The sequence below is a fragment of the Poeciliopsis prolifica genome, unplaced genomic scaffold (assembly GCF_027474105.1).
Source record: "Poeciliopsis prolifica strain line A6 unplaced genomic scaffold, Auburn_PproV2 SCAFFOLD017, whole genome shotgun sequence".
Taxonomy (NCBI): Eukaryota; Metazoa; Chordata; class Actinopteri; order Cyprinodontiformes; family Poeciliidae; genus Poeciliopsis; species Poeciliopsis prolifica.
The window spans coordinates 6,240,956-6,381,907 of NW_026562392.1; the positions used below are offsets into that span (position 1 = coordinate 6,240,956).

Genomic DNA, 140,952 nt, shown 5'->3' on the forward strand with positions numbered 1-140,952 from the left:
ATTGCAATATACAGAGGTTGGACAATGAAACTGAAACACCTTGTTTTAGACCACAATAACTTATTAGTATGGTGCAGGGCCTCCTTTTGCGGCCAATGCAGCATCAATTTGTCTTGGACAAGTGTGGGGCCAAGGGAATGCCATGATATGGCAGCCCAAACCATCACTGATCCACCTCCATGCTTCACTCTGGGCATGCAACAGTCTGGGTGGTACACATCTTTGGGGCTTCTCCACACCCTAACTCTCCCAGATGTGGGGGAAACAGTAAAGGTGGACTCATCAGAGAACAATACATGTTTCACATTGTCCACAGCCCAAAATTTTCGCTCCTTGCATCATTGAAACTGACTTTTGGCATTGGCACGAGTGACCAAAGGTTTGGCTATAGCAGCCCGGCCGTGTATATTGACCCTGTGGAGCTCCCGACGGACAGTTTTGGTGGAAACAGGAGACTTGAGGTGCACATTTAATTCTGCTGTAATTTCGGCACCGTGATTTTATGTTTTTTGGATACAATCCGGGTTAGCACCCGGACATCCCTTTCAGACAGCTTCCTCTTGCATCCACAGTTAATCCTGTTGGATGTGGTTCATCCTTCCAGGTGGTATGCTGACATTACCCTGGATACCGTGTCTCTTGACACATCACAAAGACTTGCTGTCTTGGTCACAGATGTGCCAGCAAGACGTGCACCAACAATTTGTCCTCTTTTGAACTCTGGTATGTCACCCATAATGTTGTGTGCATTGCAATATTTTGAGCAAAACTGTACTCTTACCCTTCTAATTGGACCTTCACATTCTGTTCTTACTGGTGCAATGTGCAATTAATGAAGATTGGCCACCAGGCTAGTCCAATTCAGCCATGAAACCTTCCACACTAAAATGAGAGGTGTTTCAGTTTCATTGTCCAACCCCTGTATATTGCTATGTATATATATATATATATATATATATATATATATATATATATATATATATATTGTGATATATATATTACAATATATTTATGGATAGATATATCAATAGATATATCTATTGATATATTACAAATATATCAATAGATGATATATCTGAGAAAATATTCAATATGTTAAAGCAGTAGTCCCCCACCCATTTTAGGCCCCACAGTGGGCCCTAAAATATGCAAGGCCCACCGTCCTGCATATTTTAGGCGTTTCCCTGCTGCTGCACACCTGGGTTAAATGAACAGGTGATTAACCAGCGACTGCAACAATTTCAGGAACGCAAAGAAGGAAATGCAGTCATCTGAATCAGTTGTGTTGGAGTCCAGACTCATCAAAACCATGCAGGACAGCGGTTCCTGAGGACCACGGTTGGTCCACTGTATTAAAGAATATTTACTGAACTCTGATCCAGAACCACACTGCATTCTGGGAAATGTAGGCTGAGAAGCAGCTTTAACCGCTCAACCCACAGACATAACAAAAAGAATAGGCTCCGCATTGACTGCTTGGAGGCAGGAAACACGGCCGTCGTTGGAGAGGTCGTCAATCCTACTTGGCTAAACCAGAACAGCAGACGATGCCTCAGCACTGCTGCATATTCTTGTTCAAAATGACGGACTATTCATGTGAGGGCTCGGGACATAACTTTTCAGTACTAGGACGATGTTGTTAATATTTTGCATTAGCTATAGGGCTTAGTGTAATACTGGAGTTCAGCTCCCGCTACGAATGCTAAAAGATTTATTTAGAAAACCTTCAAACCAAAAATGGACGATCTGGGAGTTATCTTGCTCCAGCGAGAGGCGGAGTTCACCCTGGACAGGTCGCCAGCAACACAGAGACAGGCAGGTGAAAAACAACCGTGCATGCACAGATTCACACCTACGGATGGGTTTAGAGAAATCAATTAACCTAACAATCATGCTTTTGGACTTTGGGAGGAAGCCGGAGTACCCGGAGAGAACCCACACAAGCATGGGGAGAACATGCAATATTCATGCAAAAAGACTCGACACAAAGACCCGGAGGTCAGCCAGAGACCAACGGGAATCCATACGAAGCCCCAGAGGTCAGCCGAAGAGTGTCTGATGACCTGGCGACAAATGGGATTAGAGTCTGATGGTCTGGGAACTTGAGGCCTCAAGTTCCCATGGCACCGCAGTCCTGCGGGCCGCAAGCTCTCCCTCCAACATCTTCCGCCATCAGCTCCTAAGTGTCAAGCTCCCTTGACACTGCAGTGCATTTGTTGTAAAGCTTTTCTGCCCCAAATAATCAAGTCTGAAGTTTTCAGTCATCATGACACTTTTCAAATCACAATTCAATCCAATATCTCAGAGTTCCATTTTCGGACATTTTCTGGTATGTATTGAGGATACCTCCGACCACACGTGCGATTACCGACGGCTGGTCTGAATCCGACTGGCTGTCTCCGTGGGTTTCCTCTTTAGACGGCTGCTGGTTCTGCTGTTCCACTCTGACCCTGGTCAGCTTTTCCCCTTCCAAGACACTTCCGATACTTTTCAGTTTCAGGGCGATGTTTTCCTGTTCAAAGATGGTGTTTTTATCCTTTAAGGCAGTGGTTGTCTTCTCCAGGGTCTCGCTTTTCAGCTTCAGGTCAGTGCTTATTTTCATCAAGGCAGCGATTTTCTGCCTCAGGCTGGTGTTTTCCTTTTCCAGCGAGCTTTTTCCCTCCTCCAAAGCAGTGATTTTCTGTCCCCGGGTGGTGATTTCCTGCTTGAGGATGGCTCTTATTTGTTCCAAGGCAGTGGTTTTCCTCTCTAAGATGGTTCTGTTCTGCTTCTCAGTGGTGCTTCTCTGCTTCAGGGTGGTGTTTTCCTTCTCCAGCGAGCTTTTTTCCTCCTCCAAAGCAGTGATTTTCTGCCCCCGGCCGGTGTTTTCCTGCTTGAGGATGGTGTTAATTTTCTCCAAGGCAGTGGTTTTTCTCTCCAAGACTGCACTTTTCTGCTCCAGAGCTGTGCTTCTCACCTTCAGAGTGGTGTTTTCCTCATTCAGGGCAGTCTTTTCCTGCTTGAGGGCGGTGTTTTCCTCTTTCAAGACAGTATTTATGTGGTCAAAGATGGTGATCCTCTCCTCCAAGGCAGTTTTTTCATGCTCCAAGTTTATGTTTCTCTCTTCCAAGGCGGTCTTTTCAATCTCCAAGCCTGCGTTTTTCTGCCCCAGTGTGATACTTCTTTGCTCCAGAGCAGTCTTTTTCTTCTCCAAAACGGTCGTCTTCTTTGTCAAGGTTGTGTTTTGTGTTTCCAGGGCTGTGTTTTTGTCCTCCAAGTCAGTCTTTCCCTTCTCCAAGGCAGCCTTTTCAATTTCTAAGGCTGCGTTTTTCTGACCAAGTGCATTATTTTTTTTCTCCAGAGTGGTCTTTTTCTTCTCCAGAGCAGTGTTCTTTTTCTCCAAGTCAGTGTTTTGTGTTTCCAGCGTAGTGTTTTTCTCCTTTAAGGCGGTCTTTTGGTTCTCCAGCATAGTGTTTTTCTCCTTTAAGGCGGTGTTTTGGTTCTCCAAGATCCTGTTTTTCTGTCGCAGTGCAAAATTTTCTTTCTGCTGCGTGTAGGTCCTCTTCTCCAAGGCGTTCTTTTCAACCTCTAACGCAGTCTTTCTTCTCTCCAAGGCGGTCTTTTCTATCTCTAAAGCTGTGTTTCTCTCCTCCACAGCGGCCTTCTCCTTCTCCAAACGAGTATTTTTCTCCTCCAAAACGGTCTTTTCGTTTTCAAAGACAATCTTTTCGTTCTCCAAGGTGATCTTTTCAGTCTCTAAAGCTGTGTTTTGCTGACCCAAGGTGATTGTTTTTTTCTCCAGAGTGGACTTTTTCTTCTCCAGAGCAGTGATATTTTTCTTCAAAGTTTTGTTTGCGTCCAACTGTTTCTTTAATTCGTCTTCTTTCTCCTGAACCAGAGCGTCTACTTCCAGCGCAGCTTTTTTCATGTTTTGAACTTGGATGTTCAGCTCCTCATTCGCTTTCAGCAGAGACATTCGCTCGATGGACATCACGCTTACTTTTTCTACAAAATCATTGAGCTGCTGCGTCTGTCTCGCTATGGTCTCTTGCATTTCCTTGCCTTTGAAATCAGAAGGCTTACTTATGTTATTGCTCTTACTCATTTTTAATTTGTTCTCTCTGGACAAATCTGAAAATTGATCCGAAAATTGACTATTTGTTCGTTAGTGCGATTAGTACAATACTTGTGCTTTCTCTCCAACTGCTGCAATAGCTATGACCGTAGATTCAGAAGTGATGCATTATATCTCCACATAGGGTGCATCACTCCTTGTGACATCAAATTGCGTGATGTCACAAATTGATGTCACTACCTCAGAAGGACAACTAGAAAACTGCTGAAGTTTGAAGAAAAACAAACTTTACAGCTGAAGCTGATGGCCACTGGAGACAGTTCAGCTGGTAAAACATCACCAAGGCTGAAATCCGCACTTGGGAGACAGCGGCTCTTGAGGACAATGGACTGGCACGGCAGGGTGGCAGGACCAACGGTCAAATGGTGCCTGAAAACAGAAAAAGGGGAAACCCAGCCACCATTTGGAAGCCACCATTTCTGACTGTCTTTCTGGCCAGTGTCGGCTCACTGGATAATTTGTTGCATCTGAGGCTGAGGGTTTCTGCAGAGATGAAGGTCTGTGCCGTTCTTTGCCTGACATAAACCTGCTGGTATTCAGGTATTGTTACCCAGCAACTCACTCATTCTTTGGTTACCTAGCAACAGCCCGTTGCGTCGCTGGCGCAGCAGCAGTTTCTGGTTTTGACTCAACATTCAACGGTGAGCTGAATATCATAGTGTTGGCAGTGATTTTACTGCGAGGACAAAGACAGCTGAAAGACAATCAAGATAAGTTTCTTTCGGAGTTGAATACTTGAACACAACAATAAGACGGCAAGATAATACAACATCTTCTTATCTTGTAAATAGTGTTTGCTGCAAATCTGCAGGGATGGCGGTGATTGTGATTAAAGCTGCTGCAGCCGTTAATCTTTCCTCATTTAAAGTTACACAATAAACTGATAAGTTTGGTTTGTATCCTTGTCTGTTTGTGCAGCACCCTGTGGCCATTTTCACTGCAAAATCAACTTGATTAAAGCGACACCATGTGCGTTTTTTTCCACAGATTTTAGAAGCGCGGATAGGTTGTTTTGAACTCCGTCATGGCGGAGCGGGTCGAGTTTCAAAGACAGCGACGTCGCATGCAAAGAGTCGGTGGAGGAATAATAAAAAAAACTTAAATATGTAGCCAGTTCCAAATTACTTAGTCGTTATAATTCAAGTAAGAGTAGAGATACTTCCTGATGAAATTACTAAAGTAGAATTAAAAAGTACAACATAGCAAAAATATTGTTTTTCAAAAATGTCAAGTAAATGTAATTGAATAAATGCAACTAAGTTATAAAACAATAACTGTCAGAAAAGAGAGTTTAAGTATTCCCCAACAGAAACATCAAGACTGTTTTTTGTTATTCTTCCAGTCTGGTTGTTTTTTAATAATTTGTTTTATCAGGCCGCATATTGACGCAGCTGCTCCAGTTTAACTCACCAGGCTGGATTTGCATTTGTGTCTGTGACGCTCACAGAGCCAAATACATTCATTTATAATAAAAGAGCGAACTCTTAGTGGCTCCACTTCATAGTTTAGCAACCTATTATTTTAACAAAGTGGTTGTTGATGACTGGAGTTCTGAGTTTCCTGCTAGTCATTTCAGATTCACTCAAAACATAAAAGTCCCAATAAATGTGCCACCTATAGAGAAAGAAATTCAAACCAACCAGACCAAAAGGCTGTGGTTAGTCTGTATTCCACCGACAATCATTGTGACACATTTTGTAAATTGTCAAGGATCAAATTTGTCTTCAAAAGCTACAAGGGTCAGAGTCTCAAAAGGTCAACCGCGTTCATCTTTTAAGTTCCCCCGCCCATTTCCCACACGTCCTGTAAAACCCAGGCAGAGCGTCGTCATCGTCATGCGCTAAGAAACGCAGATCAAAGATCAGTTGTCGTTCTCCGTGCTGAGCAACTTACTTTGCTGCCGGTTGTTCACACACACAATCTACAGATAAGCAAAAACAAACATGGCGCAATCTCAAACATGAACCAAAAATAGTTTCTCAAGAATGAAGTAAATGGACCGGTTAAATCAGGAGTTGGAGCCTCATGCTTGCTGATTTGCAATTTTGGTGCAATTGTGCTCTACAGAAGTTGAAATCTGTTTTAATTTTCGAAACTGCTTTAGATTTCTGTTTGATTACAGTCGGTCAACCAGTCAGTCACTTGTGTAATGAGTGGGCAAATGTCCCTGCCTGAGGTTTTTTTTACATGGAGGGGACATGCAGGAAGACTTTTCACACATCCTTGGAAGGACAAGTGTGTCAGAAAATGGATAGATGGATGGATCTGAATCCATTGCATTTCCTTAAAGTCATTAAGTTCTTGTCTGGGTCTGCTTTATACACCTTTATGTTCTCTATTGTTTCCGGAACCAGCAGGTGGATGGGTGAAGTTAAACCCCTGGCAACATTCACTCATCGACAGGAAAACAAAACTTGCTGTTACCCAGCAATACGAGACTGAGACTTCAAGGCCTTTTGGTTTACAGCCAGTATTGTTCACACTGACAGATCTCAGGTTGGGGAGTGATGTGGTTAAATCGTCAGTCCCGACGACTAAACTTAGTCGACCTAAGTTTAGTTCAACTTAATTTATTTGATGACTCTTGACTGTATTTTACCAAGAGATTTAAATTGGTTGGTTCACTGGGGAGTCATCACTAGTGTGTAAAGCTGAGCATTTCTAAATATGTCCACCAGAGGGAGCCACGACTTGATAAATTATATACCTCCATCAAAAAACTTTGATATGTGAAACCGAAACCACGGATGTGTAGCAATTCCTACAGTGATTAGACTCTAAATATGGAACTATGAAAAGAAGACAAAATCTGAGGATGAATGGATGGATGAGTGAATGGATGGATGGATGGATGGATGGATGGATGGATGGATGGATGGATGGATGGATGAGTGAGTGAGTGAGTGGATGGATGGATGAATGGATGGATGATGGATGGAAGCTGATACAAACTGATACAGGTCAAGCAAGCACAGAATTAAGTAGGTTTTGTTTTATTTACTTTTTCATACTTGCATATGGAATATATAATATTAAATTAACGCACATAAAAAGAAAACATGTTCATTCACTTAGTTATTAAGAGAAATGCAAATGTCCATACTCATTATCTGATAAGAATTTTACACAAAACTAAGAGGTTATATTAAGATATTGAAAGAATTTTTTTTTTTTTTTTTTAATGAGAAACATATTTCACATATTAGTGTGTATTGCATTCAATTTGAGTCACAAAAGGTTTTTCATAGATACTACTTTGGCTAAAATAATAATAAAATAATAACAAATAACTGCGTAATTTTGATGAGAGTGAAAATAGAGGAATGATTGTGATTGAATGTGAAGACAAAAATTAGAAACATGTTGAGTGGATACATCTTCGTCAGTGAGACGGATAACTTTTTAGCAGCAGACAGATTTTGACAACACTTGGCTACGTGTCTTCTGATTATATGCACACTTGATTCAGATAGACAAAAGACAGGAAAAAGTGTGAGATGAACAGCTTATTTTCTCAACTCTACATATGTAACAACAGATATAATCATTAAGACATAAAATCCAATCCCAATTCCAAGAGCCCCGTGGCTCATTATCCTGGCTCGTCTGCTGGTCTTTTTTGCTTTCTCTCTGTCACCGCGGGCATTGGCATCACGAGTCTGAGGATCAGAGAAAGCAAAGAAAAGAAAACAAGACATGGTTATATCTATTCTCCAGAACCTTTTGTTGCTGAGGACCTGAGCAGGATGGGGATCTGGCCCTGTCCGGGTATTTTATGGTTCTGGATATCTGGATTACGGAAAACAATTCCTCAGACTTAACAACTCAACTGTGTTTATCAGGACTTTGACCTCTGATGAGGAAAAAAGGTTGTTACTCAAGTGATAAATATTTCATGTTTCTACGGCACATCGGAGAAGCCTTTAAAAAAAAAAAAACAACCACAAAAGCAAATTAAACTGGAGCTTAATTGTCAGAGGTTACAACTACCAGTAACTCTTCAATGCACACTATATACACAATAAACTTGTGCTTTTTTATTTCACCAAGATTGAATGAGCCTTGTAAAAACTAACACCTTGTCTTATGTAATTTGCTTCATTCAAAGGCTTTGGGCTTTCGACTACAGAGAAACCATTGCTTCCTTGAGGCAGGGACTGTGTTGAAGTTTTACCCAATGCAACACTTGTCCATGACTTTGGTAACGCACCATTCTGACGCTAAGAAGCTTAAACAGGCATTCCTCACTGCAAAGACAGAAGATCTGTGCTGAACGAGGCAGCTGTTAACGTTAATTCGGTCTTTGGAAGCGTGGACTGAACGGCTTAGTCCTCTTCCGCTCCCGTTGCTAAAACCACAGGCAGACTGCAGTTCGAAAACAGCGAATAAAATTGATCTCATCGTGTATGACTTCTCTCTCTGTGACAAACCAGTAACGGTCAAAACTTGAAAGTCCCAATAAATGTCCCATCTATGCTGACACAAGTTCAAACCAACCAGACCTGAGGGCCGTTTGTAGTTTGTAGTCACTCATTGATCATTGTGAATTGTTGAGGAACATGTTTGTCTTCAACAGCTGAAGATGTATAATTGGTGCTCAAAATGGTTCACTATGTGTAAAGAAAGGGGGATCAAGGATCAGTTGTCATTATCTGTGGGGAGGAATTACTTTACAACCAGCAGCTCTCACAAGTACAGATGCGCAATAAAAAAGATAAAGCCCTAGCTCAAAAGAAGAATGCCATAAAAAGCATCCAAATATTGTTTTTTTATCACTTGGTGTTTCACGTTTTGTGTCCATGTGTTAACATGCCAAGAGGTTTATGACCACTCATACTCTGGATGAATTTATTTATTCAAAGAGTTGTTGAGCTCATTTAAATTTGTTGAGTTCATGATCCAGGCATTTCAGGACATAATCCTGGAGGTGGTTGAGATACGACCTTTGGGAAAGACATTGAAGGTTGCCATCTTGCTTTAGCACTTCCAAAACCAGTTCTGATTTGTGTCCGGGATAATTCAAGTGTCGGAAAACCCAACTCTGTTCAAGATTCGCTATCTAGCTGTTGATTTGGCATGAAGTTAGAGACTGTAAAGGTTGTCCATCATCTTCATAATTGCCCTCACTTAGTACAATGTACCAATGCTAAATATAATAATGAATATGAATGAGAAGCTCTTCTGAATTTAAGAATTTTCATTAATCATTTGTATTTGCCTGATCCTGTCCCCACTAGGGACAAGGGTGTAAGAAGATGAATATTTGACAAATATATATATATATATACAAAGCTTCTCTCGCCGCTGTTGCTGCGAAAGTTGTTCCATATCTTCAGCTGACTGACTTATGGGTGAAAATCTAATGTAAAAGAAGAAAGTAGACCAAGTATGAGATAGATATACTTACTGCGATGGCATTAATAAGGGCAACAACTCCCATTGGCAGGCAACAGAAAATCATAGTGAGGATGGAGTAGACAAAGTAATCGTTGACAGGTCCTGATTCTGGATTCTCTCTTGCTGGCTCCACAGTGAAGATGCCTGGCTGTTCTGGTTGCTCTTGGTCCCTAGACAAAGGCTTCTGCTGGTTGGGGTGCTGGTTAGACACCCCATAAGGCAGCTGGTCAGGCTCCAGATTAGACATCTCATAAGACTCCTGATTTGGCTGCTTGTTGGACATCCCGTAAGGCTGCTGGTTAGGCTGCTGAAAAGAGTGCCTGAATGGCTGCTGGGATTGCAAAGGTCCCCTATGAGGCTGCTGGTTGGGTGGCTGGATAGACATCCCGTAAGGCTGCTGGTTGGGCTGCTGGTTAGACCTCCCATAAGGCTGCTGGTTGGGTGGCTGGTTAGACATCCCGTAAGGCTGCTGGTTGGGTGGCTGGATAGACATCCCGTAAGGCTGCTGGTTGGGCTGCTGAAAAGAGTGCCTGAATGGCTGCTGGGATTGCAAAGGTCCCCTATAAGGCAGCTGGTCGGGCTCCTGGTTAGACATTTCATAAGGCTGCTGATTTGGCTGCTTGTTGGACATCCCATAAGGCTGCTGGTTAGGCTGGTTAGACCTCCCATAAGGCTGCTGGTTGGGTGGCTGGTTAGACATCCCGTAAGGCTGCTGGTTAGGCTGCTGAAAGGACTGTCTGAATGGCTGCTGGGGCTGAAAAGGCTCCCTATAAGGCTCCTGGTTAGACATTTCATAAGACTGCTGATTTGGCTGCTTGTTGGACATCCCATAAGGCTGCTGGTTGGGTGGCTGGTTAGACATCCCGTAAGGCTGCTGGTTAGGCTGCTGAAAAGACTGTCTGAATGGCTGCTGGGGGTGAAAAGGCTCCCCATAAGGCAGCTGGTCAGGCTCCTGGTTAGACATCTCATAAGGCTGCTGATTCGGCTGCTTCTTATACATCCCATAAGGCTGCTGGTTGGGCTGCTGGTTAGATCTCCCGTAAGGCTGCTGGTTGGGCTGCTGAAAAGACTGCCTGAATGGCTGCTGGGGGTGAAAAGGCTCTCCATAAGGCTGCTGGTTGGGCTGCTGGTCAAAACTTGAGCCATACTGTTGTGCAGCTCCATAACCCTGAAAAATACCAACAGGAAATACACCTTAATCTCTTTGAGACAATCCCTCACCTGGAAGTAAAGATAGAAGAACAACACTTATGCATCTGTGGGATGCATAGGCGAAGATTCTGTAATACACACTCAAATAAGTAATAGATGTACAGATTAAGTAAGCTCAAAATGTAAAGATTAATGTTAGTCAAAATTTAGAGACCGGTCAGAGGGACAAAGCCAATAAAGTCCCTCAAGATCTCGGGACAGGGAGGCTTATGAATTTCATTCTTAAGCCTTCCTGGTGAAGTCTATTCAGGGTTTCTGAAGAAAGGGATCAGTCAAATAGTCGAACCTCAGACTCAGGAAAAGCGGTGAGGCTTACATCCTGGTCATGGGACACCGGACCTGCTGTACACCCTCAGCCGGTTCCTGGAAGATGCGTAGGAGTTCACCCAACCAGTCTACATGAGCTTTGTGGACTTGGAGAAGACATTTGACCATGTCCCTCGTAGACTCCCATGGGAATATCAGGCACCAGGCCCTTTGACATGGGCTGTTGAAAGTTGTTTGCACCAGATGCAAACAAATAAGCCATGTTTGCTTATGGTGAGCGTTGGACTCCACCAAGGTTGTCCTTTGTCACTGGTTCAGATCGTAACACTTCTGGACAGAGTACTTGCCTCAAACCCTCATCTTGCTCTCTGCAGGTACAGGACAGCCTGCTGACACCCTGAAAGAGGGGTGACTGGGTATACTGAAACTGCTATGACTATTTTCAGCGAATCTTAATTAGATTAATTTTGGGAAAAAAACAAATCCCAATGTGTGCAGCGAAGAGGAGGGCATTCTGGAGGACACTGGGTTTTGACGAAGGTGTAGCTTTGTGGTAATAGGACATTTTTCTAATTGAAAAGTGCAAAGTTTTTACAAATCCTGTAATCCTGTAGCGTATTCTGTTGGGAGAATATGGATAACTTGTGCTATTTTTTTCTTTATTGACAACAGATTACATGAGTCCAAACTGAAGAGACTAAAATACTGATAACAATGCGGACTTCTCAATACACGTTGTAAGACTGCAATAAAGGTTGGCCTTCACATGATAATCTCTCCTGCTATCAGTGATTTACCCCTGTAAGACAATAATACTGGTAAGGGCTCCACGACTGACACAGGTTATAAAATAAGGAATTTGTCATGTTTGTAAAAATATAGAGAAAACCTGCTGACTGAACAATCAAATATGTCGATAGGAAACAGGCGAAAGATTTGAACTGGGCGCTGCAGCAAATCGGTGTGGGAGGATGATAGATGATGTATATAGTGAGCTGGATAGGGTGCATGTGTAAAGGGAGGAACAGAATCAAACTGAGGTGAAACAGAGCATAAATGAAGAACGAATTAAGTCAGAAAGTTGCAAGGTGTTTCTGTTTGTGCTGCTGTTTCTGCACGTTTGCTACTTTAACACAGAAGCAGCTGCAGAGGTTTCTGCCCACTGTGAGACGAGAGAAAAGCTGTCAAAAACTTTAAAAGCATCTTATGAGCGGCGATCACTTAACATCACCCACAGAATAATGATGCCCCATAACCGTGATGTTGATAAAGCAAGGAATTATTGAGTTTCTAGGCTAAGCAAATAACTTTATAAATAAGTTTATAAAATTGCAATTTTCTCCAACTTACCCTTGTCTCAAATCTGTTCATCTACATCAGTGGGAGGGAAAACAGGATAGAATTATAACACTGGGGTATTTAGATGGATGCTGAGGGTTACCTGTGGCTGTGCTGACGGGAAGCCGCTGTCCTGGTAAGGTGGCGGAGAAGAAGAACGCATCATGGAGGGATTCTCACCGTTCCATCTCATAGAAGGATTTCTCATCGGCTTGTTGTAATCCATTGTGTAGCTGTGAAGAATCAAACAACTTCCTCCCTCCTGGTTCTTTACAGCTGTGCTGCGAGGCTGGCAGTGTGGAAGAGCAGCATCGGGATCGTCTTTATCTACAGGTTTATGACGGCAATGGGTAATGAAAACGACAGGGTCCTTGTGGTGACTTTCACACCGAAGGCAGAGCAGTCTAGTCTGTGATTCATCACAAACCAGACAAAAGTTCACACATAATTTTAGAGGAAAATTAAACAAGCAGCCTTCAGGCCTTTTCATGAATTTGAAGAAGGGCAATTAATCATTTTTAGATTGTTTCCAAATGGTCAGTCCTTTGGTCTTAAAGTGGACAATATCATCCTGAAGACGTAACGCCAACTCAATCCAGCATACTGCACCTTTACCTCGTCACCCCTTTTCGATTTACAGTATCTTCTCCCTCTTTCACAACTCCACAGCCTCAGTGGACTCTTTCCTTGTCTCCTATTTAGCAGCAACAATGTTGGACCTTCTCCTTCTTCCGCATGGAGTCAGAAGACAAGTACAACATAAAAGCCATTTGGGAAACCTCAACATGGCCAACCTGCCCCTGCTTCAAACCCAAAGCCAAATCAACAAATAACTAGTTTCTTGTTCTCCAATATTAGATTTTTAGAAGCTCCTCGTTTAATAAACTGTTGTTGGTTTTCACTTCTGTCCCTCATCATTAATCAGTGTTGCAAACGAAAGGTAAATGCCATTAACATCTTTTCATAGCAGTTCATTCAGTTCCATTGAGCTCTTATATTTTGGTATAGATCTTGTGTCCGTTCTGTTTGTCAGTTGTCTCTCCTCAGCACCTTAGTTTATTTAGTATCAGTGATGGAGAGATGTCAAAAAAAATGGTCCACTGCTGAAAATGTCTTTTATTTTGCCCTGGTGTGCCACCTGCTGGCAGAGTGTTTCCTATTATCGCATGTGGATCGGGCTTTTTTCTAGAATGATTTTTGATCAATCTTAACACCACACTGAATCCTTCTGATAATGGAACCTCTCAGGAAGCCTTTGTTTTATTTTTATTTTTTAAAAACAGGGACTTTGCTCCTTAGATTTCAATTTGGAAACTCATTTTAACACCTATTCGTGCAAAGTCACTGGGACGTTGGTGAAATGAGTGAGACAAAAATGGTGTCAAATGCTTGTGCTACATTTGTGCTGCGTTTGTGGAGCAAAAATCTTGTGTCGCTATCACTTTAAAGACCTTAATAAATGCTGCCAGAGGTAATCAAAGTTCAACCAGGCCCCTTACTGAACCACTCATTGATCCATGGATGGATGGATGGATGGATGGATGGATGGATGGATGGATGGATGGATGGATGGATGGATGGATGGATGGATGGATAAATGGATAAATGGATGGAAGGATGGATGTATAGATGGGGAATAAAGTTGGGAAATATCGATTTTTCCAACTTTAATTTCCTTTTATTGTTTAACCTACAAACTGATCCTTGCAAAAAAAACACACATTTCTCTGGGTATTTGTTTTATTCCTTCCAGACATCATAAACATTTAATAATTTACGAACAAGGACAAATTAACACTCATAAAAATATAAAACATGTTCATTAACTTTAGATAAACATTAAGATCAATGATAATCAGTATTTACACAGAACTAAACAGATCCTATCATGTCATTGAAAAGATACGCATTTTATGGAGAGTCATGTTTACTTTAATCAAGTATAATTATGCTCAATTAAAGTAAAGTCAACTCTAATTTACTACTATGACCCATTTCAGCAACAAAGCACTTGAGTGCTTTACACCATAAAACACATCAACCAATTAGGAAACAAGTAATAAACATTGCACTTTCTCAAATGCCACCATATAAATCAAGAATAATCATAGTCCAATATGCATCAACTATGTTGATCAGCGTTCCAGTTATTTATCAAAGGCGACTCTAAACCTGTGGGATTTTAGTCTTGATTTAAAGGATCTCAGTGTTACAGCATCTTTTCAGTTCACTGGAGGTTTGTTCTAGATTTGTGGTGCATAGAAGCTGAATGCTGCCTCTCCATGTTCGGTTCTGGATTTTGATTTATAAATTAGCAAAGGTATTTCTTCTTTTTCTTGTTTTTTAATTACTAAAAGCAGCTGCTAACAACAACGACGCTCCGCCGCCTGTGAAAATCACATTGTTCTTTGCCAATACTTAACTGTAAGCTATTTTAAAATGATTACGTCAACAGTGTGTCTCCACTTATATGGTTGAACTGAAGGGGAGATTGTTTAATGGTTACAACAGTACAAAAAAATCTTTAGTAATTTGTGTTTTGTGTGTTCCAGTATTGTCTGGAAAACTATAAATAGGATTTGACACCCTTGTGGCCCAGCCTGCAGGTTCTGCGTTTGGTGTCACAGCCCTCCTGCTGCTGCTCCGCAACTCCTGGCTGCACAGATCTGTGACACCTATCTTAATATTGATATTGATAATCGTAATGGCGTTGAGTTGCACAACTTTACGGACATGTTCATTCGTGGCTGTTTATACGAGTCTCTATGTTTGCAGTTTGTTTTATCGTAACGCGAAGCTCCACGTCATTCAGAGGTAACACATTAACCTGACATTGACAAAGACACAGCGGGACGGCTCATCCGGGAAATGATGCACAATCAGAGTCTGACTAAAACTAACTGGGTGTCAGATAGATTCTGGACATCATGTCTGCTTATTTCCGAGCCCAAAAACCGACTCATTCAATCTGCAAACAACTTTAGCAAAAAAACAAGCCTATAATGATTGGCCTTGGCAACACCAACTAAAAATTGTTTCTATTTTTCCAGCAACAAAATGTGCATCACCTTCTTCCCACCAATGTTAACGTTTCCGTCCCTGTTGATACTATCGCATAGAAACGATGGTCATTCCCCAAGACGCCCAGAGGAAATAAAATAAAACTACAAAAGATTATAGAGTGATTTAGATAAGTAACTGTAGTCTGACTACTGGATTTGAAATACAATGCATTTGATTACTCGTTACTGAAAAAAGTGGTTCGACCTCATTACTGACGTCACTGGTGAGAAGACGAGCAGCAGTCATTAAAGCCACCAAACGTTTTTTCGGAAATGCCATGATGGCTGAAATAATAATGATACATGACTGATTGTGACTGACTTTGGAGGCTGAAGATAGAAATGCTGAAACACATTAAAGTGATAAATGTTTCATTGGATGACTTTTAGCTTCCAGTCAGATTTGAATGGCCAGATGACTTCCTAAAGTCTGCCTGATGCAGACAGAGAAAAGCATGAGGAAAGAGTTTATTATATGACAAACAGGATAACAATCATAGTTATTGAGAGGGAAAACATTCCAATCCCAATTCCCAGAGCTGAGTGGTTCATGATGAGGGCCCGTCTGCTGCTCCACTCTGCCATCTGCCTGTCACCTCTGGCAATGGCGTCACGAGTCTGAAGGTCAGAGAAAGCAAAGAAAACAAAACAGGACATGGTTACATGTTGTCTCCAGAACGGGGAGTCAAACTCATTTTTTGTTTCAGCCAAATCAAGATCCTGGGCGTTCTTAATGGGCTGGACGTCCCAGAATGTACGGCTAATCTTTAACAATTTGTTAAAAAATTAATAAATACTCGTCACCGTATTTTATAAGTACTTTACGATTGTGATTTTTTGCAAATAAAATCACAAATTTTGTGGGACTAATTTAGAAATAGTTCCAAGGAATTTTGCAATAGTTGCGTTTATGTACGATGTTGATTGTGACTTTGTTTATTGTCATATTGATGACACACAAACTACTTGACACCAAATAGGGCTGAAGCAGTGGAGTCGTAAAAGTATAAAATACAGAAATGAGTTTGTGTTCATTCAACCCAACATTCTTGACCATTTTTGCCAAAAACTTGCAATACACTAACAGTTATGAAATAGTGGGTAAAACATGTGTGAATCTTTTGATTTTATGTGAATTTCCACAATCACAGAAAACTGAGTGGACTGACTGATGTAATTTAGCATCTGGAGTCTCAAGGGCCACACAAAAAGCTATGGCGGCCCGGATGTGGTCCCCGCACCTTGAGTTTGACGCATGTGCTCGAGGACGTGGGCAGGATGAGGCTTGGATCCTGTCCAATACGGGAGTATTTAATGGCTCTGTCTGGATTACGGGAAATAATTCCCGTGACCTGAGACTTTACAACCCTTGCCAAAACTTGCCAAAATTATTTTAAGTAAAATTTGAAAGGAAATTGTCATAAATGAGCATTTTTCTGTTCTTATTTGTGTTTAATGTTCAATTTTTATGGTCCTCTTGATGTATTTCTCCATGTCCTCGTGTGCAAATGTGCTCAATGATTCGTGAATCTCTAAGCACTGGTACAATGAACTATTGTGTGGCCTTCAAGAAGTCAGCTATGGTCAAGGTAAACTTGAGGACGCTGCTTAGGTGATAAATATTTTGTGGTTGCAGAGCACATTAGAGCAGTGATAAAAATAAATCACAGAAACAAATTTGATTGCCCGCTTCGGTGAGTTTACGACTACCGCTGCCTCCACAATAAACACCAAATGCACAATAAACCTGTGAGGTCATGCTTCATTTATGTCAGCAATATTAAAAAGACGATCATTTAAAGATAAAAAGCCGCCGACTCAGAGGCAAGTGAATGCAGCTTAGAGCTAGAAGTTCAAAGTCAACTTGGTTTTCAGTCAATTTAAACAGACAGACTGACAAACCAACAATGATCCAAACAAAATCCCAATAAATGTCCCATCAGTGCTGAAATTATTTGAAACCAACCAGACCAGAAGGCTCTGTTTAGTCTGTATTTCCCCATCAATCATTGTGCGTTTTAAATTTGTCTTCAACAGCTACAAGGGTCAGAGTCTCAAAAGGTCAACGGCGTTCATCTTTTAGTTCCCCCCACCCGTTTCCCAAACGTCCTGTAAAACGCAGGCGGAGCGTCGTCATCGTCATGCACTAAGAAAGGCGGACCAAAGATCAGTCGTTGTCTATGTGGAGCAGTCCACATTTAAAATGAGATTGAAATGCAGCAATGAAAGCAAAATGAACATTACTTTCATCCTTGTGATGGCTGCATAAAAAAAAAGTCTGACTGGACAATTTCTTCATCCCTTAGTCTTTGAAAGTCCAGGTGCAACATCTATTCTGTTCCGTCTCTGTTCTGCAAGCATTTTAGATGCAGCTGAAACACAAAAACACCAAATATCTCAGATGCAAGAGAGCGGCGGCTACATAAACCTCCTTCCTCGAGCTCCTGAGGCCACAATCCAATCATTACTCAACGTAACTCACGTTTAGCACATCTATATCCTATAGGTCATTAATTATATCCAAATGAAAACAAACCAACAGCTTTTCTGACTCGCATCAAGACGTTTTTGTTGAGTCTATTTACGTTTGATTGAAAATTGCTCAGAGTTTCGGCCTCGACCACAGACCCCACACGTTCTGCGGCTGACCTGTGCCTGGGTCTCGCTCTCTGAGTTCCTAATAAGAACGTTGACAAAGTACGAGTCGGGACGTGCTTACTGCTAAGGAGTTGGTGAGAGCAAATACCCCCAGCGGGAAGAAGCAGCAGACCATTGTGAAGATGGAGTACCCGAAGTAGTCGTTGACGGGGCTTCCTTGCAGTGCTGACTCCAGGCTTACATGCTGCTGGACGTGCTGCTGATTCAGCTGCTGGTCAACACTCGGGACATACTGCTGTGAAAATCCGTAACCCTGAAGGGAAGCAACATGAAATACATCTTGATGTCTCTGGGATGCAGTTTACAAAATAATAATCATGAAAAAAACCCGACGTGTTCGTAAGAATATGGGAACTAATATTCCTTAGAGAAAATCTGTCCGTCTAGAGGAAGTGAACGTTGTGGCTCAGACACTGGAGAAAAACTTTGAAAACAGTGAAAATATCAGATGGATGGTGATCACTTAACACAAACAGATGAAGCTCTGGCCTGAACAAATATCCAGTTTTACAGGATTTTAGTGTTTCAGGTTATGGAATTATGTTTATTTTCTTGCGTTGCCTGTCCTTATCACTGCATGTACTCACTTAATAAGCACTGTGATTATTGCTTCCTGTCATTCTAATAAAAGGAGTCAGGCCGGTCCAAAGTCCAGGCCCTGTTCCGGTTCAGTTCTCACTGAACTGTCAAGGCAGACAACAAGTTAAAAAGTTAAAATTTAACATTAATATAAATTGCCAAATAATTTATGTTAATAATAAATGAACAGAAACTAATGTTGATGTATTCAACTAACATTAATTTATTAAACTAACTTTAATTTACTAATGTTAATAAATGTTCATTGATTAACGTTTGTCACTGATATTATATGAAGTACATATTAATTAAGACATATTTCTGATTAAGCCTAATTATTATGAATTCAACCAAAGCAGATTACAGCAGAAACAATCTGGCGAAACGCAAGGAAACAGTGAAAACTGTCCACTTCATCTCATTTTCATCAAATCTGTTCACCCACATTGTCGGCAGAGAAGAAGGGTGAAATTCTGAGGCCCAGGTGAGTTGCTGGATGCTGGTGGTTACCTGAGGCTGTGCTGAGTACGGGGGAGGATGGGCGAAGTTGCCCTGGTAAACTGGAGGAGCGGACGCCTGGTTGGTGGAAGGAGCTCCCATCGACTTGCCGTAATCCATGATGTGGCTGTAAGGAGTGTGGCAACTTTCTTCCCTCCTGGTTCTCTGCAGCTGTGGCGCCGGTCCGTGGGAGTCGGGTCAGAAATAATCCTTATCTCCAGGTTTATGACGGCGGAGTTGTAATGGTCGCGAGATGGTTCCTGTCACGACTTTCATAACAGAAGCGCAGCAGGATGTACAGCGTATCACCAAAGTGAGCACACCCCTCGCAGTTCTGCAGATATTTAAGAACATCTTTGCACCGGGCGACACATTCGACTAAATGACACTTGGACACAACGAAAAGGGGTCTGTTACATAACAGTCTGCAGCACTTTATTGAACGAGTTGTGCATAAGACTGACATGACACTGTCAGAAACATGAAGGAGTCTTCATGAATCTTTACGACTGTTTCATTAAGGGTCATTCTCTACATAATTACACTTATAATGCAAAGTTGACCATGTTAATAGACCTTTAATACAAATTTTAATAAAACTTTGCATTAAAAGTGTCATTACCTACCAAACAATGAAAAGTTGACAGTTTTACTGCACTTTTACTGCAACTATTCAGGTGTTATGTTTATGATAGTGTCATGTCAGTCTTATGCACAAACCCGTCAAATCAAGTGGTACCACATTTTCCACAGCCGTCCCTACGCCTTTTATTGATTGGTGCAAAGGACGGCTCAAAGTCATCACAGGGCCCAAATATTTCAACATGAAAAACGTAGCTTCCTGAAAAATCTGTTTTACATGCAGCTCAGACAATATTTGAATATGTAGGGCAGCTCGCACAAAGAGTGAATTGACTAGATGTTGACTAAAACATAATAAGAAAACTGATAAGATCCCCTGGCAGAAAAAATGCAAATGTTCCACAGCTGAACCGACAAGTCTGACGGTGAATCTGTGATAATATGTTGCTTTCATACAAGCGGACGGAACAGAAGCAGGTCAGAAAGTGACCAACTTGCGAGGCTTACTGTGGACAACCGCTCAGTTGGGATCCTGCTCTGACAGATACTCTCTTATTCTCTATTTTTTGCTTCTTTTTCTTTTCTTTTTTTTACAGACGGGGGATAACTCTGCGCAAGCAGTGTACTTTCAGACATGCTGCAGAGTCTGATGCTCATCAGTTTGATAGGTAAGTGGCTCATTTTGATCCCCTCGGGCACCGGGAGAAATGAAAATCCTCTTTTCTTAGTTTTTTCATGTATATGAAAAGTTTCCATTACTTTCCAAGAAGGCTGTAGTTTAAACAATGAGTGACAAGTGCAGTTTGAGGATATTTCCAAATAAATGTTTTCGCAGGGAGGCTGTGTGTTTCCCAGCCGGCGACAGGTAGGACCAAATGTATTCAGCAGATGCGTCACTGGTAGACATCATACTGTTCTAGACATTTTGAAGTTCTAGGATCGAATTATTTCTTTTTTCTCTGCAGCTCGCTGTGACGCTCAAACTGTAGATCTAACTAACTCCAAATCCTCTCAGTCTACAACCTACACCTACGAATCTGACGAATACAACTCTTCCAGAGCCATTGATGGAAACACTGAAACATGTTCAAACACGAAAGAATTTGATCTTTCCTGGTGGAGCATCGACCTGCAGGGTGTTTACAACATTTCCTGCATCTCAATATACAACAAAAAAGCTGACCATTCTAAAATAAATGGGGTGAAGATCTACATTGGGAACTTTCCACAGAACAACAGCGTCGACAACAAGATGTAAGAGCCTTAATTTATTTCCTATTTTCAGGAAATATCTTTATGCACTTGCCAACATTACTATCATAGAGTCTGAATTGTTTTACAGCAAAGGATCCAAATATAATTGCACACAGCCAGCATTATTCTCACATCACCATCCTCGACCTCTCCTCTTTTTGTTTCAGGGTTCATAACATCACCGGCTTCAATGTCAGCCAAAGCAATCCCTACTCATTTAAGCCAGAGGTGGGGCGTTATGTCACCATCATGCCAGCAAAACCTTTAGTCCTATGTGAAGTGAACATCACAGGCCATAAGATAGGTAATGATTAATGTCTCCCTCCATAGATGTGGCTGGTTGGCTGACGGGCATCAGTGTGAACATGAAGCATGTCAAAAAAGCTAAATGTTGGCAAACTTTGTCACGTTCAGATTAAAGTCTCTCGCGTCGTGCTGCAGGTTGTGCGGATGGACCCAGATGCAGCCGGCAGGCGTTGAGCAGATTTTGGGTGATTTAATGAAAACAAATGAGGGACAAAAAAAATGTTAAAAGAAGAAAAATAACAGTCACAAGACTCCTCTAATCAAAATGAGAAACTAAAACAGAATAATAATGACACTAAAATCAAATCAAACTCCAAAAGAACTTAAGATCCTCACGTCTCATTTCTTTTTTTTAAAACATGGCGGCTAAACATTAGAGTATATATGGAAAGCTAAAAAATGTTCTTCTGACTAAACAACATATATGTACTTTTTTTTTACCATCTGCCGAGTCTTGATTTTTTTTTTTAAATATTCTTTTTATGTGTATATTTGCTCTTCCAGAATCTCCCTTTAAATTGATTGACCAAAACAAGACGTGGGAAGAAGCTCTGAACTACTGCAGGGATAACCACAGAGATCTGGCCTCCATCTTGGATGGACAGACCCAGAACTTTGCTGAGCTGGAGGCTGAGAAAGCCAACAGTCCCTTCGTTTGGACCGGCCTGCGCTACACCTGCACTCTGGACTTCTGGTTCTGGGTTGATGACAACGTTGTGCAGTTTCGGCGCTGGGATTCGAACGGATACAAAGAAGACTGTGACATGAGTGGAGCCATGGAGAAAGAAGGAAACCATCGCTGGTTCAGCCAAAATGATGACAAAGAGTTTAATTTCATCTGTGCATTATAAAAAAAAACAACTATGATGTGCAGTGAGACAGGCTTTGACAGCAGGTTTATTATGTGCTGGTTATCATAAATATTTACTGTTACATTTGCATATGTTATGATCAGTCACTCAGTTCTTGAGAAGCGTTCTTGTCAAGCAACTTTAAGCCTTTGAACTCATCTGTGAATGAATATTTTTACTATTACTTCAGTAATGTGTTGCAGTTCTGCTACTCTTGCTTCTTTACAACCTGTAATGTTTCTGATAGCATCAAAACCACTTTTATAATTCAGAATTTATAAAAAAAAACACTTGTATAATTTATGCTGTGACTTACTGAATGAAGAAACATTTGACTTTGTCTTATGCATTCTACTTCATAAGTCAAGTTTCGTTTTCTTTCTTTGGAAAGACGTGAGAACTGTTGGGTTTAGCAAAACACTCTGCAGTGAAATGAGGTTGGTTTGGTAATTAAATGTGTTTTCCCATTGAAACTAATTATGATAGTCAAAATGAAAAGTTTGATATTGAATCAATCATTTCATTTAAGTTGTGCACCATTTTTAATGTGTTATGATCCAAATACATGATAAACTTATTTGATTAGCTCCCTCTTGTGGTTATGATGTGCTCTGCAGAATCCAACATTGCACTAAAGCTTTAGAGTTTAATTCATTTCAGGTACGTCACACGCAGCATCACTGTACACACACACACAAAAAAAAGGTCCACTCCTACATGTGTTTTAACTGTTATTTTATAGAAACAGGACTCATTTAACAGTACAATCCACTACTCTCCCCCACAAAATGAAACTTGGGGAAAGAACAACACTCACTTCACGGATTTGACACAAAACACAGACTGCAGGTTAGGTTGGTGACTAATATCTACATCAGTGTTCACCTCACACATACACAATACATGACAGAAGTGACGACAGACACAGCCTGGAGTATATGTGGAGCTTTACGATCATTTTTGGTGGTATGTTTGCATTATCATCGATGCCACTTTCATTTCATTTCAGCCGACACAAGCCGAATTGTGAAATGTTTCCTGTATTTTTGGAAGATTACACAAACTTTTGGGGTCTCTCAGTCCATCCCAGCCCATCAGGTTCTCAAATACACAAGAGTTCAGCTGAGTGAAATGAAAGCGGCACAGTTTTATGCACAATATGTCTGAGTGTAACAGGGTGCAGGTCAGTAGTTCAGTTGCCAGGCAGAAGGCCTCACATCTAATATCCGGTGCATGCCGACTGCTCTCTGTGGATTTCTCTAAATAACAGCAGAAGCCTGTGCTTGGTCTTATAAATCTCGCCGCCGCTGCTCTGTGGTTTCTGTTGGTCGGACGTTTGAGAAGTCGGTGTGTTTAGCAGTCGCAGGCACGAACTGTAAGCACAACATGGAAAGAGAAGTTTGAGACCAGAGACATTTACCAGACCAGTCGACTTTTTTCCCCATTCGTAATCTTCACTTAAAAGTTCATCGACACGGACTCTAAAATGAGATTATTTGCAAGAAGGAACAAATGTGTAAATAAGACAAAGCTGGTAGGGAGGAGGAGAGACAGAGCAGGTATAGGTGCGCTAATGCAAGTGGAAAATATGGTTGCAGTAAATCCCTGCAGGCGCCATGAAGCGATGTTAACGCATTACTGGGGTGTTTCCATGTGGGTCTCAGCTGTGTTTTGTCTGCATCAAAGCTGCAATAATTGCATGGTTTACCAAACACATTTTCATAAGATATGCTATGCAACCTTTTGGTCAGGTCAGCTTAAACTCACAAAGCACAGGCAGCAATAAACTATCTGCATTTTATTTAAAGATACATGTAGGGTTATATGAATGTATAAATATCTGGAAGATCCATTTTTATAACTCTGCATTCTACGTTTTAGTTAGTAAAGCTGTCGTCAGTGACAGTTTTCTTTGAGGAGAGGAGATTGTAATGTTATCTTAGCAGCTATTGAAGATCAACACTTTCACGAGAGCCGATAAGTTTTGTGGCTGTTTTCTCAGCTGACCAATGTATACATTTGAAGGTGTTTACAGTTACTGGTCAGCAACATGTTGTTGGTTAAATACTCTAAGATAGAGGGAGTCGGTCTCACTGGCTGTACAAGTGTTTTACCACTCAAGAGTTTTTTTTTTTTGTTTTCTAAATGTCACTGCATCATGATGCCTATAGGTTCACCGACTCACTAATCTTTTGCTCATTTAATCCAAGGATAACCCTCTCAAGACGTACCATCTCATTTTGAGGAAGTCCTTACTAGACATAGATACACTCAACAATGTTACAAATCATAATTAAAAGGAAATTCAACACAGAACACTTAAAAAACAAAACAATTTACTTTTATGTTTGAGAAGAAAACAAACAGTGAATATGTCTGGATCATGTAATACATTCTTTATTGTAGATTTCTGTGACGAAAATATATTTATCATGACTGGCCAGTTTTTGTTTTACTCTATTAGACGTGTGAAGGTTTTTCAATAACTGTTGGGATGTTTGTCATCAAAACTGATGGGATGAAAACCCCTGTAATGTTGCATTAGGTGAGATGTGCAAATAATTATTTAATCGCTTATTTCACTGAAAGAGAAGCTATTTTATAAATAATTTCCAAAATCTGTGAACATATCACATAAAACAGAGTTATATCATGCACAATCAGGCAAAGTGCCCTCCAAGGGGTTCACCGCTGAATCTTTTTATAGCTGCTGCAGCACAAGTGTGGTGACCTCCAGCAGCTACAGTCCCCTCCCTGCGCCCCTCCTCCACCTTACGGACGCCCGGCGTCCCGCCACCTGTTGAACAGCGAGGTCCGAGGCATCTCAGGCCAGCTCCGTGAGCGCCGACCAGTATGTGTTGGCATGGCTGTGTGTGTGTGTGTGTGTGTGTGTGTGCGTGTGTGTTTGCGACAAAACAGATGGATGGAATAAATTCAGCTTTTAACCGGAAAAATTAAACTAACTTGGAAACGAAACGAAACACTGAATATTTAAGCCACTATTACACCTTTTGAATTAAATTTGATGCACAATATTGCATGAAAATACTTGTTTTATCTGACTGACAATTTTCAATAAAAGATGTTTTCTTTGCAATATTTTTTTTTTAGCTTTAGTTAATTTATGTACAATCACTGGCATCTGTAACACAGACGGAAAATTATTTTTAAATAAATAATATTTTGCTGGGATGTAATCTAGAGGGCAGATCGTAGAAGAATCACATTTTTTTTTATAAAAAAGAAAAAACATCCAAATTTAAATATTTTTAAATATAAAATCAGCAGTGCTATAGTTAATGACTCTCCTGCCTTTTTGTACAAAATAAATGCAGCTGACATATATTTACTATACACTGCACTGGAAATAAGCGTTTAATGCCCTAATAAAATTTCTGCAAGACTGTATTACATTAAAGATAGTAACTTGTTTACATGTCACTGTGTGAAAATATATCAGATTCCATAAAGCTCAATCAAAATTTTGTAAATAAAGATGGAGGATAATATATTAAGTACAAAAATCCTGTGTTTTACTCCTAATTTAGAAGACGTCTAAAGGTATACTGATGTAAAACAGGTAAATAAGGGGGATTACAGTTTTGAGGAATACTTATGATTTTATTTTTGGACATCTTGATATTAATCTGTTGGCTGATGGGTAAGTAACTAAGTGTAAATTAGAGCACCTTGGTCGTTGAGCATCTGCTGAGCGTTGCTTCCTGTCCTCCGTCTGAAAAGAGAGCAGAGTTTTAGTGTTTCCACTCTGATTTCACACAAATTTATATCGGTGCTTTAAAAAATCTTCACCTCTTGTTCTGGTTGAACTTGCACCTGCAGTGGCCACCTTCAAGAGAAAAGACGCTCTTTTTGTTACCATGGCTGTATCTCTGGGTAATATCACATGTTTACCAAGATGTGTGTGTGTGTGTGTGTGTGTGTGTGTGTGTGTGTGTGTGTGTGTGTGTGTAGTATGCATCTTACTGAACAGAATAGTGATGCCAATGAGACAGAGGACAGCAGCCAAGATGAGGCCTCCAACCCGCAGCCTGTGGTAGTCTGCACAAACAAATGGCGCTCATCATTAAACAGTAAGCTCAAACAGGACCCAACTGGATAAACTGATTTCCCCAGACATCCTGGTTCAAATACGAAGAGCTGATGTTACTAATTTAACTTCTGTTATTATGAAAATGCAGTAGTCATAGAAGAACAGCGAATTACCAAATGTAAACGCTTCTTCTCCGTCTGTTGGAGCAGAAAAGAGGGAAAAGGTCAGAGAGAGGATGAGCAGTAACATTAATAAGTGACCCAATGTAAACAGATGAGCAAACATGGTGGCCTCGTTCTGAACCTATCACAGGTCACAACATTAAGACATTTGTTGTCCTGAACTAATTTAAAACCTAATCCAAAGGCATAAAAATGTTTTCAAAACATTACTGTCGTTCGTGGCCTCTGCGTGGACAGACACCAGGGACAAAACTGAAAAACAAAAACAGAGAGATACACATCAGTGAAGTGAACCACAGCCTGAAACCTCTCACGTGATTTCACAGACAGGAAAAGAGCTGCACAGAAAATGCAAGCCTCTGCAGGATCAGTACTTCTGCTGACATTTAATGTTAGTGTACTTATGGTTCAATTAAGGCAAGTTCTCACAAAGATACTCAAATAACAAAATAAAAGCAATCTGCATGTTCACAAGAAATAAATTTTTAAATACATCTTTAAGAAATATATATTTAATTAAAACATCACAATTCAGAACAGAGTGCACAGATGTTGAGAAGAAAGATTCACATTACTAAATATTTCTAAAGTTTCTAACAAACACCTTCCTATAAATCCTATAAAGTAAATCAAACTAAATCTTTCTTTTGAGTTTGTCAGAGGCTAAAGAAACTTTTATATCCATGAGTCTATAATATCCTAGCTCTAAATATGATAATTAAAATTGTCTTAGCTACTCTTCAAAATGGGAAAGACAAAAGAACACAACACTGAGGTAAATTGGATGCGGCTTGATGTTCATACTTCCACAAATGGAAACATTACAAACAGCTGGGTGGCTACAAACAGAAAACAGCAAGAAAAGTTTCTGTGTTTTTTAGTATGCAGGTTCAACCTGGGGTGCAAAGAGTGAAGGGTGCTTTGTGTGTTGAGTTACTATTCATTATTTGAAAAATACATTTTAAGAAAAACATTTACATTTTAAAAACAGTTTAAGCCACTTGGCAGAAACCAAGATATTCTGTTTTACTTACGAGCCAAAAACGCCAAAGTGAGGATCTTTGACATCTTCAGGCCTGATTCTGTTCAGATCTGAAAAAGACAAAAGGTGCAGTAAGTTAATTATGATCAAACTGTTGATCTCTGTCAGGCTCTGGTAGCAAATACTCAAAATTTGCTACCAGAGAAACTGAGTGGAAATGATGATTTGTTTGATAATCCAGAACATCAGATTGAAGCTCGTGTCCCCATAAAGTTGCTGCTTCAAACAGACTGTTTAGTCACATGGCTTCAGGACGCCAAAATATTTACATTTTAAATGTCATGCATCGTGTTTGTGACGTTAAAAACTCCTCATTGTGCTGTGAGCCGAGCAGCAGAGTGAGGCAGAAACGGCAGGAATAAATATTCACTCGCAAGAAAAGAAATCCAATTATTTCACATGGGCTGAAAATTGGGGTGATTTTATGGTCACAAAGGGATGAAGGCCTTAAATACCTCGTGGTAACGGCATTACAAGGTTCCCATGTTAAAGCTTCAGAACTGTAATCGTTTCTGCTGCTTCAGTGCAGCTGTCTGTCAGACTGTTATTATCCAGAAAAGCTTTTAAAGCTTTTCTTGCTCTGAAGTGATGTATTAATCCTGTTTTCTGCAGTGCGACAGCAGAAGATGCTGATATTCTATTAAAAGAGCTCTTAGTCTGTGTTCTCAGATGTAGCTCCAGATGCTATAAATCATTGTAACAGGAATGAAATGCCTTGGCGAGCTACTAGTTTTCATTTTGCTAATTTCTACGCCTGAACGTCGGTTATTATGACACAGAAATATGTTTTGATCTAGATAGTGTTTGTCCTGCTGGACGCTGAACTTCAACCTCAGTGTCAAATCTTTTGAAGGCTCCATCGGGTTTTTCTGCAGAATTGGTCTACATTCAGCTTCATCTATCTTCAAATTAACTCTAGTTAGCTTATGAAAAGCGGCATCATCATATCATTTAAGGTTATCGGGTTGAAAGTGGGTTAAACGTAATGCAGACTTACACATTTTATATCTACAGAAACGTTGAAAGCCATGTTAAAAAAACAAGTTAAAAAAAAAGAGAAAATACAAGGAGTATGAACATTTTAAATCTTCCTTTATTAACTCATTTCCTGGCGCTCTATTTAGATTCCACGCGTCATCCGAGCGAATCAGCTCCCAGGTTGTTTGTTGCTGTGACACACCTCAGTCTGCAGTGATTTTCCACTTACTGCACTTTTCCGAGTTTGGGTGCATCACAGGGAAGAGCAGACTGGAGCAGGACCAGATTCACACACAGTCACATGTGAGAGATTTCTGTGAAAATGCACCACTTACAGCGGCAGAAAGTCGGCTGTATAGAACCAATCTAATCCCCAAGACAGCTACTGTCTAATTGCCTTAGCTAAATGAATTTGTCAAGGTTTGTAGGTGTAAAACAAACCAAAGCTGAGCCTGATTGGATCAGAATAAAGGCTGCTATTAAAGCAGTATCTCTTCCCACTTGGCTGCCGGCTGGAGTTTGGCAACGGGGAGGGGAGAAAGAAAACAACAGGATGAGCGCTTCTCTCCTGGTGCCTCCTCACAGCAACCCCAGGCGACGCCGAGGGAATGCAGAGGATGGGAAGCTGGCCGGCGACCAGCGGAGAAAGACAGAGCAGGGAGAGGCGTGCAAGAGACGGAAGACAAAGAGCAATGAAGAGCACGCAGCAGGGAAAGCGGAGAGGAGCCTGAGGAACAGCTCCCTCCTCACCTCCACCAGCACGATCATATTCTACAGCAAATGTTTGTACAGGGTGGAGCATGGGAGGAAAGTGCTGGAGGCTTTGTGCTCAAGCAAAGATAAAAGTCCAGCAACTTGATGTCATGAAGCAGCTGTTTAAAAAGAAAAGAGCTGCGCTTTCACACTAGGTGCTTAACCCAAAACTGAGTAAATAAAAAATCTTAGAAAGTTCACCACAAGGTGCTAAAAGTTGTCCTCAATAGGAAGACATAACTGTGATTATCACCCTAGTATTGGCAAGGTTAAAGCCTTTTTTTGTTGTTGATTGCTTAAATCAGCAGCAACACGCCGGTCATTAGTCACTCCTGTTCTTGATCAGGTTTCACCCAGTGATCAATCAAACCTCATCAAGTTGCACCGACTTGAGAGAAACTTTAGTAAACATCCATTGCCTCTTTTTTTTCTCCCAAGTCGGTGAGTTGCGTTCACCTTATTAAAACACAATTTCTTTTTAACCTTCTGACCCTGACCCCTTTCGTCATTTTTTCTGCTTTATCACATCATCATGTAGAATTTGATTACCTGGCATAACAAATTTGTTCTATAATTGCAAAAAAAAAAAAAAAAAAAAAAAAAAAAAGGCCAGACTTATTTTTTTAGATGAATCCAGCTGAAGACCTTATGGAATCAAGTCTACATTATGATTATTTGAAAACCAAAACAGATTGCATGTTTGTCATAAACCTGCAGCTGTCCAAGAAAAGAACTTTTAAGCCTTGAGGCAAATTCTTCCCACCACGTTTGCTCCAACGTACTCAACTACAGGAACACTGTGTGTGAGATTAATGCCGTCACCGGTACCGGTTCTGTCCAGGGTGTGCCTCCCAGGCATTCTGGTGCTCTCCAAAAATTTGATGACAAATTAACAAAGGTGCACCACCCACATCGACATCAAGACGTGAATCCAAAGAAAACTACAAAACCAAACCGGCAGTCACATCATTTTGAGCGTTTGAAGGAAAACTTGTTAAAAAATAAGTTGCTTTTCCCATTGGAATAACATCAATCTCTCAGGGATTCATCTTGCAGGAGTTTTACAATGAACCAGCCTTTCATGTCTCAGACGTCTTACCGATTCTTCCTTGTGGGAAATGTGACAAATTCTCACACCAAACCCCCCTGGCAGATCTAAGCTCTGCTGTCTGCATGCTGAATCCTTTAAAAACCATCATTGGCTTCCAATCTTGTTTTGTCCTCCTTGCCTCTTTATTATGAACCTTGTGAAATCACAGCTGATGGGGAGGTTTGTTTTACTCCCAGGCCTGAATTCCCCCTGCGCAGCGACGCCGCGCCTGTTGCAGCAATAAAGACTGTTCTGTTCTGGCTTTGTCATGCTACTAAGCCAGTCTCTGACTGGGTTTTGTTTTCAGCTCTCGCAGCAGTACTTTTCCCTTTTCTTCCTGTCTCTCTCTTTCCTGCTTCGCATATCTCTTTCACTACTTTTCTTTCTGCCAAATCTGAAAGCTGAAAGAATTGCCTGTTTGTTTAAAACCACTATAACCCACTGCTTTTCTTCGTTGGATGAGCTCCTGTTCTCTCCCTTTGGCCCTGTTTGAACTTGTCCTTTACTTGGAGCCTGTTCCTAAACAACACTTGTCCACATCCCTGCACTTTCACCTTTTTTCCCCCTTCCCTCCCTCTCTCCAGCCTTTTCAACCCATTTATCCATTACATTACAAAGTCCCAGATGCAGGGCTTCTAGGGTTTCTGCTCTTGAGCCCATAATCAGTTTCTGCAGTCCAGCCTCTCTTCTTCTCCTCTCTGACATCAGTGATGCTGAACCATCTAGGCGTGACGCACCTATACGGTCACGAATTCGCAAGCAAAACTGGTATGTTTACGCTGAAATAAACAAGACCATACATGCAGGAACTTGTGGAAGGTTTACAAACTTGCCTGGTCTACTTCTATAGAGCCGTTGTTTTTCTCTGCAGTTGATCGTGTTATTACATTTAACCAGATCAGCTTCACTGCCTTCGCTGGTCATAGGGGTCCTCTTTAAAGCAGTTCTACAACTGCTTTAAATAAACTGCGTTAAATAGACAGAATTAGACATGTTCTGCAAAGATGTGAACAATGATCAGGATGAAGTGCATTGTGGGTGAGATAATTGTAAACTAGTTTAGAAAACAGTTGATTCAGCTGATGAATTACATCAGTAGGTGGTTGAATAACTCAAAATGAGCGATTAAAATGTTTCAGTGTCTGTAGTCGATCACCTCAGGACTGGGAATAAAAACACAGTAGATTCGATGTTTCCAGATTTTTTCAAAGAGCAGAGTCAGGATTAAGTTATCAACTAATACTTTAAATTACCACAGTTTCTGTAAATATTGTAATGTGGAACAGAAAGTGGACCGTTGATCTTGTTGTTGGTTGTAGTTGGACACGACAGAAACTACGCCCGCACTAATGGGTAGCAGTGAAACAGCCTGGCCAGAACAGACAGTGGGAGTCCACAGCTGCTGTGACTTTGGGGCCAAAGTGATTATGAAATGGGATTAGGAATAGATAAGAAAAAAAAAGAGTCAACATGAGAGTACGAAATGGGAGCATGAATTGGTGAAATGGCAAACTGTCCAGCTTGGAAGTACTGTTCCAACGTGTTGAACTCCCAGACACGCGTGTTTGTGTTCCTGCACTACAAAGGCAGCTGTCTATTTTCAGGGGTGTTTTTTTATGCCTAAATTAGCATCAGTGCATTCCAGTGTGCAACACATCCTCAGAGAGCAGGCATACACAGAGGAAGGTTTCTGTTGTAGCCTGAACACACCGAAGACGGCTGAGTCCGCTCCGATTTCTTTGATGATTAAGTTCCCATTAATCGTTGGAAAGAGAGAAGTGAAAACGGATAATCTTAATGTCTGGAGATTTGTCAAATGCATCCGCTGGATACCAGCTAATCAATACTGACCGAGGATGAGCTCCAACAAATGGAGCAACTTTTTTATAGTTGACATAAAAAAACACAAAAAAACCGCAACAGACACGGAAAGGAAGAAGCCAGACTCAGTGGGGGTGGCGCGATAAAACAAGAAAAGGAAAAGCTCATAACATTTCAAAGGACATAAAGAGTGAACAGCAGAAGGAAAGTAGGAGAGAGGAATCCAGGCCTCAGCCAGGAAGACGAGGGAGAGCGAGGTTGAGAAACCGAGGAAAGAAGGAGGGACGCAGGCAGAAAGCACGAGGGAGTGCAGCATACTCCAACCATGAGTCACACATGGAAACCACAAGCGCTAACAACAAACTTCATGTGCCTAGCTCTGCCGCCACACTCACAGGAAGAAGGGATGGAGTGCATTTCTATAATTTCATTCAACCAGACTTCAGTTGAAAAAAACGCTCAGTCTAAGATCTGAATCAATAGTTACAGAATTAAAAGCATCATTTTTGAACGTTTATGGCTGCTAAATCTGAAAGGATTAGCTGTGGTTCATCTGAGTGGAGCTTTTACAGCTCTGAGGTCAAGCGGTGAGAGCAGCGAAGGTCACAGCCATGACGCTGATATAAGATCAATGCCTCCCTGTCAGGGTTTCTAAATCCGTGTTCGTGAGCCCGCAAAGTGCCGCGTGAAGAGGTGAGGAGGGAGCGGGCGCCTCTGAGCTCTCGCTATTCCTCTCCTCCAAAGCCAAAGTGTTTCTCTCAGTTTCTCCTGTTGTTTTCTCTGTGATCACGAGAGGCGAGGTGAAGACGGAGAGCTAAGTCTGTCTCATCTGTGAAAGAATAAATAACTCTATCACCTCGTTCAGGATCCCAAACTCCATCCTGCTGTTAAGTTCACAGCTACTTGGAAAAAGCTATAAATACAATTTAATCATTTCTGGCTCAAATTCGCTAACTTGCTTTGCGGTTCTCTTAATTCTTTCTTTACAAATGCAAAGTTTGTAGCAGCACTCATGGCTCACAGATGGGAACTGGCAATGTAAATATCATTACATCGAACCTGACAACTTTGAGCAACTTCCACTGATGCAGAAGGAATGCGCCGATATGCAGACCACATCCTGATCTAAATCCTTCATCAACATTCGCCAGAGGAACCGCTAAGAGTTTTCTGTCACTCCAGCTTCACCAGTGGTTTCTGTCCCCTTGTCCTTTTCCCAGCCTGTCCTTGTGACACTTGGCAAACAAGAGTCACCATTGCTCTTATCAGCTGGCCTTCTGTCTGTCACACACTGGCAAACACACCACACGCCACTATATGCTTGAGAAACCAAGCTGCAGCTTGGCTACAAGGAGAGCTTCACGGAGGTTTAGGAACCAAACGTTTCCAAAAGGGTCGAATCGTTTGAGATCACATTTTGTATCAGATTTTATTTTATTTTTATATAGTTACTAATGCATTCGGATTGAAATAAGAGAACATTTAGCACTTCCAGTTAGACTTTTTTGTGAAATCAAACTAACGATACATACAGTAAAGTTTGTCACTTACAGGAGAAGCATGCTAAGGTCACTTTTTAATTATTTGTTTTGACATTTTGCTCTAAATTCCAATATAGTCAAGATAACAAAATGTCCCCTCTCAAACAGGATTCTGTCATTTTCCCTCTTTGTTTGTGTTTTTCATCAAATTCTTGATTGAAAGGCTTTTGTTTTTATTGTGCACAACAACAGCAAAGTGTGAATGAATATGAACAGAAAAGATTTGGATCCAGTTAAAGACGATTTATGAATTGTGATCTTGAGCTCCCCATGCTGTCTTAGGTGGTAATCAAAGCCAACCTTTACGTTCAAGCCCTTGTAAATTTGACAAACATCGAAAACTCCTGAATCGTTAAATGGTTGTAGAAGTTTGTGCTGCTAAAACTCATGTAAACCGTGAAACATGGAAAACATGAACCTAAAAGCATTGTCCAACACAAATCATAGACTCCTCACAACAAATTCTGAATTTCTGAAACTTTCACTCCAATAGTGAAAACAGAGCGACAAAAGGCACCATTACAGCAGGAGAAGGGGCCCCGGTCCCTATTCGTACATGGACCGCCTCTGCTTGCGCGCGAGCGCAAACTGTCGCCAGGACTGGAGGCATAAATCGCTTTAGACGAGATTTCACTTTGAATCATGTGTCTATTTACGCACTCTATAGTCTTTGTTGCTGTTCAAACAACCGATAAAAATAATTTTACGTGATATTTGCGCGTTTCATCAAGTTTTTGGGAGAGGTTTTCGCGCACGCGACTGATCTAAAAAAAACAAAAGAAGAAGAAGAAGAAAAGTAACGCTGCTTTTCTCGTTTCCAGTTTCCCAAAGATGGAGAAAACTGTCAATGTGTCAGAGGGAATAAACAGCGCGGACAACGTGAGGAGAACATTTCAGGCCGAAGGGTCGCTTTTGGCGAAAACTCACCGTGAAAGTCGTTGAAATTGAGCTGCGGATGTCTCTGCGTGACTCTCTGAAGCGGCGTCCTTTCTCCAGCGCGCGCGCCCACGCCCAGCCTTCGACGCGTCGCTCTGACACTCAACAGGTTGGCTTTCATTTCAACAACAACAAAAAAAAAAAAAAAAAAAAAGAAAAAGAAAAGGAGGGGCCGCCGGGCTCAAAGAGCTGCTGCAGCTTTGTCAAAGAGTTGCTGGTCCCCGGTCGGTTTCCGCTGGCTTCACACCCCACACGAGTGGGTGTGGGAGCTGATCCAGAGTCAGCTTCTGGTCTATAAAGCGCTAAGCTCAGGAGAGTTCTGCTATTCACGTTTAATTGCTTAGAAATAAAGGCACAATAATGATCAGATCTGCATTGAAAGAATAATAAAAAAAACACTCTGACTCATCTGTTCACTTTTATCATAGATGTTTATTAGAATTAGAAGCTGGTGACATTTGTTTCCCAAATGCTTTAAATACTTGGACAAATATCACTAAATGCATCTGTAACTGATCACATATCACCTTATTGCAATTGGTACTGTTTCATAAAGCTTATAATTATTCTGCATGATTTTAGTGCGACATTGTAGTGATGTCTATGAAAGAGCAAAAATACAATGCTGTCTAATCAATCAATGTTTACATCGATGGGAATAGTTACTAAATAGACATTTAATCTAGACAAAATAAAGTCTTGTGTTGGGGGTAAATGTCACATAGGCTATTTAGATTCAACAAGTTTAAACCATGACACATGGCTGATTACCCATGGTGCTGTTTCAAAAATATAAATTTGGGGTTTCTGATTGCTGATTTTTTTTTTTTTTTATGTCTGTTCAGGTTATGCCTGATCTTCTGAGCTGATGTTCTTCCCACCATTGTCTCTCCGCCGGCCAGCCGCTTCCCAGCTCCTCTTCCTGAACTGGTTTGTCAGGAGCACGATCAGATATCACTGTCATTATTCGTTTTTCCACTGGATAAAGAGGAAGAAGGGAGTGGCAGCAGTTAACAAGGCAGCTGGTAAAGTCAGAGCCAGTGTGGACAGCAAATTGAATCGCAGACAAACTCGAGATTCGTAGAAATGTCTCACCTGGATTTTCTGCTGCAGCGATTATCTAGGAGAGAAAAGTTGATTCTTTGAAATGATTGCCAAATATCTGGACAGTTTGGATCAAGAGGAAAAGCTGAAAATGTATGAATCATTTTTGTTTATGTTTTTGGAGCACTTACAGGTTAAAAGGAGGATTGCGCCAACTATCAGCAAGCAGGTAAAGACCAGGCCTCCTATTCTTAGCCGTTCATAGTCTGTCAGATAACGAAGCACACACATTCAGCATATGAGTTAGAAATTTTGTTGGATGTCATATTTTGAATCAAAGCTCTTAATAAATTTCACTTTCCCTTATTTTTGCAATCAGTGATTCGCAGTGCGCAAATGGAATTGTGATCAAATATTCAATGCTGTGAAACTATGTTTCATATTTCAGCGTGTAGGGAAAGAAGAGGGTCCAAACTTACTGTAAACAAACGGATCTGGAGACGACAGCAGTGAGACGCATGGAAAAGAAAGAAACACGTTTAGTTACAGTTTTTAATCCGTCAAGATCCAAGAGGAAATCCTGAAGTTTCCTCATCACATGTGGCGTTTGCAGACTCTTAATCCCATCTTTTGCTGCACGCAACGGGTCAACCAGCTGAAAGAGTCCAGCTCTGCTTTTTTCATGCTTTAAAGAAAGGGCAAATGAAGCTGTTTGGAGTTTTCTGTAGTAGTCGGTCGCAAATGCAAAAAGTTAAGAACAGGACGAAGCTTCTCACGCTTTAATATTGAGGAGTCTCTCTTTTAGGGTTGAAAGCTTTAAACAAATAACCTGACTAACCAATTTGTTAATAAAATCCCACCATTAAAAACTTGCTCTGTTATTCACCAAAGACCTGCCATTACTTCACTTTTGGATAATTTCTGTTTTTCTAAGCTGTAATTGTTACAGGTTTACATTATGTAGAAATAGATGTAGCATTTTCTCATAAGAAATATATCATGTCACTCTGTGAAGAAGAAAAAAGAAACCATATTCTGCACCGCAAACTCCACTTTAAATAGCCTCACACCAAAGTAAATAAAAAATAACAATAGTTCAATTTGAGCAATAACATCATTATAAATGTTACATTGTTAGTGATGCTGCTTCGACATTACAAATAAAAACATCTGTTTTCATTACTAAGGTATACTAAGGGTATTACTTAATGTGAGCCTCAGGCCTCGTTTGAACTGGTTTATCCCCAGATCAACTAAAGCTAATGGGGGGACAAAAAGAAAAGTTATGGCCTTACTTGCTTCAGTTTCCATAAAAATGGAGAACAGCACTGAAAGAAAGTAAAAAAAAAAAAATTAAAAAATGGCACGTTATTTAAAAAAAAAACTTGAAATGATTGAAAATTCTTCACTTCGTCCGTCTGTTCTAATAATAACACACAGGTTTAGGTTACCTGCTAGCAAAGTGACCAGACTGAGATGTCCCATCCTGAACACAACAGACAGGCAGCTGGAAAGAGACGAAGATAAACACACAGAGAGACATAACAGCATCGTGAGACATTTCTTCTCATCACTTCGTCTTTGCTCGCTCTCTTAGACTCATGCAGACTGGCGACGCCGTGTACTTTGCCCTTTCCTCGGGAAGAACGTCCTTGTGCTGAGAGAGGTCAGCGCCTCGGCAGCAGGGGTGCATTCTGGGTATTTGCAGAGTAAACAGCGGATCGCTTTTTGTTATGGGTCGAAACCCAGCATGTCTATAGAAAACGTTCCTGCGGCTCGCACTTGACTGGGGAAAGTGTTTTAGCATCCAGCCAAGTCAGTCATGTGATGTACGGAGCAGTTTTTGTTCTACCTCTCATGATCTTTATCTGATTTTGAACTTCACATGGGAAATATGCATTTGATTCAGAAAATTACTTCTCATTAGGCTGATATTTTATAAGTATCTGTCAAGTTGGTGCCTATAATGAAAAACAATATTGACCACACAGGTTTTGTAACATGGTTTTTCAACTTGCCAATGAACCAAAGTGATTTCGGCAATTACTGACCAGTAGCAGTTTGATATTGATCAATATTCACTGGTAAATTTGCTTTGCAGTGATTGAAGCTGTCCAGCATACGTACAGGAAGTAGTACAAGTTAATAAAATTTTTGGTTTTCCATGGGCTCAATAATACGCTTTCTGTCAGTTTATATGGCATTTGACGCTAATTATCATGTCTGTTACATGACAAAAAGCAAAGGTGGGTGCTAACATTATGAAGTAAAACACTACGCATTAGTTTTGTTGAAAGATTTAAATAGATTTTCAGGTGAATAACCACCTGGACACCATCTATGTGGGTTGGCGCCCAGATGGCCGACCTGTTCCCGCCTGCAGCAAGTCTCTCTTCTCGCTTGGTGTTGACCTTGGGCTGGTGGGAAATCAAATGTGTTCTGTATCTTCCCTCTGCCTAAAGTGCACTTATCATTTGCGATTAAAAGGACCCTGTTTGTCACTCTGACCAGGAGACGCAAAAGTAAATTCACGAAATGCTTCTCGTTTTGTTTGGTTGGAAGATTTATTGAAACCTCAACACATTTTTCTCTCTGCGTCCTCGTCAGCTGACGTTTTGAAAAGAAAGTCTGCATGGGCTTTTTGTGACTCCATTTCCGTCACTTCCATTCTGACCTTCGTCAGGTGACTTTTCAATGTCAGTGTCAGGTTGCACTCAACAAGCCAAGGTTGACAAAGGCTTGTCTCTTCTAGATGCAATGTGTAAAAGAAAAAAACAAAAAACAAAACGCCTCGCACAGCATGAAAACATTTATCACGCGACCTAAAGCAGCAGTGGATTTTGCCAAATCAAGCTAGCAGAAAACGTCAATTAAGTGTACATGGGTAGAAAATAAATAAATATGAGAATATACATCTGTCCTTTTAACTCAGGAAGAAAACTTTCCATTTTCATTGAAGCACTTGACTATCATCCATACTCACAGACAGACACTGTCTACTGGAGAATCGTTTTTGCGTTGTCCATGAAAAAAATTAATTAACAAGGAAAAAAAAAATTAACAAGGAAACAAATTAATTACCACTTGTGATCAAACAAGGATAAAAGACCAAAAAAACTCATTCTGTTCTAAAGAAAAAAAAAAGCACAACCTTCCATGTTCAGCTTCCAATTCATCAAACCCTACTGAGGCTTACCTGAGGTGACGATTCAGGAGCAGAGGAGCGTTTGTGAAGACTGTGAAAGGTTAAAAGTGTCTTTTGTTTTTTACCTGAATAAGTACTCTCAGCTCCTCCTTTTTGTTTGGGGTAGAAACATTTGGATGTGCACGACCGCACTGTGAGCGTGACATGACGTCTGAACGGATATGTGTACAGTGTGTATCGAAGGCCAGTTGTAGGACTATTCCACAAACATCAGCAAGAATGACTACATAGCAGAAAGCTATACTTGAGAAAATGTAGTTTTACTAACACCTGATATTTTACAGGCCATTGAAAAAGTAGCAAAAACCCTTTGACGTCACTTTTTGTCACATTGTAACAAAGTCAATGTATTTTAACATGTTCTGTATGCGCTAGAAATACATAAAGTAGTGCAAATGGGAGGTGAGAATATTCTAGAGAATATTTGTAAAACGTGTCATGCATCTGAAACAGAGCCTCATAGGGGTTTAAATATGTATGGTTGATTTGTAAATATATATGTGTATTTTTGGTGATCACAAGGTCACCTGTCAAGGTCACTAGAGCTGCCAATCATTTAGGACAGTCCTGCTAGCTTTCATATGCAAGATAGCTATTCCAAAATAGCTTAAGCTCAGTCAGATTGGATGGAGAGCTACTGTGAACATCAATATTTGGGTCTTGCAACAAGGGAGGGAGTTTGTGTTGCACTGTGTATTTTTCCACTCCTTCTTTCTCTTTCCTTCCTCCACAGGTGCTATTGTTTTAGTTCTGGTCTCTGTCAGGTTTCCAGGTATCACCCGGCGCCCTTCTCCCCGTAGAATACCTTTCACTCTGCTGGTCTGGTGCGGGGCAAACATTTTCCTTTTAACTACTCGAACAGGAGAGAGCGTTTATTTTTGCAGCCGATGGAGACGCAGAGACACGTACCTCAAGGTTTGTGTGTAAGTGACATCAGACTCATTTAGCAGCTGATACCTGGTGACCTCGAAGCAAAAAAAGCAGAGAAAACCCAGAGTTAATCACCTCCACTAAGCTACTCATGTCACATTGTTGTCGTTTGGTCAGTGCTGCTGTTTGTTATCACGTTATTACGTAAAAGTTCACAATTTTCAGGTGTATCTACCAAATATCGAAGGCTTTAAGTGCTGGAATATTCAGATCGAGTCCAGTGTGTGTCGCCTCTGTGGGGAAGAAAAGGAAAACATCTGAATGCTCCGCGGCCACTTATCTGACCGCTTCCTGGTTTCCTGTGTTCCTGCAAATGAGATTATTAGATGATTAGATGAGATGATTATTAGATGATTAGATGAGATGATTAGAAAATGGTCACTGTGCTCTAAGACATCTCTCATGCTAAAGATTAAATTACACAATCACTGCTTTAATGTTCAGAAGACAGGAATAAATACTGCTGTTAAAATTGAAACAAAAAGGCTGAGTTTCCTCCAATCAAGGCTAAAAACTGATTAATTTAGAGTTAATAATAACTGGAATATTGATGAGTATATTTGATGAATAGCTGATGATTATTGAATTTATGGTGTATGAATACACCATAAATCTTTTAGCTGATGCTCCTGTCCTTATTACGACTTATTTTGGTGACAGTATCATCAAAGGTTATTATTGCTATAGACACACTAAAGCGAAAATGAACATACTTGTCATTTACATTAAATCACTAAAATATGTCTTGAGGTCATAAAACACTCTGAACCGTGCAGAGCTCTGTTTTGCGACGATCAACACAAATTCAGAGGTCAGTAGAAGGTCACAGTTGTCTGAAAAGTTGCAAAAACTAATGAGCAGCTCCACCTCTGACCTTTAATTCCAGAGGTTAAAATATCCTCTGGAATATTTTAACCTTTGTTTAATGATATTTGGTGAACATAATGTCCCCAAAGTCATTTGCTGTCTGTAAAAGGTCACAGCATGAATACACACGAAACAGTGAAGGTTATCTTACACTCATGGCCTGACACACACCTCTGTTATGGTGGTATTGAAGTGTGTTTGTCCATAAACAGCACTATTAAAGGTCAAAGCACAGGTTAAGTCACACTGTAGTGAGTCCGTTGCTAGGTTTTGGTAAAAAAAAAAAAGTCACAGAAATTAACCTTGAAAGGAAGAGGTGAGGGTAGCACAAACCCCACAAACATTACCCTTGTCCGCATTAATATAGGTATATACTTATTTATTGAAGAACATCAGCTACATTTTGACTTGATCTCATATTACTGTCCCATTCAGATATGCAGGAATTCAACCATTCCTTTTCATTTATTTCTTTTACGCAGACTGAAAATGCCTTTTGTTTTGTATTTTTTCACAGTCAAAGCCAGGAGACTTTGAGCCGCCCAGCAGCTAGCATGACCTCTCTCACTCCTACACACATGCCTTTATTTTGTCATGTCCTGGAACAACCACAGACTTGCCATTCGGTGGTTGTGATTTGACCAGAATCAGACTTGAGGAACAGAATCCAGCACACAGTGAACCAAGAAGTTGATGAGCAGCTGAATCAACACATTGCTCCACACTAACTCCGTTGTGTCAGCTAAAAGGCCAGGGAGGAATCTCTCCCGCTGACTCTCTCCTGTGTGTGTGTCTTCTCCACCTCAGATCTCACGATATGGTACTCGGAGAACGTTTTTGCCCCCCAGAAATGTTGCTTTAGTTTTCGCTTTCTGTCTCGGCAAGCAAATTTCGACTCAAAGATAAGAAAGAGAAAATACAAGATGCAGTTTTCAAATTATGATTTCTTTTTATCTGAACCAACCTGGGCCTGAGTGAAAAGGTAATTGCATCCTTAACTTAACAACCTTTGCAGCAACAACATTTGGGATCATGTGAAATTAGACTATTCATTAAACCACATTTAAGAGTTTGTTTAAGGTTTGATTTGCATTTGATGGTGCACTTTGTGTTCTTAAGTTTAAGCCTACTTGGATTATTTAGGAAAAAAACAATCCCAACTAATAGTTGGTTGGCATCCTTCAGGAATTGAGCATTAAATTAATGCTGCTATTATTGACAACTTGTTGTTTAAGTCCCCAAGAGGAAACACAGGCCCAGGCCTCCACACTACCACCACCTTGTTCAGCTGCCAAGCTGATATTCTTTTCTGAGATGCTGTATTAGATTTTTCACACACATGTTCCTAAAAGTTTCGCTTGTGTCTCAGCAGTTCATAGAATATTTGTTGCTTATATTAGATGTTTTTTGGGATACGTGAGACAGGTCTTTGCGCTTGTGGAACAATTGTGGTAGGCTGGAAACTTCAAGATTATATCCATTTGTGAATAATAACTCTCTCTCTCTCTCTCTCTCTCTCGCTCTCTCTCTCTCTCTCTCTCTGTCTCTTTCTCTCATATACGTATATAAAAATCCACCAATCACCACTAGGGGGCAGCAAACTCTCTTCTGTTTCCTTCACATTTACAGTCTACTACATTCATAAACAGTTTTCAGTGGGCCTTTTTTTATGTGAAGATTAAATATTACTGCAGCAGAGTTCAGATTTCACATATTAAACATAATTCACTTTGTCACTGATGAACTTTTAGTTTGGTTTTTTTTGTGCCATCTTTAGCAACATGAATTTGTGATAGAGTTCACAGTTTGCAGTTTATTACCCAACGATTTAAGGTTTGACAAAAAGCTGAGTGGCATTATTGTGACAGTAAACAATTTTATTTTTGTCATAGAAGCCACCTAAACCACAAAAGAGCGAGTTGACAGGCGCAACAATAACAATGAACAGATAATTTAATCACTGGATAAAATCTGGATTTATAGATTTAAAGTGAGAGTTGGATGCATGTTAAATAAGTAACAGAACAGTAAAAATCCAGGTCTGAGTTAGGTATTGTACGATTCTTAGTTTGAAGAATTGTGCAAGTGTCCTCTGTCTTACTGATGTGTCCTAAACAAAGACGCTGAGATAAGGTTTGACAGTAAGTGGGCATTGATCACTTTAGTTCACATATTTCTACCCGCCTGCCGACCTGATCATGTCAAACTGATGTGTTCGCTTGTGAACTGAACTCCAAACTCATACAGAAAAGTGGAGAAAAAAGGCCAATTAGTTCAGATACTTGTGTCTTAGCTGACGCTGTGCACATAAACCAAATTAAAAACAGTAATCACTATTCACATCTCCAATATTACTGCATAAAAGCAGCGATATATTGTTTTGCTGCGAGACTGTCTTCATAAAAGTGCTGCCCTCAAGCAGAAAAGTTGTGGTACTGCATGCAAGTGACTCAATGCTCAGCAATATTATTATATATTACTTTTATTAAACATTTGAGCAATATTGGCCATCACCCATCGACTGAAAGATGTGCAGCAGGTAGAGAAAAGCCAAGATCATCTGTATAACATGACTCTGCTGGAATCAGAATAAAAATCGGCAGAGAAACTTTATTTCAATCCTTTCTCTTGGTTCACTCTTTCACGATTGAGTCCAGGTCATCGTTGACTTCGTCTTCACCTGAAAACAAAGATTTTGCATATTACATCCGTTCTTAAGAGTTTGTCTGATTACGCTTTTGTTGTTGTTGTTTGTACATTAGCCTTATAAACATTAAACCACTGCTTACCAAGGCAGTTCTGAATCGTCATGGATTTTGGCATCAGGAGAAAAACGAGGCCGCAAACCAAAATGACCCCGAAGAATCCTCCGATCACACATCCAACGAGGGTGGCATAGCTGACACCGCTATCTGCAGGCAGGCGTTTAAGCAGAATGACTTCGACTGATCACGTCACATATGCAATGTGTAGTTTGCACAATGTTTCCTAACTTCACCATAGACATGCAGGACAGCAGAGCAGTCTTCTGGATCGTCTGACTGATGACAAACGACCAGCGTGTCGTTGTCAGAGAAGGACGTCCCTTTGAGGGTCCAGATTGCCACCAGTTCACCACCCTTCACTTCACAACGCCCGTACAGAGCCTGAGGCGACAGACGCAGAAGAAAAAGCTCGTATTTGATGAGATTAACATGACCGTACGAGGTAAACTAACAGCTTCGACGTCGAGATCGTCTCACCTGGGGAATGTCCTCCACCTGGCCGTTGGGGCAGGTGAGGGTGTAGTTTCCACGGCAGCTGTAGAAGGTAAATGTGAGGCTTTTGGAGGCTTCAGGGACTCCACACCTGAACTCTGCAGGCTCGCCCACGGCCACTTTGACATCAGTCGGAAGAGTCCGATAGCCAGAGATCTTCTTTGCAGCTGAGGTGTTGGTAGAGTTAGCCGACGAGGTCGTGGCGTCTTGTGCTGAGGCGGGTGAAGATTAAAAGCAAGCAAGCACATCAAAATAGGGATAAAGGGTGTTTTTGCTCTGTATTCATTTTTCAAAAATATGCTGATTCGTCTGAAATGTAACTGCAGATTTGCATTTGGGTTGGATTTTGGGGTTTTTTTGAGGAGAAACGAGACCGGCACAAAGAAAAAATCAAATGCAAAATGAGGTTTGGGTTTGAAAAAACAAAATCATTTACATTTTGTTTTAAAGGACGACATTTAGAAGATTGATATGTATCTTAAAATTAGTGGGGGAGGGAAATGGCATGTTAACAATGAAAACCTATTTTCACCAAACAGTTTTATTTTTGCCTGTTTTCTAAAGGAGTCAAAGAGCTTCAAGCTTTTTCAGGTCTTCATTCAAGAAACCCCGATTATAAAAATAATAATAGTAATTTAAGGCATGAGAATATATTTTGGCTTCATTGTGTGAAATATGTTGTCATAACAATAATCTCTGATTTACAGCCCATTTGGCACTTTATTCACTAAATGTAACATTCTGCTTACATTACTTTTAACATGTAATAATGAAGATTCTCTGTGAATAATTGGCACCACGACTCTTTACGCTGAAAAATAATACATCTGCTCCGGTGATAAGATTTGCGCCTCAGACTGAACGCAGGCAACGCGAAGCGTTCAGGTCAGGCAGCTGCTGATGCGTCTGTGACGCTCGCGTTGTTATTCACCTGAAGATGGTGCAGCGATTTGAAGCACCGCCAGGAGCAGCCAGCAGATCTGAGAAACTTTTCTCCTCTCTGCCATTTCTTCTCCTTATTCCATACAGATAATCCCTGGAGAGTTAGAGAAATGTACACAGCTATTTTCAAGAAGGTTAAATGACCAATACAGCAATAAGTTTCACATTTGTTTGCCAAAATGCTGTGACAACAGCGTGTGCGTTTTTAGACACCTCTGCCAACTCAAACGCTCCCTGGCATAAACGTAAATGAAATGGGTTTTACTTCAGCAAATTTCAAAAATATTAAACTGATGCCGCAAATTCATCAATCAACATGAATTACATAAACTCATTTGCTGTAATTAACAACCACAAAGTTACTGTTGGTTGAATCATATTTAAAAACACATTCAGGCACTCATAATGTTGCACATATGCTTTTGTTGAAGGTTTAATCAAAGCATATCCATATCCTGGCTTCATTCTGTCTACATTTATATACAGATAAATTCTAGTTAAATAGAAACAGAAAAATCGGATTACACAACACATAGGAAATTCCTCCCTCGATCTGAAGACAACTTCCCTATTTGCAAATATAAAAATAATCTCTTCTTTTCTCGCTCAAACTGACCTCACAAATGTGCAGACACTTTCTGGGAACCGGCGCGCCTCGCGTCTCCCTCTGCGCCTGAACTTCCTGGGTCTCTTTAATTGTCCCCAAAGGGACAGGAATGTCAGACGAGCGAGGCACCTGAAGGAATGTGGACGGGCTCCTGACGGGCCAGGCACATTTCTGAGAACAACAAACAGGTCGAGCAGCTGTGTGGCTTTTCAACCAGGAACAGCTACACAGTCAAAAATGTTTACGTTTTCTCTGCCCTCCATTTTCTTTCATCACAAAACCTTTTGCTCTCTGGAGAATGAAAACATAAAAACCTTCCTTGAAAAAAGCTTTTATATTAGTGGCTACATGCATGTCTGCCAGGAAAAGATTTCACTTTTATTTGCTCCCGACATCAACGATGCTTCCTCTAAACGCCTCCAGCACACTTGATACGCAGGTTCATCATCCTGCTGCAGCCTGAAGATGAATTCACTTGACTATTAACATCATTAAACATTTTGTCTAAAGCTAAGATGTGTTCAACACACCAAAACAGGAAGAGTGTGCCACAGCAGCCAACGTATCAAGACATGGTCGACTGACTGAACGTGGAAGCCTTGATCAGAGACGCAGTCAAGACGACCCTGGAGGAGCTGCATAGAGCCACGGCTCAGGTGGAAACATCTTTTCACATGAGTAAATGAGAAACAAGCTTCACGCCTGGGAGCAGATGGTCGTCATGAATGGAAACATTTGTAGTAGCTGCAAAAAAATAAATAAACCCCTTATATCAGAGAGTATTCACTTGTTAGAATGGACCAGTCAAAGTCCAGAGACTTCAGCTAATTTCTGAAACACTAAGACTGGGCTGCAGATGAGTCCAGCAGATGACAGGAGAAAACAGGTGAGCTTTACACACCTCAGATCAGGTGTGGTCAGTCTGGGAATCATGGAGAGAGTAAGCGATGAGTTCAGGGGTGGCTGGGAAAACTGAGAAACGGGGTCAAACTGTTCTAAAATCCCAATTAGACATCCTGAAGTTAGAAGTTGGAAGAATGGGGGAAAGTGGCACATTGGGCAGCCACTTTAAAATGGTTGAAGTAGAAAAACGAAAACTCTAAAAATACTCTGATTCAGTAGTGAAAGATGAGAGCTGGTTTTGGCTCCAGTCATCCATGCTGAAACTGAAACCTCCAGCGTTCAAGGTCCTGCTATGCCATCGACAGAGAAGATTACGTCCCATACACCACACGAGGAAAAATAATGAAGGGAATTTGTTTTAGGAACTGAAGATTGCAACAAAACTCAAGTTCACCTGGTTGTTCTTCTTTTGTTTAGTTTTTTTTTAACCAGAGACTTGAGAATCTCCACCACCCTAAAAACATCAGCAGCCCCCATTTTATCTCTATCCGCTCTTCGACTATCGCTGAGGACACTCACTGATCTTCATTCTTTATTTTCCAATTTCATCTTAAGTGTCAGATTCTAGTTCAAACTCATCATATGATCAGGGACAAGCAAACTGCTCCCTTCCCACCCTGGCTGATTTACATAATGCTTACTGATCTTGTTTGTAGCATACTTCTACCTCAGACTTCTTCAAAACTGGGTTTTTTGACTAGAGGTCCTGTGCAGCCTTGGGTTGGGCCTCGATCGCCACAGTTTGCTTTGACAAATGAACTATCAACTCAGTTCCTTATTCGTGTAGAACATGATACAAGTGGTGATTCTTCTTCTGCTGCAGCAGGGTAAGTAAATATACAGTTATTCTAAATATGAAATGCATTGTTCTATATTTGGAAATCTTTCACATTTGCAAGAACTGCAAACCTCATTTTTGAGCTTGGACCAAGAATTTGTTCAAAACATTGACTCCAGGTTAAATGTGTTGAATGCAGTCTGTAAATCAAGCACCAATGCCAGGAAACACAGACCGAAGAGGAACTGCGTTTTCTGTTTGAGCCTCAACATGAGCTGCTGCTTTCTATTGCAACGGTTCAGCGTTTCCACGATGATGGGAGCTCTTCGTCGTTTCTGTCAAAGTTTCACTGTTGGCTTAGAAACACCTTGAAAATGTAGTTTTTCTCCTTTTTGCAAATGTATCATCACACATATCTGCCCCCTGGTTTTGATGACGTGACATTTTTTTTATTATTACTATTTAAATGCACTTCCTGTGTAAAGTGTACCCACATGCAATGCTATGTATGTCATGTTTACCCTTTCATGCATAGTGGTCACTACGCATGTGAAAAGCTATCTAAAAGCCATTTTCTTGTGCTTGTGGATTTTTTTATTGAGAGAAAATTACAATTGACCACCTGAAAAAAAACATAAAATAAAAAAACATTTTTTTTAAAAGAAATTTTATTCTTCTTATCTTTTTTAATGCCATAAGAAAATCAGAAAAAAAAGGAAAAAAAAATCCTGACACAAAGAATCATTAATGCATGAAAGGGTTAAATTAGCATTATGTTTATTTAAATGACTTTTGGCTCAGAGTGAACATTTCGCAAGCAAGCGAAATGAACTCCAAGCACAAATCTTGACTTGTAAGGCCGGAAGTGGTTTTCTTTTCGCTTTGTTTATTTCCCGCCATGCATTCGTGGAGTTTAAGAGCGAAACTAGCAAAACCTGCTGCTAACTGCTTCATTTACTGCTCACAAAAGAGTCCAGGGAAGCCATGCCAAGAGCTGTGACTTCATACATGATTACTGTTGAAGGCTGTTCTGCTGAATCATCAAGTCAATTAAGTTTCCTTTCCCCACGGCCTCATAATAAATGATTTAAAAACGGCCGTCACAAGTTTTATTTTGTGTTTTCATCAGCAGAGAAAGTGAGTGCTGCCTGGTCGGTGACCTTTGAGGACGCCGACGTTTGTGCTTTGAGGGGGTCTTCGGTGGAGTTCAGGTGTTCGTACAGATACCCAGACAAGGAATCCGTCAGAGAGACCGCATGGCACAGAGGGATGATTCAGAATGGCGTCTTGAAACGCGTCAGGCTTTCAGACCTTCCGTCATACGACGGTCGATTTGAGTATCGGGGTGATCACGCACACAACTGCAGCCTGGTTTTGCGCGACCTGCAGGAGAACGACACTGGACATTACTTCTTCTGGTTTGACACAGATATGTTTGGACGGCGCAGTAAGACGTCAGTGAGTCTCTCTGTCACAGGTAAAACAGATTTACGCTCTCAGATTTCTGTTTTCAGGTTGAATTATTGTTTTTTTTTTTCCTTTGCTTGATCTCCAGGGCTGGAAGCCAGAGTCCGCCCCGACAGAGTGAGACTCGGAGACAGCGTGACCCTGGACTGTCGGACAAAGTGCCAAATCGGCAACATAACCTGGTTCAGAGACGGACGCCCGGTGGCAGAACCAACGTTTCAGGCTCAGACCACAGATACCGGAAACTATTCATGTGCTTTTGAGGGGGTAACAACCTCACAATCAGATCCTGTGGCTCTGGATGTTTGGTGTAAGTTCTGTAATGATACCAAGGCAAAATGAATGAATTTGATATTAATCACTAATATTCTGCTTATGTGCATTGTATTCTGCTCGTGTGTATTGTATTTGGCTTTGCATGTTGTAACGTAATAATTACAAACCTCAGTGTTATTAAAAATATAAATATTAAAAAGATGTTTATACTGTACGTGACCCCGAACACACCTTAGCCATGCTGCAGCATGGTAGTGGCAGCAGGATGCTGTGGGGATATTTTGGAAGCTGGTAAGAGTTGATCAGAAAATGGGTGAAGTGAAAACTGGACAATCCTGGAATAAAACCTGTTGGAGGCTTTAAAGAAATCTGCAGATGGGGTGAAAGTTTTTCACTTTCCTCAAACTTCAACCATCTGCTGCTTTGTGAACGTCTGTCACAGAAAATACTCAAATAAAATGAGGCTTACTGTTGAAATGTTGAAGAAAAATTCAAATAGCACGGCTACTTCTGGATGACATTGTGTACGTACTATCAACCTATTTTTACTGGAACCGTGGTTGTTTTTTTTTTTCTCCAGATCCTCCGCTGAACGTATCCGTTGAGGTGAAGCGCTCTGGCCCTCTGCTGGTCGGCAGCAACGTGACTTTGACCTGCAGAGGTTCTGGCAGCCCGGCTGCAATCACTTACACCTGGTGGTACAGCAGCGACGTCTCCAACTCCAGCACCGAGCTCCAGGTGGGCTCGGGGCAGGTGTTGAGTATTTCCTCCGTCGAGCTGACCCACTCTGGGACGTATATCTGCCAGGCCCAGAACCGTGCGGGCGAGAGCCGTTCAGCTGAGCTGCTGCTGGCGGTGGAAGAAACAGGTAGGAATCCTGGAGGAACGGAAGAACTCGTTTTCTTAAAGCTTCAATTCATTCATGTTCATTTGAACTTCAACGCTTCAAGATATTGGGGGTTTGTTTAAAAACATGTGTGGCTGATTTTAATTATTTCTAATGGTTTATTCCCCTTTTTTCCCCCCAGTCCATCCTTTAATTGTCCTTGGAATTGGAATTAAGGTGATTATTCTGCTTGTGCTGCCACCGATTCTAATCTGGGTCTGGTAGGTAACGCAGAACATCATTCTGAGTTGGTTCTGGTTGCTTTGCTGAATCGGAGCACCAGGAAATAAACTCTCTTCATAGAAGCTTCTTGTTTTCTTGTTAAAGGAAGCGTCGGTCTTGTTCTGATGCAAAGAATGAAGAGGTGAGTAGAGGAACAGGTTTTTGAACAAAAAAAACAACAAAGAAAGCAGAAAATGATACCAGAGTTACGTGACACCTAATCTAGTCTTCTTTATTCCTCAGAATACCAGCAATGACTATGAAAATGTGATTTTTGGATGAAAGAACAACAACTCCCCTCCGCCAGCCTTCATCAGATCAGATAAAAGTGGTATCAAATGTTTGTGCTACGTTTTTGCTGGTTTGTGCAGCAATGAATGACGTTTGTGCTGCTGTCATTTTAAAGATATAAAGAAATGTTTCTAGAGGTCATCAAAGGTCAATGAACATCGGTTCATGCTGGATCTGTGACTTTCATTTGAAATTGTTAGGTGCCAACATATGAACAATAAAAAACAAATTCATTTTATCGATGAAATTCACTTGGAACCAGGTCTTATTTAGACTGAACTGGTGCAACACCTGCCAAAACACACCTGGTGACCTGTATTTTAATTTCTGACCACCAGAGGACGATATTGGACAAACAATTCTTTTTCTTCAATCATCTCTTCTAAAATTCCTCCATTATAATCACCTTTATCTCCCCATGAAGTGCTATGTGCATTGAAGTCCCCACACCAAACTACTTTCCACCTCCAGTGTTCTAGGATTGTATCAAGTTTTAACTTTTCTTATTGTTTGTAATAATTTATTATTGTAATATTCCCATTGTTTGTCCAGTTTTCTATAGCAATAAGTTCTAAGTCTGATGTTATTTGGAGCTGAATAAATTTTATTTAATGGCACATCCTCCTCCATTACCCTTTATCCTGCTTTTACGTAAGTCTGAGTAACCATGAACACTAAACTGCAGTGACCTGCTCACTCCTACAAACTCCAAAACTTCGCATAGTTTTTACATAGTGACAAACAGTGCGGCCGGTTGAGATGAGCAGAGGATGGACAGCAGGAAGTCTGCGTCTGCAGCTTCCGGGAACCAATCAGAGACAGGCACCTGCACACTTATATTTACATAATTATATAACTTTTGACTTTAAATGTCTTTAGCCATGAAGTAATGTTTAAAATGCTAGGTTAATTTAAATGTAGAACACAGTAAAGGTTTGAAGGATACTATGACAAATATTTTATTATATGAGATGGTATATTTTACCTGTCTGGCAGCGACTGGAGATACTAGACTAGAAACAAGACTTAAATTAATTTTCTACAAGTACGATTGGGCATACATGCCGTGTTCATATTTGGCATGTTGAACTCAAATATCAACATGCTAAACCAGCAGTAATTCCAAACACAGACAATTTGCACCTTCAAGTAGATATTTATGATGGGCCAAAACAGCCTAAATACAAAACATGAAAAAATTGTAAAAGAAATATCTATTCATGTAAAAATCTAAATATACAGATATGTAAAAAAACAACCCATGTAAATAAATATGCTGCACTGTTTATTTTCAAAATAAGTGATTAGATGTGGAAATCTAATTTCATTAAAATATACAGATAAATGCCAGGTCAGTAAACTTTAAGAATTAAAAGGACAATTTAACAATTATTTACAGTGACCTACTTCATCTACTTCATGTAAAGACTGAGAAGGGATAACACTTGGACTGGGTAAAATATGTATATTTGTTCAATATAATATCTATTTTAAGCTCTGTTTAAATCTCCCAATTGCATTTACGTCTTCATTTTTTGGGTGGAATTGTGGCACTTTTAGCCCTCTGTAGAGGGATATCATTGAGAGGCCTGTTGTTGGACGGTAATGATCTGAATCAGGTGTTTTAAAAGCTGAGACACTTCTAAAACGAGCTGGGCAGTGCACTTTGGGGACCAAGGTTAGGAAAATCTGGTCCTTTTTGTTTAAAAAAAATCTCAAAATAGGTTGCATTGTGTAACCGTATGGACATGGGGGGTTTACAGGGTAAGATGACCCGACATCTCATGCATCCACTGGGCCTCAACATCGTGTTACTGCATTACCCAACATGTGTGTTGGCACACATAATCAAAGCGGTTCTTTCACTCTGTCCCAGTTGTCCCAGTCAGGACATATGACTGTCGTCTGGCGGACTTCTTTTTTCTGAAAGCAGAACAAACACAGATTCGTAGCAGAAGTGTAACTTTTCTTTTCTTTAAGCTAATAGATTGTTTATGCACATAAAACCCTGCAACTCTTTTGGTCATCTACGCCACACCTTTACAAAAGATTATTTGTTTCTTTTCATCAAGACAAGAACGACAAGCACATCGCCTATAAATATGACTGTGTTATGTCTGATGCTTATTGGAAGCAGCAGTTCCCATCTTGAAAATATGAATTGTTGATTATGAAAGGAGCAAAGGCCTCACTCACCTCGTCATCAAACAGGCAGCTACTGCAGCAATAGCCACAAGGACGCCAATAGTTACTCCAATCACCACCATTGTACTCGCTGAAGAGTCGGACAGATGTGTCTCTGCAAAGAGCAGAAGATTACAGAAAACTCAGTGCATATGTGCAAAATATCCATACCATCTGAAGCTCTAATGTTTTGTCACATTATACAAGAATAAAATTTGATATTTTATTGAGAATCTTAAGAAATAGACCAACAAAATGGTGGATAATTGTGAAGTGGAAGTAGAATGATAGATTTTACAAATAAAAATCTGAAAAGAGTGACATGCTTTTTTCAATCAGCCCCAAAAGTGAACAGTTTACAGAAACATCGTACACTGCAGCTGCAGTCTTTTAAGATCACGTCCCTCCAACTTGAGACTGAAATTGAACGTTATTCTTCTCTCCAATGAAAGTAAAAGCCTACAGGATTGTATAAATAGGACATGAGTTTCCAAATTTTGCCACAGCTTATCACTTAGATTTAGCTCTGGACTTTGACTAGGCCACTCTCACTCTATCTAAACTACTCCAGTGCAGCTCTGGTTGTATGTTTAGGATCATTATCCTGCTGAAGGCTCAATCTCTGCCCAAGTCATCTAACAGATCGCTCCATCTGATTAGCTTTCCTGAAGAAAAGCACCTCCATAGCATGATGCTGCTAACTCTGTATAACCCAATAAGAACAGGGTGTCAAAATGTTTCATCATTTCTAAGATTTATGTTTGCAAAAAGCATCAAAACCATTTTTATGTCACAAATATACTGCACTTTGTGTTAATCGGCCACATGAGATCTCACTAAAATATATGGAAATATATATTTTCAATATAATAAGTACTTTTGAGATGTATTGTAAACACTGCTATGTTTCAACCTAGCAAAACACATTTTTAAGGATTCTATACTCTGAATCCTGTACTCATAACAGAGAACTTAAAACAGGGATGTCAACATCCAGTCCTCGAGGGCCGGTGTCCTGTAACTTTTAGATGTGCCTCTGCTGCACCACACCTGAATAGAATAATTAGGCCATTAGCAGGGCTCTGGAGAACTTATCTACACAAGGAGGAGGTAATTAAGCCATTTCATTCCTCTGTTTTGTACCTGTGGCACATCGAAAAACTGCAGGACAGTGGCCCTCGAGGACCGGAGTTTGACACCCCTGACTTAAAAACACATCCCTTAAATGTGATCTCAAGGCTCTGCATTGACTTACCTCTGGAACTGGTCAGAGTCACGCTGGCTATCTGATAGCCATGTCTGTTGCGTGCCACACAGCAGTGCTGTCCATTGTCCTTTGTGGTGATGTTGGCACTGGTGAGTTTTGAGACTCTTCCTGTTAATGTAGACTGGGTGGATGTTCCTCGATGAAAGCTTAAGTCTACTGCTGGGAGACATGCTGCACCCTGGTACCAGACGTAGGTGCGGACCAGTGGGTTGGCCTCACTGCTGCAGGTCAGAGTCACAGGATGATCCTTCTCTGCTCCCCAGGTGGAGATGATTGCATTTCTAGGCGGGTCTACAGGAGGTTGGCATCAAAAGTCATTAACTTCAAATACTACAAGATTTAAAGAATATGAAAAGTGAATCAGCTAGTGGACAGATGCAGACGTATCTTTCAACATCTTTTCAGTATAATTAAAGATGATGTAGATTGGTTTCAGAGTTACATTCCACGTACATTGCACATCGATTTCCAGAACATTTGAGCGTTGCGTTTTGTCTCCAGTCTGCATTTGGCAGTAGTAGCTGCCAGATTGACCCAATGTAACTTTGTGGGTACTCCACACTGGTCCGACACCTTCCAACCTGTCACCTTTGGTACTGAACCATGTGAAGCGGCTTTGCGAAGTGGCAGCTGGGCTGCAACAGGCCAGGTTCAAGGCTGTCCCCTCCAGGACGACATGGGACGGACCTGCAGAGACCGCAACTGCAGTGGAAGAACCTGCAGTGACAAAAAGGGAGGGAAAAGGAACCTAAATAAAGAACCTCATGTTTCAGGAGCTTACCTATATGACACAGAAAGTATCCAGTAAATTTAATTAATTTTGACTTTATTGTAAACAATGAAGGACAATATCATCACTTAAGATGTTTATTGTTCTATTTACTGTTTTTTGAGAAATAAATCTTTTAAGAAGCATTTATGTATTTTGATCACATATTAGTTACTACTCTGGAATAAATGAGAAGTTTCGCTAAATTAATTGCTTATAATTCAGAGCTTGGGCGATGACTTGCATTTTACACATCGCAAAACAAAGATTAGGTTCCACCAAAGAAATACAGACTAAAAATGTTGCTTGAGGTTTATAATCCAACAAATGAGGAGACAAAACAATTAGACACGAGGAAGCCACAAAGCTGTTACCTACATGTATATTTGTTTTTACATGTAGTTAGACAGGAATGTCTAATGTGTGGTTAAGAAAGACAAAAGCAGAAAACAGTTCTTCCCACCATCAGCTGACTCATTTTGTGTCAGGAGATAATTTCAGTTTTAAAACCTGCCCTAAATCCTATGGCTTCACAAGTTTTGCCAAAGTATTCTGAATAAAAAAACATTGTAAAATTTATTTTTGGCTGTTTTTTCTTTTTGAAGTAATGCAATGCCATGGGTTTATATTTAGTGATTATTATGTCAAGCAGCCACTGGCAGGTTTCAGTTCTGCTTTCAAAAAGGGAAACGGTTACATGTCAACACAAAAATGCATACCAATGTTCTGCTTTGCATACATTTTAGATATAAAGCAACAACAATTGTTTTTGTTGTTATTTTTTTACAGCATCAGTTTTGTGGCAAACCAAATTGTTCGCTAACAGTGAGACTCACCAATAGACCTATGTTAAACTACAGCCACTGTAAGAACAAATTAAAAGTCTTAAAAGATTAGAAAAAGGAGGAAACAGGTGGATGAAACTGTCTTGCAATAATATGAAACTGTGTTTGTCATGCATCTTACAGAATGGAGTGAATATGCCCACCTGACACTAAGAGCTGCACGCCAGTCTGTGGAGGCATCTTCTGCGTCTTATGGTTGGTGATGAGGTAAAACACATATGTTCCACTGTCTGACTCTTTGAGATTAGAAATCCTCAGAGAGCAGTTCTTGCTGCCTAGTTGTCCCAGGTACTGCACCCGGTTCTGATAAGATGGCTCCTGGAAAATGCCGGCACTGTGGAACACATAGCTGACACAGACATACGGACACGCAAACTTAGAGAGTGTGTCTTTGCAGAAAACCCTGTGACATATTGTTTTTCTGTGATGAGTAGTGCTGTACCGTTCCGTAACGCAGCGACTGTCTCTCAGGCACCACATCTCAGACATAACGTTTCTTTCACTGCTTCCTGTCTAATAAAGAGCAGCAGATTATGCTCCAGATATATCCACACTAAATATTACCAGGAAGCTTATGAGGACAATTTGTTTTGTCAGTTTTGTCAGCAACCACGGCATGGCGATATCTACTTATTCTGACCGCAGAAAGGTCACACAGAAAGTGATCTCTGCTGCTACAAGAAACAATGCCTCCTTTATCACCTGTGCGGAGAGCCGCCCATCTGTCTGGGCTTCATCAGAGCCGAGTGGGTAGTCATAGGAACAGGGGAGAACCACTGAAGAACCAACCACAGCACAAATGGGACTGGAGGGGAGAAGAACTGACCAATCACCACCCAGAATACCTGCAAAAGAAACAATAGGTGTTACATTACTATAAATGATAAGTCAGGAGTTAGTCATCGAACTGCAACAGTCTCACCGACTTTGTCTTGTGATAATAATGCTGGAGTACATTAGCAATGTTTTTACCTCTTGCGCACAGAATGATGAGAAAGCAGCAGCTTTGTTGATGATGCGCCATGACTTCACTTTTCGGTTCTCCTCCCGCTGTGGTTTTCTGCTCACCCCCCTTTAAAGTGCACCTGCACTAACCTCAGTTTTGTCGTTTGTTTTTCACTGCTCTCTGTCTCAAAACGAGGTGGGCCTGCCTCTTCAACTTCCCCTTTATTTTCTCTGTCTCCAAACAGGAACTTGGCTAATGTCAGTGCTTTCGTGTCATTACAAAGAAATTACCAGATCCAAATAAGTTAGGTTTTCTTCCTCTCGCAGAGCCCGCGTGTCTGCTTGTGTGTGAGGCAGCGCACCTGTTGAATCGACCAAGTCAAAACTACCTGATATTTGCTGACAGTCACCATTAAAATGTGCCTAATTGGTTAAATGTTTTCAGGTGGGACGGGGAGTCCACGCGGTCACTTCAGAGGGAGAGCTCGTGCCCACTTTGTCCACTCAGGAACGTTGACGTCACTCGTAGCCCGCTCGCGCGCCGCTGAGCGCCCACAGAAAGAAGGAGCAGACCGCAGAGACACGAAGGAGCGACGAACCTCATCCGGCAAAAACCTCGTTTTTTGTGACCTTCAAATGTTGTTCTCCTTACAGCTGGAAGCGCGCGCCGGTGGCTTTGGTTGATGCACGCGGGAGAAACTTTGGTAGGAAGCGTTGCTTCACTTTTTTCCTCCGGGGTCAGTAACCTGTGAAGAGAAGAACAAGGAGGATTCATTGAAAAACACGGATTTACCGACAGCGGGGCTTTAGCGGAGTTAGTCGGGGGGGTAAACTTTTTTTTTCTTTTAAATAATTTTTTTAAAAACCTTTTTTGTTTTTTTATTAAACCGGACTTCCAAAGCACAATTTAGTTTTACTTCAAAAGAGAAAAACGACAACAAAATTGCACCTGTTGTTAAGGAGAGTACAGGTGAGTCACCTTGAGGAAAAACGCTGAACTGGATTTAAAAAGCATGTACCACTTAGTTACTTATCAATGAAGTCACTAAGCTAATTCTGGTCTAATTAAGCTAATCCCCCAATTAAAACAAACTTAATAGAAATTATGAGTGAAAGCAACTGCTTTGAAACGTAATACTCATACATTCACACATACGTTCTCCTCCTGTGGACAATGTATTTGTATTTCCTTAGTGCTTATTAACATGGAACTAAATCACCATCAATATCTGTTCAGTGGTTATTATATTTTATTATTTAGTGAAATACTTACATCCCCAATAATACTTAGATAGAAGTCCATTGGCAAATTACAAACAGGCCATATGGTTTCTGAAGCCATCAACAAGTGTAGCTGTGGTTGCATGTTTAAGTCCTTACTGCTTTTAGTTATAGTTCATACATATTCAGTAGGGGTGATGTGATCCAGATGGATAGTGTTGCTCTCTTTATTCGTGTTAAAATGTGTTTTATATGTTCTCGGGATAGTTGATCTTGGAAACACTCAAACATGTTATCAAGTTTCCACCACCAGCATGTTCATTTAAGATGAAGTTGAAGGATTAGAAGAAAATTAATCTGGTTAATGTTTCTATCAACTTTTTGCAGTCCAGTAGTTACACTGGTAGCAAAACAGACCCTCGGCGTGACGCTACCACCACCATGCCGGACAGTTTTAAAAAATCTCACCTCAGTTCCTGCAAGAATATTTCTTTCCATCATGATTGGCTGCATGCAGCAACATTGGGTTACAACATCTTGTTGTTTCTGACAGGCTTGAGTCTTAGTGGTTCCTGAATTGTTCCTGTTCATTTGAGCTAATTTACCATCATTGCAGGTGATAGATGGCAGATGAGTGGAATGTGGACACAGTTATGTTTTATGATTTGAAATACACATCAAAATAGATTTTGAAATAAAATTTCACTCTACATCAGAAAAAAATGTAAACAATGTAGCAAAAAATGAAAGCTCCCACTTAATCCTTTGTCTGTTTATGTATATATTCAGTAAATATTTATTGATTTAATGTTTTGTGATTTATCCTTCTACTTTGTAAGGACCCTGGTTGTTGCTAAAAGGGGACTGCCAAAAGTTCAGACCACCTGCCCAGTGTAGTTGCTGAGAGAGGAGAGGAAGGGGGAACTACCTCATCATTGTCTGCTGCTGCCTTCTGCTTCCTCCTGAATTCAGATGTACGCTGAGAAAGTTGTGACAGAGGGGAAGATGGGTGAGTGGCCTGGTTAAATACACGCTTGTTTTCGTTCCATTCTCCCAACAAAATACCTGAAACACACACACACACACACACACACACACACACACACACACACACACACACACACACACACACACACACACACACACACGCACACACCCAAAGCTACACACGCAGATGCACAGATCAAAATGCTGTGCAATGCTGCTGCCCATGCAGCCTGTTTTCTGTATTTGTGTCCAGACATCAGTCCACCTTAAGGTTAACGATTAACCAGCCTGTTCAAAACTGCTTTGCTGTCTTTTTGATGTTCCCTGAATTTTTTTTTATGACGTTTGTTTTTCAGCTGGGTCAGCATATACTTGGACTAGTTGTAATATTTGCTTCATTTAGTCATCTCTTTAGTCCAAATAGATGTTGGATCCATAATAATAATGATCACAGCAAATATATATTAACACTTGTTAATATCAGTACTCGTATTTAGGAAAAGAATGACATGCTCTATTAAATATACCATAAAAACTTTCAGACCACATGACTGAACTTCAATTTTAGGAAATATGAAGATAACATTGTGAAAGAATAGAACGTGCCTCCTACTGGGCTCATTCTGGTAATCTGTGTTTAATTTTTCTTTTCTGCTTTCAACTTTCCAAGCTAATGTTTATGTGACACCAGTGCTTATAACTTAACATTAAAGATGTATTTGGCCACTGTGGGTCTTTGAATGGTCATCGAAAGAAGGAGGCCTTCGAGGTTTCACCACAAATGCAAACAGAAGTGAGTAAAAGTAAAGTACAGGTATGTCAGCAATCAGACATAACCAATATAGTTGTATTTAGCAACATGTAGCTGTCCAAGGACGACTTCCTGATTTTACTTTGTTTCTTTAGTACATTGAGAAGGACACAACGCAAGTATTCCTTGTGCTTTATGCCTGAAGAGGTTAGCAGACCTAAAAACGATGAACTGGGAAACAACTTCAAGACTTTACAATAAAACATTAAAAAACTAATTTCTAAAGCAGCTAACAGTATCTACTCTGCTCAGAGAAACACATGCTGGATCAGACTGTAATTTCTTCACTCAACATAATTTGTGTTTGTTAGTGAGGGAACTAATTTCTGCCTGTCTGAAATGACAGAAAAACATTTCTACTAATACAGCAACTAATGATACTCTTAACAATAACATGTATGCAAACATAGAAGCCGTGCACTTTACCTGAGTGACTCGTTAATCTTTTAAATTGAAATACTTTTGAGTTAGACTAAACAGTTTTACAAAGATTGTGCTTCAAGTCTTAAAGAGTTAGTTCAGACTTTTTTTACCTGAAGCAAAACAATGTCAGATCACTGTGAGCTTTTCTTTTGTCAGGCATAAACTGCCTGTTTTAGCAAACTTTAGCAATTTGAATCTATTCAAAATGAAAACGTTACACAACGTCGTTCTTATAATTGATGCTGTTGTTTCCAGCCAGGCAGCCGCCATGTTTCTTTGTGAAGTTATGTTGGTTGATGCTGCCAGGTGTTTTGGTTCTTCCATATCATCTGCAGCCTGCCAGTGAACCTCAGCTTCACTATGAACAGATTGATCTTTTGGATTTTGGGTCTTTTGTTTTGTGGCATTAATGATGTTATCTTAAAAATTATCCAGACAGACTCACAATCAGCCAGCTGTGCTGATACAGCGGATGTCTGACTAGGTTGCTTGACTTCGACCGCCTTCGAGGATGTACTGAATAATCAAACTGATACCAACTTAATAAAGAATCAATTAAAGTTTTAAATAACCTTTACATTGGCTTATTTATCAAAGTTCAGTTGTGCTTGACAGATTTGTGATTTCCATGTAAGAAAATGACAATGTTTTTGCTCTGTTGGCCATCTTGTATAATAAATAACATGATTTGCTTCATAATCTCCATCAAGTGCTACTAGCATCATTGTAGCCCAAAGGAAGACAGAGGAGGAAACAAAAATCTGCTTTAGTTTTACTAAGACTCACTCTTATAAATGGCTATTATTGAAGTGAGACCTCTGTATGTACAGGAAGCACATTTGTACATGTTTGTATGAACTGAAATTATTAAACAGATTTTAACAGAAAAATGTTTATCAAACTTTTGTTGCACTGAAAACCAGAACTGACTGTATGAATAAGTGAGATACTTACACCTTTGTTAGCTATTTTTTGCTACATGCAACCATAAAATGTACATAAATCAGCTTACCTTTTAATCCGTAATGAAATGAAGTTGTCTTCATTTTCCTTTCCTTCTTTCCTTCTGCTATTGCTTGCCATCAAATGGTCTGAGCCCTTGAAACGACATGCTTAGTTGCCTGACTGAGGGGCGTCCACCCAGAGTGAATCATGTTGCGTGTAATTAGAGGAAAAACAGCCTCGTTTAGGAGTGGCACGCACCGCCTGGCTTATTTTTGTTTGTTCTGGGCTAAAATCAAAAGGATTGCTATTTATTTTTAGAGACAATCTGTGTTTATATCTTTTGAGACATAGTTATTTACCACGTGGGTGTGAGCAATCAGGGAAACCCAGACATGAGCAGTACCACTCATCCACATGGTTGTTTTTTATTTTTACTTTTGTTCCTTGACGACTGCAGGAATGACTCACAGAGTCTGTTCTTAACTCTGTTGTACATTTGTGAGTGTCAGTGGTGGGTCTTTGATGGATCCCACCTTTCCACACCCAGCTGAAAGCCTGGGGAGTATTTACAAGGGATTAAGTTGCAAACTCTTTGAAAAACTTTTATGGAAATATTTCCTTCTTTCCTTTTTACACTGGCTTTAAAATCTGCTAGAGTGAATGTTTTAATCTAGTTAGTAAAGAGCAGTGAGTTGTAATTAGCATCAGATTTGCAATGCAGCACAGCTTTTCACAACTAACACCTATAATCGTTTAAGATTGTGTTACTGAGTGAGTGAAATATTTTACCTACATTAAAAAAATATTTGGTTCTTAGGAACAAAGTCTGTGTTTGATTAGGATTTTGTAATCGCAACATAAAAGCCTAATTGGCCAATAAGAGCTCCTCTGAAATGAATACTTATGCTTTTTAATAAGTAAACATGCGATAATAGCTTTAGTAAATATCTGGGATTATTCATCCTAGATTAATTTCTGAATTGATACGAGTTGTGAAGAGAGCTGAAAAATTAGACAAATCACCATATATTTCTTATTGGAGTAAGTTAGAATGATGTTGTTAAAGTGTATCAGTAGTGATGTGAGGGTTATGTGATATTAAACCGGCATCTGTTTCACTTTCTGTAATCATTTGTTCAGCTGATTGTTTAAGGTGAAGTTTGAGACGTGTCTGAATTTTAGAATTTTTCCAATTTCCACTTAATCAGGAAATTATGTGACTTATATTAATCTAATTATATTCACTGCTGCAGTGATACAACTATAATTATAGCAATTAAATATAGAGTGCCATAGTAACTTTTCAGAACTGATGTAGAACAATATCTGCTCATGACACCTTGTTTTTAACATCTTGTTGAAATGGTGGCAATATTTGTTAATTTAATGTTTTTGTCAAAAAATTATTAAATCTATGCTCTTGTTTTACCTCATAATCCAGTCTTTTAGTATGTTTCTCTTTAATTTGACTTTGATTTCACACTCTACATGTAACACTAAAATCACATTCCTTGTTTGAAGGCGTGATTGTACCAGTGGGTTCATATTTTCTAACACACATCATCTCAGGTAGAGGTAGACAAAAAATATAGATTGTTTTGTGTTATTGGAAATTGTGTCGTGTGAGAGAAAAAAGCAGGCCAGATAGAAAAATTGACATTTTGATTCGAGGCAGGCTTTCCTCTTCTGTTTAGAATAAATATGCCGGTGTGGAGGAAAGGTTGTGTTATTTCCAGTCAGGCCGAGGAACGACGTCCTGCTGATAATCTGAGCCGTGAGTCACTATTATTGATCAAATTTTGTTTTATATCTGATCCTACCTATTCTACATACAGCTCTTGTATTGCACTTGTTGCCTCCTGAACCAGAGACGATGCTACGACGGCTCAGTGGTCCAACATCCTCTTTTCACTTGAAAGTAATTTGAAAATGCAAAGTCAGCACAACTGTCTACAAAAAAGGTTCAATTATTTAATTTTTCTGTCTCACAACAAACTTTATGGAGATGCTGATTTCATTTTTCTGTTTCCTACATTACTGAATAAACCTGATTGTCCAATGAAATGGCTTGATCTGAAGAACAATGATTACTTTCATTAAATACTAAAATCATAGATATTTGCAAACAAGTGAGGGCCACTTGGTGCAATTTCTTAAATTAACAATTCAGGGTTTAGAGAGATTCTGTCTTTGCTGTTCTTCTATAATTCAGTGTTGTTGTTTTTTTCAAAAGGAGAGCATTTAGGCTTTTAGTCTGGCTGCAGGTCTTTAAATAATAATAAAAAAATCATAACCTATATGTTTTCCTCCAGTTATGTAAAACTGTTTTTGTGCTTTTGTTCTCTCATTTTGAAAGTGTACATTTGAAACTCTGTGAATTTCTCTCCTCATACTTGTCTTGATATAGTAACTTATTTTAATTCATCTTTTTAGCTTTAGTTTCTTCATATCCGGAAGACGGATATTAGATATATCGGCTGTAATCTGCGATTTATGTGTTCATCTCACCCTGATTTGTATATATGGATTTAGATGTGAATCAATCTGAGCTTCTTCTTGTAACAACATTTGCTCAGTCAGGTGGAAACAATCAGGAACTGTTTAAACTCTTTTCAGATATCTTGCATGTTCACCACAGAAGTTACTTTTCATTTTGTTCTTACCATTTATTAAGGGTAATAAGTTACTACTGAGGATTCCTTGTGATGGAGCTGTTAGAATCCAGACTGAAAGTTGAAAGATTAGGAAAGAGATGAAACAGAAAGAACTAAGAAAACAAAGCTTTTGTTAAACAAAAGTGAACTTGCTTAGCATCAACTGTAAGTGTGCTGAATATCTCACAAGACAGACCTTATTTCCATCTAAAGCGTCAACCGACTGAGAATAGTTAAACAATGAATTCAACTTAAAATAAAACATATGCTAAATGTTTTTTTAACTCATATTTTATAAGTTTATTAAAAGAGTTGCTTTAGGCTGCAAGGATCTGCTGTAGCAGCCTGTTTTAAAGCAGTTCTGAAGAAGCCTCTGACTGAAGACACTGTTATTGCATGAAATAGGAGGTTGTTTATGAATTTATAAAGAATACCTCTTTGCACCATCGTCTCCAGAGGTTCCCAGAGCCAAAAATAATAATTAGAAGAGTAAAACGATGATTGTTAAATGTTTAAAGAAACACAAAGAAGCTACATTTCCTTCCTCCATCCTTTCCAGACGATGAGAGAGCAGAAAGCTGTGGCGATGCTGAAAAAAGCGGTCAGGCTGCGTGATGTGATTTAATGTCCATCTGTGTTTGGAGGTGTTGCCCGAGGCCCCGGCTATTGACTGCTCTGTTGCTCTAACCTTCATAACGATACTGGCCGCTGGTCTGTGTAAATGGGATGTGGTGTAAGGTGGGAAAGTGATAGCAGCTGACCTGTGTTGAAAGACAAACAGCATGTCCTGGAGACTCAAATTTTATATAAAAATTCAATAGAACATCAAAAACTTTTGTGTGGGAAAGTGTGTGTGCACACTTCAATTTAGAAAATTCAATTTAGCCCCAAATGAAGTCAGAGGGATAAAAGATTTATTCAATTTTGGAACATAAAATGTGAAATTCAGACCAACCTGATCACTGAAATGTAAAATTCAACTGAAAATATTTTCATCGCTAATAATGAGCTAAAATGGGCCTGATGAGAACAGCATGGGTACAGAGGTGGGACAGACATGGCACTATATCCTAGTTTTAGGAGTTTGTTCTTGCTTTGTGGGTAAATGCTAGACTTTAGACTATTGATCAGATCTGTACTCTTCACTTCGTGCCAGCACATGAACTGTCTGCCTCTTCACACCGGGGCAGCCATCACGGCTGCTTGGAGTCCAAAAATTGTTTTGTCTAAATTAAACATTGCTCTGACCTTTTTGTTCATTTTTCCAGAAGTACAAAGTAAACCAGTCTCTCGGAATAAATGCACTTTGACCTCGATACAGAAAATAAAACTATTCAGACTAAACTTACTTCAACAGGAGAATTAAGTCTGTGTACAACTTCACTGAAAGTGTAATTTTCAACCCTATTGGTAAAGATTAGCCACCAATATGGCAATTAAGATTTGAATAAGAAATATTCTAAGATTACAGAAGTTATTATTTTTTTCACTAATGCCTGAATAATTAGATTAGAGAAATCCCAGAGCACAATGTCATGGCTCTGAATCAATAAAATCTCTTTTAATTGAAGTGCTGCCTCTAACACATCCACATACATCCGTCCAAACACAGAGATTCCTTCAGAGACATTGTAAAGAAACTTTCATGAATCTGTCACGATATCAGGATGTGAAACTGCACTGTATCATTCATCCTTTGGTATAATTTCTAGATGTTTAAATATATTAGACATATGAACAGCAGGGGCATGTTCAGCCATCCTGTACAGGAAGGAGTCGGGTTCTGGTTGAGAGTGTTTGGATAGAAAATATGTGATTCCAGAACAAAAGCAAAAGATGCTGGCTGAAGCTGATTAGTGTCATTTTAATCAGCAAAACAAGTTTTGTATCTGCATGGGCCAGAAGGTCATTTGTAGAGGAATAAAACATTGTTTCAAATGAAGCATGAAAAATAAGGTTATTTATTGGAAATGCTTTCAGGGACAGAGACAATTTTGGAGACAATTCAAGTGATTTGAGGAAACTACAACAGAATTGTTTGACCATAATGACAACTTTTACATCTCTTCTTTTACAAAATGAAGAGACTCCAGAAAACGTGTGGGAAGAGCAGAAAACGTATGCGTGACCACGGTGGACTCGTTTATTCCAGTTGTTTCTCTAGGATTTGGTCAAAGATGTGTTTCTGACCAGGTCACTCAATTCATGCAGTTTAATCCTGGCAAGTACCACAGAAATGCGTGTAAGCTGCTGATTTTGAAGAAAAATTCCCCAAAAATGACCTCTCTCATAAATGTTGTACAAATTGTTTAATTAAAACTGACCCGAAACTGAAAACATTTAATCTGACTTGATGTCAGGCAGTGAGAAACAAAAGAGTTATGTGTTGATTCAACTGGACCCGCATTCTGTGAAGTCCATGGCCCATCATCATCAGAACTAAGTTATATGTCCATTGTGTGTGTGTGTGTGTGTGTGTGTGTGTGTGTGTGGTGTGTGTGTGTGTTGGTGTGTGTGTGTGTGTGTGTGTGTGTAGGGAACAGAGGCATCTCTCTGACCTGTGTGTTGACCCCCTGGAGGTTGATGGGCGTCTGTGCAACACTCATGACCATCGGAGCCATCAGCGCTGCAGTCTGGGCCGTAGGTCAGACTACGTTGCTTTCATACATAATCATATCACACATTTCTCCAAGCATGTGACGACAATAATCAGCTGCTTTTGATATTTCTTGATGCTTTCACCTGATTCCCAACCCGAACGTCCTGACCTGCTGTTGTTGCTTATTGTGTTTCTGTAGTTACGTTCTGCACTATGGAGGAGGACACAGGACTGTATGATGGTAAGTTGGATAAGATATGAACATTTATCAGAATTAATCAACTTATCACAGTTTATGTAAAGTGTTATGCTAAGTCACAAACATAAGTATGCCGTCAAATGTTGTATTATTGTTCACAGGGAAGCTATTGCATCTGGATATTAATTAATTTATTTAGAAAATACCACAGAACAATAAGAAGTATCTCTGAAGTCATTTGTCTCCCTGCAGTTCAGGTAAATTCACCTGACCAGCGTCTCAGAGTGTTTGACTCTGCTCAGAGGAGGTGGCGCCAGGTGTGTTCCTCGTCAGCCAATGAGCTTCTTGCTAGCATCAGTTGTGAGGAAGTTGGATTTGTCAGGTGAGATCATTGTTATCAAGTCATGTTTTTTTATTTATTTTTGCTCTGGTTTTATGAATATAAAGGGGATTTAATTTGCTGGCTTTACGACTGATTGATCCCTCTGCGTGTTTTTCAATAAAGGGCCCAAATCCTGCTTCAAAAAAAGTTTTCTCCCAATGCATTTTGTTGTAATTAAAAATTAGAAGACATCACTCATGGTTAGTGTCTGTTTCAGCGTGGTGAACTACTCGGTCGTATCGGTGCCTGAAGCCAGTGGTGACGTTGGAGAGTTCTTCTGTGTCAGACAGGAAGAGCTGAGCTATGGGAAGAAAATGAAAGACTCATTGTACCCATGGTAACTCACACCGCTGGTTTATCTCCTGATCTGTCTCCTTCAGTGCCCTCTCTGTGGTTCTCTTGTGTGTTTTTATGAATTTGGTCTCTTAACATTTATGAGAGATGCTTAGAGGTTTTTGAGTGTCCTGCAGTCTTTAACTCTGGTTGTCTTTGTTTCAGTGCCTGTGAGAGCCGGGAAGTTCTTACAGTGTTATGCCAAGGTGAGAGGTCAGGCCTGGACTCACTCTGTGTGGCACACTGGCACAATTCAAGGGCTGCCACGCTACACCGCTAACAGAATACCAAGTTTTTGTGGATTCTGGTTCTTTTTGACCTTATTCTTTTAGACACCTTTCTCATTTCTGAGAAAACTTTTTATCTCTAAAAGTTGAATTTATTTTCGTCCCTCCTGTCTCTCTCCTTCGCAGACTGTGGCAGGCGTAGTTTTGCGGCGGACCGTATAGTCGGGGGTGTGGATGCCAGGCAGGGCAGCTGGCCGTGGCAGGTCAGCTTACAGTACGACGGCATTCACCAGTGTGGAGGATCCATCATCTCGAATCGCTGGGTTGTTTCTGCGGCTCACTGCTTCCCAGAGTAAGTGAGGCAATTATTGCTCAGTTGGACATCTTGTGTTTTAGGAAATGGTGAAACAATGTTTCACAAACAATTTGTAGATATTTTAAATGTGCTTAGTTAATGTGTCTGTTTCGAAGAGCTTAAAAGAAAACGTTTTTCTATTTTTCCAAGGCGGAATCGTTTTATTAATCGATGGCGCGTGCTGCTGGGCTCCATCTACAACAAACCTGTCAATGCTAACGTGGTCGAGGTGAAGACCATCGTTTACCACAGTAGCTACCTGCCCTTTGTAGATGCCAATGTTGATGACAACAGCAGAGACATCGCCGTGTTGGCCCTCGCACAGCCACTTACTTTCAGTGGTAAGGCATTGTAAAAGGAAACAAGCAATGTTCTTTTAACATGTTGATGTCTGTAATGATTAACACCTTTTTTAACCTGTCAACACTGCAAAGATTGTCAAAACAACCGTTTTTCTGACTAATTAGTGTAGTTACTTTGAGAGTACAGTGTGCACTGTTGCAGTACAGGGTAGAAAACCAACCCCTTTTTTCAGTGGGACATGACTGACATCTAGTGTTCAAAGTGGAAAACTACAAAATCAATATTTGAATCTTAAGACAGTGATGGTCTGGGTGTTTCTCGTAAGCCTTGTTTTGAATTGGTGCATCATAGATAAACTGGAATGAACTGAAATTTAATATTCCAAAATATGTAAATAAAAAAGATTTATGAAAGGTAAAGAGATCTCAATCCATCTTTTTACTCAGTTTGTTCTGTTTGGTTTTTAGTTTCAGTATAAAACTATGGGTAGGATGACAACTAGCCTTGCTAAATATAGACCTGTTGTGAAATTATTTTTTAATTTTAGTAAATGCTCTGAAGTAAAATAAAAACTTTTAGGGGATGTAACAAAAACAAGAATTGAACATAAAAGATGAGGGAAACGATCATTTAACCTGCAATAATGCATTATTTGTCCATGTTTGCAGAGCACATCCAGCCTGTCTGTCTGCCAGCGTACGGACAACGACTGGTAGACGGACAGATGGGAACCGTGACAGGATGGGGAAACGTTGGATACTACGGTGGGTCTAAACGCTTAACATATTTTGAGATTTTAATTTATTTTTTCTTTTTTTAGTTAAGTGTTACATTATTCAATTTTTTTTTCATTTTCTTGCCATTCTTTTTTTTTTTTTCCCCACAGGTCACCTGGCAGACGTTCTCCAGGAAGCAAACGTCCCCATCATCAGTGATGCTGTGTGTAACGCTCCTGATTACTACGACAACCAGATCACCACCAGCATGTTCTGTGCTGGCTATGAGAAAGGAGGCATCGATGCCTGCCAGGTCGGACATCAATGGGTTCATAAACTCAAACGTGTCGACAACTTTGGATTTTTTTTAATGTGATTATTTGACTGTAATTATTTGTGGCATTAGGGGGACAGCGGAGGTCCTTTTGTGGCTGCTGACGATCTGTCTAAGAGCAGCCGCTATCGCCTGCTCGGAGTGGTGAGTTGGGGAACAGGCTGCGCCATGGCTAAAAAACCAGGCGTCTACACCAGAGTTTCCAGGTTTCTGCCGTGGATATCCACAGCCATGAGGGTAAGAGTCATGCCTTATCTGTACACTTCTAGGCACAAATGCACCTAAACCAGGATCTGACATGCTAATAATTATTTAGTGTTACACGTTTCTTCTAATTTCTAAAAACATTAATCAGTTTAATCCTAACTTCAGTGCAACCAGCGACAGATTCATTTGAGCTTTTTCACACCAGCACACCAGAAAGTTCATTTAGCTTGTAAACAAACCTTCTGCTCTCATCTTTCTGCAGAACTATCACAACTCGCCAGGTGTTCATAAATTGGCTCGACCATGAGACCCCTGCATCCACCTTTCTATTTTTGGATGACAATACGGACATTTTACGTCGCTGATACTGTGACCCCGTGACCGGGAAGTGAAAAACTGTGACCTTCCCCTTTTATCATGGCTTCAGACATTTATTCTGAAGGAAACATTCCTCACTTCCTGAGCCGTATGCTTCACTGAAGGTCTTCTGATAGGAACCTAGTTTAACCAGTTGTTATAAAGACACAAATAGTGTTACTAAACTGAATTCTACTTTTGAGAAACCTGTTGAGTTTATTTTTCTCTCATATCTGTGAAGTAGACTTTGGACTTGAAGTATGGATAACTGGACATATGAACTTCCATGAAAGTCAATCAATCAGAGCTATTCTGGAAGAAAACTTGATTTTTTTTTAAAAAAGAGAGATTTTATCAACTCTTTATATGAATCTCTGTCTTCAGTGCTGGACACACCACTCACAGTGCACATTGTAGAAATGCTAAGTCCACCTCAACACTACATATAAGCTAACAAATCAATGCAGACAACCAAATGCCTAAAGATTTAAGAAATGCCTAATTATTTTATGATGTTGCCTTGCAATGGAAATGTTAGTTTTCTTTCACGCATGTAATACGCACCTGCTCTTTTATCTTTTATAATATTTCCACATAACATTCAGTATGTGCCTTACACTTTAAATCCACTTAAAACCCGCCAATCAATCAGTGTATTGTTGTAAATATTAGTCAGTTTCTTTGTTCAAATTATTGAACTTTCTCACTTTTTGGCATGATATACATACAAACGTCAAAGTATTTCAATGGAGCCTTATGTGACTGACATAACAGAGAATAATTGCAAGATGAAAGGAAAAAGGATGCTGACAGATCTGTGCAATAATAATTAAATTCCCATTTCATAAAACCTTTCTCTAATAATTTTTTTTTGAATTGTGACTGTAATATACTGGCATGTGTTTGTTTGTATGTGAACTGATATTCCCAGAACTGTCATGTTAAACTTGAACCATAAACAAAACAAATATTTTTAGCAAGATAATATTGTTCCTCTTTGCGTTTCATTTACCAAATAATGCATTAATATAATGTTTTATACTTTTCAGAAATAAAAATGACATAACCAAATATACAACAAACAGTGGGATTATCAGTGTGTGTGTGCTGAGAGCAGGTTGTAAATATAAATGGTTTTTGATCAAAAATAATAAAATGTTTTCTGAGACTGATGAAGGCAGAATGTAGTTTTCTTTTCTTTCACTGAAAATTGTTCAAATTTTATAAACACATTGCTACATTGAATGTTTTCTGACAAAAATGAGTCAAAATCACAATAAATATTTATTTTCAGATACAATATTGACAGTTGTGCAGAATACAGACATTATGTGGGTCGTGCTGCCCAAAAGCGACATAAAAAATGTAACAATCACATTAGAGTTTTAATAAAAGCAACAATTTTTTTATTGCAAAATTTAATATCAAAAGAAATAAATAAAAACTATATTTTACTAACATTCTGAATTATTTAGCTTTTAATGTCTCTTTCTCCCAAAACGTGTTGAGTATGTATTTTAAAATGAAGATGTCAGGAGACGAATCGTCTGCTGGATTTGACGACCGAGGCGTAAATCACAGAGCTTTCTTCTTCTCCGCCTTTAGACCTGAGGAAAGGTCATGACCCTCAATCAACCCTGATTAAGACCTGCTGATATCGTTATTGTTGCTGTGCAGATAGAGTTTGTCTATGGGTGTATTTTATTGCGAATTATTTGTTTCGTGATGGAAACGTACTGTTGCACATATAAACCTACCGGGAGTTTTTGTGCTGTGCTGCGCTCCGGTCTCTGGGTTTGATCGTCACTGTGGTGTAGATAATCTCAGCCTCAGAAGATTTGGGAGTCTAAAAACAAACAAATGCAGCGATCTCAGTCAGATCACTATTGGATATATTTATTTTTAAACTCATGCAAACATATTTACATTTGTCCCGCGTGAAGCTGGAGGAGGACATGGAGGCATGTGAATGTTGGAATAAACTGTTCCTGTCGGTTCTGCAGTGTTTGATGCTCCTCCATGGAGTCGTGAGACTAAATGAGTCTGATGGACAAACCAGAGAAAAGTCTTTTGTTTTTCCTTTTTAAAATTCTAATTCAATTTTTTTTCCAAAAATGCCACATAAAATTTTATTTGAGAAAAAAAGAGCAAGCCACAGCTCGCTTCTTTGAATTCAGAAAGCTTAGATGTTATTTCACAGCTTATTGTAGATGCACTCACTTTTTTACCCGCCTCAGACTTCTGTTTCCTCCTGGAAAAACAACAAAGGAAGTTCATTTTTAACCTTACTGAACAGCGTGTTCCTTACTTTTGCTTTATTTTATGCCGTCTTTTTAACTGATAACGCAATATTGGTAAATACATCGAGTACTAGTCGACACTCAGATCACATAAAAATAGTTGTTTTACTGCTTGTAGGTGATATGTGGAATCAGTACAAGAAATACAGTTTTGTAAAACATTTTTTTTTTCATTCATCTGAATTATCAGGTTATGTTTTCATAGAGTGAAACAGATGTTTTGTTTGTTTGTTTTAAAGTTCTGATTTGTGTTTTTCCAGATGCAGGACACATGTCTAACAGCTTTGCACATCCCTTCCTGATTTTTAGAACAACTTGCGCGTGGCTGTGGTTTTTACATTACCACAAATCAAGAAGTTCAAGGTGAATCAATACTTTTGCAAGGCACTTCGAGTGACCTTTTGCCTGCTGTGGCTAGAAGCTGGTTGTCAGAAATAGAAATTCAAATGATGCATGCATGCTACGAAGTTATGTTGTGTGTTGAAATTTGTCGGAAGGCAATGTCCCAAGCAGAAAAGGAGATTTCCAGACAATGAAGTCATACAAGCTGTAAGTTGGCCAACAGTAATGACCGCATGACTCAAATTAGTCGCCCAAACTAATTGTTTGATGACTCACCAGAACAAAAGCAGCATGGCAAAAAAGGCCGCAAAAAGAAATAGTCCAATTCCAGCTAAGAGGGGAAGGGACTGGCTGCCTGCGAAGCAAACAAAGTCATTTTAGGTTGTAATAAAGTTAATAGTTAGCAGCAGTGAGTGAGGAATGCCACAAACCAGGCTGCCCTGCTGCCATGGCCAGGACCACCTCGGTTGAGTTGCCCTCTCCAATGCGGTTCCTCACATAGCAGACATAGAGGCCGCTGTGGGACGACTGCATGGAGGGAAGGGACAGCACTTGTCCTGAACCCACTTGGACCAGGGAATGGGAGCCGGTCGGTTCTGTCCTTTTGTACCAGGTGTAGTTGTCTGCCACAGGGTTAGCATTGCTAATGCAGGTTAGATTGACGCCGCTGCCTCCAACAATGTGCTCTGGATTCACTGAAACTGAAACATTCATCGGCTGATCTGGAGAGAAAAAGAGTAATCCAAAAAATAATATTAGCAAAATGCTCTTCTATAGTTTTTCAGGGCTGGCAGAGCTGGATCCCTGGCCTGAACACAATCTGAGTGCCTTTAAAATATTATTCACAATGGAAGAGAGACTGTTTTTGCTGCAGCAGTTCTTCTGTTTCTGCTCCCTCTGTGAGGGACACAGCTGCAGAAACTCTAAGAAAAGTTTAAAAAGCAGAACTTTTTCTATAGGTTTTTGCATGGACATGATGAACTGAAACCACATGTTCTAGCTCAATATCAATGACAGGAAACCTGCTGATGTTTCACTTCAGAAAATCCTCTGCATAAAAATGTTCCCCATAGGAGTCAGTCGGTTAGCTTATTGAAGACGCTATCTGTAGGTCCTGCTGAAACTTTTATTGGGAGAAAAACATCTGTCAATGTCAAGAGGAATGGATACGCCACTGAAATCCAGTGGTGAGCGAGTTGATTGTGAGCAAACTCACAAATTTAGACCAAATAATCCTCATCAGGTCGTCCCAAGTAACACAAAGTCTGTTTAACCGCCCCAGTCATCCGTCTACTCACACTGGACATTGAGGTACACCGCCGATGAGTTGATCAGGTCGCTGCCACTCCTGCTGAGGTTGTTCCAGGCTTGGCAGTGGTACCGTCCCCTGTGTCTGGGCTGGACGTCCGAGATGACATGGTCCTGCCCCGAACTCACATACTCTGCGTCCTTGTAGAGACGATATCCGCTCCGAGCCACTGGAGGGTTGGCCCTGCCGCTGCAGGTCAAGGTAACCAGGCTTCCTCTGACGATGTCTGCAGATGGACTCACTGACAGCGTTACGTCTGAAGGAGCATCTGGTTTACAGAAGAGCAGGAAGTTTGGTCTGACAAGTGCAAAGACTTCAGATGGTCCTGATCAAAGGTTTTCTTTGATTACATGAGATTCGCAAGATGAAACGAGTATCTGTCTTTTAGTGAACTGTAGTTTCTCCAATTGTCTTCATTTTGAAAAGTGGCTTAGAGAGACGGGTCTAAATATGCATATTGATTTGCCAGATCAGCAGGAAGTCATGTTTTTAATTTAATATTCCTGTAAATCTCCATCAAGTTTGTAAAAGTTAAATAAACAATAAAATAAATTTCTTAGGGATGTCTCTAGTGATGTCTCTAACATCATTAGTACATCTTTACTAGGATGCCAAGAATAAAAGTGGTGTTCTAATTTAACGCCTTATTTTTCAAGGGAAGATTTAGCAAAAAAAAAACCAACAAAAACCCCAAAAAACAAAAACAAAACAAATTGTTTGTAAGGTTTAATCTTCAATAATTATTTTAGTTCTAATAACTGCAGTCGACCAAATATTGTTCTAAGAATTCCATAAAATACAACAAATTAAGCAATAAACTCATTGATCATTTTACAATTAACAACACAGAACAATTCTTGGTGCTGATGTGAGGTTATGAATAGAGGCGTTTCTCATATTTGTTACATGTTGTCCTCTCAAATTACCTTATTAATATAAGGTAATAGTATTAAAATAAGTACTATTCTGTCTGGGAGTAAGCAAGAAGATGGCCATCAATGAGTCAGTTGTGTTTGTACAAGAAGGAAGTCATGACTCAGGGAGTTAAGGGGAAGCACTGAAACATTTTTTTGACTCAAAAGAGCAGGAATAATTGGGACACACACTATACTGTGAAACTGGGTCTGCGAGACGTGCTGTCAAGTTGACACATTTAATGTTTAACATCCTTCATGTACTCACAGTGAACATTCAGAGCAACTGAGGCCGAGCGGACCGCCTCCTCTCCCTGGACGGCGCAGTAGTAGCTCCCAGCATCCTCTCTGCTGGCCTGGAACTGTGGCCTCCGAACAAGTCGCCCATCTTTGAACCAGTTGATCGTCTTGGTTTCGGGACAGCCTGACTTGCAGGTCAGCTTGACGGCGTCCCCCTCCCTGGCAACGCTCGGCTCCACCACCGCGGTCAGCTCTGTCACAGCGACAGAGAAACACCAGTCACTTCAAAGTCTTGGACATACGTTTATGTGTTCTTGCGTTATTTACCTGTCACGGTCAAGAAAGCGTATGTGTCACTTGTCCATCTCCCGAGTGTCGCGGCAAAGTTGAAATAATATGCTCCTTGATCTGAAGGCTGAACATTATTGATCCTCAGGTCGCAGTCGCGGCGGTAGTCACCGACGTATGTAAAACGGTTTGGCGGCGAAGGGAGCTGCGAGAGGGGAACCTGAGTCCATCCGTTAGGGCCCAGTTGGGCTTTAGACCAGCCGACCCTGGTGACCAAATTCCCGAAAGGATAGTCGTACTTGCACTTCAAATCTACTGACGTCCCTCTTAAAGCACACTGGTTTTCATAGGTCACTCCCCATCTTCCACTCCAGACACCTTCGGTACATATAGATATTATATATATATAAAAAAAAAACATTTTCAAAACCAAGTAACATACAATTAATGTGAACTCATTGGCAAAAACAATCCAGAACATATTGTCTTACCTGGAATTAATCCCAGAATAACGATAATCCAGCTTCCCATAGTTTAAATCAGCCAGTAAATCATAAAATTGTAGAGTACAGGATGAGGACAGGAGGAGGAACTCACTCTGTACATCGCTGGGGCATTTTCTTTCCTCTTTTGGTCAGTGGAAAGCAGAAGTGGAACGTCTTCCTTCCCCTACTTCCTTTTTTTTATCATATTGGGACACTTTGAGTTACAATTACCTTTCAGCTAAACACCTTCATACGATAAAATAGACTGGCAAAAGACACAGAGAGTTGAGATGTGGAGAAAGACGACTGATTCAGCTGATTTGTTGAACCACAGCTTTGAGACAGAGTACAGAATGTTCAGCATCCAGCAGCGTAATGCTGCGGTTATGCAAAGTAAGACATGCACGGTTTACTGGTTTTCACTGTTTTTCTTCTTTTTTCTTCTCAGCGCAGATGTTTATGTAACATACGTAAAATGTGGCCACTGGACATGTTTTTAGAAGGTTTATGGCTACTCATCTGCTGACAGGCCACAGCTGCCCGCTGCACCGTCTGCAGAGTGGGACGTGTGCTTCAGCACTGTTTTACTACTAGACTTTAAATTCCTTAAGACGGAGAAAGAGCCGCTACCAAAGACATCGCAAAGTCAATATTACTGTGGAAAATATGAACAATGTGGGCTGTTTGGTATGATTTGTATGTTCATTTTCTCTTGTACTTCAAATATTTTTCAAGTTTTACAGACAATTGATTAGGGATGAAGCGCATCTCTCATTCTGACACGTCAATAAAGACTCTTTTACTTTTTTTTACTTTTTTTTAAAAAGAGTAAAGATTGTGATTTGATGAAGTCAAAACCTCACGTGTCTCCCTCCCTGCCCTTTTGACCTGCTGGCTGACTAATGCCAGCTTTATGTATTCTGTGTCCACTAGGGGGAGACACTGATCCACACAGCCGCTATTAGAAATCCATGTAGATTCCTAAAAAAGCCTTAAGATGAGCTTTTTTCTCACTAGTTTAAGTTTTTTTTCCATCTTAACTCTATATAAGATTATTTAGTGTGCTTAAACTCAACAGCTTATTCAGTTCAGTTCAGTTAGTTTTAGTGTTTCCTCACTATCCTTGTTTTCACCTTTCATCTCACATATGATCTTCATTTATTAAATCTTATGTGATTATACTTGTTTAAATCTATTAAGATATTCCTGGTGTAATAATAAAAAAACAATTGTATATTCATATAGTAACGCATACATAGTTTTTTTTTCTTTTCAGTCCTAAAAATTGCAGTTATAAAGGAAGTATAAAAACAAAAATTCATATTTTTTTCTACTTTATGAAATTGACATTCTTTAATCTGTTTTGACGTCGAGCCGTATGAAATTTGAGTAAAACGATCAGGTCGAGGCAAAATTTGAGGAAACAGCAGTTGAGAAAGCATGTGATCGCTTACTCAATTCATTTTTGACCAACCAAAGAACATCACTGCAAAACGGCAGTAATGTAGCTGTTTAATTTCCCCACATTTTGTAACCTCATATCCATGTTGTAAGACGGACACAAACCTCCATGTGGCAACAAATTCTCGAGCGAGTCGGAGTGGCAGGAATTTCTCAGATGTGTTGTGGAAAAAGTCAAATTGACAGTTATAATTAGTAATTCAGTCGATAAGCAGGTTATGTTTATTGATAGCCAAATTATAATTCACAATCAGTAGTAAACTAGAAAAAACAAAGTGAGAAGTCGCGTCAGTTTAATATTTCCTCACTATCCTTGTTTTCACCTTTCATCTCACAGTTAGTTAAAATAATCTGCATTCAACAAAGACGCAGTGAGGAAGTGATCAGATCCCAACCACTGCAATGTCAAAATGTACCCCAAAGGTTGACATAATATCAAGACTTGTTCTTGAGGTTTTCTCCACTAACATTCCTAATTTTACACTATTAGTCTTATCACAGACAATTACAATACAAACATTCAGCAGCCTAAATGGTCTGAGAACGCAAAAGATGACATAGCAAATGTACATTTTGTGCCAAAATGTCACTGGAGAAAGAAAATAGATGTGCAAACCAGGCAGCGTGAGGTGCATTTTTTTAAATATTTGTGTTTTACCCTTTAAGAACTTTAAAGCATTTTCATTGGACAGCATGCCACTCCGGGATGCACTGAAAGGAAAGAGGAGAAGACATGCAGCAGAGTTCAGGAGCCGGGTTCACCGAGACGTCCTCAGCTGCCTGAATTGGAACGGTGTCACAAGATCCACTGATACAGGAAGCGTTTGGCGCCACCAGGTGATGAAAGCAAAAAGTGTACTTCACACCAGACCGGTGCAGGTGTTCTGTGGGACAAAGACAACGGAGCGACAGAATATCAGGAGGATGAACACTGATCACACATAACACGGCGGGTAAAGTGAACATTTCTTCCTCGTGGTACCCAGGGCAGATGGTGGACATTTTGTCCTTAAAGAGTTAGAAGCATAAAAAATGGCCGACTGTAACGATTTGAGAGTGCGGGGACCAACAACCAATCAAAATTACGAAGGTGGCATGTTTAAATCTCTGGAGCTCCTTTATTCTGGATCAAGACAACATAGTAAAAACAGCTTCAACATAAGTAAATAATCTGATCCGAAGCACTAACACCAACCACATACAGTCATTGTTCACTAAATCTATGCACAACATTTCTAAATCAGTTCTTAAGCACCAGCTTTCTTGTAATATGTTTAACTTTTCTTGTGCTGCTGGAACAGATCTTCTTTTGAAGAACCAATGAGAAGTGGCTGATATGAGGTGTTGACTTGGTCTCTGAGTTCTCAATCAAGCATCTTCAGGATGTGCTGCACATACAACTTATGCATGAATGCTCCCTTTCAAAACTTATTGGATTGAAAGAACTGGCTGCTAACATCTTATTTCTTCAGGGGTCTTGTGAAACCTTTGCCTCAATGATTCAGACCTAGCAAAAAGGCCTACCAACACAGTGTTCGGAACGTAATTTTTTTCTGATTTGAATGCATTTATATTAAAAAAATATATCTCTGCCACTTTAATCGTTCAGGAAACTCGTTCCACTGTTACGTAAATCTTACCATTTCTGCTGTATTTGTGAAATGTCGATGAAACGATCTCAAAGCTAAAAACATCAGAGAAGAGGGTTTTGTCTTCTGCAGTGTGTGCTGTGAGGAGTCGTACCTCACGAGGTGTTTCCTCCTGCTTAGTGCCTGGGCTGGGGCAGTAAAGTGTAAACAACTTTGGAAGAATCCCTCGGTTTCCTCTCTCCTCTCATGTTGTGCACCTGGACCTGATCTGGGCTGCAGGAAGCAGATGAGGTCCACCAAATCGGTAAGTTCACAAAAAACCCGATCTTCCAGACAAAAAGACAATGTTAAGAAAAATCCTCTACAGCGATTGATCAGGAAGCGCAAAATGCCTGAACATGAAATGCTTTCACATCGCAGTGCCATGTTCTAAAATTGAATAAACTCCAAGCTTTATTGTGATTACGCTCAATTAGTGGGAGAAGAGACATTTTCACAAACTTGATCGCTGGTGTCACAATTAGTAATGCTCCCAAACATTTCTTTACACTGCAAAAACACAAAACCTTACTAAGTATTTTTTGGTCTAATTTCTTGTGCAAATATCTTAATATACTTGAAATAAGACAAAAATAACTGGTGACTTGTAACCAAATACAGGAGCACATGTTCAGTCACAATGTAAAATCACTCTTACTTTTTTGTAAAAAGAACAAACAAACCCCCCGACAAAAAAAAAAAAAAAAAAACATTAAGTGCAATAACAACAGGATGCTTTGGTTAGTGTCTACCTGGACATCCTGGAGTAATGCACAGTGATGAAGTTGGAGGCGGAGCCGCGGCCTGAAACTTCTTTGATTGGCGTAGCGTCCATCAGAGGAACGATGGAGGGGTGGGAAGTGTCACTTAAATCCTCCGACTCCTCCTGTGTGCACATGAGAAACATCTAACTCCTCCTCCCTTTCACTGGCGAACGTTCCCCTGGTGACGTTGAGCGCGGCTCACCGGGATGTCGAACATCTCGCCTTTTCTGACAGGGAGGGTTTGTTCGGCTGACTCACAGCGCACGGTGTCGGGTGTCGCCGCTGGACGCTGGGGTCAAACGGAAAGACACAAACCTCAGAGCGTAAACCAGATAAATAGGATCACAAATCATGAAAAATCATTCCAGACTGAACTGCGGTGACCTGGATCGTTCGTCAAACCCATGTTTTCTCCTACTGTCAGCTTCAGTAAAACACAAAATGCTGAATTATTCTTAGACTGATTAAAAACGACAAAGACAGCTGCACCTTGTTTACATCGTCTACGGACTCTGTGTCTACTCTGTGCATGTTCTTGCTGCGAACGCAGAGAGAGAGACAGTCAGTGACAAGATTGATGAATAAACAGGAAATAAAAAAACAACAAAAAAACCCCAACAGCTGCTGCAGGGGCGAAGGTACTTCCAGTCACCTGATCATGACGGCCACCGTCAGCGTGATGAGACCAGCAGACACGCCCACCGCTGAAGCCAAGGCGATTGCCTTTAAACGACCTGCAGTCGGCGACATCGTGAACGTCATCAGCACGACAGAAACGTGAAGTCGCCAAATGCAAAAGCAGGAAGTTCAGCAGGCTAAAACTGAACAGAAGTCATAAAAATAGAAAAGGAAAGTGATTGAAGAGCTAAAGATCAGCACATCAGAAAACGCCTGTCTGGACTCGAGTCTTGTATTTCCACTTCTTCTTTCCAAAGCTCCATTTCTTCAGCTGTCTAGACTCGAATAGCAGTTTTCCGCAGCACCTCATCACCTCCTCTCTTAATAGTGAGAGTGGTTTACATGACTCACAGTGAATCATAGAAAAACAATGAAAGCCAGAGGCCGGACGGACCACTGCGACGGTGGCAGGGAGGCTTCATCGCTCATCGCCGCAGACAAACAGAAAGCATATCTGAAAACCTTCAGTGATATAAACACTGACAAATACTCAGAGGCCTTCTTCTTCTTCTTCTTCTGCAGCGTCTGAGATGATCAGAAACATGGCTGTAAATATGTAGCAGGTGGGTTTCACTGCAGTGAAACACAGTGTTCCCATTCTCACTTAACAAAACCAACACTTGAATGCTGAATGCTAAGCTGGTTGCATTTTAATAGATTACATTAAAAGAAAAAGATTGCCCATAATAGTTAGAAAATAAAAAGAGGAATTGACAAACAAAATAGATCTTATAAGAATAGAAATGAGATTTTAATTGGCAACATTCAAAACGATCCATCAAAGCTGATTCGTACCTCTGACTCTGACTGTCAGGACCGGGGAGCTGTGGGCTCCGATCCGGTTTCTGGCCTCGCAGTAATACTGACCACTCTCACCGGGACCGACCTCGGAGAAGGTGAAGACGGGCCCAGACTTGGTGACCCACGCTGCTTCACGAAGAACAGAAAAAGAAGAAAGAAAAAAGGCGTAAGCTTTACAGTTTTAATTCAAGTCAAACGGTAACTGCAAACATTCACCACAAAGGAAAAAAAAAAAAAAGAAGTTAAAAATCAGAGCTGACAGTGTACAGAGCCACCATCCACAGCGAGTCGGTGCCACGTGAAGTTGTCCACGGCTGGGTAGGCCTGACTGCTGCAGGTCAGGGTCAGAGGTCGGCCGGCATCCACCACGCTGGACGGACGCGCCAGAATTGAGGTGTTCTTAGGGGGATCTGCACAAAGGAGGGAAGCAAAGAAGATTGATGTTATTGTGAATCATTTTTTCATAAAAATGAAGCAAACACCAGTCGAAGTTCACATGCAGCTCTAATCCTTCTGGTTTTGTTCTTGTTTAAAATCAAACACAAGTGAAGCCAGAGAGCGAAGCAAAGACCAGTAATTACACCGTTATAGTAACTGATCAAATGTCTCGCAAATGTATTAACAGCCCTCGAATTTAGTCACATCTCCTCTTGTTACAACCATAAAATGATGTGTATTTTATGTAAAGCTAACACAAAGTAGCACATAGTCTTGGGACTAAAATGGAAATGATACATTTGAAAATATCTAAAAATCAATATTTAGTTTGTGTCTGCCATGTTGTACATCTAAATTCTACATCTATTTTTTTAAATACTTTTTCACGAAAAAGCTCAAATTCCTTTTTCAGGTTGATCTGAGATGATCTCAGTCAGAGTTCAGTTTCAGTTCAGTGGGTAAGGACTTCCACATGTTGACCCAGAGAAACTTTATCCACAACCAGCATAGAGAACCTGCTGGACGCTCCATGAATTACTGACCCGAAACGTCGCAAAGAGCCACATGTCTGATTTCAAGCAGTTCACCAGGTATGAATACTTTTGCAAAAGAATGTTAATTTGTTTTTAAAAAAAAGAGAAAAAAAGGTTGATAAAAGAAGAAAAGTGCGTATTGTACTTACAGAGGACGGTTAGTGAAGAAACAAGAGAGGATTGGGACCCCAGTCGGTTTGTCGCTATGCAGTAGTACTGACCCGCATGTTGAGCCCCCACTGCAGGAAAGGTCAGGTTCTGATTGTGACCTTTAGGCACCACCTGGTCACCTATGATTCGATACCAAACATACCTGCAGAGGAAACCAGGAAAATGATGATGATGGTGACCATTGGGCCTGGTTCTTTTAACAGATTTTTGACATCATCAAATCAACAGAAATGTAAAATGGTTGGTCAAGAAGACACGAAATGCATGACATGGTGAAGAAGCAAAAACAGCATTTGAAAAAAAAATGGGGAAAGTAAAGTACGTTGTATAGGGATGATTCAAGGTGATGTTTTACCTGTTGGGAGGCGGGTGGGCGTGGCTGCTGCAGCTCAGGTTTACAGACGAGCCCTCTCTGATGTCTCTCTGAGGACTCGTCCACACATGTGTGTTTTTGGGGGAGTCTGCACGGGAGGAACAGGAACAGAAAACAGAAAGTTGAACAATAAAGCCTCTGATGTTAATCTTCGCAGTCCTGCTGAATAACCGGTTAGCGGAATACTTCATTATAAATATTCTTGCTATTTCCCTCTGATACATTTGGACCGCGACACGGCAAAAAGACGCACAGCTGACGTTGAGGAGAAGTGATCCGGAGCGCTCTGTTCCCAGTGAGTTGCGTGCGACGCAGTAGTACTCTCCTCTGTCTGTGTGCTTTAGGTAGGACAGGTGGAGCTGAGGACGGAAGCTGTCTGGAATGCTGCCGCTCTCCATGTCTGCAAAGAAAGGAGAAAAATGTGTATTTACATGTGGACAAAAAATGTGATGAAAATTATTTTAAACCAGAAATTCTGACAGTTTAAAAGACTTTCCTAACTCCACCCAACGGGTGTGTGGCTTACAAAGAATCAAGCGCAACCATCCCTTCCAGGTAAAATATGATGGATGGATGGATGGATGGATGGATGGATGGATGGATGGATGGATGGATGGATGGATGGATGGATTAAGAAGTAATTGTTTCACTTTGAGATTATTAGTGGTACATTTGTTGTCACTCCTATTTATCTAAACAAAACATACGCAACTGAAGCACTTTCTTTCTTTATACTTTACTTTTTCTGAGTAGCTGAAGTTTCTGGAAATTCCTAATAAGTTTCCTTGCGGTTATAAATACAATGTGACACAGCGGCCTATTTCTTTCAGCAACTGCTCACTGGATTAGACGGACCCACATCGACCAACATTCCCTGCTGTTTACCTTTAAACCATGCGAAGCTTTCAACAGGTGGGGCTGCATCACTGCTGCAGGTCAGAGTGACTGAACCTCCCTCCGACAACTCTCCCTCAGGAAACACTGCAATGGAAGTGGAGCGAGGACTGTCTGTAGTGAGAAACAATGGGAAAAGCATGTTTTAGGACAAAATTATGACAAAATATGAATAACCTTTGTAACGCATACACATATATCACACATTATTATGTGAAATGAAGGGCATGATTATTATTGCCTAAATTCTTTGCTTCGTGCTTTCTTCAAATTCTAAGACATTTGTCCTCGTCTATGAACAAGAGCATAAGAAATATTATCCCCTGTCCATTACTTCCAGATGCATATCCACAGTGAAAAACTTAAAAAATCCTAAAAGTTTCTGTTTTTCTTGGCTGACATTACTTACAGCCCATTGCCAGAGAGATCGATGGTGACTGGACGTTCTGCGGTGGGATTGGCCGGCAGGTGTATGCCCCTGCGTGCTGCTGGTCAAAGCGATTAATCATCTTTTTCTCATACGAGCCGAGGTTCAATCCGTTCCTAAAACATCACATGATAATGGAACTGATGGTAAACTGTGATTTCTTTCCATTAGCTGGTAAGAGATGGGGGTAGGGAATGGAAAGAAAACCCAACATAATGGCAACTTTGGGCTAGTTAGCCAGTTAGCATTGGGCTAGCTCGGCAGAAAGCGCAGCTGTAGTGGATGGCCTGAACTAGCTCAAAGGTGATACCTTTTAGTTCTGTCAAATAAGTGTCGTTTATGTGCTGCCAGGCCAGAGGATGTGCTCCCTGGAAACCTACAAGGACTGTTTCTCCATCTCTGACCTTTTTCTCTCTTTTTTTCACATCCAAAGATACACTTTACCACGGTTTAGTTGTGCCTCTTTCCTGTACACAGTCACTGATAGAACTGACATTAACTGTATGTATTGTCTTTGTTTTTCTCACAGAAAGTACTCCTGGTTCATTGCTTTTGCTCCATCTTCTTTCCTGGATAAAACCCATTGATTGACCTATTGCTACCAATTTATATTTGCCTCTACTTTTAAAAAGTAATTCTGACCCAGTGATTATTTAACGATGTGTTTTGTGTCTCCTTCATGTCCTGTTGACCCCTATCTAGTCACAGTAGATGGCTGCTCGTAATAACATCATGCAGACTTACCTGTAGAGTGCCAAGCTTCTCCCTGGGGCGGCACATCCTCTGGCCTGGCAACCTACAAAGACCGTTTCTCCAAATCCAAACATGTTGCTCGGCCGAGCTGGATGCACCTGAACCTGGAGGTCTGTGAAACACAGAGACAAACACACGTCACGAAATGCTGAGACTTTTCTGAGACGTCTCAGCAGCTTCAGTTTCTGTTGGCCTACCTGTTACATCCAGAGTGATGGTGTCAGGTGAGGTCCATCTCCCCAGCGGTTGGTCTGTCTCAAACCTGAAGTGATACTGGCCCGCATCGCCCAGCTTCACGCCCCGAATCTGAACCGAGCAGCTGGAATAGGTTCCCCCGGTGTAGCTAGAACCCAGGCAGCAATTCAGTAACGTAATTTTACTGTAACAGTAAAAGCACTTGCAGTTCTTCTCACCGCGTGCGCCCGCGGTAAGACGGGCTGATCTGGTTTGGGTCGGTGTGGTGAGCAAACTCCCTGCGACCCTCAACAGAAACGCGGAACCACATAACGCGCCTCACAGTGTGACCTGTGGAGTTTTACACAATGTTGTCGTTCACTTAAACATATCCTAAAGATGTAGCAACAAAATAGTTCACTGATACTTTATGAGATGCACCAACACAACATACTATTAGTGTAAAGTGGGGGGGAAAAAAAATCAAACTTTTCAGATTACTTTATACACTGTTACATAAAACCCCAACAAAGTACATTTACTTGTTTTCACAAACATTTGAAGAAATGAACAAATGAGCAACCTGAGGGGTATTCATAACGGCAGGGCAGAGTCACTGTAGTTCCTGCCCACACACAGATCACTCTTCTGGAAAACGACACACTCCACCTGCTCTGAGTACCTACGAGACAAATGCTCTAATTTAAAAGTCTAAGCACAAAAAATTCAAGCAAACCAATACATATGTTAAAATAAAAATCACGGTTACATGATGTGAACTTTTTATCCACCTGCGCGCCTCCTTCCCAAACTGTCTGTGCGTGCCACTGGTATAAATGCACAAAAATCAGCAAATATTCCACCACATTTTCTACAGTTTTCACCTGAATTACCTTCTCTTGACTGCGAAAGTGTGATGACGTGCAACAAGTACATGGCCAATTGTTTTTCTAATATATCTCAAACGTGAAATCTCAGAACGCATCATTTCGAAGTTAAGCAGGAAGCGTTCTCCTTGATGTGCAGCCGTGGTGTCGTCCTGTGCTGCTGACTGTGGGCCTGGCTGACTGCCTTGCACAAAAGACAATCAATACTTATAAATAAATCGGAGTGTAAAGAGAAGGGCACCTGTCTGCAGGACACTGTGGACATAATGGCTCTTAAAAATATACCTCTTGATTTTAAAACTTTAAATGTAAAAAATATAAATCCTAAATTGAAAACTAATCTGTAACTGAACAATTCCCCCCCTAAAAAAAGAAATCTGTGAGCTCAATGTGCCTTATTTGATTCTAGTTTTAAAAATGCAAAGAAAAAACAATACTGTAAGGAATATTAGCATTTGCCTCATACCTGGTAAAGCTGTGAGGATGGTGCCCAGAACTAACACACCTACCAACATCTCCGCTGACACGAGCTCTGTTATGTCACAATGAACAATCAGATGAGAGCCGAAGAACTCACTGATCACAGAAAATGTCACCAGACGATTTAAATCTCAAGAACTCACCCTCAGAGTATCTGCAGCCACCTCAGCCCGTCAGATAAACACAGACACGTCGGGATGTTTATGTCCCTGACAGTGATGGAGGTGAGGAGGTTTTATAGCTCAGTGTTTGGCGTCTGTCAAGACAGGAGGAGGGGTGAGGCGGGTGGGGGTGAGGGGGTGGTTGTGAGCTTGAGAGCGATCAGCTCCTCGTCCGTCATTGTTTGACCCATTTCCACTGTTGCTTTTATTCCACTTCTCCATCTGAATGCGTCTCAAAAGATGAGCGAAAAGAAGAAACTGTGACATCCATGTGATCTCATCACTTCTGCAGTTTCAGAGGCGCATGTCTGTGCTACAAGTCAAATGTCATTGACCTGAAGTAACGTGTTTGATTCACTTGTTACGTAGCAGTCCTTTATTCCGTCTTCTTCTGCTCCTTCACTCTTGGGTGGGAAAAACATGCTTTCTAAAGCTAAGTTCACCCAAAAAAGGCTCAATCTTACTTTAGGGGTTCACAGGTAGAGGCTACAGGCAACCTTACATCTTCATGGGATTTCACTGCTTTCCAAAGTAAAAGCTCCTAAATGCTGATCAACCTCAACATAAAGCATAAAAAAATGGTTCAGTAATATTCAGTATCATTCAACAATGCATCAGTTATTACACATGATTTCTAACTTTCTAGACGTTAGGAATCAGTGTGTGATCATGCCACGGCAATTTGAGAAATAAAACAATTTTCCTCATTGTTTTGGCACTAAAGCTCCCAAAAATGTGTTAAGATCCAAAAAGACCTGGAACTATTTTTATAGAAGCACATAGAAAGATGCAGACACTAAACATCTTTCTATGTGCATAGTACCTGCACATAGGTACATTTGAACATGACTCAAAGCATGTGAATCTTTTGCACATGCTTTGAGTCATGTGCAAAAGACACAGCAAGGATTAACAAACAAAATGCAAAGAAAAGAAAATAGCAAAGAGTTTGCTGCACTGTATGTATAAAAGTGTTCCATCATTGCTCACTGTACATAAACGTTTTGTACGTTAAAATTTGTTGTTTTTTTTGCCTACATAATCTAATGGGAATGGAAAACAAGGTTTTAATTCTTGAGTAATTAAGAAAATAATCTCAATCATAAAAAGGCTGAAAAGTTAAGGTTCTGTAAACCTGGGCCCACTGGATCGTCTGCCTTTTTTGGAAGGCTTTGTGTTTTCGTTTTAGTTTATTATGCAAAAATACTTTGACTGTTCATGTAAAGGAGTTAGTGAGGGAAATTATCATAGTAAAAGTCGGGGGCTTCTCCCTCTGGTTGGATATCGTCTCAGCATCGGTCCACGCTGTAAACAGAGTGACTGACATTTGTAGCTCTGTGTAAGGTTTATTTATGAAATGAAACCAGGCCTGTGGGCGGACATTAATATACATAAGTCAAACAGACGTTGACTCTGCCGCCCAGATGTCCTCTTATCCTCTGCTCTAATTGAGAACTGTTGGCCATGAAAGCTACCCGCAGCCAGACGTGTGGAGGTTCGAGACCTTTCAGTCAACTGTGTCCACTTAGCCTGATGAGTCGAAATGACTTTAACATCCTACCCTGCTGCGGCTTGGCCAATAGATGTCAGTTTTAGCCAATTGGTTACTTAGCCCAGCTCTGACCCAGAAGTAATGATGATGTGCAGTTTAACTTTTCTGTCAATCTCTGCACACAAGCCCTCCACGAAAATGAAACCGTGGATGCACAGATAAAGTAACCTGGCAGAATTTAGCCAGTCAAAATTTCATTTGGCCAAAACTAACTAAACTTGTGTCAAACATTTGTGCCAATATCATTTAGAAGGAATGACTAAAAGTTTCTGGTCGGTATCAAAAGTCAACCAGCTGCTTCATATTTGCCGAATCAAACAAGATTGGTGTAAATAAGATATGCTGAGTTGGAAGAACTCAAAAAGGTCTTTGTAGCTTCTTTTTGTCTATGGTTGATGTTTTCTGTAAAACTATGTTGTTTTTTTCCCCCTTTTTCCAAGACTTGATGTTACTTGCTTCCTTCTGCTCCTTCACTCTTGGGTGGGAAAAACATGCTTTCTAAAGCTAAGTTCACCCAAAAAAGGCTCAATCTTACTTTAGTGGGTTCACAGGTAGAGGCTACAGGCAACCTTACATCTTCATGGGATTTCACTGCTTTCCAAAGTAAAAGCTCCTAAATGCTGATCAACCTCAACATAAAGCATAAAAAAATCACTGTTGGTGTTGAAGGTGGAGGTTCACAGGTGGAACAAGAGAAAATACAACAGGGTTAAAAAAAAAAAAAAATATATATATATATATATATATATATATATATATATATATATATATATATATATATATATATATATATATATATATATATATACAGTTTTGACATTTGACCTCAGTTTAATCCATATTTTAAATTGTTAGCTGGAAAAATTTTTTTTGCTTACTTTTTTTGTCAATTGGGTTCTCTTATCTTCCTGCGCCTAAACTGGTGGTGTTACAGGTGGAGGCTGACAGATGGAGCAGGTCCTCTGCTTTAATTGCTGGTCAACTCAAGCCATGTGACATGAATGAATGGAGAAATGCAATAAAGACAAAATATAACCAAGTAAAAGATAAAAATATTAACTTTCAGCTCAACTGATATATATATATATATATATATATATATATATATATATATATATATATATATATATATATATATATATATATATATATATAATTTTTTTTGAGAAGAGTTAAATTTCTGTCATGAGAGGTAAACTCCCAGGATTCAGAAAATTACCATATATGCATTTTTATTATAGGTCCCTTGTGATTATTGATTGTAGTATATTGATGGTCTTTTCTCACTTTTGTGTCATATGTGCACACGATGTGAATCAGAAGTTCAACATAAGATGGTCAACCTGGTGAAGTCAAGTGAGTCAGCGGCACAAACGAATGGATTCGTTCCTGTCACAAAATATACAGCAGTCACTCTCAATTACTTATTTTTTTCTGAAAGAGATATTTTGAGAATGTATTCGTGAAAAAGTGAAAAGGTATTTTACAAAAGTTGGATTTTCTGACAGGCTGTGTGGGTTTGAGAATTTTGTTTATGTACAGGAGAGATGCAGGTAAAATAGGAGCAGGTATTTTACGGTGCAAGCTTTATTTAATTACATTCAAGAGTTTCAACATGATGTCAATGGTGAAATGTGCGCTTCTTACTAAAACTGGAGATTGCATGCAAGGATTCTGGACAATCACCATTTTATGAATGTCATAGTCTCTTTTCGCCAGAAGAAAATCTAGATCAACCCGCTGCTGTACAAATCTGCAAACTAAACTTATTGCCGTGGGCTATAATGTTGTAGTAACATTAAATAGCTAATGTATTTTATTTAGCGTATCCATGGAAACTTGCGTGTTTGTTAGAGCATTTTTCAAAAAAGGTTTATTTTAATTGCACATATCAGCAACAAGGCAGTTCAAAATGTTTTACATCGTAAGAAGACGAAAATGCAACGTCTTGAAAGACTCCGTACAGTCTTGTGTTTTAATTGTTTGGCTCCAGAGAGATTTTTATATGTTTTGTTCTCCAGTTCTTATCATCCCCTTTTTCAGACTGTGGGATGAAGCCATGCTACCTGGGAAACCCCCCCCAAAACATACATACATCAAGACTTTATGCCAGGATTCACACCTACAACCTTCTTTCTGCTAGGCACTGGTTTTAACAACTGTGCGATTGTGCAGCCTGCAATCTAATACGCCTCATTTAAAAGTAAATCATTTTAACGCCTCGTGTTTAATTCTGTTTCGTGGAGATCAGGTAAGAAGTGAATCATGAGAATGAGCAGGGGACACAACTTAAACATTATTTAATCTGGGAGAACGTCACATCTGCAGGTTTTTATAGGTCTTTGTATCATTAAAATAAAGGTATTAGTGTTTTATTAAAATGACTTATAAGTGGAGGGTTAGGCTAGTAGATAGGCCTCAATATGTTCCTCATTTGGCTCCTAAAGCTATGAAAGTGGTCTGGATTATGTTTAGTGGAAACTGTGAGTCCAATTTTAAACAGGAACCATAATAGGGAACAGAAAGTCGCAAAAATCCTCAGGATATGGGGTTAAATGAACAATATATTCCAGTTCACAGCTTGGTTGGTTGGATTATGGGTTAGAGTCCAAAATGGGTCTCTATTGGGTGTCCATATTACCACCACTCTTATACCGTTTAATGATCCCAGATCCCAGAGAGAGAGAGAGAAAAAAAAAAAACAACGACTTTGGTCCCTGGCTGAAAACTTTTACAAACCTATGCTCTTTTTTTTTTCTTCTTTACTTTCCCATTGCTGTCTGTGTTAGTCTGAGTATGAAGATTGGTGGGCTTTGAGCTTAACCTGTAACCACAGCATGACTTCAAAAGGATCATAGCACACTAATAGGTCAAAGCCTGATGTAATCTTAATCGAAAGCAGCCCGAACTAAATGAGTGAAGAGAAACAGATGGATGGAGCTAGATTAAGTGTGACTGACCACAAACAGAGAGAGAAAGAGGGTAAGATAGAGAACGAGAAAGAGAGAGGGGTGTTGCGAGGGAAGGGGTCGAGGTGAAAGGTAAAAGGGGGGCACTAAACATGATCAGACGTCATTGTAAAAGAAGAAAGATGTAGCAGGAGAGGCAGAGGAAGCGATGGAAGGAGAAGGTGTAAACTTTGAAAAGCGTGCAAAAAGGGTAAAAGACGAACGCCGGGCAGCGTCTCCAGCCCCGTACAGTAGGGATGATATCCATCCACTGACCGCAGGCCAGATGAAGTGTGACCGTCTGGTGGTCAGACTGGACCTGAAGATTTTCCGCTGTTGCAAAACACTTCCTGCCTGCTGTTTTCAAGTAATGTGACCACTCACAGTTTGCTCGCCCCCCGGGCCGCCATACTTTAAGCTGAACAATATGTTATTTTTGCGTTATTCCTTACGCCCGCGGAATGGACTCAGAGCTCTCCAGGCCCTTCCAGGCTTGGACGAGCTCCACGGCCGCGTACAACGACTCGGCCGTCCAACATGTGTTAGTCCTCATACTGAGCGGCGCGCGCTCGGTGGGGGCAAGAATGACGATGATCAGAGCTGCAATCATATCTGACAAGGTGATATGTCGTCCCTGCGCTGTCTTTTAAAAAGCTGCGCCTGACGACTCGATGAGAGGACGTTTTGCCAAAAGAATCACGGAGCCGGCGAGGGAGTTCAGGAAAGGAAATAAAGAGAAACTGTGAGGTGGAGAGAAAGGCCGCGTTTCCTCTCGGTTAAACTAATATCAACAGCTAAAACACACAGCCTTTAGTCACTTACACACTTGACTTTACAAATAAGCCAAACCAAACATTTGGTGATTTCTTAAAACTCCTAAATCTCTGAAACGTATTGGAGCTCTATTAAATTTAGCCTGGTTTTGCTCACTCCTGTCCCATTCACAAACTCTGCTGTGGGGTCGGGTTTCTGCTCCTTGTCTGCCAGAGACCTGTTTGTGGCTGCTGTGGTATTCCACGCTGAATGAGTCATGTCTGGTGGTTATTATGGGGCAGGCGTTTGGCTCGCCCCCCGACTCTCACCCCGTCTAGTGGCAGCAGACAAAAATTACATGATGTTTTTTGAGCCTCGTCCAGTTAAGCTGACGAAGAGCGTCTCTCACTCAAGATGAGTTAGGAGCGCATTTTTGCTTTGTGATGTGAGCATACCGGGCAGCGTCGAAGACGGCAACGCAAACTCTAAAAAGGGAAATATTAACAGTGAGCTTCCTGGAAATGAGCAATTTGTAAAACAAAAACACAGAACTTTACTGAATTCTTAACTAATTTGAGCTAAAATTAGAACCTTTTGTCTCTGAGAAACAGCAAGTTTAATGGCTAATGACAAATAGCATCTTAAGCGTGTCTAATATTTTCCACAATACAGTTTATGTTTTAGATGGTAGGAATCATAATGTCTTACTTATAAGCTTTCAAAAGGAGGAAAAGACTAAATGAGTGAAGAGAAACAAATTTAAAGTGGAAAGGATTCGTGTACCTTAAAATACACAACAAACTTTATAAAATACAGATCAAAACTCCCAAATCTGCTAATGATATCTCTTTATTGCTCACAACATTGTGAGAAAAACTAGCAGCAGCCATCTTGAATCCTTGTTTTCTTTCTTGAAGATCTTTGGAACCCGTACTTTACCTCTAGGGTCCAACGTTAGCAGCCACTTTATTAAATGTTTTTGCTGTGTGAAGTAGAAAATTGCTCGTCTTATCGCTCAACAGCAATTGTTTATTGAAACGCTAAATTATTGTCCAATCATCGGCTTCACGGTAATGTAAGGAATGTTTCACATGAAAAGAAAGAGTAATGTTTTAACATTTTAGTGAATGCTAAGCTGTTGTTTAGTTAAACATTTTTTTGATATACTCATTGATGTACGTACTGCGTTCTGAGGCAACGGGCGATTAGCATCCCCAGTCTTCTCCCTAATTAGTTGTTGAAATGATTTTTATGTTATTATATTGGATACATTTCAACTTTCCAAGGTCTTGTCATCAGGTTGATTCATCAGCAGCGCTTGTCCAAGAAATACAAACTAACCCCAGGCTGTTATTTCTTGGTAGCGCGAACAAATCCAAACATAATATTAATTTGTGCAGGACGGCCTTTGTTTCCACAGAGTGCCTCTTAGCAGCAGCAAAAGAAACGGACACACTTTGGAAGATTTTGAGCTGGTGCTTACGTTACGCGCAGTTATCATCAAATTCTCACCATAAACAGATGAATAAATAAAATAAAAAGGTAATTGTGTAAGTCAATTAGATTTTTCTGTTCGGCTTGGGATCCTTTTCAGCAGGGATGGCAATGAATTCCCAACCACGTGTTTTATTGAGAAGCCTTTCTGCAGCCACAAACAAATTAAGCTGTCTCAGGAAAATCTGAGGTTCAGTGACAAATGGTTGTGTGAGAGAACTCGGCTCACCTTGTTCACATCTACTGTCTACTTCCTAAATATTCCCAGCTGGGAATCCTGATCCCGGCCTGCAGCGGCACAAATTCCCTGCAGGGATCCGAACGACTTTCTGTTTCTGAAGCTGTCCGTTTGTATTTCTTCAGTGTTCAAATATGAATGAAAGCCGTTTCCTGGCTGAGACTGAGAGAGAACATGTGTGTCTGCACACACACATACTCACGCACACGCACACACACACACATGCGGGAGACAACGCATGTGTGTGTGTGTGCGTGTGTTCTGTCTGTGATAGTTTTACCATGTGCAGAGTCCCTGCATGAGGTTGAGTATAGTCGGATATGACGGAAGCTGTCAGGACCGAGCTACTGTCGGAAATCCGTCCTCTGCTCGCACCACGTCCTCCTTTCCCTCTGCTTGCTCATTCTGGGCTTTATAAATAGCTTTTAAACTCATTGCACTTTCTGAAACTATCACTAAATAAAATGATGAGATCACCCTCCCTCAATGTTGAATACATTGTGGCCACGTTCCATTCTAAGCCACTCTTTTATAGATTTGTTGTTTGGTTTGGATGCTTGCAGAATTTTTTACCGTTCTGCCATTAAATTTGTATTGGTGAGGAATTGGCCCTAAGTATTGTTGTTATCCAGTCGTATTTATCGGGGAAGGTAATTTAATCACTTGGTCCCAACCTGACCGGTTTCAGGCTTTCCATTGCAGGTTGAAAATCTTTCAAAATCTCCCTGAAGAAAATGGTGAGTTGTACAGAAAATTCCACTTCAAATTCAAAAATACTTTACTGACCCAAAGGGAACTTAAATAATATAATTAAATAGCGTTGTCTTTGTTATTATTTTTTTCTTGTGTTTCACACAAACATTATCTTTGTTAGCACTTTATTAGAGGAAAGTATGACTCAGTAATGATGCGGCTGATTATAGTTTGTTTTAATTACATCATTTAGAGACAGTTGTAAACACTCACTTACTCAGCGGTTCTGAAAGTCCGGATCCGGACCCAGTCCAGACCATAGTTTTAGGGCATCATGATTTCCACCCAGCAAAAGCACAGACAGGATCTGGGAATTGAACGTATAAAAAGAAATCCACTGTATAAAATTTTTTATTACAGGCTCTTAATCCGCTGGTTTATAAGCTCTCTACTCAGACGAGGAGAAAAATAAAAGAATATGTCGAATGAAATGATTTTTCATCGGAATAAAAAGGTAGCTTTAGTGTCCTCGCTGTACCTGAAGGACGAATCATCCAAATAATGTAGTTTAAGTCACACTGGGCTTTGTGGTCGAGCAGACAGCAAATTAAATTGGGAGGTATGAATTAGGTATTAGCATCTCCAGCCATCACACAAGAACAAGTGTCAATGGAGGTGGTGACAGCATCAGCAGACATTTTATAGACATCTTCTTAAGTTCTACCTTACAAAGTCAGAGCTGCGTAGGTCATAAGGTAAAAGTTACAGGCATAAAGCTCTACTTGTTTTGCTTGTGTGCTGAAAAAGAGATTTCTCAACTTTAAAGTTTTGATCTCATCTTAAGACATTGATTTTGACTAACTCTCCTCCGGCTGCTTTGGATATTATTATTGTGATTCAGCAATGTCAGTTTTGGACGAAGATGTGTTTTCTTGGCTTTGAGAACACGAGCATGGCAACAGCCTAACCCCAGCTAAAAGTAGACTTTGAAGTGCCACATAGAGGCAGCTATCAGATTCGTCTGGTGCCGAGTCACTCCCTGGCGGTCCTTCGGCTACACCCCCTGGTTTCATGTCCTCTGGATGGACCAGACTCCTCCAGGCAGGACTTTCCTGCTCTCCCAACCCCAATTCTAACCTTAACCCAAACCCTATAATTAGCTCTTATGGAGGGAAAAAACGAACCGCACAGGCCATTTTCTGGTAATTGACTGCAAGTAGAGTTTAAATAGTCAGAGACACATGCACACAAGCTCGGCTTGCATGCATGCACGTGCTCTCACATAAACAGAGCTCCTCATAGACACACAGAGTGGGTGCAGCTGCAGCATGTGCGATAATGAGGCAATCCTTGAAGGGACTCATCTGGACTGCGTTATATCATCACCCTGGAAACAATCCACTGCTCTAAAATAGGAGTGTTTGCTCGCAGTCAGCTGCGGCATGACCTCATCCAATATAATTTCTACAATCAGGGGAAATAAAAGATATTTAATGGGTGAATTTGCAGAGCACAGCGGTTTACTTAATGTCTTAGATTTTTGTTGTGTTGACTGATTTAGAGCTCTGTCAGCCACTATTTGTCTAAACACGGACTTGCTGTAAATTTGTTTTGCACCTGACTTTTGTGTTCTGAGTGGGATGAACTGCTACAAAAACAAAATTATTCACGTTATTCAGCCACCAAACATCTTAAACAGTGTTAATACTTGTCCAAAATGAAAACTATAAAAAGTTATTCAGTCCCCAGTGTCCCCCAAAGTGTGGCTCCTACTTATATTCATCCCCTTAACTCTGACACACCTAAATAAAGTCTAGTTCACCCAAATGAGTTCAACGAGCGCATAATTAGTGAATACGGCCCACCTGAAGGCCTCAGAGGTTAGTTAGTGAGGATCAGTGAACAAGCAGCATCATGAAGACCAAGGAAGACATAGTACAGGCCAGGGAAAACGATGTGGAGACGCATAAAGGAGGTTATGAGGCCACATGCTACTCTTTGAATGACTCATGATGTTTATTATTCCATCAACATAAAATGGACAGAGTGTAGCACAACTTCTGGCGAACCAAAACAAACATGGCCACAGCAGCGTCATGTTGTGGAGAAGCTTTTCTCTAGGAAGAAAACTTGTCAGAATTAATGGGCAAAAAATAATAATCTTTTTTAAAACCAAAGGATGCATACGTATGTGTTAGATTGGTCTAGTCCAGAGGTTTGCAACCTGACGCTGCGGAGCCGCAAGTGGCTCCTCAAGCCTTCCACAGTGGCTCTTAGTAACGTTGGCTTAAAAGGATAAAGAATCAGCTTATGTTTCATGTATAAATTTAGAAATAAATGCTAGTTTAAGCAGTTTTTTAGAATCACACTAGAAAGTACAAATGGTATCGTGTTGGATCTTTTTTTGTTTTTTGTCAATAAGCTACTAATAAACTGCTTTTTAACATTTTTTTCCCCAATTTTTATTTTCCATAAGTCTCCATCTTCTTTTCTGCAAATGTGTTATGTTTATTCGTTTTAAAACCTAAAAACAAAAATGAAATGGGTTTCTTTAAAAATGACATAAACATTTCCTGAAATGGACATTTCTCTCTTTCTTTGAAGATCCTCTAACATTTGCATCTCTGAAGAAGTCTTACCTGAAGTCTTCTTTATGACTCTTGGTATTGTGAAGTCAAAGCCAACCGGGAGTCAGAATCGGACAGAGCCGAGGAAACCTGCAGCTGTAATTACAGCAAAAGGAAGTTCTCCGAGGCGTCGACTCTGACGGGCTGAAATCCAAAACACACGGCACAATGTTCACACTTTTGTCCAAAATTCTAACAAAACATGTCTCCTCCCTCTTCACAAGTACATGCCACCTTATGTCGGTGTAAGTAAACTAACATTTACTTTGTGGTTACATTGTAACCACATGTGAAAAAGTACAAGGAGTGTAAATACTTTTGCACTGTAAAACAGTGCAGTGCTCAGCTCAGGTGGTCTGCCAGGTGTTCCCCTTCTCTAAAGACTGTGTGTTCCCTCCTGGTGAGGCTCGTATTTATAACTCCACATCTGCATGGAGGAGTTTTGCTGTAAATGTACTGTTTTACACACTTAAACCAGGGCTAAATTAATGGCACATATACTGTAAGCTTGAATAAAAAAACGTTTTTTTGTTTATTTCTTTTGCCCTAAGTGAAGAATCGTTTGTAACGATATGAATTCAATAGCAGCCAGGTCACTTCGAGATTTTTGACGTGTTGGGCCTGTTCCCCAAGCAACAACTTTATTAAGGTCTGCGTGTGTGTGAGTGTGTGTGTGTGCGTGTGCGTGCGCGTCTTTGTCAGCTTTACTAGAAGGTTGCGGTGGTCCAGGTGGTGCAGCCCTCTCCAGCTGCGGATTTACAAGGGTGTAACATCAAACGCACACATTCTCGCGCGTTTAGCACGCGGGTCTGACACATCTTTTACTTGATCCCTGAGTCCCTTAACAAGTTCATCAAAAGAGCTCATCTTATTTCACCCATTCCTAGCATACAGTTTGTTCTCCGGCAGCATTTTTAAACGCGGCCTTTGTAAAGAGATGCAGACTGGCTATAGTCAGGGCGGTGATCCAAGACAAACCCGTCATTCAGCGTGGGCTCAGCAGGTGCGTGCCGTGCAGCTGATAAGGAAAAACGAACCCTCGTCTGTTCATCCCACCCCCCGCCCCCTGCAGCCCGGTGATGTCAGTGACACTTTTAAAGAAGGATTACTTTTCACTCTCTCTGGACATTTCTGTGAAACTCTCCTGACTGAGGCGCAGCAGTGGAGCCGTCATAAAACTCTGTATGAAGTATGAAATGTTTGCACTTGACCTGCCTTAAAACTGCCTTCACACTTTATGATATTTGTAAAACATACCCACATTAGGTTTTGCAACATAACAAAAGCTTTCTTTGGTGACTGACATTTACAGTGTCTTCCTTCTCCATCTTGAAAGTGTTGATTTTGGCATAAAATGCATCTCCATTAAATAAAATACATTTAAAAAACTTCATGCAGACTCCGGCAGTCTGAGAGAATGTAGCAATTGTTTATATTTGTAGCTGGTGTGATGCCAGCTGGTCGAAACTTACACTTATAGTGCCATGCAAAAGCATTCACATGCATTGGTTTTCCATTTTAGGCCAATACAACCTTGAATGTAATTGTGAAGTGGGAGAAAAAGGATGTTTTTTCTCCCACTGCTTTAAAGAAAAATCTGAAAAATGTATAATTTGTAGTCATCCACCTGTGCTCTAAATGCTGGTGTTGTATGGAGGCCAAGTTGAAATTTCAAAGAACTTTAAAGCAGAGCTAGGGCATGAAACAATATTCCAAGATTTGAAGATCCAATTCAGTGAGCAATTGGAAATAATATGACCCAACTGTAAAACTACAGACGGACTGAAATCCACCTAAACTGATAGGAAGGTCAAATAACCCTGTACAGATTGTTGAGATGTGATACAACAAGACAGTTTATTTCAGACTGTTTTCAGGTGTCCTCATAGCACTTTCTCTTCCTATAAACTTGAAGAGTTTTGATTAAATGAATCCTCTGATCAGATGGCGATACTCAGTTTCATTCTGTTTGCTGTTCAGAAATCAGAATTTTCTTTTATGAGTTTCCATTTTTTTTGTTTTATGTTTTGATTTGCATCCTTACAAAATTAACTATTAAAACATATTAAAATGTATTAGTGTATTTGTTGATAGATTATTTGTTGAGTCTATAAAAGTCTAGGTTCAACACAATTACTCACTTTCAATTAAATTAACAATATAGAATCTGAAAATAGAAATATTTTTAGAAAATATGGATCAAATGCAGCTTTTGATACACGATGCACCTTTACACATTATTGGCTGGTGTTTGTGAAGCAACCAATCCAGAACTCGAGTTTGTTTTCCTTGGTGCTGATTGGCTTATTTCTAGAACAGAAATAAGAATGTTAACTTATTTGCTTATATCGTGTCTGTAAATAGCCTGTGTACAGCCTGGTTTACTTTTTGGATGTCTAGATGTGAATATTTGGTTTAAAAAAATTTTTCCAGAAAGACTGCGACAGTTAGTGCCTTTCTTGTGCGTCATGCCTTTATTCTCTCTCTCTCTCCTTCTCTAGCATAAAAACTGCAATTTGGTTTGCAAGTCTCAGTCAGTCGAATCATAATCACTTTGTACCCATGTCTATTTCCATTTCCCTGTAAACTCTCCCTTTTTGTTCCCCCCTGTCTGTCCTCTGGTGATGTGAGCTCCCTGGCATCCGAGGCAGCCAGTCATTACACCATGGAATATATCAGAGCCAACCAAAGCCCTAAAAGTTTGGAAAACTGTGGTGTGCAGGATTTTATTTATTGTTGCCTTTTACAGTAGACAGACCCGGTTAACATAAATCATTTGCCAATGATTAAAGGCTGAAGCAGCCATTAGTTTATCTCTGTCAGCTCCAACAACCCGACTGATGCATCCAGGGTTGGCTCTGGAAATGATTGGACTTGACCAGAAGACCAAGACAGCTGAGCTCATGTAACCACCGAGGGAATGACCCGGGGATGAAACACGAGCGGTAGGCAGAGATGGCTGCGCGCAGCAGGGGGAATAAAAAGTGAGTGAGAGAGGACTTTAAGAGAAAGTTAAAAATACAGGCAGAGGTGAGGAGGACTGAGTCAGGTGGTCAAACGGTTCCCGCCACCTCATTAGGGGCAGTGACATCACAGCTGATTTCTCTTTGAGACCGCAGCTCTCCGCCGCTCCACAGCGGAGAGCTGGAGCTGCTACTGGCCAGATTAAGCAGCAGAGTCTGGGGAACTGCTTTTATGTAGTCTATAAAGGAAGGCTAATCACAGCAATGTTTCTTTTTTATGTTGTAATTTCACTAGACAGGTCAGAAATGAACTACCAGAACTAATTTACTAAAAATAAGATTCTAACAATTTTTTAAAATTATTTTCATGTATTGTATACGCGATACTAATAGTTACAGAACTTTCCATTTGGATTACAGAGAAACAAAACAAGTATTGCACAAGTGATGGGTCCATCCATAAATGGTTTTTAAACCGATATGTCTGAGATATTTTAATTAAAGCTTTGGCACCAGGTTTTATCTGATTAATGCTTTCTGTAAATAACTTTCACTGTATCTCAGTTCAGTATAAAAACCAGATCAGATGGTCCTGGTGGATGAATGTAGTGGATTGTTTGAGATTGGACCAGAAAGCAGATTTGCACCATCTTGAAATCCCCTGGAGATCTAAATGGTATTTTACATTGCTGGGTTTGAGATGATGTAGTGCCGACGTCACGCAATCCAGATGGGTATCTGGAAGTAAAGGCAGCTTGTTTACTTCTGTTCATATGTAAGTCACATTGAGCTGTGATTATTTCCCACCTTCTCTGGCCACAAACCCCATTTTTAATGGGGTTTCGGTAGATCGCTGTGAATGGTTGACCCAACTCAACATTAATATAAAACTCCAGCCTAGATTTGGGTTTACAGAAGCTAAATAAATTATTTACCAGTAGATTCAAGCACATAGGGCATTAGCGTACTCACTGTGATCCATTTTGCTCTGTTTTGAACCAGAGAAATCCACTTCCTGAGTTCGCAAATTCATGTTTATGAATTATAAATGTGAATTCAATGAGCACATAGCTGCAATAAGTGGCCCTGTCATTTATAAAGACATCTTTCTCTCCTGAACGCAAAATAATACTGCTACATACTAGAAATGGCAACAGAAGAGTTAGGCAGGAAATAAACTTTTCCGACAGAGAAACAAATGTGATTCAGGCAAGCTAATATTTGGAGGGCTATTGTCATAATTTCTTACAGGATTCGAAGCAATACCACTGCAGTATTGCTGCCCAACTCCACAGGAATAGACTGAATTACTGCTACTTATATGTACTACATGATTACAATACATTGCAGACTCAGATAAAGCAGAGAAATCACTTCAATGTAGTTGTTTTTAAATAACAGATGAGATGTCATAAATCACCTATAATAGCTAGCTGCATCTCCACATTTGAATTGTCGTAGGTCACCTTTAGAAAAATGAAGATGGGTTTTACTACCAAAGTCACAAATACAACAAACTGATCTCTTTCAAGTAACATATAGGACTTGGTGACACGCTGCGAAAATTGGCTCATTCCCGCTAGCGCCTTGCAGCACAGCTAATCTCGTCTCAACTCCACATAGTTTGGATGGCTTTCCATTACAATTGTGTAGCAGCTCTAGTGGGTGGGACTAACCCAGGATCCAAAAAGTACCAGGACATGAACTGTACGCCATACAAACACAACACAACAATGGACGATATGAACATTGTGCTCAGTCGACCACTGTTGTTTAAATCCCCAAATCCACTCAATCGCTCTTCTAGTTTTTCAAATGGTGGGTTGGATTATTGCCGTGTATTCATTCTTGTGATGTAATCAGTGACTTACAGTCTTTCGACTTGTTTTTAACCCAATTCCACACCTTTTACCACCAGCAAAGCAGGCTCTGAAAGCACGTGGCCATTACTAGTGGAAAACTGCATAGAGCCATGCTGAGTACACGCTATTGGAAAAGGGTCATAATTTTTGGGATTTATACACGTGAAGAGCAGAAGACCCAGACGCTGTCTTCTCAATTTTCATTCTGCAGGAGGCGCTTGTGTCTTCCCCTTGCCGACGCAGTGTGCAAGAGAATGGTGTAAATCTGTAAATTCCACCTTACTTGGTGATGCTTGGTTGCAGGAAAACTGAAGCAGTGGCCTGTTTTTCAGTGTCAATTGAAGCACAAATTGGACATGTAAGAGAAAAGCCTCGGCAGTGTGTGTCACAATAAAGAGGCGGAAAAACCAGAAAAGTGCTGGAAGGACGGGGTTGGACAGCATCATTGGAGTTTGGAGAGTTTAGGCCCATCACCGTGATGCTCATTTAAATCCTCAACACTAAAATGAGCGTGTAATGCCTTCCTGACACTCGATACAAGCTGGAGGCGGGAGAGGCTTGAGCAATATGCTTCTCCTCCAGTTGCTCCTGTCGAGTCCATCCTAAGCCAGAAGTTGTCTGAGGAGACACTGAGCACAGGTGTGAATTTGTCTAATTGTGTTTGTCTAAAACAAAGAGCATGTCAGAAATAAAATAAAATAAAAAAAAAAACATTTCAAGGTGAAAAGTCAGCTCGGACGAAACGCAGGAGAAATGAATCTAATTTTAAATGAGCTCCAGATAACAGATTGGAAACAGACGTCGACCCCGCAGAGTTTCTTTTATTGCTCCTCCGTGTTCACAACTGCGACGAGATTCACACAAACTGGACGAGACGCGCTCATGCGGCGTGGGCCACATGCATGACGACAGCCTTCAGACGCACTCAGACACACGAGATAAAAGTCACACAGACTTTTAATTCCCCAGCATTCGTCTCATTGTTTTACAGCATTCTGAGGGTTGTCGAATCAAACAATAGCTTTTTACTGTGAGCCTGAACTCGCTGCACCGCAAGAGTGTTTGTGAGAAACTCCATCATAAAACGGGATATGAATGGAAAAACCTAAGAGAGCGAGCACGGCTTCAACTGATGTCTTCCAGTTGTGTGACCTCTCTTTCCTTCTGCTTCTTTTTTTTTTCTGTCTCTCTGCTTCTCTTGGTTTAATAAGGCCAGCTGTAGAGTCTGGCTCTCTTGGGAAACACAGTAGAGTGTGGCTGGCGCTGAGGCTGCATGAGGCTGAAATTGGGGATGGGGTGGGGAGCAAGTTGTAGGGGGGCGAGCACTTCCGACCGGTTTCCCGATGCAATACACCATGCAGTCTGGAGCGCTGGCAGACGGCCACCACCTCTCTCCCATTCGTCTTTTTAGTCGAAACCTTTCTATTTGACTTGTCTTCCTGTTCTTATTCCTGTCGTCCTGCCATGCTCCCTGCTGAGGAAGAGCAACAATTACTTTTAGAAAAGAACCACTCCAGACGTCTGCATCAAAACAAGGTCAAATCCCCCTTTCTGGCCCGTTTCGTGTAAAATGAGAACATCCGACAACTATAATAAATAACTCGGTTGCTTGGGGTATCTCTACCCATCTATCTATTCGCCAGTGTTCTGCTCCAGACCTGCATCAGAGTTTTGACAGGCCCCTGACCCATGCCAGAATGGTTCAACTGGGTTGAGACTGTGGGTGTATGTTGTATATCTGTCTTTGTGTCAGTTGTGTTTTTGTGTGAGTGTACGTCTCTCAGAGAGATTGGACCCAGCTAAGCTGGTGGGTGTTTTTCATCAGACTAATGAATAATATGTCTGAGTTGAGAAAAGAGTATAAAGCAAACGGAGAAGAGGAAGGGAAAGGTTGGGGGAGGAGACGGGTGGGGTAATGACTATCAGATGGTGTTCTACTACTGTGCTGCTGCCACCACTACTGCTGCTGCGTCTTTTAAGGGGAGAAAACCACTCGGTTTTACAATTTATATACAGTATATTGTCATTATACCCCAGAAGTGTGGGACGACCGGCGTGAGAATGAACAGCTCTGCCTCAAATGAAGAAAGAGTTCGATGAGTAGACCGAACAGAGTTGATCTTATTCCCATGAACAGCAACGTTTTTAGACTTCTTGACGCAAAGCTGCATCTGCAAGAAAGGAGCTGATATGTTTCTGAATCCAGTTTTTCCCAAGCCCAATTTGAATGAACACAATGACATGAAAGTGTTGGGGTTTTTTCAGAAGCCCCTTTACTTCTATAACTCTTTCTACAATGCACTTACTTCAAGTACTAAGCGATCTCTTTAATTCTACTTACAGCAGATTTTTTTTTTTCTTGGAATAAGAAAGCTCACGGTACACATCTCAGCTGCAGACAATGCACTCAACATTATATCATGTATGGAGATACTTTTAGATCACCATACATGATCTAAAAATATCATGTATGGTGATACATGATACTATTTGTGACATAAACTCAAATCATTGATGGTCCATTGAACTTGGTTCAGCTAGAGATCAAAATTGCAACATTTTCAGCTGATGTAGTTTGTGTTCAGACTGCACTATTTCAAATCAATTCAAAACAAAAATACTTCATTGATCCCTAAAGGAAATTAAATAAATAAGAGAAGCCCTCTGAGGAAACTGTTGCCCCGCCGCACCAAGAACCACTGAAGGAAACAACGCGAATACCTCTTAACAAGACACCTACAGCATCTTCCTTTTTCACAAAATATGAACAAAAACATAATATGACAAATTTTAACGGTTGTAGGATTTTTCTTTTGTCTTTGGTAAAAGGCCATGAGCCATTGCTCCACTAGCGCGAGTCTCGCTCATCTGTTTTGGTTGTAATTAGCCAATATTCCCTGCGCAATAGTCTGCCTCCTGTCTTTGGAGCGGTCTCTGGTCCCTTTGGCATTCATATAAGCACTTAAACCACAAGAGACTTCACTTCAAACAAACCAAGCCCTAGGTTTTTAGGCAGAGCAGAGTTCGCTTTTTTGTTGAGCATCAGAGTTGAATTGCACATTCCCACTTCCCCAAATGAACCGAACCGTCGATTCGAGCCTTTGATCAAAGCAAACTAAACAGGGCTGGTGTAAATGCATCCTACGAAGACTTGAGGTAAAGACACGATTTGGAAAAATCTAAAGTGCCATTCTCAGACCCATTGACTCATCAAACATGACTGTGTTGAGCATTATTCCCTTTAGGTTATTTTTATATCTCCAGCTTTTCCAAAAGCTCTAAATCATACATCTCCATTTCAAAATATAATTTCAAAATGTGCAATAAAAACACTGCAACCATTTTTAGTATTTTTCATCTTATCCCTAGAATCTGTCAGTGCTGTTTGATTGACAGCCAATCCGTTCATTGTGACTGTGTTGTGAACTTAAGTCAACATTTTTATGTAAATTGCACCATTATTTCTCAGTGATATAGCTCCTTCCTTCTCATACAGCTTTCCTCGCCCAAATACAGATGTGCTATTCTAAAAAAAAAAAACTAACAGTCGACATTATTTCGAGTCCAACGTGTTTTAGCCTGGAGGCAGTAATTCAGAATGAAATGGATGCTGTGTCAGACCAGCCATACTCTCTAGAGGGATGCAAATATGAGGAAGATCATGCTATTGCATGTAATGATGGACCACAGTGGATGTAGCTGAACTGGAAAAATATTTCAAAACTATATATACTGAGTTTTCTCCAGATTGTCCGTAGATAACACGACTGTTGGGGAAGTTGAATCATGGTGAGTGGGCGATGGCTACTGGATGGTTTGATATTTTCCCTCTAAATATTTTAGGAGTATCCAAATAAACTGTTTAACATGCTTGTGCTACAGCATGCTGTCTACGAGCCAGAGCTGAAAACCTTCATATTAAATTTCACTTGCCGTATTTTCAAGAACCTCATCGACGCAGTCCATTCTGTGGCGTATCCTGCATCACATTACATCTGCTTTTACTGCCTCTATCAATTTATGTCAAACATACCAAGAGGAAAGATTATTTGGAAGCAAATCCAACATGCATCCTGAACCCAAAGTCAACTGTTTACTGGATTAGTTGCAGTTTTGTTTTCCACAATTAATAGCCGTGGGCCATTAAATTGGAGTGCAGGGTTCCAATACCTTTCAGTCAGCTTGTTTTGATTATTGATTGCTTTCCAATGTAATGTAACTGCATCAGAAGAATTCCTGACTGCTTCGTTTGTTGCAGGTAAATGGTGAAATACGCATCAAGCGACCAAATGAGAGCTCTGGAAGAGGCAAATATGTGTCTGGTGTGACAAAAGATTGATGGATGGTTCCAAATATAATATTTTCTTTTTCTTCAAGAACTAAGCAAATTTGTTACATTCAGTTTTCTTTTTTGGTTCATTTTGACTTCCACATACTGTTTCCGTTCTCAGTGTTTCAAGCGCTTTGTGTATGTGCTGAAATCAACCGCTGCAACCAACATTGGCTTCTGTTCCTTCACTAAATACCACAGCATAAACAGTACGCCTGAGACACAAAGAAACAGGCGGGGAGGGGCGGAGGAAGTGTGGACGCAAGAGGAAAAATCGACAGAGAAATTGAGAGTGATGAATGCTGACTGTAACATTGTGTAACTCGCGTATTATTCATTATGCCATCAGTTTTCAGCAGCACCTTAGTGCTGCCAAGCTACACAGAAGATGCATACCGGCAATAGCTGCTTGGTTTAGAGTTTTCGCAAAGGCACCACTGAGGATTGTGGACTCCATAACTTGGTTTTGGATTGGCAGTCAGCCAAGTATGTCGAGATCTTAATCAATAAAATCCCAAGATTTCCTCTCTTGTCTTTTATATGTTTCTATATGCTTCTCCTGAGATGCGCTCTCATTCACCTTTCCAGACAAATTAATGAAGTAGCACTTACTCTGTGTGATGGAAGAAATTTTCAACAAATGAAAATCTAAAAAGTGTGACATTGCATATGTATTTAGCCCTGGTGCATCACTCCTTCATTTCGCCTGTTTAGGGGAGTTTAATCTGGGCTCTACTAGCTTTACATGTCCAAAGAGTGAAATTTCTTCAATCTGATTGAGATTCTTTGACGAATCTCAATCAGAATGGATGGACGCATTTCCATTTTGACCAGAGATTCTCACAATGTGACACACGAATATGTTTTGTTCTGAATCAGTGTGTTATATTTGCATGTTTAGAGTCTTTTGAATATACCAAGTCAATTTTATTTAAAGAGGATTTACAAAACTCTGACTAAAGTACTGAACCAAAAGGAGAATTAAGATAAATGAGCAAAACATGAGTTTAAGAGAAATTACATGATTAAAAGTTCAAAATCCAAGCAAATGTAACTAGAATGAGTTACAAGACATAAAATGAAATCAACTTATACCATGTCAGAAGCCAAAGGTGTTCTTTCTCCGATTTACCTGCATTTTGCTCCATTCATTTCCTCCTCAATGCTGACCAGCTTCCCCATCTCTGCTGTCAAAAACACATTTCCACAGCATAATGATGCTTCACCAGTAGAATGTTGTGTTCAGGGAAATGAGAAATGTTACTTTTCCTGGTGTGGCTTGTAAATTTTAAGATAAGGACATTGTAGTAACCTTGCTTTGAACTTCTCCAAACCTTTATTTGTTGTTTTTTTTTTTCTATAATCCCTCACAAAACTCTGAGGCCTTCACAGAAAAATTTTTATATATACAATCAGATTAAACTACAGTACTCAGGGTTAATACTGAAAAAAATCAATCAATTTAAAAACTTTATCATGTATCTTCCACGATTATGTTCTACTCTGTGTAGGTGGATCTCAATAAAATTGAACTTACAGCATGTTGCTGTAAGTTCAATTTTCCCACATGAATCCTTTTGCAAGGCATTAACTGGGTTTAGGATTAGAAACTTCGGGCCCTCTAGTGTCAAAAACTGTGAAGTTGAAAAGATTTCAGCCATGGCTCAGTAAAACCATTAGTGGCTTTTATTTATAAGCTCAGTCTGGCCGGCCATCTTCCAGCTCTGTGGCTGCACTGCGTCCAGATTTCCAGACGAAAGGACAAATACAAGTGGGACGGCATTGTGAATGAAAAACACCAATTAGAAAAGCAAGGTTCCACTTGACTTCTCGCAGTCGAAAGTTTATCACTGTCAACAAAGTGCCAGAGCAAAACACGACATTTTAGGCCCATTCCTGGAAGCCTCTTCTGTTGTTTTAAGAGTTGAAACGTAGAGGGAAACTATAATTTTTGAACACAAACTAAAACGGTACACAAGATTTCTTGAAAAGATTTTGGGAACGTTGGAGAAAACAGATCGAGTTAGATGATCTCATTGCCCCCTCTAGCTGCCAGCTGACGGTGCTTTATCACTTCTTCCTATCTGTAAACCTTACTGATGTTGACTGGCTGGAGAGCTGCTGTGGGCCCCTGAGGATGATGCAAGCACTGTTTTTGGGTGGATTTCCCCTGGAAAGCATCAGCATGCAGCCAAAACAAACTACTGCTGATGGCTCGCCTCTTGCCTCCGGTCTCTGTGGTCTGCTTTCAGACGGCAGCCGGGGGACTCTGAGTGCTCAGAGGAGGAGGAGCGCGACAGTCCTCTTGGCCCTCCCTCGGACTATAAGACCAGAGGCAGGCTGAAACACTCAGACCGCACGCACACGTGGAGCAAACAGGCAAAGAGGAAGAAGGACCAGGGGGGGAGACCAGCTGGAAGCAAAAGAGAATGAATCTGCCGGCACAGACCAGTTGACTCTAGTTGGACTTTTGGAAGATAAGCAGGTAGAAACAAGTGAGAAAGTAGGAAGGAAAGACACAAAGAAAGACAGAGAGTTTTAATCTGGAGATGCCATTTTGAGCTCTCACAGAGTAACTGAAGATTAAGCAGATTTTGGAAATGTGGAGTTTTTTTTGGATGTTTTTCTTTTAGTAGATCAGAAGAGAGCAAGACAGAGCTGGAGTCTGAATGCACCTGTGGGTACAGATCAGAAGACCCGACGTTTTCTGTCGTTGACCTTAAGCTCAACCTGCTGATGTTTTGCTTTGAGTAAAGGAGGTTATAAGTCGAGTTTGCTTTGCCGAACGCCACCAGTCGACGTGCTTTGGGAGCATCGACGCGTTTTTGCTACCCGATCCAACAAGAGAGCAAAGCCTGCTTGGAAGAGCTCCTGAACGGGACTGATCAAACAGCCATCAAAGATGACTTTTGCCATGCTGCGCACTCCACCTCCAGCAGGCCGCTTCTTGTACGGAGACATCGGCCTCCTCTCCGAAGACGACGACGAGAACTGCAGCGAGGGCTCAGGCTCCGAGGACCGCACCAGCAGCTCCTCCAACTCTGCGTCCTTTCGCCTGTCCTCGTCGTCCCAGTCCGCCTTCCACATCAAGGTGAACAGGAAGAGAAAGATGTGTGGGGGCGCCGGGGTGAGCGTCACAAACTTGACGGGCAGGCTTGGACCCCCGGGCTCGTCTCCTCCTGGCGAAGTCCGCCAGAGGACGGCGGCCAATGCACGGGAAAGAGATCGCACCAATTCTGTCAACACGGCATTCACGGCGCTCCGTACGCTGATCCCCACTGAGCCAGCCGACAGGTAAGGAGTGACATTTTTTACTGACTGTCCTACTGCAGTTTTCATATTAATTTTGCAACTCACGTCTCATCCGACTGCAGGAAGCTGTCAAAGATTGAGACGCTACGTCTGGCCAGCAGCTACATAAGCCATCTGGGGAACGTTTTGCTCCTGGGCGAAGGGCTTCACGACGGACAGCCGTGCCACGCCCCCTCGCCTCCATTCTTCCACGTCAGCTCCTCCCCCACCCGAGGATCCGACCAATCGGCTCAGCCCAAGCACATCTGTACCTTCTGCCTCAGCAACCAGCGGAAAATGGTGAGCAGAAAAACAATAAGTCAGAGAGATATCAGCTGTACGAGGTCAAATCAAGACGCATTTACAGCGACAGGGTGGTCGTAGAGACGGGCTGTTGGGCCGGGTCAGTTTTGTGTTAAATACCTGACCCGAGATCAGCAACTGTGCCCATAAACCTCGCCGGCCCTAAGGGGCTTTAAAAGCGCAACCTCTTTTAGAGTCCACTTTCTGGGGTGAACGACCATGCAATATTGTCCTGCTGGGGGTTGGGTTTTACTGGAGCAGCTGGCTTGAAGGTTCAAGGTGGTTCCTAAAAAAAAAATCTTCTGCACTCCATATAAATGAGTGTTTCTCTGTCACAGGAGCTCAGCGAGAGCTCAGGGGACCAGAGTCAGGGTTTTTTTCTCTCAGAACTCCAGTCAATATGAGCACGAAAAATCTGAATTTAAAGTTTATACGTGTTTATACAGTGAGATTTATTACTGGGAGTGCGTGAAATATGTCCAATAGCGTGTAAATTCTTCAGCCAGGATTTGACGAGGTATTAATCCAAACTGCTGCAAAATTGAATACAGATTTAAAATCTAAAATAATAAGAAAGAAAAACTGCCATTCTTTAAAAGACAAAGCAGGGGTGAACTTTAAAAAGAGTGAGTTTTGGTTTGTCTGATCCAGCACAGGAAATTGTCATAATCAAGAACACTCTCCCATAAGAAACCATCGGCCTGATGAGGAATTACAGGGAGTGAGGGATTGCCATCAGCTGAGTGAAATCAAATATTTACGAGCTCGGTTTGGGTTTTGACAAACAGAGCGGAGAATGATAGAGAGTTGACGTCCACTCAGGCCTTCCTCTATAACCGAGCCGGCTGCCCATTTAGCAGGATTTATTGGTAAGGAGCTGACATCTGGCAGACTCCCCAGTTACCCCAGCAGTGTGTGAAAGCTAATACCCTCCTCAATGTCTAAACCCAGAGACCCTTTAGCTGAGGGATAACCAGAGTCTCAGCGGCACAAATCCTCCCCGCCCCTTCTGCCTCACCCTCTGAACTTGTGCGCCTGAAAGCCTAGACGTCCCGAGTGTCTACACCCAGACGCTCTCAGCTGGGAGACAACTGGCCTGAAACCAGTGTTGGTTTCATCACCAATCGTTTTCCGTCTGTCCCGTCGTTTCGGCCCCCACGTCCTCTTTTATTCTCACCCACGTCTCCTTTCGTTTGAGCTCCTTAACGACTTCTTTGCGTATCGATCAGGCCTGTACGGGTCGAGGCTGTCAGTCAGAAATGCGTAATGCTATCTGCGGCCGCCAACCCGTTGCTGCAGATGCATGACCGACCTGTAAATGCATGCTGAGCGGAAAACAGTTTAGAAACTTTCTGATGTCGGAGCTCTCAACGCGGAGGCTTTGATAAAGTCGCTCATTACCGGGTGTCAGTCGCATTTACACTGGTTCCCTTTACAACCGGATATTTTGTGAGTGAAATGCATTCAAATGACGAAGTGAGCACAAACGTCATCACCTATTTTTTTTTTATTTCTTGGTTATTTTATCAAAGTTTTGAAGGAAAAAAAAAGAAGGGCAATATGAGATTAGTTAGAGACAAAGTTTTTATGAAAACACAATTTGTAGTAAATATATTTTATATAGACTGGTGATGATATTACAGTAACCTTAAGGCCATTTGGGTGTTTCGAAATAAGGTTTCTGGAAGCAGTGCCAGATTAAAAAAAGGCAGAGACCCCTGGGTAAGGGGTGTTGAGCGAGACCCCTCGACCCATCCCATCACAGCGGGAAGATGCTTCGGGAATATTGTCCCCAACACAGAATTTATACCCCACTATTTCAAAACTACATTTCTCAATTGGCTAAAACAGCAGCATACTAGATATAGTGTGTTGTGACTCACTGGTTTGTATGAAAACATGTTGCTTCACCTCCATCGGTTCAGATCTACAGTTTAGATGATCCCAGATATCAATGACAAGTTAAGCCCTACTTTGTTTATAGGAGACTAGTTTGGGGTGAGCCAGGCTGCTGTAATTGTTCCTGACCTATTATATTATTCAAATGAGATTTCTAAAAAAAAAAAAAGTATGTTAGAAAGCCTCAAAACAGTGGAAGCATTATTAAATATCGACCCTTCTCTCCCATACATTAATTTGACGCTGTTTACTCAATCAAACGTCCTCTATGTTAGTAGAGAGGTTATATAGACTGGAGCTGTCTGAAACCTTCTGTCTGATCAGCTAACAGGCCCCATTAGCTAATTCCTAAGCAGCTACTTGTTCTGGAAAAACACAGGAACATAATGACTGTATGTCCCATTGTAAACACAGCAGCTTGTTGCAAAATCCAAAAACTTACAGTCGATGAGACGGACGAATGCAGCAAACAGAGTCCCTGTTTTCAGGCCCGTTTTAACCAGCTTTGCAGCATTTGGAAAACAAGTCAAACAGTTTATATCTATATGTGCAAATATTACCCTGACAGCACTTCCTCTCATTCAAAATACATCCATGTTAGTACTCTAAATTTCTGTTTTTCTGTGTCTACTGGCTGCATCAACTCGACGGATCAGTTTATCAGTCTGCAATCTACAGTAATGTAGCATTTGAACAAATAATAACTTCAAAACACAGTTTACTGCTGAACTTTGAGAGGACTGATGATTCGATGAGGTGAAGAGACACAGGCCCGGCGAGGAGAAGCAGCAAAGTGACACGGCTGAGAAAACAACTTTGTAAATAATCTTCGTATAAGTGTGGTATCTCATGGATATGAATGTTTTCAGTTTGAGTGGTTTGAAGTGTCTAAAATCAGCTCAAGATCAGGGTCCACTCTCCCTCTTGGAGGATTTACTCCCTTATTTTCTATAAACTTATTGTGTCGTTCATCCACTAGAAGTACCGGAGCCGATCCTCACTATAATTGCAGTGTATTTACTTACAGAAAATACCTTATCTACCTGTGCAATTGCAGAATAATCATCTGTCAAACTCAATTGAAGAGGCTCATCTTCCAATGCAAAATACACAAATTAGTCTTAAATTCCTTTATTTTTACTTTTTATAACACCTGTGGAATCGCACTGAATGTGTTTTGGATTTCTTCCATAACTTAATACACTCTTAAAATGAATATTAACCAAGTGTATTATCACACAATTTAATACCAGATTAGTAATTGTTCAGAGGAGCACGTGGTCGTGTTTGTCTCGTGTCTGTCTGTATTTTTGCATAAACTTTAGCGTTATGATAGGCTTAGTGGAACAAAGGGAGGGTTCCTGTGGGACGGAGTCATAATAAAGTACATCACTTATGTTTACTGCAGAGAGAATGTGTCATTGTTCACTGCAAGCTGGAATAATGCAGATTAGGTTTAAGTTTCAATCGCTTATATGCTGAATCGCCGCTGCTTTTAAAATCACTACAAGCAATCTGCATTTATACACCCAGAACGAGACTTCATGACAAGCCTTATGATGGATTGCAAATGTTTGACCGAGTTTCTCTTCGGCTTACATAAGAGTTCATATCTATGTATATTGTTAACACTTTCAAAGTCAAATTTATTTTATTACCTTAACAATAATAAAAAACGAGTAGTCCACCTAGCCCTGGAATGTAAACGATTAACTGTGATTAGCAATAATTTAGGGTGATTCTTTGCCAAATTTCTGGAGTGAGTTTGTGTGTTGGGGTGTGTTGGGGTGTGTTGGAGGGCAGAGTTGGTGCTGGTGATTACAGACAGCGAGCCAGAAGAGGTAAAAAGGGGAGTTTCTGTTCAGAGCTCTTTCTTCGTATGTTTTCATAGTTATTGAGGTTCATCACCGCTGTCAGGTCTGCTTAAACCTGCCGCTCCAGTTACTCCCATTTCCAACGCAGCAGAGGGTGAAAGTGGGAAAAGTGTACAGTCATTTCCTCTTATTATGGGTGATGACGGTGTAAGTGTTTCAAAACAAACAGCCTTGCTACTAATGACTGCTGCGCACACGGCGTCACATGTTACATATTCAGGCATGCAGTGAGGTGAATACTAATGTGATTTATTCATCTGCTGGACTCCATCCAAGGGTTGAAGAAATCAAATGAATGATCAGTAGCTTTTCTATCAATATCACAGGGAGAAAGGAAATTGACTGAATTTTAATCCATCTGTGTTGCTGCACTCGGAAAACAAAAACAATTTCATTGTCATTTATATGGAACACAGTTGTTCACACTTTGATGGATGCAAGTCAATGTGATGTACAGTCTGCCAACTGGAAAGGTTGTACATTTGGTTTCTTTTTTTGCTACTTAAACCTTAAAGCTGGGCTCCAGTCTTTGTGAAGCTTTTTGAGCGCAGATTGGCGAATGTGACTCGGACTCTAGAAACAATTTGGTAACTCGTTAAGACTGGAAACACATTAGGTCTTTTTTTTTTTTTTTTTATTACTGTAGAAATTGCTCCAGTTCATGTGCGGTTTTGCTAAATACGACTCAGTTGTGTATCGTTTGTCAACATCATCACTGCAATACAATTTTGTCAGAGGTGGGTAGAAAAATTGCACTCAAGTAAGAGTTATGGTAGAACAAGGTTAATTTCCATTAACAGTATGTGGGAAACATCATTAGAAGGTAAAAATACCATTGTTGTTCCAAAGTGTAAAATATCAACACTTCTAATTTCTTAATGAAAGAAGTTTAAATAATTATACAATTGCTCATTCTGAATGTTGGAATATTGGAAGTATTTTAAGCTGTCCAGACAATAAAACAGTCAAAAAACTGGAATGATGAGCCAATAATGAGAAAGTTTCTGTTTTCCTGCCTCTGATGGTTGTGAGGTGAATGAGCAGAACCGGGCCCGCCTCTTGAATCGCGACTGATGCACACATCACGTGAAGGACGTCTCAACATATAACACACAGCTGTAGATTCTTAATAACCAAGGATTGACTGTCAATAACCAGAGAGGTCGTCAGAGGTCCTAGAAAAGATTTTCTTTATGTGTTGGACAAAAAAATCTCACAACATATGTGCGATTCTGCATCATTTTCTGGCTTGTTTTCATTAGCCAGAAAATAAATACAAGAAAATGAGCTGCTGACCCATCAGTGTAGTTATCGAAGTTTAGAGGAGCAGGGACAAACAAAGCAGGACACTTCATCTCGAAATGATGAGCACGAGAAGGGAGGTCAGAACATTTTCCTTTTTTTTTTTCAAAACTCACAAGCAATAAAGCTGCAGCAGATTTTTCAGTGTGCGATTATAGTACTGCAGTAAAAGATCTTTATAGATCTTCACAGTGTCAGGTTTAGCAGACCCTTTGGATTCCACGGATGGCGCGTGGGGCCCCCATGAATCAGGTTTGCTCCCTTCAGATCTCATCAGATTGATGTGTCGGGAGCGTGGAGGCTGCATAAACATGTAGAAATCCTGGTCGGCGCAGCCGTGCTGCAGCAGAGCAGGTTCTGGAGGCTCCATTCGCTTCTGGTCGAGGTGAGCCCGGGGTGATGGCTAGTAGTTAAGATGGTCTTTCCGTACATAACAACTTTAACCATGCTAATTTGTCTACTTCTGTTTTAAGGGCAGAGAACTCTGTATATTTTTACAGCTTTTTCCACAAGTGTGGCCTATTTCTATTGGCTCGAACTAGGAAGAGGGTCAGCTCAAATTAATGGCAAAAGAAAATAAAAGTGGTAATTTGTCTGCCAATGACTGCAATGGAGAGCTTCTTTCCTTTTAATCCCTGTATTACAAGTCGAGACAATTTGCCCAATATCGGGGGTTTTACAGCTCCATTTTATGGCATAAAAAGAGCTGTCAGATGTTTGGAAACAACATAAAACGCTGGAAAAAATCCAATTATCTCGGTACTTATGGTGTGGTTGCTGTAAATAGACCATTGTTCCCTTTGAAATGGCCAATTTTATTGGCATTTTAGGGCGCAGCCCATATTTATTTATGATTTGAGTGAATTTCTCAAAATTAAAAAGAGAGGTTCAAAGTCAGTGGCACGGCAGATGAAACACGACGCGTGTGCTGCGCTCCCGCTCGGAGCGGCTGATCTGATGCGCTTTTGCGCACAGTTATCTGCGGGCGCACGAAGAAGAAGAAGAGGCCAAATCTCTGCGGCGAAGCAGCTGATTTCCATTTGTCTGTTTTGCTGCGCTTCAGGATGAAAGCAAAGAGTCGCGTATCAAAGCGGGGTCGTGTCATTTATTGGATGACTCAGTTGAATCGGGTGACTCTTGCATTTTTTTTTTTTTTTGCCCACACAGTCACCTCACAAACACACAGACGCGTCCTCCCTCCCCCTCGGCTGGCTCTCTGTGTCTGGAAGTCATTGGCAGAACGGAGCAGAGCAACAAATGAGCTAATTGTTCTGTAAATGATTTATCCTCTGCTGAGGCAGTGCAGCCAGTGTTTAATTCAGCGGCTGCTATTAGAAACACATTGAGGCTGAGCTTTGATGGTGATGGTAAAGGAGCCTGGAAACCGCGCTCTGTGGAACGCCCTCTCTGCTTACACTCACACCTCCACAAATGACACACACACACGCGCGCGCACACACACGCGTGGGTGCGCAACCTTTCTTGAGAGTTTTTTTTTTTAAATAAAAGCGTTTTATTTCTGTTTCCCTTGTCATGTCAGCCAGATGGCAGCTCTTCGCGTCTATCTAGACCGCATAAACAAACCGTGGATGATAGCTCAGGAGCTCTGGATCGCCGCTGCGCTTTCAACGCTTTCTGAAACTAATGGCGGGCAGGAAGTTTTTTTGGAAGCGGAGACGGAGGCGAGGAGGAAAGGTGGCCAACGAGTCAGCGGGGATAATCAACCCCGCCATTTATCCTCCGGTTTGGACGTTTGCTTTCAAACCGCGCGCATGCGTCTTTATGGAGGCCCAATCAAGCGCGCGCCTAAAGAAGGCTCTATAGTGCGTTGGCTGGGACGCGTTCAGACGCACGCTAATGCTAATGGCTGCGGTTCTCACAGCTATTTGGAATATTAAAGACTGTTTTAGCTGGAAAAAAGCATGGCGTCACTCTCGTGCTTGAAGCTGACGTTTTCAGTGTCACAGATGAAAAGCCGGAGTTGACTGGGAGTTAATGATTTGTGCCTCATCAGCGGCAGCGTCGCCTACGTGCTAATGCTAATGAGGTGCATCAGGCTGGGCTCATATTCTGCGGCTGACTGTTTTTTGGGGTTGTTTTTTTTTTCTTCAAACATATTCTCCCCCACGTCCAGCGTGTCATGCAGTCAAACGCAGAGCCGTCTACACACATGGAAGCAATTAACCCCCCTAATTCAACACCAACAGAAGAAGTCGGGTCCGATAACAAAATCTATTAGCAAAACTATCATTCTGTTGTCATTTGGCCTCCGGGGACGGAGCCGCTCGCAGGGCAAATTAAAACACAAACACGGAGCTCCGAGCCTGGCAGAGAGAAGTTCAACATGGCGAACAGGAAGGCTGGAGTCGGCGCTTTTAATGAGGCCGCTCCTTAAAACAATACCTGCTGAAGCTAATGACGAATCTGCTATTGGAGGGCGGACATGTTAGCGCCGATGATGAAGTGACGCTATCGGCATAATGGGGCAGAACAAAGTGGAAATAAAATCAAGCTTGTTCTACTCATTACAGCATTAAAACGGGTTGGCGATAAAATACACATGAAAACGGGGCAATCTAAACCCAATCAGTTGTTTTGTCAGGGGATATGTATCAAGAAGACAGAGGAAGGTAATACGAATATGTTGTGATCCAAGAAAAACAGAGGCTGGCATTGGATTCTCATGACGACCTCTGACCTGTCAGGTCACAGGATAAGATACAGTTGTCCCTACTGTCGCCAAACAATGCAACATATTAAATATTGCTCCTATATTAATGTCATTTTTGAAGCTTTATTTACTTTTGGGTGATTAATTTAAGTGTGGTTTTCAAGTGCTCACAGCAGGCATGTAAAATTAGGAGTATATGAACCGTTCAATATGGAGAATATCATTCCTGTTTTGTGTTTGTGCCTTTCCTGCAGCATCACAAACATAGCAAAGTGAAATTAGCTAGTTAATCAGTTGTGTTTCTCCAGGTAGAGAAATGCTTGGGAACTATAGCTTTAACACCTGAGTTGTCACGACGTCGCATTGTGTGGTGTTGGAGTGGAGGCTGTCGGTCCTTAATGCAGGCGTCTTTTGCTGTATAATACAGGCCTACAAAGCAGAGAAAACGTTGTGCTGTCAACTCTCGCAGATATGGTGGTCCTGCGAGTTGCTCGACGTAGCCAAACCAAATCAGCAACTAATTTTTCATGTGCTCTAACTGTAACGGAGGAATAGCATCATAGGAGGCCAAAAAACAGTGAAAAATAGAGCCGCATGATATCAGAAAATGATGCAATGGTGATATTATTGTTGAAAAGTGCAGTGACATCACTTGTGATGGGTCCACATTTTCCTCTTTTCCAGCTGTGCGTCCAGCACTCCTTGACCTTAAGCGTCTTGCGCGCTGTGATCTGGCCCAGTTGTGGGCATCCACTGCAAAAAGGCGTTTAACCCAAAAGGCTGCAGGTCTGTTAGCAAACTAGAAGCTCATGTTGGTTGGCATTTTAGCAAACAGGCGTGCAATGCAAACTGTCCTACGGATTATTCATTTTTGCATACTATAATAGTGTGATGATGTTTGCTGTTTTTTTTTTTGTGTGTTGCATTAGTAGAATAAAATAACCATAAATATGTTGGTGGCTACAAATAAGCTTTCTTCTGATTGTTTTTCTTTCAAATATCTTTATTTCAACTTTCCTTTGTCTAGGCTTGGAAAAATGTCCCTTTTCCAAACTGCTGGCTTTTGTTTCATTTTTATAGCTTTGTTTTTTATTAAAGTTTGGTGTTTGTTTTACTTCATGGACAACTTAAAAGTCAATAACAAGTAAGCTATTGCGGTGAGCAGCAACATGTGGGGTAGGGGCAGCCCTGCATTACTTTATCCTCTGTAGAGCCAGAGAAAACGCCACTTTTTCTTTGGTATTTCACTGACAGGACTTTAAACGCTACAAAGGAAAGTTCCAGCGGTTTTGAAACTGTAACTTTTTAAAACCTTGATACCGATAATCTGTATGCGTCTGCGTCCAAGCCACATAATGGCAAATTGGGACATTTTGGTCTGCTAGTTAGCTCACTTTAAAGGTCTGATGTGTGATTAATTTTTAATTGTTTGTCATTTATGAGGGTAACTACAGCTTATATAAGCCACTGGAGACAGTGACACAGTCTTAAATATTTTCACTTAATAATCTAGAAGGATATAAGTCGCTTTCATTTCATAGTTAAATACCAATGTCCTTATATGAATGCAGGCCCGAGCCCAAGTGGAATTATTTTTTCCAACTAGTCAGTCCTGTCCTCATGCAGCCAGGGACTAAATTAGATGTTTTTATTTGACAGTCTGAGCTTAAGACAGGAAAAAAAAAGAAAGAAGAGTGTATGGAAAATCCACAATTATAGGTAAAGAATCAGCAGGGTTGAGTTTGGCAAAAAAAAAAAAAGAAAAAGAAGTTTAAATTTGTGAGTTGATAAGACACTTTAATGAAAGCGCTTAGTGTCTTCACATCAGGCTGCTTTTCACCTTAATAGAACAATAATATTGTTTCGGGGTGGTGATATCTTCATATTGTATCTTGAGCAAACATCATCAGGTAATCATATTAGGGCTGGACAAATCGCCCTCTGGGGAAGCTCCTGGTATGTGTGCGTGGAAAGAGGGAAGAAAGAGCAGAACCGTCATCTGACCGTGACCTATTAGTCTTTAGCAGATTGTTTTGACTACCAGGCCGGCCTGAAGGCGACCCCTCCTCTGAGCCAGTTCAGATCCAGCCTCGGCGGCTACAGCTGCGCTTCCAAGCCGTCACCGATTGCTCACGACGAAACGCGGGACGGTTCGTCTAATGACGCTGTACTAATTTCATGTAATTTTGGTAAATTGGCTAATTTCAACACCCAGGTTTTTGAGTGAAATTCTTGGTGTATCCTCTTTCTTCAACCCAGAGTACTTTTCCTTCCACTGATAAATGCCTGCAATTTTCCAAAGCGCTTTCCAGCAAACACCGGAGAGCGCGGCTGCACTTGTGTCTCGCAGCTGTTGGTTTGATGGTTTGTGTTGGGAAAGCGAGCACGATAACAGGAGTGCTACAGTTTGGCCGCAGTTTCCCAGGCTGTGTTAAATTCATTCTCACAAAAAAAAAAAAAAAAAATTAACTTTTTTGGCCAAAATCCCATGACGCCCACTGCCTTACTCTTAGTTTTGAAGTGCACATTGCTGGATTACGCCACAATTCAAGGAGTCTATGAGGTCTGAGAGCTGAACCACATTTTACCCTTTAACCCTCTTTCTTAGCCCTAGTTTCTATATTTCTATGGGGTGGAGCGTCCCACTTTGTTTCTGTCGATTCGGTGGAGGGCCGAGCGACTGAGAGGTGCATGAAGGGCTGAACCCAATAAATACAACTCATGTAGGTTTTTTTAAATTCAGCTTATTTAATTGTAACATCTTTTCTTTAACTTATTTTTAATGGTAGCATATTTGCCGTCTGCTCTGAAATGTACTGGTATTTTTGGTAGCACTGTAATTTGGTGTTTAAATAAATCGGTACTGAATACTTGTGTCATTATAAAATATTTTGCCGTCTTAAGAACTATTGTGGTTTCATGTGTACTAATGTATTTAATTTGTTAAAGAAATATATTTTGAATTAAGTGATAGTTTCTGATCTGTTGCCATGGTGAAAAATAAATGTGTTGTATAGGTTAAATTGGGTTGTAGGTGCAGCCAGACTAATATAACTCATGCACATATAAAGATTTTTATATATAAAGAGTGCTATTTTAGAACAACCGCAGAGCATATTGTTTGCTTCAGCACTTTTATTTAGTATTACAGTATGAAAATCTTAATTAATTTCACGTACATCAACATATGTTTATTTTTCATGGTATGTTAGGCGATAAACGAGATCACAAATGTTCACATATGAGGAAACGGTGAGAATTGCAGATTTATCAGCTAATTGAAGAACCGCTCCATCTCTAGCCACAATGTGTCCAGTCATTGCACTTCAGAATGTAACTTAAATATTCCCCATGCATCCAAATCCAGCGGTAGTGGATAAGTACTAATCTAATTTAATATATGAAACTCAGATTAAGCCTTCAACACTGGGCTGAAACTGCTAGGGGTAAAATTGCACATCTGATGCTCTCAAACTGTAAGAGTTTTTCAGGTGCAGAAGGTTTATTCATGCAGGTTTATTCAGAATAATAAAGAACAGAGATAATAAAAACCCTAAATAAAGACTAGTAGTAAAAATGATCTCCCATAAAAAAAAATATTTAAAAAAATCACATTCAAACAAAGCTAACACATGACAGAAATGGACGGATAGAGTGATCTTTGACCTTTACGGCCAAGCTGCAGGAAACGGTAATTTTTTCCATCTGTATTTCAAGAAGCCAAGTGCATTGAAACTAAATTCTGCTTCTTGTGCAACATCCTCCGGTTTGTCTTGACCAAAAGTCTTGACTAAAGTCGGTTTCCTGGGCTAGACTTTAACGAGGCCTGTGTGAGGACTTGACCAGATGAGGCAGGATGAAAGTGCAGCATCTGAGCTTTAGGTATTTCCTGAAGATCTCTCAAGTGCAGGATGAAGTTCAGGCACTGAAGTTCAGCGGATCTTTATCAATTGACTTTCTTGTGTCTTTAAGTTAAGAAAATTTGATTGTATTATTCTATTGTATCAGAAAAGAAAGTGATCATCGGCATATTGTGAAAGCCTCAGGGTGACAGTTACATTTTTTAGGGTTTTTTAGCGGGGCCTTTTGGGAAGTGAACTTAAAAAAAGTGTAAAAAAAAAAACAACAAAAAAAAACCTGTGAATTTAATGTCATGAAAAGGCCGCATGAAGTAGCTGCTCTTTTAAAACGTAAATTCCTGCACACAAAGCGCCAACCTCTAAATGTTTGCGTTTGCTCACGCTTGCTTCTGCAGCCAACTACGAGCGGCACAATCACAATCTACTAACGACACTCACCTCTGTACATCTGGAGGACGGATCGTCAATAATCGCTCCAGCGTCTCCTGGCGCTCGCCCCAATCAGTGGGAGGACCGATTCCTGTCCAGATCCTGTGATTTCATCCTCCGATTACCACCTGATACCCGTCCAAACACCTACCCGCCGTTGCTGATGTCAGTCACATGGACCTTTCCAAACACCTACACCTTGTGCTCCGTCTAAAATACAGGAAATGTGTTACAGGTGTTGAGAAGGAGGCCAAGCTGGGAGTTAGCTGAGATGATATGAGGAAGGAAAAGGAGCAAGGAGTAATAAAAAAATCACCAAAAAAAATCTTCCAAACTGTTTTTTTGGCAGAAAATACAACAAACGCATCCAAATTCAATTTGAATGAGAACAGATTTTGATTAGGAAACATTTATCAACAGCCAGGGATTAGGCATTAACAGCATTAGATCAGATATCATTAATTTTTGAGACACGGCAAAGATTGAGCACGCTGCAAATCACTCAGAAAATAACCTCATTAAAACCCTTTGAGCTGGGCTCGGCGGTGGATGGCCGGGGAGAGGTTAGGTGAGGAGGGAAAAAGTGATGTTATTTTCCTGGCCAGATAGAGAAAGGCTCCTCACCAGCCAGGAAATCAGGGCTCCTCTGTTCCGATACCACAGATAAATGAGGAATATATCGTCTTACGCTGCGCTTATAAATCAGCTCATGATGTCATCGTTCAGCCTGCGTTCGAATTAAGCAAAACACGTGTTGCTCCCTGCTGCTGCAGCCAATGTTGCCTTGCTACTGTGTGGAATGTGTTAGTGAGTTTACTGCAGCCAGTTGGGGCTAATTTGCTTTCTCGGCAACCAGAGGCGAAGCGCTTACAAAACCACACTGATTGCAGAAAGCCAGACTCTCTTGCCACAGCAGACGGTAGAGCTGTCTGAAGTGGAGGTTCGTGACCCCCGGAGAGGTCAGCATCAACGCCAGAAATGTGAAAAGTCCCTGCGTTTTCTTGGCGTCGCCTTCGCAACGTTGCATCATTAAATCCACGCTGAACGTTCCTGACGATCTGACGCCGTGTTTTTCTTTCTGCCGCAGAACAAAGACAGAGACAGGAAGACGAGCATCCGAAGCTAACGCCGAGGGCACAAACCACACGGACAAAATGTTCACGACTCTGACGGGGCTTCATGTGATTTTTATTACAACCACTGCAGCTTGAGGACTAACCAGACTTGTGATGCATTCTAAAGACTTTTGAAGGATTTATGTAGCACTTCCACTTCCTTTACAAGGAATTTTTTAATGCTTCCTTTTTCTATTACTTTATGCGAACTCTTTGTTTTACAGTGAGGAATCGTGAACAAGACTTTCCATGGATTTTCACCAGCATATCAAGACTATAGAGAAAAAGAAGAAGAAAAAAAAAAACACAGTACTTCTAAAAAAAAAGAAATATGGCACATGATCTCTCCAAACTCACAAATTTGTATTCATTAAAAGTTGTCTTATTAAAATGTAAACTGATATAAAAACAAAATGTATATTTATGTAACATAACAATATATAATGAAGCTGTGTTATTTAACAGACTTGTGGCATTTTTGATATTGTTTTTTAAGTACAGACTTTGGTTTATGACTCAGTTTGTAGCATCGCAGAGAACATGCTGGAACTATGGTGGTAATGGTTATTTCGAATATTCATCCCTGAAAGTGGAAAATAACTCGAGCTGACCAATAAAATGTTTGTAAATCTGGGCGTAAATCATACTTTTCTGAGCATACTGTATTTTCAAATCTTGTCCCAGTAATTGCCAGTTCCAACCAATAAAGCTTATAAAGTTTCCATTTTGAATTTATGATGGCACGCAGATGTTTTCTGAAACCAAATTGTGGGGTTTTTTTCAGGGGGACACTTTCGCTGCTACAGGAGACACAAGAACCAACGAAAGCCTTTTACAAGAGCAAACTTAAGGCACAATTATCTGAAACAATTATCTGCTTTTGTGTTAACGTTTCAGTTTAGATTTCCCTTTCGTCTCAATCTGTTTTTAACATAATCAATGAAGTCTGTTTTGTTGGGTGTTTTTTTTTGTTTGTTTGTTTTTTGCTGCTCTTTGCCAAAATGATCTTGAAAAAGCAATATTTGCTTCTTTTTAAAAAAAATAAAGGTTGAAATAAAGATAAATAAGAAACGCTAAAGAGGAAATAAAGAAAAAGATTAAGAAGCGGAGGAACAGGCGAGCATCAGAGCAGGGGTGGGAGGAAGGATCGAAGTGGGCTGCAAAATTGCATCTGCAGGTATGGCTACTTGGACATCTGCCTTTGTCCCTTTGCTGTCCTCTTCTTTACCTTTCCACATGCTTGTTCTCTTTTCTCCTCCTCTGCTCTTCCTCTTGTCTCCCTGGAGTGCCACTGGCCAGAATCTGGTTGGTGATGGCTTTCCAGTGTGTGCATCCTGACCGTGCTTACCTTCCCGTAACCTTGTCTGTCCAGCCTTTCCAGCCTCTTCCCTTCACGAGAAACAGTATATATATAAATATATATATATATTTATTTTCCATTCTTTTGAATTCGTCTTTGTGGAAATAAACGGGACGCTCTTTGCATTTTCTTAGTTGTTCTGTTTTGATGTTCTCGGGGAAAGACAAAGTCTTGCATCCGAGCAAACCTTGGTCCGATGACTGTAGAGGGCATGGTGGTGCCTCTCATCTACCTGTGGTAGAAAGTCGAAAGGTGAAGAAACGCCCACATGTCGAGGTCCGCTGACGTCTAAATGGGTTTTAAAAGCGGCCGGGTCGGGGTTGACTGTACGGGCTGCTCACTTTCAAGCATTCTGCACAAATTTGAGTCGGACCAATGGAGTGAATAGCTCAACATGTCAACACGACTAACTAAAGCAAACTAAATAAATACCATGACTGGCCGATGGGAGAATACACATGACTGATGTGTGGAGGGTTGAGACTGCATGTTTACATACGTACACTGTTTAATAAAAGCAATAAATAAAAATAACATGTTTTTTTTCACTGTCTCACATTAAATTAAACTACATTTCCATGACTTTTTAAAAATCTTTCTTTATATTAAGAGGTTTACATGCAGTTTCTGTCTGGTCGGACTGCCTAACGCGGTGTGGACTGGGTCAAACATTTTGGTTATCTGGCATGTCTTTGGGTGTTGCTTTGACTTTTTTTGTTGTGATGCCATGAACTGTATGAAATGTTTCTTTATGCAGAACATCGCCTCCTTCAGACGGCGTTGCCACCACGGCTGGGATCGTCTTCTCACGGTTGCAACATTGATCCGCTTCGACTCCAAACATAACAACGGTCAAACACTTTCGTTTTCATTTAATCAAACCAAAGCTCTTCTTTCTAGGTCCACATCACTGCCCCGACATCTACCTCGATTTATTTTTATGATTTCGTAATTGGAAACAATGTGTTTGAGGTGTTGCCTTTCAAACCTTTTTCAAGAAATATTTTCTCGTCATCCGGGCATTTCGCAAATGGAAATGGTTCATATTATCCTAACTCACCAACAATTTCAGACAACAATTTCTTTAAAAAAAAGAATCTGGTTGAGTTTGTACTGACGTTCTTCTGCAACGTGACAAGTGTTGGTGAAAAAGGCCAATTAAAAATGTTAAAATAAACCCTGAATCAGAGAAAAAAAAAAATACTGAAGGAAACAAATCAGACTCATTTTGAGTGCTTTGAACTGTGCCGAAGACTTAATCCACATCTAGTGCCAATGTTTTTCCTGAGCGGACGCCGCAGATGTCGTATCAGCCATTAGAACATGATTCACAAAGGTAATAGAAGTGAAGTGAATATTAAAAAAAACTAATAATATATCATTAATACTAATAGCATTTCTGGCAATATTCTCTCTGGTTCAGGAGAGTTTTGGAAAAGCAGTTTCAGAGAAAACCCAAGCTAAAGATAGTTGTGAGGTCTGGAGAATCACTTGCATTGAAGACAAAATGTAGTTCTGGCATGTCATGCTTGAACTACCCTCACACTCATGTGCCAGGGCTGTTTTCCTTCCCAAAAAGACAGAACATAGGAAAATAAAGGGCAAAATCTCCGGGCACGTTGGCCGTCATTGGCCCACTCTGTGCGTCGGATCGCGTAGAAATGATTCCGTTAGTGTTGTGAATTGACTTTAAAATGTTTTTTTTTTCTTATTATTGCCCCCTGACAATTTAAAAGCTGGATATTTTTTCAAGGAGAAAGTATCAGCTTTTTGAAAAAAAAAAGTGCAGTGTCTAGTGTGTCCTAATGGCTTCTGGTCCAGTTAGTCTGAGAGTCTGATCTCTCTAGCAGGCCGTCTGTCTGAACAGTTGTGAGTGGGGGGAAAAAAGGAACCGGTTCCACCCACACAGATCAGATCAGGTTCCCCCTACGCCTACACTCACATAATCTTGAACACACACAGATGACCATTTATGCAACTTGCGAGCCAATGAACTTGTGCACAAATAGATGAGCACACTTTATGAATGGACGTGCACACATTTGCATGCGCTCACACTCGTCTGCGGCAGGGGAGTCTGTGCTATAGCTTAGCCGTATAATGATCTCTGTATTTTACATCGATGAAGCAGATCAGCTGAGTACGCAGCCTGCTGCGGTGTGTTGAAATGGGAGGCTTTGGACTAAAAGGTGAAGCGGAGGTTGGAGAATCAACTGGTTCTAATTATCAACACAACGGCCTGACGAGGATGCTTTGTGTTAATGCAGTTAGCAAAAGTTACAAAAAAGCAGCTGTTGTCAGAGGATTCTCACACTCGCAAGAGAATCAGAATGAAAAATAAACCCGCTTGGCATAAAAATGTGAACTTTTGTAAAACTAGATATTAGGTTTGGAGGAAAACGGAATTAAAGATGAAATCAACAGCATGGTTTCAAACATATAATCCAGAGTACAAATAAGAGTAACGTGGATTTGATGAAGCCCATTCATTTTGGGCAAACTGTTGACCAAACGTGAGCACAGGAAGTGCAACACACGCTTGCATCAAAAAGGAATAGTTTTTTCTTTTTAATCTCAAATCAAAACATTTTCCATTCCATAACAAAATCTATTATACAAAATGAAGCAGAAGGAGATTTCTGTACATTTGCAATGAGTAATCAATACTCCAATTTGAGATTATAGGAAGGGTTAGTAATCAAACTTTTAAAACCAAGATATTTTCACAAAATGATTAACTTAGCCAGTGGAATACAAAAACAAACATCTGAAATGGAAAATTACAACTCCAGTTCTCTTCCACACGCCGACAATTGAAAAGGTTTCATGCTGAAAAAATGAACGTACAAATATTTTTGAGAGTTTATCAGTCTCAGGAGGCTGAGCTCTCTGGACCAGAACCATCACAATAGAACCTGAAAACAGGACCTTACTCTGGGCCAATTTCCACAGAACCAACTTGTGTCTCTGGTTTGAAGCCAAGAAATCTGGATATGTGAACAGTCCGATTCTGCTGCAGCATGCTGGTATCAGAGCGCTCTCTCTGAGGCTGGCAGGGCGTCAGCTTTGGCACCGGTTATAAATGTCTGCAGGTTCCTCACTTATGGAATCGAGTTGGATGTGAATGAAGAACACATTTTCCTCACATCCTGATGGGAAAGACAGTAAATATTTTTTTCATATTGCATTACTGTATTAATCTAAGCGTTGTAGTTTTATGTCTGCCTGCTGATTACCAATCGTTAAAAAAACCTAACCTCTTGCTATGTTTTGTCGCTAAATATAGCAAGAAAGTCACCGAGTTGGCAACAGTGAGGTGACTGTTGGTAAATGCAGACATGACCTGGTGGGCGGGGCTTTCAGTCAAACCTCTCTGACATCAGAGATGTTGATTTTTAGATCTTTAGCGAGGAAATAAAATTGGTGGACAAGATCAGCTTCACATCTGAGTGTCAACCTGTCATCCATTTCCCAAAATGAAGGAAATCATGGCTGACCTATGTCAGTGAACCCCTTCTCTCTTCCGACTTTTGATATTTACTCATTTATACATTATGTGAGACAAAAATGATTATAATTATTAGACAGGGTAGTTAAATATCTTTTTTCTTCCAAGAGAAAGTGTCTGATTATTTGTAAGACCTCCTCGGCTTGTGGGTGCAGCTACAAAAATGTGTAATTTTGAAGCGAATATGATTTATGAGTTTATTTATCGTATTGTCCAAACAGCGACTCTCCATTAGGTTCCATCTGTTTGTGTCTTTGGCATAATGTCACTGTGAAGACAGACTCAGAGCAGCTCAGCGCGCTCTCTGCCTCTTCATCTCTCATGTTACTGGTTGAGCCAAAGAGTCTTATGGGGTTTTTTTTTTCACATCAAGCGAAATCATATCAGCCATTGTTAAATCACTACGTGTGTGAAAATGCAGCGCTTTATGGGTCACCTCTGAAATAGCTGAAACATTCACCCCTCCACACCGCTTGGCTTCACGGAGCGTCGACCTCGGTTATCCCTCTCACGCTGCAGATCCGCCGAGTCGGAAACTGAAAATAAAGCCTGGAATTTCTCAAACCGCCCTCCGCAGCTTTTATAAATAAGCAAATTATTCGGGAATAAGTGGCCAGACGGGCCTTTGGATCACATCTCAAACACATAAACTAGTTATTTCATCATTTCTCAACTGTCAAAACACGAGAATCAGTGAAGGAGACAGAAGCACTTCCTGCTCTTTTTCCAACTCATCCATGTTCTTGCTCTCTGATGGCACCCAGCTGAATAAGGCCTATTAATTAAAGATGGATCAGTAGCAGCACTTTTCCTGAAGCATGACCTCCTGTTGACTTTGGAGCAGAAGTTTCCTCTGGTGTCCTCCTCTGCTCTGCGGCCCTGTAGGCCAACTTCCTGCTTCCACCCGAGCTGTCTCTATAAAATATAAAGAAGAAAGATATAAAAAGGTGGAGGAAAGAGCGAAATGCACCTTTAGGAACATTAGTCTTTTCAATCCACCTGAGGCCTGAACTACACACACACACACACACACACACACACACCCCCACACACACACACACACACACACACACACACACACACACCCCACACACACACACACACACACACACACACACACACACACACACACACACACACACACACACTGCAGGAGGCTAACTGCTCCAAGTGGGAGCTCTGCTGCCGAGGTCCGGATGAAAGGAAACACTAAAACTACAACGAGGGAAAGACAGGTGGCCGGCTTGGCAGCTCCACACATGCGCACGCACACACTGTTACACACACACACACGCATGCATGCACAAACTCTGTCCTCCTTAAAAACCCCTATTGGGCACACCTGTGAAAGTGCCAAATCTTGGACTATTCAGCATTCATCCTCCCTTTCCGCCCCCCCTGCCTTTGGTCTCTCTCTTTCTCTCCTTGCATTCCCTGACAATAAATCTTTTCTCCCTCTTTCTGCGTCCAAGAGGTCCGCTGCGTAAACATTCCCCTCGCAGGCACGCAGCCTGGCTCATCTTTAATTGGTTGTTAAAAAGACATTTCCCGCCGACAAGGATACAACCTCGCAATCACAGAGCCGTGCAAGGGAGGCCTCAGTGGTTACTGCATCGTGGCTGAGTGTGCACGCATCAATTATAATTAGACTCCAAATAATTGCAAAAGTAACAGAAAACTATGTTGAAAAATAAAACAAACAAAAAAGAAGTTGCTCGGTTAGGATAACATTTAGAGAAATCCAGTAAAAAAGACCTAAAAGATTTACTGACATGGTTTTACAAGTCTTTAGATGGTCTATTTTTTTAGCCTTCATCAATGCACCATTTTGGAAAAGAATAAACGTTGCTCCCTCTCCATTAATTAACAGAATAACAGAATATCCAACAACTCTTTGGCGTGCTGTTGCTTCGTTCTGATGGTGCCTTTCAGACCAGGTGACACACTGAGTGACTGGTTCAGTCTTTTGCACTGGATCCAGACTTTGAGAGATGCATAACGGAGACAAGACGGAGACTGAGACACACGTATGCGCAGACACGCCAATGCAAGGACAGAGAGCGTTCTATCCTTTATAGGTTGTTTGACTCAAGAGGCACGCTGGGTTTTATTAGGCTCTGAGCAGGCAAGTATGAAATCGTGATGTTGTGCCGCAGTTTCCAAAGTGATTCTCTGAGCATCAAAGGTGGTTATTGGGTGCCTAAATTCAAGGACAAGGTGAAAAAACGACACAGCCTATTCCTGAAATGTGGAGAATTATTGCAATGGGATTTGAAACCGAGTGGAGATCTGGCCTTTGAGATGAGAGATTTGGGTGGGTCAAAGGTTAAGATCAGCTACACCCCGCAGCAATCTGCTGTCAGGCGATAGATAGATATAGTGAGAAAGAGATGGCAGGAGAAGAGAATTAGAGAGGACGCCAAGCCTTCAGTCAGCAGCAGCTTGCCAAAGAGTTGCTTTTCTTTGCCAGGTCCCTTTGCTCACTGCTATGTCCTCTCCAATAAGACCCTTGGTTTAATGCTGGAAAATTCTCTCCAAGCTGTCAATCAGCCCCCTTAATAAAAACAAAGTATAACATTGCGGTCCTACTTGCTCTCCCTTCTCCTTTGAGATTCAGAATGCAAGGTTTTGTCTGCGGAACTGTGAAAATCTCCTTCGCTTTTATTAGAGGAATCCTGCTTTGACAAAAACTTTGGAAAAATCTGGCCACTCTCCGCTCCGTGTCTCCCATCTGGACAGCATTAAAGCCAACCACCTGGACCCTGACCAAACCTTAAATGAAGCTGGGGGTATTATAGAAAATAACTCCAGGATCTGCCTGCGCACACAGATACATATCTCCCGCCGTTCACTCGTGTGCGAGCGCGCTCCAGACATGGTTTATGTATCTTCCGGTTTCTCTCGATTTCTATTTCATGCTTAATCAGATTTGCTTGAGGAAAACTACTCCTAACGTCCACGACGGGATGTGATTTGACTTACTGGCTGGTTGGGTGTTTTTTCTTTTGCTCATTTGTTTGGTTAACTGACTAGCTGATGGACCGGTTGGGTGCTGACAAGCTGGCTAAGACGGCTGACAGAATGAAAGATTGACCGGCTGACAGATGAGTGACGATTACGGACGAGCTGAGTGGCAGCTGGCATCGTACCGCACGTGTAAGATTAATGAACTCTTTCTTCTACCAGCTGAGCTAAGAAAACTTCTTCAAATGTTGGTTTCTGGGCCTCAGCAGACTGCAAGTCATTCAACAGCCATGTCTGCTTAATATTTTTACATCAGTGCTCATTGTAGGATGTGAACCCTGACGTCGTAGCCATCAATAATACGGTAGGCCTACGCAGCGTGATGCAGGCCTGTTTTTAACCCGGCAGATCAGTCCGCTTTTCCTTCTGATACATATTCTGAAGACGGAAAAAAAAAAAAAAAAATCTCTTGGAAAAGAGAACATCTTCTTAGGTTGGCGCCGTCCAGTAAGACTGAAACCGAATCCCACGGACCTTTCCCCTCCGTCTCCTCATCGAGTTTTGTGAACTTTGTGCAAGAAAAAAGTTCAAATAAATTCCATGAACCTAAGAGCAAAGAGTGGGTCAGTAAAAATATGTGACTTTCTGATGTCACTCAGTAGTTGTCCAAACTATTGGAGCTAATCAGTGGCCGTCTTGCAGCTCATAGTCTGATATATGTTCCTTGAGGTTAAATTGGTATTGCAAAGGCTTCAATTCAAGCTGGTTAAATAAATAGCTGCATATCTCCGATCAGTGTGAAGCATTTGTCTACTTGATCTGAAAAGTAGGCTCTGCACAAAAAACTGGTAACTGGCTGTGGGAGGTAAACAGTGGTTTCCGTCTTTCGACATTATTATTGGTGAGAAGAGACTTGTAAAACATTGTCAGTCAGTCAGAAATGCAGGAAAAGGAGAAAATCGTTCCCTGAAAAATTGGGAGAGAAACGCAGCACACGACGGTGCTGGTCCTCACAGATTTTGAATAGCATTGGTGAAACCGCACACTTACTAATTAGACCTGCTGAGGGATTACAATATAGCAGTTTCAACCAGTTGAAACCGGATAAAATAAAATATAAAAAATGAAATGATTGAAGTACTTTAAAGGGTAAGCAAAGACATGATGAGAATCCAGATTGGCTATGGTTCTTTTTCACTTCCTTATTAACCTAAAGAAATAAAATCTGATAAACTTGATAAGCAACAGACAAACTTCTTCAATGCAAAGTTAACTCAGATAGTGTTGATTGTGTTTTTTGGTGTTGAGAGTTTGAATAATTTTACATTTTTCTTCTAAGATTGTGGGTTTTTTAAAGGAGTTTTAATGTCGATTGTATTCGGAAAATGCTAGAACTGTCATGACTGGACTGGATTGCATAAAAAATTTTATTAATGATAAATAAAATAACCTTATGACTTTTGTTAAAAAGTACTTTATTCAGAGCATTTTTGTTTTACTTAGCTCCAATTAAACCACTGAAACCTTTCATATTCAGAGCAATATTAATTTTGATATCACATATTTAAAATAATATTATAAGGATAATAATTCATAATTTACTGCATTTTATTCTTAAATGTCTTATTTTTGTTCCAAAAACATATGCATGTTTGATTGACTGCAGCTGAGTTTGGGTCGGTTCCCCTCACACACTCCAGTCTTTGCCTCTTGTCTCACCAGCAGAGTTTATGTGCCAACTCACCGGCCATTTGATCGTAGGCGCAGTGCAGACATGGCGCAAACCTTCCCCGACTCAGAATCGGCTGTAAAACTGGGCAACCAGTCCTATAGCGTGTCCCCGGTGTACGGCTTTCCTTTTGACCTTCACTTACACTTTGATTCAGAACTCCAAACAGAAGCACTAAATATGCTTCAAGAGTTTCTTGCAGCACATATTTCTTGCCTGTTACAAGAAATATAAAAGCAGAAGGACATTGTAAATCTAGTAAGATTTTCTTTGGTACTGTAGATGAAACTTTGGCAGTCAAATTCAAAAAGCTAGCCCAAGGCCCCTTTAAGAATGCTGTGTGTCATAAAAGATTCAGACTAAACAGGGAATTTTTTTTATTATTATTTTTTGGGCTGCCAGGTGTTGACAACATTTTCTGGCCTAGAATAAGAATGTAGTACACCACCCGTCACACTTGACAACATATAAGTGCACAAAACGTCCGTATGTGCATATAGCGTTAGTTTATCATGATGGCTGCATATCCCAGGTGCAGCGCGAAGCAGCACAGTAGCAAAAACGATGTGTAAGTATGACGGGTGATCTGTGAAAATGAATCAATTGGCCAACAAAAAATCAGGCATAAAGTTGGCCACACGTGTTACATGCCAAGTCCAACCCACTTCCCGTCCTGTACTGTTGGCAGCAACTGAGGTTTTGAAACACTCTTTAGGTGCACCAGTCCGATTCCAGTTAATACAGCATTTAATATCACTTTATTAAGTGGTGGGAGTTCTGCTAGAGTAGCACGCTGTCATAGCAAGAATCGCACACTCCTCCAAGTTGCCCATAAGCAAGGCTTTGCAAGTCGGTGGAAGACCAAAGGAGGTTTTCAGGCAATACCGGTAGTTCAAATATAAAAATCACTCGACCCAAATAAGTATTTAGTGATTAAGAAGAGAAAAAAACCAAAAGCAGCAGCAAGTTGGGTAAACTGTTGCAGAAACTTCCCTTACATGTGCACGAGAAATCTCCTCATACGTCCCATAAATTTTGAGCAAACACTTCCAATTAAAACACGTGGCTGCTTTGTGAAAAGCCTATTCTCTGAGATATTCCACCCCGACCTTCCTTTCACACTGAAATTGTTCCTTCCAAATTTGCTGCAAACCAGCCGTGTTCGAATGATTTTTGAGGTCTTTCAGTGTTTGGGGCAATTTTAATATGAAGAAGGTGTAAATTGTAGAGAAAAAAAAATTCTATGAAAATAAAAAAGAAACATTTTCTTCACAATTTTTAGGTGTCAGTGTGCCACATCCTGAATCGCACCGAAAAACAAAGATTTAGACGTACATCAATTAAAAAGGTATTTCATTTGTGCTTGAGGCAAGCATCACTCTGAACATATCCAAAAAGCTGATTAACTGATGATTTGCCACTAAGTAGCCATAAAATTGTGTTTCAAATGTCACATCAAGTTAATCCATCCATCTGTAAGCGAACGGCAGAACATGGGTAGCAATAAATAATACATTTGCGTCCGCGACAAAAACAGAGCCGAATATCACAAGAACTGGATGTGTAAGATATTATATTTCTAATTAAGTCAAGAAGAACCATAAAAAACAGAAACTCTGCTGTTGGTATGAAGGACGAACACACACACGCCGATCCAGCTGGTGGGATTCCAAAACCACTCTTAACCTTCTTAAATCACCAAGGTAAAGTGTTAGTAGAGGCAGAGCAAAATGAAATGAAAATAAACATGGCAGCGCAACGTTTACAGCCCAGAACCCCGTATCACTCCCCTCGGTGGAAAACACACCATAAATTACCGCAGATCATTTTGTGGAATTTGAGGGGGGCGGGCGGAGAAATTGCTCTACGCTCCAACCAGAAATTGGGCAGCTGATTTATATCAGCATTAATTGTCCATGGATGTGTGCTGTGCATTTAGATGATTTGTATGTGTTCCTGCACGGTGTCCTTGTGAGCATCCATTTGTTTATGTAAAAGTTCTGGGCTGTGAGTGTGTGTGTGTGTGTAGGAGACTGAGCGAACGAGAGTAGATTTAAACAGTGCATAGTAACCACTGTGGCTTTTTTTCCCCCCTCCTCTGACCAGACGATTGTGTGCCTTTCTCCTTCTCTTGGCAGCCGGACTGCTTCCACCGCTCATAATAACAACAATATGTTCCATCCGACTCCAGCTCCTGACTACAAATGCAAACCTGGCTGCAGAGATTTGTAAAATATATAATCTTTGACTAGTACTGATCTGGAGCCAGTGAAATTCATAAATAAATAAATAAATAAAAGAACAGGAGAAATTGATCAGTGTCAAGGCAAGTCACTGCGGGACGACTGAGGGAATCGTTCTTCAGGGAGATGATAAAAAAGTTGGCCTGCAGCTCCAGAGCTGCACACAAGCTACTGTTTTGCTGCAGTGAAGGTTTGTCAAGAAGATTGGAGGGCTGTGATGATTGTGTGTCGAGAATAACCGATGTCAGTAACATGGCCTCTGTTGTTGGAGTTTTTTTGGTTCTCCGTTACGCGCCCGTGTCATCCCGACTCTCTTCGTTTTTGTGCTCCTGGATGTTTGGTTTTATTACCTTCCGCTGATTCACAGCGTCCACGCAGCTGTCTGAGTGAAACGTTCTGGTTGTAAAGATGTCAAAATCAGTTGAAGATTATTGATTGGTTCTCATCTGCCAAGCCGAAAAAGTACAAAAACAAAATGTGAAGATACGCTCCAAACACTCGTCACCCGTTTTCCAGTTTATTTGTTCTTTGGCCACATTGATGGGTACATTTAAAAATATTTTTAAGTGGATGCATTCTGTTCACTTCTTATTTGGTTTATTTGATCAACCAACAATTTGATAATGAACAGATATCACAAGATATCTTTATGTTGATGTCTTGTTGCCTTTCAACCACGTTTTAGTCTCATTTCAGTGGAAAGCAGTGTTGTCTTTTGCACTTTCAACAACGTTTGGTTTGGATGACGTTTTAGACTTGTGAATCACTTTTTGAACTAGGTAAAGCAGTAGCATGCGCACTATGGCCAACAAAATATTCCATCTAAGAATGTAAAAATTGGAAGGACCCCTTGGAACCAATTACTCCCGTGACTCTGAAATGCATAATTTCAGCATTGCACATCTGGATGTTGCACTTTTTTCCAGTCTTTCCTGACTAATTTGCTCCAGTTCCACGTCGTTCAGTTAGGAAAAACAGGCTGGAACATAATTATCAAGGCCTTGACTGAGTTCTCAGCTCAGCTGAGGATTGCTGTTGTCTCCCAGTGGCCTGCATGTTTGGGGTTTCTGGTATGTCTGAAAATGCATTCAGGGTATCAGGTTTGTTCTCAAACTCAACACGAAATTGAAACTGATTTAATTGAGGTTTTGACTCAACATGGTAATGATACAGTTGACTCACCATAAACAAGCCAAAATTTGATTTCTGTGATCCAACAGAATGTCTTTCATTTTAAGGGTTGCAAACCAACCCCTAAACTTTGACTTCCTCAGCTCCAAATACTCTTAAGTACTTATGCTTAATTAGACGAATGAAATATTTTTTTCTCAAAACTTTACACTAGTTTGTCATATCAAAATGTGTCAGTGCTCGCTGTTACTGCAGCATTCTGTCTAAATAAAAACACCTGGAGCTGCAACGGACCGTCTTTTGAGGCGAAAGGAATAATTACGAATGGTGAACTCTTTATTTTCTTCAACTAGTATTAGTCTCTGTCTTGCATGCAACACTTTGTTTACTACTCAGTGAGGTTCTGTCCATGTCAACCAAAACTATTGCTTTTTTATTGCTTTGCTTCTTAAAATTTGACAAACAGAGCAACTGGTGCAGTTGCAGACTTCAAAATATTCCAAAGAAACTGGCTGCTATTATACAACAACAATTAATCTCATAAAAATGTTAAATTTGGACTGATGATAATTCACTCACCTCTGCATGCTGAATGCTTGGACACTCAAGCTTGCAGCTGCTTGACCAACTTCCTAGTTTATTCAGCTAGTAAATATCTGAGCACTTGGAGAAATTAGATATACATAAATGTGAAAACTGTAAATCCTGTCACATTACACACTAAACTAGACACTTTTCAACTAAACGCACAATAACTATAAGTAGAGGGGGGGCAAACACACTTTTCTAGACATGCTGTTATATAAAATGTGCTTATTTTCCTTATAATTAGAGCACATTTCAGATTAACAGATATGAAAAGATGGGAAGCAGCTCAACATGGAGGAAGCAAAGTTGTAAATAGTCCACTCCATTCCACTGGGACGAAACCAGCTGAAATATCAGTTTCTTTCTTTATTACATGACCACATGAAGTACAGATTTTATTTGTGCATAAAATTGTCTAAATGGAAATTTTAAATCTAATCTTTGATATAAAGGCTGAGCTGAAATGGACATCCTGTGCTGGCGGGACCGAAATGAGAAATAGGACTTTAGCGCATTTATGTGATTAAAAAGCGACTGCACTGTATGTTCTGTAATTTGGCAAATTCCAAACTCCAAATGTGCAACACTTATAATTTTACAGTACATGAAAATGTAACAAGTCCAATCATACTGCTTGAGCTTGGGTATAAATTATTAGCGCTGTTAGCAGAAGCGTGTAGTTCAAAAACAATAAACCTTAGCTGTTTGCCAGTCCCTTTAGTGCCTCCTCCTGCTGTTATAGTGGTATGCTTTCCATTTGAAGCCTCCCCACCTTTATGCCTATTGTTTAATGGCTCAGTTCTTGTATGCATTTGTATGGCATTCATTTATCCCAGAGAAACTGCAGAGATTTATTTGGCCAACACTGTTGGCCAATTGGGACAAAAAGGTTCAGGTTAGTGCAATATCTTATTTCAGATACTTGAATATTGGAATGTGATCCAGCTGAGAGTGGTCTGGCTCTATAAGCACGAGAGCATATGACTTTATCTCTAAATGTTCCGAAGAACCCCTGCAAACGCAGCCCTACTGTATGTGACTCCTTGAAAACCTGTTTTCGATTGTTTAAAATAGCAGAGAGTGTTTCACCTCAAAGTCAAGCAGCTTGTTTATCTCCTCCTCCAATATGTCTTCCATAACGCTCTGCGACACGTCAGCGGTGCTCAGTCTGCGAGGACGTTCAGGTTTCCTTTTATCGCAAAAACAGAAAAGGTGAATGCGGAGTTTCATCAGCTTGATCGGCGACGAGAACAATAAAGAATGCAGGACCTCCAGATATGTTCTAAATATTAAAATTTGAACCTTTTAGAAAGTTAAAGCCCGTTAACAAAAACCAATCCCTGACATCCTGGAAATAATGGTCATGGATCGAACCAAAGCAAACAGCAGTTCTCCAGCCCTGGGTCTCAGGACACTCTGTGCTTATTAACATTCTTCTTAGGATTTCCATTTCAAAAACCAATAAAATAAAGTAAGGTAAAAATACTTCCATCTCGCCGTAGTGCATCTGCCTTGTGTTTAAGAATATTTAACCTTAAATAGATGAGCCTTAGGTTTTGAAGTGTATTACAGACAGGTGCCACTGCTAAAAAACTGAATGCAAGTGCCACCATGCAATAATGCCATCACTTAATGCTCCAGCTATGCAGATGCTTTGTCTGCGCTAACCCAGATTTACTCATCTCCCCATACTGTATGCTTGATAAGCGACATGGCAGATTGTCTGGATTTGTTTCAGATTCACACAGCTTATCAATTTGTATCTCTCTGAAGGCATCAATAGATTAAGATTTTTGCTTTGGTCCTAATCAAGATCATGAATGCTCTTACCGGGCCGGCGGTGCCAGAATGTATTGATGAAACCTGTTCACATACTGTTAAAATATCAATAAATTTCTTCAGTCCCTCAAGAATTAAGGATACTTATCAGGACTTTTAGCTGTGTTTGTGGTAGTAATTTGGAAATGTTTGCGCTTATTTATGCTTCCCAGTAAATGCAACTTTTTAATTACTCGCTGTATAGATCACAGACTATAATCTGACACCAATTAGGGCTGAGGCAGCTGTTTCATACAAGGGAAAAAGCTTTTGAACTCCCAGTTGTGTAGTAGCACACAAAAGTGTGGGGATTTGTTGATTTTTTGCGTGAATTGCCACAATAATACTGAGGAAACTGGAGGAACTGATTGATATAATGTGGCAGTAAACAGATAAAAACTGCATTGAACATTGAAGCACATTTAAAGACTTGAAAATCGATGTTCATAGAGTCTCTTCATCTAATCCGACTGCGTTTGATCTTCTTTGCAGGGAAGGATTCTGTGTTTAACACATAAAATTAAAAGTAAATACACCCAGGTCTGGAGTTGTAACATCATGAAATCTGAAAAAAGATCTGAATACTTGCAAGGCCCTGCATCTTTCAAAGCTTCCTGATCCGTCCAGGGACCTGTGGGTGATCCTGCAGTCAACAAAGACACTCACAGGTGCGTCCATACAGCACAGCAAGGAAGTGGTCAGAGCAGAACGACTCAGGTTGTTGAAAACTCTCCTTCCCAGAAAGCTGGCTTAGTAACAGGAACTAACTCTGCACAAATGTCTCAAATGACAAAACAGAGAAGACAGGAGGGGGAAAAAGGAGGATTAGACATAATGAAAAGAAGATGCTTCCACTAAAGCGCACAGAAGGGAAGCGATATTCTACTTATTATATGAAACTGATGAATAAAGACACTGACAACCACGACTGCCCCGAGTCACTTCCACTTTACGTTTCGATAGGTTTTGGCTCTACAGTGGAGATCCAGGCCTCAGTTTATGTTGTTATTACATCAATGCGATGGTGATACAAGACGAGCCGATCGGGGTCTTCTTACACAGCAAGCAGACTGAATTTATAGTAAATCAGACCCAGCAGTGGATATAGAGAGAGCGCGCCCTGGCAGGTGGGGAGTGATGGGATTCCAGGTCTCAATAAGTAACGCAATCCGCCTGTGCCACTTGCCTCGGCGTGGACAATAAACCCACGTTCTCCTCTGCAGACAATGGGGCTCCTTGTGAGCGAAGACGGATCTTCAGGGAGAACGAGACGTCCCCGCCAACAGAAATAAAGATGGATGAGATGGAGATCTCAGTGAAAATGTGGAAGCTTTCAGACGAAAGGAGGAATAAGCGCTCCGGTCCTGCGTGAGACATCAATCAGTTTAGGAGGATCCCCTTGTCTGTTGGTAAGGAGAGCAAATGCTAATATTTTGATCAGCAAGAATTAAAAGCTTTTCATGAAAGAACATCCTTTTACGTCCCAAAGACAAATCTTGAGTTGAGACATTTAGAGCATCTTTAAAAAACATTTCAAGTGTACTCTCAATATACCATCTCTTATGGGAGTATGGTCGACGCTTGGCTGTCTGAGGCATTCTTGTGTTTAACACTTTAACTCGCAGGAATAAAAGAGTAAATCATTTTACTTTTATATATGATTTAAGCTGCTTTGACTTAAGTTACCCCTTTAAATATATACTTATATATATATTTTCTTTTTCATTTGGAACGCTGAAGAGAAAAGTAGACAAGTATTAAGCATCAGTAGATTTACTTTTCTAGCCATGTGTGCTGCAGCCCAAGGACTTACTCAGCTGTCCAACTGGAACCAAATTTGATCAAAATAAAAAATAAAAAAAAGAAGAAGAAAACTGCCATATTGCTCTAAGAGTTTTATGGTGAAAATTCACAGGATTATCACTGAGGTTTCACTAAACGCTCTGCTGTAAAATCTGAGACGAGATCAAGATGAAAATGGAAAAAATAAGTGGTAGGAAAGTTTGTTGTGGGACATATTTGGGAGCACGCTGGCTTCGGCACGGGAATTTTTTTGCTGAATGTTTGAGAGGTAAATGTACTGTTCAGTGGCAGCTGCAGCTGACTCGTGTTATGGAAACAAAGCGAGCAAAGCATGACTATTTCTTTTTTTTTTATTATTTAACAAAAACAAAATATGACTGACGCAGCACTATTTCTGCTACAAAATGTCCAGCATAAGCAGGCCTGAGCTGGAGACATATTTACAAAGACTTTACAGAAGATGATTATTTTATGAAAAAATCTACACTTTATTCTTGTTTTTTTTTTTTTCTTATTTTTTTCCTATACAAGATGAGCCATTTTCTGATGTACTCAGATTTCAAACCTAACAAATATCCTGCCCTATTTCAACAAAAATAATGACTGAACATTGTCTATTTTCACATTACTGTCTCTTTTAATACTGCTGTCTGAAAATCTAATATGATGGCAATAACCATGTCTCTCTGCTGTTAGTTCTCGCCAAATGTAATTTTAGCTGCTGCTTTTTAAGCCAGTTTACCAGAACGTCGTCACACACAGCATGTCTTAATTGCTTCTTCAGGATCTGTGGAGCATCATTATAAATCTGTAAGGTCTCTGCGCCTCCACAGTCAGTGGAGAAAAGCTGCGTTTCCGTTACAAATGTGCACAGAAACTTTGTCAATATTCCGCCAAATTCAGAAAGACGGTTTCACAATTGCTATGTTTCCATTGAACAGGAAGCGCAATCAAAATCACACGTGAATCAGTGAGTCCTCGCGACAAGTCATTAAAAAACATGCCTCGCCGTCCTCCTCCTACGTGTCGTCTTCTTCGTCTTTCCCGCCGGCGGTAAGACTTCAACATAGAAGGTCTTATATTAATTAAAGTAATATGGTTAACATTAAGCCAGCATGGCAACTACTTCTTCAAACTACTTAAAGACTAAGCCACACCAATATTCACATCATGGATAAGAGCACCCCTGCTGCCAAGATCCTCCACATAGCACCCAGGACGATGATTTCCTTCACCAGTCCACTTTTACATGCTCAAACCAGTCTGGGAACACTCATGCTCTACCACAGTGGAGCACTCTGTGTTCTTGGTGCACCTCAAAAGACCTTTCCAAGACATGAAAAAGACAATCCGTGTTCTAGCAGGTTATTAATATCATGGGTGTTGTTTTTGTCTGGTTTGAAAAATTGGAATTTACAGTCTTCACTCTTTCAAGTTTATTATCCTGAAGATTGTTTTGCCTTGACCTCGTAGCTTCCTGAGGTTTCCTCCTCGTCTAAATTACCATCATCAACTTAAAGCGTAATCTTGTTGGTCTGTTATGACTTGAGGTCATTTCAGTGAGGATAAAAATGTCCAACTGGCTCCTCGGAGTTGTGCTTTCCCATTAGTTCTTGTCGGGTCTAATCAAAGTCACCCACGTGAAGGCACTGAATACCGAGCCGCTGACTGCCGTGCCTAAAGAGACGTAAATGTGACGTCACGGCTGAATTATCATCCCTTGGTGGCATCTGTTTGAAATAAAGACACTCACCATCGCAAAACGTGCTTTGACTGAGTCAATGTTTTGATTTTTTTCCAGCAATTACTTGGCCGCAAAGTTCATAACTGCAGCAATGAGGTAATTTCAAGTA

The 140,952-nt window shown here is 40.6% G+C and overlaps 12 protein-coding genes across 14 annotated transcripts in view; 4 read left to right on the top strand and 8 right to left on the bottom strand.

Annotated features, from left to right (window-relative positions):
• LOC129367701 (flagellar attachment zone protein 1-like) overlaps positions 1-4,081 on the bottom strand; it is a 6,297-nt gene extending 2,216 nt beyond the window's left edge. Inside the window, exon 1 of the mRNA XM_055042333.1 lies at positions 2,347-4,081. Within this exon, the coding sequence (XP_054898308.1) occupies positions 2,347-4,033 (1,687 nt within the window). The 5' untranslated portion in view covers positions 4,034-4,081. The remainder of the gene's footprint in view (positions 1-2,346) is intronic.
• A 3,093-nt stretch (positions 4,082-7,174) lies between these two features.
• LOC129367564 (protein transport protein SEC24-like) lies at positions 7,175-12,609 on the bottom strand. Its single transcript, XM_055042107.1, has 3 exons — positions 12,432-12,609; positions 9,522-10,679; positions 7,175-7,773 (listed from the first exon to the last, which is right to left on the bottom strand). The coding sequence occupies exons 1-3, from the start codon at positions 12,552-12,554 to the stop codon at positions 7,621-7,623; spliced, it is 1,434 nt and encodes a 477-aa protein (XP_054898082.1). The 5' UTR covers positions 12,555-12,609; the 3' UTR covers positions 7,175-7,620.
• A 1,462-nt stretch (positions 12,610-14,071) lies between these two features.
• On the bottom strand, positions 14,072-19,308 carry LOC129367546 (synapse differentiation-inducing gene protein 1-like). Of its 3 annotated transcripts, none has more exons than XM_055042076.1 (3): positions 19,138-19,308; positions 18,180-18,301; positions 14,072-16,008 (listed from the first exon to the last, which is right to left on the bottom strand). In XM_055042076.1, exons 1-3 carry the CDS (start codon positions 19,243-19,245, stop codon positions 15,939-15,941), a joined length of 300 nt encoding a protein of 99 aa, XP_054898051.1. In that variant the 5' UTR covers positions 19,246-19,308; the 3' UTR covers positions 14,072-15,938. The 3 variants fall into 3 exon arrangements, with proteins under 3 accessions (XP_054898051.1, XP_054898050.1, XP_054898049.1); XM_055042075.1 differs by having other exon boundaries at positions 18,137-18,301; XM_055042074.1 differs by having other exon boundaries at positions 18,110-18,301.
• Positions 19,309-20,176: 868 nt separating this feature from the next.
• On the top strand, positions 20,177-22,679 carry LOC129367526 (uncharacterized). The gene is made up of 5 exons (XM_055042050.1): positions 20,177-20,375; positions 20,543-20,572; positions 20,673-20,961; positions 21,129-21,265; positions 21,772-22,679. The coding sequence occupies exons 1-5, from the start codon at positions 20,342-20,344 to the stop codon at positions 22,116-22,118; spliced, it is 837 nt and encodes a 278-aa protein (XP_054898025.1). The 5' UTR covers positions 20,177-20,341; the 3' UTR covers positions 22,119-22,679.
• A 157-nt stretch (positions 22,680-22,836) lies between these two features.
• Positions 22,837-34,624, bottom strand: fxyd3 (FXYD domain containing ion transport regulator 3). The gene is made up of 8 exons (XM_055042052.1): positions 34,504-34,624; positions 27,386-27,443; positions 26,562-26,603; positions 26,343-26,366; positions 26,103-26,177; positions 25,929-25,965; positions 25,808-25,851; positions 22,837-23,491 (listed from the first exon to the last, which is right to left on the bottom strand). Exons 2-8 carry the CDS (start codon positions 27,417-27,419, stop codon positions 23,472-23,474), a joined length of 276 nt encoding a protein of 91 aa, XP_054898027.1. The 5' UTR covers positions 27,420-27,443; positions 34,504-34,624; the 3' UTR covers positions 22,837-23,471.
• A 300-nt stretch (positions 34,625-34,924) lies between these two features.
• On the bottom strand, positions 34,925-38,802 carry fxyd11 (FXYD domain containing ion transport regulator 11). The gene is made up of 7 exons (XM_055041761.1): positions 38,753-38,802; positions 37,008-37,063; positions 36,852-36,884; positions 36,036-36,050; positions 35,748-35,822; positions 35,608-35,632; positions 34,925-35,490 (listed from the first exon to the last, which is right to left on the bottom strand). The coding sequence occupies exons 2-7, from the start codon at positions 37,039-37,041 to the stop codon at positions 35,460-35,462; spliced, it is 213 nt and encodes a 70-aa protein (XP_054897736.1). The 5' UTR covers positions 37,042-37,063; positions 38,753-38,802; the 3' UTR covers positions 34,925-35,459.
• Positions 38,803-43,024: 4,222 nt separating this feature from the next.
• On the bottom strand, positions 43,025-45,509 carry LOC129367417 (uncharacterized). The gene is made up of 6 exons (XM_055041806.1): positions 45,374-45,509; positions 44,747-44,851; positions 43,801-44,027; positions 43,557-43,704; positions 43,348-43,470; positions 43,025-43,238 (listed from the first exon to the last, which is right to left on the bottom strand). Exons 2-6 carry the CDS (start codon positions 44,820-44,822, stop codon positions 43,192-43,194), a joined length of 621 nt encoding a protein of 206 aa, XP_054897781.1. The 5' UTR covers positions 44,823-44,851; positions 45,374-45,509; the 3' UTR covers positions 43,025-43,191.
• A 1,490-nt stretch (positions 45,510-46,999) lies between these two features.
• On the top strand, positions 47,000-50,829 carry cd22 (cd22 molecule). Its single transcript, XM_055041805.1, has 7 exons — positions 47,000-47,094; positions 48,175-48,522; positions 48,601-48,822; positions 49,369-49,656; positions 49,817-49,895; positions 50,002-50,038; positions 50,140-50,829. The coding sequence occupies exons 1-7, from the start codon at positions 47,058-47,060 to the stop codon at positions 50,176-50,178; spliced, it is 1,050 nt and encodes a 349-aa protein (XP_054897780.1). The 5' UTR covers positions 47,000-47,057; the 3' UTR covers positions 50,179-50,829.
• Positions 50,830-51,182: 353 nt separating this feature from the next.
• Positions 51,183-56,655, bottom strand: LOC129367639 (sialoadhesin). The gene is made up of 8 exons (XM_055042221.1): positions 56,225-56,655; positions 55,955-56,097; positions 55,695-55,765; positions 55,396-55,601; positions 54,092-54,355; positions 53,627-53,929; positions 52,384-52,486; positions 51,183-52,110 (listed from the first exon to the last, which is right to left on the bottom strand). Exons 1-8 carry the CDS (start codon positions 56,274-56,276, stop codon positions 52,050-52,052), a joined length of 1,203 nt encoding a protein of 400 aa, XP_054898196.1. The 5' UTR covers positions 56,277-56,655; the 3' UTR covers positions 51,183-52,049.
• Positions 56,656-56,906: 251 nt separating this feature from the next.
• hpn (hepsin) lies at positions 56,907-70,411 on the top strand. Its single transcript, XM_055042220.1, has 13 exons — positions 56,907-57,167; positions 58,258-58,427; positions 65,775-65,882; positions 66,037-66,078; positions 66,289-66,418; positions 66,636-66,755; positions 66,917-66,957; positions 67,165-67,330; positions 67,484-67,674; positions 68,305-68,400; positions 68,523-68,665; positions 68,759-68,923; positions 69,156-70,411. Exons 2-13 carry the CDS (start codon positions 58,391-58,393, stop codon positions 69,198-69,200), a joined length of 1,284 nt encoding a protein of 427 aa, XP_054898195.1. The 5' UTR covers positions 56,907-57,167; positions 58,258-58,390; the 3' UTR covers positions 69,201-70,411.
• A 158-nt stretch (positions 70,412-70,569) lies between these two features.
• On the bottom strand, positions 70,570-85,792 carry si:dkey-33i11.1 (B-cell receptor CD22). Its single transcript, XM_055042335.1, has 27 exons — positions 85,734-85,792; positions 85,577-85,642; positions 84,807-84,905; positions 84,463-84,574; positions 84,247-84,392; positions 84,041-84,161; positions 83,279-83,412; positions 82,861-82,983; positions 82,229-82,375; positions 81,958-82,063; positions 81,581-81,744; positions 80,721-80,870; positions 80,455-80,586; positions 79,634-79,715; positions 79,471-79,519; positions 79,184-79,270; positions 78,970-79,103; positions 78,360-78,451; positions 74,683-75,021; positions 74,384-74,608; positions 73,191-73,469; positions 72,324-72,614; positions 72,169-72,247; positions 71,471-71,501; positions 71,177-71,293; positions 71,008-71,096; positions 70,570-70,857 (listed from the first exon to the last, which is right to left on the bottom strand). The coding sequence occupies exons 2-27, from the start codon at positions 85,623-85,625 to the stop codon at positions 70,782-70,784; spliced, it is 3,453 nt and encodes a 1,150-aa protein (XP_054898310.1). The 5' UTR covers positions 85,626-85,642; positions 85,734-85,792; the 3' UTR covers positions 70,570-70,781.
• A 21,786-nt stretch (positions 85,793-107,578) lies between these two features.
• LOC129367402 (basic helix-loop-helix transcription factor scleraxis-like) lies at positions 107,579-122,679 on the top strand. Its single transcript, XM_055041786.1, has 3 exons — positions 107,579-108,505; positions 108,586-108,802; positions 121,928-122,679. The coding sequence occupies exons 1-3, from the start codon at positions 108,114-108,116 to the stop codon at positions 121,964-121,966; spliced, it is 648 nt and encodes a 215-aa protein (XP_054897761.1). The 5' UTR covers positions 107,579-108,113; the 3' UTR covers positions 121,967-122,679.
• Positions 122,680-140,952: the final 18,273 nt, after the last annotated feature.

Coding starts and splice junctions, on each gene's coding strand:
- LOC129367546 (XM_055042074.1), bottom strand. CDS start 19,245: ATGGATTACGGCAAGTCGATGGGAGCTCCTTCCACCAACCAGGCGTCC. Junction 18,302..19,137: donor CGTACTCAGCACAGCCTCAG/GTAACCACCAGC, acceptor GCTTCCCTTCAG/GGTTACGGATTTTCACAGCA. Junction 16,009..18,109: donor CTCTCACCAACTCCTTAGCA/GTAAGCACGTCC, acceptor TCTGACCTTCAG/ACTCGTGACGCCATTGCCAG.
- fxyd3 (XM_055042052.1), bottom strand. CDS start 27,419: ATGTCAAAGATCCTCACTTTGGCGTTTTTGGCTC. Junction 26,367..26,561: donor CGCAGAGGCCACGAACGACA/GTAATGTTTTGA, acceptor CTGCTCCAACAG/ACGGAGAAGAAGCGTTTACA. Junction 25,966..26,102: donor TGGCATCACTATTCTGTTCA/GTAAGATGCATA, acceptor TTTCTCTTGAAG/GTGGCCACTGCAGGTGCAAG.
- LOC129367564 (XM_055042107.1), bottom strand. CDS start 12,554: ATGGATTACAACAAGCCGATGAGAAATCCTTCTATGAGATGGAACGGT. Junction 10,680..12,431: donor TCCCGTCAGCACAGCCACAG/GTAACCCTCAGC, acceptor GGTATTTTTCAG/GGTTATGGAGCTGCACAACA. Junction 7,774..9,521: donor CCCTTATTAATGCCATCGCA/GTAAGTATATCT, acceptor TCTGATCCTCAG/ACTCGTGATGCCAATGCCCG.
- LOC129367526 (XM_055042050.1), top strand. CDS start 20,342: ATGCTGCAGAGTCTGATGCTCATCAGTTTGATAG. Junction 20,376..20,542: donor GATGCTCATCAGTTTGATAG/GTAAGTGGCTCA, acceptor ATGTTTTCGCAG/GGAGGCTGTGTGTTTCCCAG. Junction 21,266..21,771: donor CATCACAGGCCATAAGATAG/GTAATGATTAAT, acceptor TTGCTCTTCCAG/AATCTCCCTTTAAATTGATT.
- si:dkey-33i11.1 (XM_055042335.1), bottom strand. CDS start 85,625: ATGTTGGTAGGTGTGTTAGTTCTGGGCACCATCCTCACAGCTTTACCA. Junction 83,413..84,040: donor AGAAGCTTGGCACTCTACAG/GTAAGTCTGCAT, acceptor GTGATGTTTTAG/GAACGGATTGAACCTCGGCT. Junction 82,064..82,228: donor ACTTCTCCTCAACGTCAGCT/GTGCGTCTTTTT, acceptor CCTCCCGTGCAG/ACTCCCCCAAAAACACACAT.
- LOC129367417 (XM_055041806.1), bottom strand. CDS start 44,822: ATGGCAGAGAGGAGAAAAGTTTCTCAGATCTGCTGGCTGCTCCTGGCG. Junction 44,028..44,746: donor AATCGCTGCACCATCTTCAG/GTGAATAACAAC, acceptor CACCCGCCTCAG/CACAAGACGCCACGACCTCG. Junction 43,705..43,800: donor AGGTGGAGGACATTCCCCAG/GTGAGACGATCT, acceptor CTGTCGCCTCAG/GCTCTGTACGGGCGTTGTGA.
- cd22 (XM_055041805.1), top strand. CDS start 47,058: ATGATACAAGTGGTGATTCTTCTTCTGCTGCAGCAGG. Junction 48,523..48,600: donor AGTGAGTCTCTCTGTCACAG/GTAAAACAGATT, acceptor CTTGATCTCCAG/GGCTGGAAGCCAGAGTCCGC. Junction 50,039..50,139: donor CTGATGCAAAGAATGAAGAG/GTGAGTAGAGGA, acceptor TTTATTCCTCAG/AATACCAGCAATGACTATGA.
- LOC129367639 (XM_055042221.1), bottom strand. CDS start 56,276: ATGGCGCATCATCAACAAAGCTGCTGCTTTCTCATCATTCTGTGCGCA. Junction 55,766..55,954: donor ATGGGCGGCTCTCCGCACAG/GTGATAAAGGAG, acceptor GCTCTTTATTAG/ACAGGAAGCAGTGAAAGAAA. Junction 52,487..53,626: donor GACTCTGACCAGTTCCAGAG/GTAAGTCAATGC, acceptor TGCTCTTTGCAG/AGACACATCTGTCCGACTCT.
- hpn (XM_055042220.1), top strand. CDS start 58,391: ATGTACGCTGAGAAAGTTGTGACAGAGGGGAAGATGG. Junction 66,079..66,288: donor GGACACAGGACTGTATGATG/GTAAGTTGGATA, acceptor GTCTCCCTGCAG/TTCAGGTAAATTCACCTGAC. Junction 66,419..66,635: donor GAGGAAGTTGGATTTGTCAG/GTGAGATCATTG, acceptor TGTCTGTTTCAG/CGTGGTGAACTACTCGGTCG.
- fxyd11 (XM_055041761.1), bottom strand. CDS start 37,041: ATGGGACATCTCAGTCTGGTCACTTTGCTAGCAG. Junction 36,885..37,007: donor TCTGGTCACTTTGCTAGCAG/GTAACCTAAACC, acceptor ACTTTCTTTCAG/TGCTGTTCTCCATTTTTATG. Junction 35,491..35,607: donor CGCTGCAGCAGAAAATCCAG/GTGAGACATTTC, acceptor CTCTTTATCCAG/TGGAAAAACGAATAATGACA.
- LOC129367402 (XM_055041786.1), top strand. CDS start 108,114: ATGACTTTTGCCATGCTGCGCACTCCACCTCCAGCAGGCCGCTTCTTG. Junction 108,506..108,585: donor CCCACTGAGCCAGCCGACAG/GTAAGGAGTGAC, acceptor ATCCGACTGCAG/GAAGCTGTCAAAGATTGAGA. Junction 108,803..121,927: donor TCAGCAACCAGCGGAAAATG/GTGAGCAGAAAA, acceptor TTTCTGCCGCAG/AACAAAGACAGAGACAGGAA.